Source organism: Pelecanus crispus, chromosome 19 (genome assembly GCF_030463565.1).
Source record: "Pelecanus crispus isolate bPelCri1 chromosome 19, bPelCri1.pri, whole genome shotgun sequence".
NCBI classification, from domain to species: Eukaryota; Metazoa; Chordata; class Aves; order Pelecaniformes; family Pelecanidae; genus Pelecanus; species Pelecanus crispus.
Window position 1 is genome coordinate 5,672,179 of NC_134661.1, and position 132,277 is coordinate 5,804,455.

Genomic DNA, 132,277 nt, shown 5'->3' on the forward strand with positions numbered 1-132,277 from the left:
CGGGACGGGACGGGACGGGACGGGGCGGCTGCCCCAGGGCCCGGCCCCGGAGCGGCGGGAAGGCAGCGGCGGCCCGGCCCTCGGCTGCGCCCCCGGGGCTGGGGGCTGCTCCCGGCGCGCCGACGGCCGCTGCCCGGGCTGGGGCCGCTCCCCGGGCCGCTCCCGGGGCCGCTGACACTAGGTGGAGCTCGGCAGTTGTGCTTGGTGCAGTTGTGCTTGGTGCAGCCGTGCCTGCGGCCGGCCCCCGCGGGGATCGGACCGCGGCACCCGCCAGCGGGGCTGCCTCTCTCCCTGCAGGGCGCTGGGCGCGCCTCCGCCCCAAAGGTCCCTGTCCCCGCAAGGGTGGGGCCAGCCGCGCCCCCTCCTTCTGCTCCGGCACGACCTGCACGGGAGACGTGGCCCCTGTTCCTGCAGCTGGAAGCCAGGAGACAGCTCCCGAGCACAGACACCGCCAGAGCAGAGACACCTCCAGAGCAGAGACATCTCGAGAGCACAGACACCTCCCGAGCAGAGACACCTCCAGAGCAGAGACACCTCCAGAGCAGAGACACCTTCCGAGCAGAGACACCTCCAGAACAGAGACACCTCCAGAGCAGAGACACCTCCAGAGCACAGACACCTCCAGAGCATAGACACCCCCAGAGCAGAGACACCTCCCGAGCACAGACACCTCCAGAGCAGAGACACCTCCCGAGCACAGACACCTCCAGAGCAGAGACACCTCCAGAGCACAGACATCTCGAGAGCAGAGACACCTCCAGAGCAGAGACACCTCCCGAGCACAGACACCTCCAGAGCAGAGACACCTCCAGAGCACAGACATCTCGAGAGCAGAGACACCTCCAGAGCAGAGACACCCCCAGAGCAGAGACACCTCCAGAGCAGAGACACCTCCAGAGCACAGACATCTCGAGAGCAGAGACACCTCCAGAGCAGAGACACCCCCAGAGCAGAGACACCTCCAGAGCAGAGACACCTCCAGAGCAGAGACATCTCGAGAGCAGAGACACCTCCAGAGCAGAGACACCTTCCGAGCACAGACATCTCCAGAGCAGAGACACCTCCAGAGCACAGACACCTCCAGAGCAGAGACACCTCCAGAGCAGAGACATCTCGAGAGCAGAGACACCTCCAGAGCAGACACCTTCCGAGCACAGACATCTCCAGAGCAGAGACACCTCCAGAGCAGAGACACCTCCAGAGCAGAGACATCTCGAGAGCAGAGACACCTCCAGAGCAGACACCTTCCGAGCACAGACATCTCCAGAGCAGAGACACCTCCAGAGCACAGACATCTCGAGAGCAGAGACACCTCCAGAGCAGAGACACCCCCAGAGCAGAGACACCTCCAGAGCAGAGACACCTCCCGAGCACAGACACCTCCAGAGCAGAGACACCTCCCGAGCACAGACACCTCAAACTCACAAAATTTGGTGCCTTTTTCCTAACCCATCAACAGATGGAGCCGCTATCCCTTCCCCTGCCTAGCTGTATCTCCCAGCAGTAACTTGACTGTTGATGGCTGGACTGGAAGGTGTGCGTTCGCGCCGAAAGCCAAGAAGAAAAGAGTGGACCAAAGAGCTGCGTGGTGCGGTGGCTTGAGCTAGACACGGATGCTGCTTGCAGCAGTTTTACCCATGCAAGAGCACTCCAGCCCAAATTCACCCCCCGATTTGTGGCTGCTTGGATTGAAAGATCAAGCCGTTGTTGGGCATTTCCAAAACGTGGGTCCTCCCAAGCCCACCAGCCTTGCAATTCCACCCACTTTCCACTGAAAGCCCGCAGCAGAACTCGTACTGCTTTCTGCAAGGCTGGGATTCCTAATCTCCCCGGGCTTCTTTTCTCCCTGTGTAATGAGGATTATGGTTTAATTCCTGCCTCACAAGGGGGTGCTGTGCGGATTGAGAGGGTTAAGGCATTCAGATAGCATTGCAGCAAGGCTATTACAAACCCTTCAACAGAGGGGGACAGAAAACCCCCACTGCTGTTTGCAGACTGCTTACAACTTCCATCAGCTTCCATTAACTGGGAGGCAATTTTCTCACCAGTTCAGATTTAATTTCTTCTCCAACTGCTGGCCCTATCCAGAGAACAGCAGGACAGGAGTGACTATCAGCACTGAATTGCCTTTTAAAAGGATGGTGCTTTCAGATCTGAAGGAGTGTCTGCCGTCTGTACAGTGTGTATGTGTGCGTGTGTATGTGTGTTCATGTAAGCATGTAGGAGGCTGTATCAAGAGAGCTCAGAAGTGAAGCCAAGCAGAGAATCAGCTCAGGAAGCCCTTTGCACCTCTGATCCCTCATTGTTTACTGTGCTGCAGACACATTATGTGTGTTTACAGATGAAAAAGCAAAAATAAAACTGATGCTGGCTTTAAAATTCTGTTCAGCACAGCCTTCTGCACTGATTCAAAATGTTTATAAACACAGAAGTTAATGTAATCAGCACTGCAGCAAATACACACCAGGTACACGGCGCAGACAGGAGTGTCAACTGTGCTCCCAGCTCAGAATGACAGGCCTCTGCTGTGGGCTCTTCATCAAACAAAAGCAGCTGAAAAAAACCACTGAGGAATGTTTTAAAGAGCAATTCCTCCCCCGCTTCTTCCCTCCTTCCAATCCCCTCTGGTAATCATAATTGTAAAAAATAATATAAGCTGTCCATTCCCACTGAGCCTTTCAAGTCGCAGGGCCTTGCCAGACCGTGTGTGTGCAGGGAGCCACTGGAAAGCAGCCACTGCTCGGGAAGGGGAGAGGAGGCACAGCCCCAGACATCAGTGGAGGAACTGGAGTGCACCAGTGGGGGGGAATTCCGTGACATTTCCTCCTCCGCGGCAGGCAGCAGCCCCGAGGATGGAAACGCAGTGGTCCCCTGAGGGCTATCCATCAGCCCAGCACCATTGTTCCTGAGCATGTGCTGCGCTCATCCCAGAGCAGATAGGAGCTGCGTTTACAAAGATTTGGACCATTTGGAGCCATTTTGCCCTGACTCCGGCCCAGCAACAGTTCAGCCCGGGGAAAGGATGCGTATCAGCTTGCAGGGAAGACCCCATCCAAAGGAGTTGCGTCATTGCAGAACCCTTACCAAACCCATCCCATGTCCTCCTGCACATTGCCAAAAGACCACGCTCAACCACGTTAGCCAGTGGGAAGGATTTGGGGAGGTGCGTGTGAAACATCCTATTACAGCAGGTTGCTGCAGAGACGTTACCTCACATGTCAGCATCAGCAGAAAACTCTTGTGCTGGCTGAACAGCCAAAATGCTGGGCGGACAAAACAGTGCTTGACTACAGGCGAGCCTTTTTTTTTTTTTTTCAGCCAAATGTCATTTCATGCTTTAATTGCAATTTTCAAGAACTATATTAGCATGACAACTTATGTAAGTGTCGGCCAAATTACTACACCATTGCTAGTATCTGTGCCTAAAACAGATTTCACAGGGGTGTAGAGGAAGGGGCTTGTATAACTTTTGGATCTCTGTTCTGGTGGCTAGTTGCCATCTAAAATGAGACTTCTGCCATCCCTAAAAATCAAGAGGGGGTAAATATCACTTCTGTACAGTATTAGGAATGATTTTCCTTGGGGAAGTTCCTTTGGACTATCTGAAGCACCGGGTGAGTTGTTTTTTTCTCTCTTTGTTTCTAGTGGAATATGTTTATAGATTTATGAAAGGGATTTCTGAGCCTCAGAGTGGTTCACGTGTTCCTGTACTCGGAGTGGGAAGAATGGGCACCCTTTGAAACCCCTGCCCTATTATTGCAGGTACCATGGTGTATAAAGTAGTTAGGGCTCCTCCTCCACCTCTCTGGCTGAGATGTGCTTTAGAAACCTACTGCTGTGAGGGCTAGAAACAAGGAAGGAAACAATCGGCTAAACCAGCTGATACAGCAAAGCAGAAGGCAGCCCCATCAGCCCCTCAGAGGACATGCACACAGAGACCTCCCCAAATGAAAAAAATGAGTATGATGCAATCAAATATGTTACATATTATGATCTTCCTCCCCTAGAAATAACAAAAACTGCCAAACCAAAGTATTCTACTCCTGCCTTTCCTGCTCATGCAGAAGTCCCCTTGGGCTTCACGGAAATTTTGGACTCACAAAAAGCTGCAGAACAGGGGCCCCATGGCACTGTGTAATAAATCTTCGAAGTTAACAGCCAGAACTGTGCCAAATGTGATGGGTTTTGCTTTGCGCAGGATCATGAAAATAATACATTCTGGCTCAATAAGTTAGGCCTGATGCACCAGGGCTAATGGTCTACTGCTGCTGCTGCTAATAGATTTACATTTTTGTCTCAAATGTTTGAGGTCTGTGATTAGGGAGGCCAAGGCCCAAGGCTCTATCAAATCTCCCCATATTCTTGAAGGGAAATCTTAATCATACCCCAGATGTAGCACTGAAGTGTCACCTTGCTTAGATCAAGCTATGATCAATCTCGAGTTTTTCTTTCTGCGATTGATTTCAGATTTGAGATTGCAACAAACCGGGGGGGAAATTTCATGCGTTTGCCATGTCTGCTCCGTGTCACCCGCAAGCCCCCACAACAGCGTTCCCGTTCCTAGCCCTCGTAGCGAACGACTCGGGCAATTTCAGTGTTTGCCAAATGATCACTGCTCCCCGTGGCCAAGCAGCGCACCAAAGGGTTGCCAAGGGTGAGAACAGAGCTGCCGGGTGTACTGCATAATCACAGCTTTGGCTAGCCTCTTCCCTTTCACAGAGGAAAACCTCTAGCTGCTGGGCCTGTGAAGGAAATCCTGAATGCGTGAAGCGAAGGGAACCATCCCATGATGTCTTTGCCTGGATTTGCAGAAAGCTTAAAAAGATAGTGCTGAGACCGGGCCTGCCCCACACACCTCAGCAGAGGCTAGCTCGGGTGCCAGTCGCAGTATGATAAAAGGGAGACAGGAGAGTATCACGCTGGGAAAAATGTAAGTCGGAACATTGTGTAATGCGGGGGACTCGATCTCAACTTAAGAGAGACCTGCCCAGGGGAGTAATGTCTCATTGGAGGGTCTCTTTAATGGAGTCGGGAAAAGAAATGAGATTTTATGGATTAAAGGTGAAAGTAGCCAGATAAACACTCCAAGGACAGGAAAATCAACCACTGAAACAACTTGCAAGGATGCCAGGAGCTCTCCATAGCTTGCCTGTCCACAAGGACAGGGGGTTGCTCTCCTAAGCTCTGGCCTGCAGCTTTATGGAAGAGGCAGGAGGCAGAAATCGTCGGGGCAAGTTCAGCAGCCCCCGTCCGCTCCACAAGCAGGATGTCCAGAGGAATCCCAGTGGCCTTGAAGTCTGTGAATCTATTAACTAAACCTCATTACTACGTAATAACTTTTGTTATTTTGGAACAAACCTTGTATCTGGCTAATCCGCTTTGTTACAGAGCTGCCCATCCTTCCCTTGAACAGGAATTAACTTCTAAAGGAATTAAAAGGAGGAGGAGACTGCTGAAGGGGTCCTTAGAGGTATCTTTTTATAGCTGCTGGCTGCCCCCCCCACTTCCCTTCTCCGCCATGTGTGGTATCCTTCCCCACTGGTTCTGTCCTGTTCTGCTCGCCAGGCATTGATTTGTTCCCGTGTTGTTCTAATGGAGCTTGAAATCAACATGACTTTGTTGCCGGTTGTTGTCATTGTTGCTCACATCTTTGTTTGGGGTTCGGCATCCTTGTGGAGGCCAGGGCAGCTCAGGAGCCGGCATTAGCAGGCTCCATGCCTCCTTAGCAAAAGAGCTGCAAAGGCTCTGTGTGCACAGAACAAGGGCTGTTGCAAAGCACAGCAAGCCGGTGCGTCCGTCCTCCAGCGCATCAGCCCTTGCTCCGCTTCCGAACCCCCTCGTTCATCGGCGCACGCAGAACGTGCCCGGAACGAGCTCCTTTCGGTGGGCCCCGTGAAAGCGCTGTGCACTTCTCAGGATGCACACCCGAGGCGTTCAGGAGCGGCACTCCGCGTTCCGTCGATACCTGCTCTGTTCCACAGCCGGCTGCTGTAAGGTACCGCTGTGCCTCGCACCCAGGGCCGGGCAGGTGGCTGCCGTCGCTGCCCGCAGCCGCGGCCCGGGCGTTCCGCCGGCCCGACGGGAATTGGGCAAGCGAGCCTCAAGCGCCCGCGGCCCGGCTGCCGGGGAGCAGCGCAGGCCCCCGAGGCACAGGCGCCCTGCGCCCCCGGCTCTTCCCCCGCCCGCCCGCCGGACGCTCGCCCAACAAAAGCCAGCTGCCGGCAGCGGCGGCCGGCGGGGAGCGGAGCCGAGGGGCGAGGCTGGGGCTCCCCGGCCGCCCCCGCCCCTCCCGCCGGCCGAGGCGGGCAGCCCCCGGCCCCCAGCCCCCGGCCCCGGGGCGCGGCCTCCCCCGCCGGGCGGCGCGGCGGCTGCCGGGGAGCGGGGCCCGCGGCGGTGCGAGGCTGGGCCGGCGGGGCTCGGCAGCCGGCTCCCGGGCCGCGGGGCGGGCGAAGGGTTAACGCTGCGCCCTCCTCCCGCTCAGCGCTGACATCACGCAGCAGAGGGCGAGCGCCGCCGCCGCCGCCGCCCCGCCCGGGAGAGCGCGAGCGCGAGCGCGTGTGCGTGTGCGTGTGCGTGTGCGTGTGCGAGCGCGAGCGGCCGTGCCCCGCAGCCCGGGCAGCCCGCCCCCCCCCCGCGCCCCGCGCCCCGCGCCCCCCGCCCGGCCATGCTGCGCCGCAGCCGCCCCGCCGCCCCCTGAGCGCCGCCGGGCTGCCGGCGCCGGGCAAGCGGAGGGCGGGCAGCGGGCGGGGGCTGCCGAGCCCCGCCGCCGGAGCCACGGGAGCGCCGCGCTGCGAGCGGCGGCAGCAGCCGCGGAGGGCTCCCCCTCGCTTGCCTTTATTTGGTTTTCCTCCCCCTTCCTTTTTTTTTTTTTTTTTTCCCTTTCTTTTTTTTTTTTTTTTTTTTATTGTATTTTCCCCTTCCCTCCGCACTCGCCCGGCGCTGCGGACGTGCTCGCTGCCGGAGGAAGGCAGCCGCGCTGCCCGGCGCCCGCCGAGGGGGGCCCCGCCGAGCCCCGGGGCCCCTGCGGATGTGCGGAGCTCTCCTCCGGCCGCCCGTCCTGCCGCCGGCCCGCCTGCTGGGCGCAGCACCTCTTTGTGCTCCCGCACCTACGCTTTTTAATTTATTTTTTTTTTTAAAGCAGACCTGAACATCACCGGGGGCGGGGAGGGTGGGGGGGGCCAGCGGCGCTGCCAGACAGACCCCTGCCCATTCCTCCTAAGGAACTCTCATGGCTTCACAGCTGCAGACAAGTTGCCGTGCATCTTGGTGGACTATCGGAGTTTGCATCCTGGCGGCCGCGCTCCTACCAGGTGAGCCGCTGCCGGCCGGTCCCCCCGGGAGGCGGTGGGCTCTGCCGGGGCGCCGCGGGGGTCGGGGCAGCCCCGGAGGAGGGCTGCGGGGGTGCCGGTGGGGGAACGGCGTGCGGGAAGTGCCGCGGAGCGGCGGGGAGGGATGGGATGGCATGGGATGGGCTTTTTGGGGTGCGCGCCCGGGTCTGGAGCAGGTGTGGAAGCATCTGCGTGAGGGTGGGAGAGAGTCGGGGCCGATTTCATCTCTGGCGGGGAGAGGAACAACACGATCGTTTGTTTTGGAAGCAGCTGCAGGCAATGGGCTCCGGAGTCCTGGGAGCTGAGGCGGTTTGTTTGCTTTTTGGATCGAGCAACGTCTAGCGAGGCACAGCAGCCAGGCTTCCCGGGAAAGGGAGCCACAAGGCTGGGTAATGAGCGCAGATGTCTCGGAAGGAGAGATGGAAGGTTTCGGTTCTCCAGCGGCCCCGAAATCCCCGCTCCCCTCAACACACATGCTTCCCACGGGCTCTTTTGCGGAGAGGCTGGACTGCTCCCAGGTTTCAGACCTTTCTTTCGCTGCTTTTGCACTCGGATGCCTGATGGCATCTGATCCGTCCCTTTGGTTCTGATCCATCCCTGGAAAAGAGGAGATGGGCAAAGATTTGGATCGACTTCTCTCCAGCCCATTCGACCTAGCCCGGCGGTTGCAGAACAGCCCGTGCGTCCCCACCCCAGGGCTTGGTCCTGCCCTGGGCTCTAGCACAGCTCTTAGAAGCCGGAGAGTGACCCACTTTGTGAAGTGCCCTGGGGGAGACTCTTTTATTCTGCTCCAGTGCAGAATGGGTTAATGCCATCCTGGAGGGCTTTCCGGAGTCAGCTGTCGGAGACATGGAAGGAGGACCAGCAGTCTGGGTTTACAGTGCTTGTGAATGAACTGGGAAATGCAAACAGAACCGATTTTTGCCTTTTTGAGGCTAGGCTCCCGGTGGCTGGGTCTGGAGTGCGTGACGGCGGGCGCGTGTGCCACCCCCGGGCCGGTGTCCAGCCTTCTGCAGGGGTGAGAGGCAGCCTGTGCCTGCAGAAGGAGGGGGGTCTGCAGCTGGAGAGGAGAAGTTGCGGTGAGGGCAGGGTGGAATTGCCTCCGCTCCTCCTCTCATGGGGCTGGGGCAGCATCCTAGAAGAGCAGCCAGGCTGGCTGGGCTGTGACTCTGAGACGTGGCCACGCTTAGCAAGGAGGGCTAAAGGACCAGCCATCCGAGCAAATGCCAGAGCCCAGGATTCCCCAGTGCTAGCAAAGACAGGTGGTAACACCCAGGGCATGGGAGATCAACAGAGCATAGTGACTGGATGGTCCAGCTAAAATGGGTGAGGATAGAGGTGAAATGGGAGGGGGGTGGTGGTCAAGAAACCAGGGAGACTGTGAGAGGGAAAAGGTTAACAGGGTGATGAGAAACCAGGTCTGGGTATACCTCTGTACTCCCAGGACAAAGGGATCTGCTGTGCATTGCGAAAAGAGGAAAAGAGGTGATGGAAGGAACAGCCTCGGGCTCCCTGCGCTCCTCTGTGCTTCCAGGCAGGTGCCTGGCTGAGCTCTGGCTCCTCACAAGGAGCCTCAGAACTTTCCATGCCATTCTTCACCTGGTCTTCCCTCCTTCTCACCCCTCCACTGGGCAGCCCCATGCAAGAAACCCTCCCCACAACCCGTGGGAAAAGCACTGGAGGTGTAGTAATGCTGTGGTGACTGTGCTGGGTAAACCAAGAGGGGTTTATGCTCCCCCAGTCCCTCTAGGAATTGCTTTCACCAAGGAGATACACAGTGACCCTGGGGCAGCCTGGCATCTCACCTTGTCCTGCTGAGAGAGACTTTTTCCCCCCACTTATTCTATTTTTGGCTGTTCTCGAGGCTTTGCGGCCAGCAGTCGGGCAATCTTGTCTCCTGCCACTCTGCAGTAGTCTGGTAGTTTGTCTTGCACTGTCCCGCTGACAGCTCTGCCAGGATAAGCCAGTGGTGCATCTAGCGGTGCCTTGCCAAGGAAAGGGTACAGCCAGCTCTGCAATATTCCGGGAAGATAATCCTTCCCGACCCCCGTCCGTGATCACCGAGCACCCTGAAGCCTGTGTGGGCGCGACTCTCGGCTGGACCAGTTTAGCAGCGGATGCACCGCATTTGCAGGAATGACTGATCCTGGATTACGTATTTATTCATTCGTTCGTTTCATTCATTTGTGCGCTTATTTGTACTGTGGACGCATCCCAGAGCTGCAGGGAAGGACCAGGACCAGCACGATACTGTGCTAGGTGCTGCACAAAGCCACAGCAGACTGACAGTCCTTAACTAAACCGCAGGTCTGAATGCCATACTGAGGCAGGTAGTTCCTCAAGTTTGCGATGCGTTGTGCCAAAATCAGCTGAGGGTGTATGTACAACGAGCCATATGTAAGCTTTGAATGCAGACAGGCTTGCTTATCAAGGAGAAAGGGGAGAGGGGAACTTGGGATCCTCTATTGTAAGTGAATTAGTGGCTGTGGACTTTGTTGGAGAATGTGGTTTGGTACCTAGCACCCAAGAAGGATGGGAGGAAGGCAGGAGACACTAGCTGCTTTCTGGAAAACCTTTCATGCTCATCTGATCAATGCCATTTCATTTTGTTCCCATGCACGTATACTACCTCCTCCTTCTGACAATGTTAGCTTTTTTTCTGATAAGGAAATAAAAGTTCCCAGCTGTAAAAGCTGTAAGGAGCCCCTTATAAAAATCTGCTTTACAAATTGTCTTTAATGTGATCGGCTCAATCGTCCAGAACGGATTCAATTCAGGGTTCCTGCAGCCTTCCATGCAAATCTGCCTGCCTGTCCATTTGGAACCATTAACCAGGTATCAACTCAGGCTGTGGCGTTAGGGCTTCAAGATATTAATATGAATAGGGCTTACTGAAAAGCCGTGGGGCACTGGGGAGGAGAGATCCTAGGCAGCTGATCTTCAGGGGTCAGGAACACTTGCGGTTAAATTTATGCTTTACAAGTCTTAACAATCTGTCTGTTTATCCCTGCCGTCAAACCCAGTACAGCTAGAGATGCAACCACGCAGAGCAGAGGCATTCATCTTGTGCTTGGTCCTGCATCTGCAGATCTGGGCCTCTATTTCCAAACGCTTTCCTCTGTCTGGGGACAAATTCCTCTCTGCTATCACTGGGCTAGCTCCTGGGCTCTGGGAGGGGCCTGCGAGTCTTTCTTTGCAAAGTGCTTTGAGATCCTCAGCAGGGGAGAGCTGGAGAGGTGTTTGAAGCTTTGACACAGGGTTTTTCCATTAGGGCGCTTGAAAGCGGCATTGGCTGAGCTGTAGTGACCTGGAGGCCTTAGGTCAAACTTGGCTGCAGCTGGAGGGAGTGTTGCTTTTTGGGGAGGTACGACAGCTCTCTGGAGAACTAGGAATAGTCAAAGTGTGTCACTGCAGGATCTGGTCCATCTTGTACTCTATAGAGCTGCTTTAATATCCCAAAGCAGCTTCCATAGGGCAAAACGTTGCTAGTGTTTTGTTCAACCTTTGGTTTGCGTTCTTAGCTGTTAATTTTTTCTTTCCCCCACCTGTCTCTTCCCAAAACTCAGAAACAACATCAAGCTATTTCAGGAAGCAAAAGTGTGTCTTTTGCTGATATTTTCTCATGAAACCTCACTTGTTGCAGTGGAACTGACCCATCGAGTTTTAACCTGGCGTGAATTTACGAGCTCCTGTATGTGTCAGTGTGGGTGAAGCGACAGGCTGTATTGCGAGCCAGCTCAGCCCACGAGCAGGAGGGTGTCTGCCCCATGGCCAGAGCCAGGGGACGACCGTGGTTAATGCTATTTGCTCTCTGAACCGGCAGCGTTAATCAAGCGAGAGCTCCCAGCCCAGCGCACGTGGATCCATTTGCAAAGAGATGTGCAGAAGCAGGGGCATTACCACATCCAGCAGCACATCTAGCGCGAGGCAAATGCTTGCAATTAACTGGTGGCTGACAAGATGCCGATGCTGGCAGAGCCTGGCACGTCTCTCCTCACATCGCCCCTCCTCTGGGCTGCAGCTGTACCAGCCACAAAGCCAAGTTTACAGGGAGGCACCATAAGGATCCTTTGGGCACCGCTCACACCTCAGCTGAATCACGAAGGGAACCAGAAGAGCCGGTCGTCGTGACCTGCTTCCCAGGCCTGCGTTACCACTGGCACCCCGTGCCCTCTGCTAGTGCCGCTAAGGCTGGGGACAGCGGGGACAGCCCATCGTAAGGCGGCGGGGAGAGCAGCGAGTGGCCACCGCTAGCCAGGGGAAGGCTCTTTCCCACCTCCAGCGCCCTGGGGACTTACACAGCACCGTCAGCAGGCAGGCATGTGGGGGAGATGGTGGGGCAGCGGCAGGGGAAAAAGATTTTTTTTGAAAAGCAGAAGTCAGGCTGCCTGCTGCAGGGATGAGTTCATAAGTCCTCAGATGGATGGCCACAATCCTCAGGGCCTCTGAGAAAAGGTTTGCGTCTTTCGACATCATTGCTCAAGGTCGTGATGGCTCTTGCTCAGTCCTTTTCACAGGCCAGCAAGGCATATTGGTGCAAAAAAGCAGAAACAAATGAGAGAGGGACAAAGGTACTCCAATCTGAGCAACCCCTGGAGATCTTCTTGCTTTTTCAAATACGTCAGATTAAATCAGGGCAGCTCTGGTGCAGGGTGAGTTGGTGCCGCCAGCCACTGGAGCTGGGACCCGGTTTGCACTTGAGACACCTATTGTGTTAATTACCACAGCACAGCCATCCCAGCACGGAGAATTCAGAGCTCTGCAGTGAGGGCTCCCTAACCCAGATTACTGTTTCAGGTGAAAATTTGTTTAACTAAGGAATGAAACCTCATGATGCATCCCCTTGCTTTCCTCCTGGCTGCTCTTGAGCCGCAGATACTCTCCTGGCCTTACAGTTTTCTTCACTTCTCCCAGCGAAGGTTTAGTCCAGGCTAGATTGATGCATGTATGCTCCCAGTGCACATGCATGTACCCTCCCAGCTTGGTTTTCAAGGGGGACTTCTCGGCTCCATAGCTGAAGAGAAACTCCTGCCCAAGCTGCTCAAATGCAGAAGTGTCAGGGAGGAAGGACAGTTTTTCCTCAGTCTGCGAGTGCGAGCCATGGGCCAGACAGGCACCATCCCGTCCTTCCACTCTGCCACCACGCTAGGTTTGAAGTCCTGCATTTACAATCTTGTCTCTGTCACGCACAGAAACGGGAAGCAAAATTTGCAGGCGCAAGGGCTCCCCCAGCACTGTGTTATTTTATATGGCCCATGCTGTCATTTCTGTGTGTCCCTGCCTCCGTGGGCACCCGAGGAAGCATGGCGAGTTCAATGCCTTGCTGTCCATTCGCTGTTTCTCCCTGTCTCTGGGGCTGATGCAGCCGTTCACGCAGGCTGGCATCATAAAAGCTGCGGCAGCTCTCGGCTCTGCAGCAATCCCAAAGCAGGTGAACAGCAGCTACTGGGCATGAGAGGGGGAGAGCGAGCTTCAGTCCCTTGCTGTTTGCCCAGCCCAGGAGGACAGGGGCTCCCAGGCTAGGGAGGCTGCTCCTGCCCTGCACGGCGCAGGTCTGCAGCGGCCGGGGCCAGGGGGAATCTGGCCAGCGGTCTCTGATCCCTTTGGCATCTCTGTGGGGTGCCGGGGATGGATAGGAGGAACTGACCCAACTTGATGAACCATCTCTTCTCCATTCTCCCATGATAAAGCTGTCCCTGCAGGAGGTTTATAATCCACCTTTGGCATTATTTGGTGTGATGCGGGAGGAAAGCCTTTCTACGCACTCTCCACCCCACTCTGCCTCTCTCCCTCACTCTGCTCCAGGCCTGCCCTCCCTGGCTCTGAGTCGGTCTGGCTGGAGACTGGTGTACAGCATTGCTTTCCATCTTCAGCCAGCCTACAGGTGGGCAAGGGGGAAGAGCTTAAGGAGAAGCTTGATCCGTGTGACTCTCCTCCCTGAAAGAGAAGACACAGCGATGCGGTTTTCTGTTCCCCGTCCCAGCCTATTTGCCCTTCTAACTGCAGGAAACAGCAAAGTGCCTCCATCTGCTCCCGACCATGCAGGGATGCTACAGAAGGACCTGCAAATCACATCACTGCCTTGAAGCAGCGGCAGGCACCAGATGGACCACCTGGCTATGAGACAGCAGGTGCTCCCAAGCCTGGTTAGTCAAGAGGACTCTGCCTCCATCTCTCTTCTCAGCAGTTCTCTCTCTACCTGGGAAAACCCCATAATCAGACTGATTTTGAGTCTATTTTTCTTTTCCCATGGGAGATCCATTCCTCCCCCCGTGCTAGAGTGAGGCATCTGGAGGCATGGCCAGGAGTGACAGAGGGTCCATGCAGCTCGCAGCCAGTGGCTAACATCCAGCGTTTCTGCTCTGGTGACAGGCGAGAGCAGTTCCCAGCACAAAGGCCCGTCTGTGCGGGAGACGAGGGGGCTGGAGCGGAGTGCCGTGTGGCCACCTGAGAGCAAAACCAGCCTTGTTCTCTGTGTGAGGCTAAAGACATGGTATCAGAGCAGGCCGCTGCAGTGGAGGGTCTGTAGCCACATCATGTGGATCCAGGGGGGAGCACTGGATTTCAGCTGGCCTTACACTTTTTGCACTGAGGATCCCACGCTTGGCAAAATCGGGTTTCATTTCTTATCCCCTGGCAAGATACCCTCTGGACTGAGGGGGATGCTGTTTGAGAAGCTTTTCACTGACCATTTTCACTGTCCCTAGGAAAGACAGCCCAAGGGGGCAGTCTGGGGGCAGAGTTCTGGCTATGGACTCGGGGTCTAATGCTGATGTGTAGAAGGGGATGGTGGAACTCAAGAGCTCAAGCAGAGGCCTATAATTAGAGGCTGTTGTGCTGAGTGTCCTAGCAAAGCCAGGGGTTACAGAGAGTCCACGACGGGCAGAAGTCATAGACCTGGGGGAGAGTTTAATATGATGAACAGGGTTTACTGGGAGGCACATACAGAGAGCTGGATAGTTGAGGAGAAAGGTCAGGGTTTCTGTCACTGTCTTCTCCAGGTTTCTGTGTGCAAAAGGCAGCTTGGTACACGACGGTTATGCTGGCCTCTGTGAGTGCCTGTGGCACTCAGGGCAGGGGAGAGCAGCAAGGGAGGAATGAACCCTGCTCTGTCCTTGAAAAGCCCGAACAAATGAGCTAGCTGAGCTCAGAGTCCGGGGGCCGGGTGAGTTATCAGCACACTGTGGAATCATAACTCACCCCTCACCCAAACCCATGGCCATGACGGAGGTTCCCCCTGCCCTGAAACATCTTCTCACCCTCCCGCTGGGCCAGGACTAGAGATAAAGAGACTGTCCCAGCATCTTGGCATGCTACAGCCTGAGCTTTCCTAACTAACTGCCAGAGCTACAGCCGCTGCGCCAGAGACTGATGAGTGCTACGTGCCCGGCAAAGCGGGTGGTGGGGTGGGCAGAAGGCTGTGCATTGCTGCCAGCACATTAAGCTTCCATAGGAAGCCTGCCGTCAGGAGTACACTGGTTTTACTGGAGGATTAAGTTGCTCCAAGCTAGGGCTACATTTTTCTTAGGGAGAGGCATCTAATGGCCTTTACGTTTTTACTTTTCCTGGGCTAGATAATCATCACTGAGACCCCTTGTAGGCAAGCCCAGAGTCGCATTCCCACCAGAGTAGTTGTGCGGCCTTCCTAGCCTGGGGATGCCAAAACTAGAGGAAACGTTAAGGACAGATAATCAAAGCCAGTTTGGGGGCTGTAAGTACACACAAGAAAAAGATCACCCCTGTTCTGAAGAGGTTGCAGCACACAGTATTTCCTTGCTGCCCTTGCCTGTCACCTTACTCACTTAGCCAAGACCTGTGTCGTTTGAGGAGCAATGTTGTTTTAAGGCCTGGAACAGAAGGCAGCAGCGAGTGGTTTGGTGGTGTACAGCAGAGACAACTGCACAAGCTGTTCATTACTGGGCCTGTTGGTGCTCTTCCCCTTGTCAGCTGCACCAGCACAGTGGCTAGGGGCCGAGCTGCAGGACGGGGTATCTTCTGGGTGCTGGGGAGAACCAAGGCTGTGCCCATTTATGGGCATTCAGGATCAGGGATGTGTTGCATAGCAGCATCCTTGCCATGCTGTAATATGTATCAGCTGCCACAGTTTCCATTGGATACGGGACCCCTCTTGGCTCTACAGGCAGTGCTGCTGGGTGTTGTTAGTCTGTGCATTGCACCCCACAGCTGGACACACTGGAGCTCTGTGTATTTTACTTGGGAAGGATGAGTTCATTTTTGTGTACCAAGGGGCTGAGACCTAGGTGGTAGGTGCTGAAAAAAAGGGCAGCCCAGGATCCAAATCTACAAGGCACCTCTCGTCACGACTTCAAAGCCAAGTGCTGTGCTTGTTGTGTCCTATTGGTAAAGCACATGGTGTCTTACGAAAGGCTTTAGAAAAGGCTTCTTGTTTTTCTCTTTGAGGCCATTGTTATGAAAGACACTCATGCACCAACACGTGAATCAACATGCATGTACTGGAGTGACACTTCTGTCCTGGTGTCTGCCCCTGTGCAGGCACGTCCACCCTGCTGCCAGCACTCCCCTCTCCCCAGGCTTGCATTGCTTTTCCACTGTCTCCCCGGGGGGACGCAGGGAGAGGAGGGCGGCGAGGGTAAGCGGACCTGCTGCCATTGCTTGTGACATCTGCGGCAGCCCTTCTTGCTGCCCAGCCCGGGTGGCGCGCTCCAGCTGCAGGCGGGGATGTGAGACCCAGAGCTTCAAGGGCAGCAGCAATGCCCTCCTTACTCCAGGGCACCAGGGCTGGGGCAGCCTCTGAACATCTGCTGTGCGCTGAAATGGAGGAGAGGGCTTGTGGGGGAACAGGGGGAGGCCAGGAGCTCTGCGTGTGCAAGTTTTATGAAGAGACTTTTACTAGTGATGGGGCTGAGCTTGCCAAATGTATCTCATGTGCTTGGGTTCAACAAGAACCCAGAGAAAGTGGGGGAGGGCTTATTGGGATCTCTTTGCAGAAGGAGTGATTACAGTGTGCTCTGATCTTTAGAGGCGGCTTGTTTGGGGATTTGCTTGATGTTCTGATGCCTAATGGGTGTGCTCATGTATCCCTTTGATACAAACTGAATAGGATCCTTTTGGGAGGATGACAGTAGTTCTGGAAGGGGTGGGAGGGATGGGAGGGAGAGAGGCTTGCACAGAGCACAGCTTGTAAAAGGGGGAATGTTCTCAGTGCCTGAGGACTGGGGAGGGAATTAGGAGCAGGACTGAGTTTGGCAGGAGGAAAGCTGCAGTGGTTGCAGATGAAGGCAGTGCTCTGGCAGTTTATCTTTGGGTCCTCCGGGACCGCCCTGAGAGCAAGGCTGAGAACTCTCACATCGTTACACCTCCTGTGGCAGACTGTTGCCATGCAGCATCGTTCAACCTGTGGCCAGTCGACCTGCGATCAGTCAGTCGTTGACAAGATTTCCTAGGTGACTACCAAAAAAGGAGCCCACCCCACTCCCCACCCTGCACAGGGAAGAAAAACGCTACCCAACTGGGGGAACAACAAAACATCGGAAAGGAAAACTGGCCTGGCGATCCCGCCCGAGCCAATGCATGGATTTCCCTGCCCCAAAGCTCAGGCGGCCTCGCCGTGCTGAACGGCTGGGACACACCGCTCCAGCGGGCAGAGCACCACGTGGGGCTGCGTCCTTCGGTCGACAGCCACGCGCAGGTCCCCGTGCCCCGGTGTCCCGTCCCCGCTGCATCTGGTTACATGCTCGGGCTCCTGGCCCAGCAAACCAGACTGCTGTTCCCGTGAGGGTGCCGCCGCATAGAGCCATGTCGTCTCATCTCCTTTGGGACGTTATCCCAGACGCCAAGTAAGCAGGGACAGTGCAGAAGTCACCCCTCAGGATTCGGAGGAGCTGATTTGCATTTGCTGCTGATTCAGTTGGGAACTGAACGAGCAATTTGCCAGTGAAAGAACCTTTATCCCTTGACTCCCCCCAGCCCCCAGTCCTTCTGTGAGCTTGATTTCTCAGCTTACAACAGAAGGATGGTGGTAGCAATGAATTCTCTGGGGCTAACATTTCCAGCTATCACAGTATGGAAAGAAAATTCTTTCTTTCTTGGCGTGGCAGGAACAGATTTCAAAAATGTACCCTGATTTTTAAATACCCTTTTCGCCTGTGGTGTAAATACTAAAATGTGTTTTTTCTCTCCCCTCTCTCCCGGAGTTTAAAAATATCGCTAGCCTGGGGAGGTGCATCTTTCAGTGAGATTTATAACGGCTGCTCTCAAGTGATGTGGAAAATGAGCCTCCCCGTGCCCCATCCAGCCTGGCACCTTCCAAGAATTTATTTCCTTTATTTGCGTGAGCCTAAGAATACTTAGAGGCTGCACCTCCGCCCAAGCACTCTAATTATTTAAGTTTTGTTTATGGCCAGTCTCTGGGGAGCTGAGTAGGTCCAGGCTGCCGATCCTTCCCTCGCCTGGGTAATTCAGCCCTGCATTACTGCCGTTTGATAATGATCAACAAATCACAGATGCTGTATCTATTGCCCGCTATGTATCACCCCGGCTCCATAAATTGGCTGAGCCTTTGGAGCTGGCGTGAGCGGGACGTGCATGGCCTCTTGCTGGCAGGGCTGCTGCACGCAGGCGGGGAGCAGTGAGCAAGATGTGGGCAGGGGTTTGTGAGTCAGCGTAGTGGGGAGCTTGCTGGGGCAGGGACTTTTGCACAGCAGCTAGCGTGGCAGGGATCCTGACCTAGCTGAAGCCTTTACATGCTATCTCAGCTTTGCTTGTACTAGGGCTAAGCAAGAATCAGGCAGCTTCCTATGCGAGCGCAAAGCTTCGGCTCGTTCCTGTCCAGCCACCCGAGTCCTGGTCAGTGCCCCACGCCATGCCCGTGCCCAGCTGCCGCATTGCTTGTCCCGTGATCCCCCGCTCACGTGTGTCTCTGGCAGCTGGTGGGAACCCCCTGCCGTGGGGCTGGCTGAGCACTGCTGGGGAGGCAGGAGCCGGGGATGCCAGGAGGCAGTGAGGAGGAGGCACCCTCCCCGTGCCCCCGCGCTCGGTCAGCGCAGGCACCCCTTGACTGAGGAGGGAGGCTCCTTCCTCGGCACGGCCAGGTGAGGGTTTGGGCTCTGCTGCCGGCCAGTGTCCAGCTCCACAGTCAAGCTGTGGCTGCCTCTGGTCTTAGCCTGACTCTGCACCTCCTTCCTGCGGCACCTGCTCTGCCAGCACCCCTCAGTCCCCACCTCTGGCTCCCTGCTGTGCCCGGCCAGGTCCCTGCCCAGCTGGGGGGCTGAGCCTGGCTCTCCCATTAACCTGCCTGGCCAAAGGCCGGCCAGAGAGTTTCGGCAGTGAGGGGCCCTTTTCTCATCCTTGTGCCAAAGCTTCCCAGCCCCAGTCTGATCCATGGGTTTCCATAGTCTCTGGAGGCCGCGTGGTTGCCAGCGCCTCTGCTCCCGTCACGCTCCGTGATAAAGAGAGAGCAAGAGAGATTTTGATTACGTTATGACAAGCAACAGAGAGATGGAGTGAAAGCTGCAGTCTGCCTATTGTAATTCCAATTAGCCGGGGTAATGTGGCCAAAGCCTGACAGCTGTATTGATCCAAACTTTGTATGGGGAGAACCTATAATGCAGTTTTCAAAGGTCCCTGGGGCATGGGGCCGAGCACATGTGCAGCTGTGGGGCAGGAGAGGAGAAGAAAGGCCTGTTTATAATGGAGCACATGAACAGGCAACTGCATCTCCCCATCTGAAATGCCAGAGCCAGCCTGGTAGCTAAGCTCTCTCTAGGGCTGGATTTGCTTCAAAATCTGTGCTGCAAAATCCCCTTGAACCCTTTAGGACTTCTTTCTACCCGCACGATGAAGCAGGTCTTCTTGGTGTACACGTGGAATGAGTTTGTTAAGACTCAGTTTCTTCTCTAGACAGAATTTACCCAAGTAAAATAAACCAGCAGTGATCTCCCTGCAGGGGAACAAAAGCCCAGGTCTGCATGGGAAGGGGGGAGGAAGGAGGAAGGGGGAGTTTCCCTCTTGCACTTCAAGGCAACTCTTCAAGGTCAGAGCTGAGGCACGCTGGCACAGACTGTGGGCAGGCTGTTTGTGCAGATGCTGTCTCAGCTGTACCCTTTCTGTGGCTAAGGGGAGGACTCCCAATTTGCAGTTTTGCTGGTATTGATCTGAGACCTTTCACTAGCTCTAAACTTACTTGGGAAATAAAAGGCTAAAATCATTCTTTTTAGGTATATATATTTTTTTGTATTCTTGACATCCCGATTGCTGCCATGCCTGCGGAGTACCTTACGGTACCTCACTGGAAGCGGGAATATCTGCTGCCTCACACTGACTTCTACCAGCCGTGAATCAGCGTTTATTAAATGGCCTGGAGGTGATGGCAAAGGCAGGCTGAGCTCAGAAGGGCTGGCATCATTTCTTGGCTTTGCCACAAGCTCCCTGGAATATCCTTGGCTAGCTCACTTCACCTCTGTGTGCCTTTCGTTGTCAAAAGCTGCTGGTAGCAGTCCCTCTCTTCTCTGCTCATATTGCCCTGTGTCCGCAGGGCGCCTTGCACAACTGATCTTGCCGACGTTACTCTATGCAAGCAGGGGACCATTTGCAAAGCGCAGGGAAAGGTGACTCCCCTTTATTTTGTCATTTTCCATAGCAGCCAGGAGCCAACAGCTCCTTGCCCAGGGATTTTAGAAGACAAGAAACTGTTTTGCATAGATCACTGTACAAATATTCTGTCGGCGCAAACACTGGACCCGGTTTTGTACTGCTCTGAGTGTGTGATGTGTGGGTTGAAATCATGGAAGTGGGTGAACATGGTCCATTGGCTTCCTTGCCCGGTTTAATTCAAAGGCCTCTTGATTTCTCACTCCACTAGTTTTGCATTTGGGTCACTTCTGGTTTCCAGTCGCTATCTGGAGGGGGTTGCAGGTAGGTGGCAGGTGTGGGCTGGACAGTCCTGCACAACCCTGCTGCCCTGCCAACCCCGGTGCAGCTCGCACCCACACCCCGGCTCTTTGCTGGACTACGCACTGGGCAGGACAGGTGACGGGTTCACGTTGTGCCCTGTCCTTGGTGGGTTTGCTGTGAATGCTGAGGCAGGAAGGGACGGCTGCATGCTGCGGACAGTAATGTGAGTCTTCAGATGTCTGCAATGTGATTTGCTTTTGCCACTAATTTCCTGGGTGGCTGTGAGCAAGTTTCATAACACCTGAGTTGCCCCAGTGTAGGATGCAGATAACAGAAATATCCTGCCTGTTGCATGAACAAGAAAAACGCTGTGGTCCTTCCATAAGAGGGGGCAGGTAGCAATGCAGACCCAGGCCCTATGAGCCATCCAACTTGTTTCACGTGTGAGCCATCACATGGTACTGATTATAGTTGCCTCAGACAGCAGATGGATTTAAACAAGTGTCTTTATGCTATAAAAGCTTTCTAGTCTATCTCCTGGGTAGATCACGATGTTACCCATATGCAAGAGTCTATGGTATTCCAAGGCTGGGGGAAACTTCCCTAGGAAGATGTGTAACCACAACAAGCCATTTCTCTTTGTGGCCAAAGGAGCTGCAAGATGCACTGAAGGAGGGAAAGGAGGTTCATATCCAAGCTCCCTGGAAGCTTGGAGCTGGGACACTGCAGCTCGGTGTAAAAGCAAGGAAGCAGCAGGCTCAGCAGCTGCCTCCTGCCTGCCTTGGAGTCTGCCTGCTTCCCCCTCCTTACCTCTCCTGCCTCAGTGTGCCCCAGCAAACCAGGCTGGGAGTGTTTCAGACTGGATGAGTTATTACAAAATCCTGGTCAGGACAGAGAGAGAGATGGAGGGTTTAAAGTTCGGTAATTGTTAATTATTATCCAAGCTTCCCATGAGACTTTCTGGGAAAAAGACATGCCTCTCTTTTGCAGAGGTGTTTTGTGGAACATTAGTCTCTGTCCTGGCCACGCTGCGTCCTTTCTCTCTGCCTTCTTTCTGCCTCCAGTGGGATTAATAAAGAGCTGCTGGAGAGCTTCTTATCTAGCAGCTGAATAATGTTTGTAATACAGGGAGGGGGGGCAGCTTTGATCTGGGAAAGAGAGCAGAGGGAAAAAAAAAGATGGGCCATTGGGGCAGGGGGAGGGCGTGGGCCAGGCTGGGCTGTGCTGGTGCGTGGGAAGCGGGCATGGCTGCTCCTGCACCCAACCTGTTCTGCAGAGAAAAGACGTGGGTTTCCAGGGCTTGTCAGGCTGGGGGAGAAAGGGCTGAACCCAGACGCCAGCAGCAAACAAATCTGGGAACCCCCTCTGAAGGAGAGGAAGCACAGGAAAGGGGTGCTGTGGACAACCCTGTCCACACCAGGAGGCTTTGCAGCCTCCCACGAGCCGCTGCCCTGGCACAAACCTCCCTGGCAGGGTGTTGCTGCCTAGCAGCTCCGGCTCCCCTTCTCTCACCAGCAACAGTGGCTGCATCCAAGCTGGCACCACTGTTCTCACCGGGCGGGAGCCCGGAGGCGAATGGCCACACCTGAGAGTCAGGTTGGGCTCTCGTTCTTCTCACGGGTGTGGGCTGGGAGCCGGTTGGGCCGGGCCGGGCCCCCGAGGCCAGTATCTCTGCGAGCGTGCCAGGGCCACGGGAAAGGGAGCAGCTTGGCGCAGGAACGGTCGGCGCAGGGAGAAGCGATGGCTATTAGACAGGAGGGGTTTAGCTCCCCTCTCCCCGCAGCGCTCCGTGCAGCCTCCCAACACGCTCATCTCTCACCCTGGGACTGCCTGCTTTCCGTCCCCAGCCTCTTCTGGCTCTTGAGCCCTGAAAAACGCTGCTTCCCAGGTGGGACGAAAGCTCCCTGGGACTCCGTGGGCAGGAAAAGCAGCTGTCCGGCCCCTGTGGATCTGGGGATAGGGCTGCAAAACTCAGCCATGATCCACAGAGACTGAACTTGTCTGGAGCTAAGGAAGTTGTGATAATGGTGGTAACAGCTCCAAAACTGGCTCTGGAGAGCAAGTGTTGCTTTGGGTTTTTCAGGAGAAAATGGGCCTGAGCAGTTGAGATAGCCCGTGCTAGGAGCTAAGGTTCGTAAAGGAAAAGCCACCTCTTTTATTTTTTTCATTCTTGCAACAATGTTCCTTGGTGCCTTTAGCCTGTGTTTCTCCATAGAGAGTCCTAACCCTTTGCAGGTCCAGACAGCTTTGTAGGCTTTGAAATGCAGTTTCATGCTTGCTGCTTTCCCCCGAAATGCAACCAGTTACGGGGCTGACCACACCAAGCTGTACTGGGTTTGCAGCTCACTCAAATCAGATGGGGAGAGAAGAGGTCTGTGCCCTGAGAAGCACCCTCTTCTCCCTGGGCGTCTGGGGCATGCCTGGCTGCTTCTCTCCAATACTCCAGAGGAGTCGTGGGGATCTCCGGGAGGGCTTAGATGTTGTTTGTCTGCTCCAAAGCCCCACACCACGGCCCCACGTGGACAGGCTTGACAGTTAATCCACAGGGAGATTAGTGGCTGAGTTTTATCTTCACCCACCCCGGTCCTCATCCCCGGTCTGCTCAGATGAATCTGTCTGGGAGACCTGGCGAGGCTGGGCCAGCTGAGCCCTGCGCCTGCTCCCTTCACAGGTGGAAAGGTCTGGCCCCCACGCCTGCTGTGCAATCCCCCCGTCTTAGGGGGTGAGGTTTGCTGAAGACAGGCAGGGAGATGCTCCAGATATCTGAGGAAACGTGGGTCTTCCCATAGCCAGGGAAGTCCGGGTCATGGGATGGCAGGTCTCAGAAGGCTCATGTCCCCTGGGAGGGGAGCATGCACATCCCTCCCTCCTGCGAGGCCACCCCGAGATGGTGCCAAGGCTACAAAAGTCTCGCCACGGCCGGAGGCTGAGGGAGAGGAGCGCGAGGGGGGCGACGTCCCTGTCCCCCCAGGCGTGTGGCCGGGGCCTGCTCCTGCCCTGCCCCACGCCCCTGCGCCGCTCCCCCTGGAATTGGGATTTGGCTCGCCAGGACCATCTGTTCCTTTCGGCCCGTCGCCATGGCGACGGGGTGGCTAGAGATGGGGTTTCACCAGCGGCGGCCGGGGACGCTGGGAAAAAAAAATCCAGGCAGGGAAAAGTCTTCCCTTTTTTTCCTGGGCGGAAATGAAGGGGAGAGGGAGGGATCCTGCTGGCGGAGGCTGCGTCCCTTCCTTCCTCCCCGTGCCCCCGCACGGCTGTCCTGTCCCCAGGCTCCGCCTGCTCGGCCCCCTTCCCATCTCTCCCTCTCCCTCCAGCCTGAGCCTCCCATGCCTGTACGCAGCAGCAGCGGGATGGGCTGCGGCTGTGCAGGTGTATCCTGCCTCCCCCGGCACGGCGGCGAGCCCTCAGGGCGCTGGGCTCTGCCTCTCCGCCAGCCCAGGTGCTGTTCCCGCCCGGTGCCCGCCGCTGGCACACGTGCCGCCAGAGCGCGCTTACTGCCCCAGGGGAGAAGCTGTTGTGGGCCCCCACGGGCGGTGGCTGTGTCCGTGTCCCACCACGTCCCCACTTGCTGTCTGGGCTGGGGGGTCCCAGTCCAGCGGTAGCTCAGGCTGAAGCCGCCCGTGCGGTGCTGAGCACAAGGATGTTCCAGAAGTCTGCTGGTGGGTGGCTTGGTTTGTGCTCACGCTCAGCCTAGACAGTGGGAACAAGGTTTGGGGTTCCTGCTTGCTGGGCTATGGTCAGGCCCCTCCTTTCCTGATGCAAAACTTGTGGTTGCATGGGAACATCTTGGCTGGTGGGCAAGTGTGGACTGGCAAACGGGCTGAGATCTGCTGCTGGCAGCGCAGACACGACCCGGCCTCCTCCTCTGCTTCTGCACCAGCTGAGCCCAGGACGTGCACGGAAGCTGGGCAGATCCCCTCGCTCTGCCCGCGTATGCAACCAAGATGGGGCTGCGGCAGTTTGGCTGTTGGTTTTAATGCAAAGAGTCACTTGTCAGACCAAGTTACTCCCAGCCTTTCTCACTAAATAAGCCTAGAATAGAGAGTAAACCTGGTGAAAATGGTGCCCTGCTATTTGTGTACATATGCCTGTGTCTGCGTGTGTGTGTCGGTGTATTTCAAGTGGAAATGGCTTTAAAAAAGAAACAAAAGAGTGAACAATAAATATTTGCTTGTAGACAGTAAGATCTGGGCCAATGTGTGACAGATGAAGATGAAATGAACGCAAAGTGACAGACTGACAGAAAGACAGACATGTTTTTGTGCTAGTTTAGCATCTTGATAGAAACAGAAGATAATTCAGGTTGCGAAGGACCTCAGGAGGTCATCTACGTACCTACTGAAGCGGATGGGTGTGCTAAACGCCCTCTGTCAAGAGCTCAGTACCCCTTCGCGTTTCAGCAGACACTGGAAGGCTGCTCTGCTCTCGGTGGCAGGGCTTTGCAGGGCCATGGCAGACGGGAGCTGCGAGGCCAGGCCCGGGGCGGTTCCTGCATGCTGATTGCAAACTGATGGTAATGGGGCTATGAGCAGCGTGGGCCCCGAGAGAGGCGGGGGGCGTCCACAGGCAGCGAGTAAAACAGTAGCAAGCTGGGGGAAGCCTAAACACAGAGCTCCTTTTGGGTACGATACTTGCTGGGAAGGCAGTCTGGGGTTTTCGATGATGAGGCTTTTTGTTTGTTTCTACTAAATCTAGGGGAAAGGGATCGATGAAGCGAGTTATCGCTGTATACCTTTGTGCTGGAATCCCGCTGTGCTGGCTGCAGTCCCAGCCAGGAGATTTTCTGATCTCTGGCTTTACCCCCGCACCGGACACGTCTCTGGACATGTCTGCTCCCAGGGCAGTAAGGCAACAGGAGGCATTTGGGGCCAGGGCTGAGTCTGCTGCCTTGAAGATAAGTCTTGGTTTCTCAGCAAGAGCTGTGGGAAGCAAGAGTATCAGACCTGAGGCTTCACTGACCTGTTCTGGGAGCTGAGAGGAGAAACCAGGCGCTCGCGAGGCCCTTGTGAGCGCAGAGCTGGCTTAGAGTCACCTTCCTCTCCCCTTGTATCCCAGATGTGAGTGCAGCAGGCCTGAATGTCACCTGTTCCCTTGTGACTAGCGATTTACAAGCGCTCATCCTGCTCCTTGTTTGCCGAGCAAATGCCCTTTTCCTGTTGGCTCTGCCCTCCCTGCAGTGGGGAACCAGTGTATTCTGGTCTTGAAGCTTCTCGCAGATTTATGAGCTTGCTCTTCACCTTGAGAGTAAGGCTCCCTTGCCCTGAGGAAGCTTTGAAACCCAAAACACCAATTGCTGACTTAAGCAAACACCATTGATCCTCCAGCAAGTAAAATTTTTCTTTTCCCTTTTTAAGGCACAGGTTGTTGAGATTTTGTTGTTGTCCTCTCTGTATTTCTCTTTTTCTCTAGAGACATGAGTCCCAAACTGTTCTGAGCAAAACCAATGTGATTTGAAAAGAACTCATCGATAACACTTACGGGGGATATTGCCTCCTTGCCAGAGACCAACAAAAACCCCACAAAAAACTCCTCTCAGTTTCCTCTCCCCTTGAAAAGCAAGGTTCTTTAATTGGCTTTTAATCTGGAGAAGACAAGAGCTGTTTGCATTGAATTGGTAATAGGGGATAATATCTTACCCTGAGTGATGGGTTATTTGATCTCTGTGCGTCAGAAACCTGAGCCTATGCCTGTGAAATCAGGCAGGGGGGACACACCGGGGCTGGCTCAGGGCCCAAATAGGAGCACAGCTGCTTTTTTATTTCCAATAATAATTAGAAATAAGATGGAGAACAATCACCTCCTTTTGTCCTGTTGCTCCAGGGCATCAAATGATACTAGGAAGCCCGGGGAAAAGCCTTCAAAGACCTGCGTGGGGCATACAAGGGGTGTTAACGCTACCTAGCCACTTAATGGGACAAAGCCGCGCCGGTGCTGCAGGCTGCCCCACGTCAGCCTGGCTTTAGCAAGGCCCCAAGTCATCGAAGGCTGCAAATGCCTGCCTGTGCAGACAGACGCACAGCAAAGAGGGCAGCTCCGCTCCCTGCAGCCCTTCAGCACTTGCTTAACTCGAAGCACGTGAGGAGCCCAAAGGAGAGGCAGCTGTGAGTGCTGTACATCATGGGACAGCGCCGGGCAGCTGCCGGGGGTACAGCGGTGAGCAGACCTGCACACTCACTGCCCGTGATCACGCTGCTTGTCAGTGCATGCCAGACAGTTTGGAAACAAGCCACGCTACGGCCCTTCTGCCTGGGAGGAGGAGGAAGAGGAAGGGCGGAGGCTGTACCGTCCGGAGAAATGGGCGATCATTTTTTTAAAACAGACAAATCTCTGTCATGGTGTGATCAGGTGTTCAATAGGGCTGGAAGAAATGGGCAGTTTTGGCATGGGGACATCGTTTCGACCTTCGTTCCCACCGGTGACCTACCCTTGTGCCCCAGCTGTCACTGCACAGGGCCAAACATTGCAGCAAGAGCAGCCTCATCAGCCTCTGCGGCTGCAGGCTCCCGGTGCCGGCCGAGCACCGCTCAGAGCAGCAGTCGTGCCATGGGGTCCGTGCCTCTTGCAGCACACGCTCACCTCCTTCTGCGTCTCTGAATGTCATTGTTGGGCCTCTGCTGCTCCCAAACTGGGCTTTGAAAAGGGGATGAAAGGGGGATAAATCAGGCAGTCACCAGTTTACCCTGCCAAAGTGATATTGGCTCTGCAGGCATCACCGAGGTTTTGTAGTGAGATGCAAAGTGAGGATCATTGACGTCATTAGCCTATGGAGTGGGCCTGTAGTGGGTTCACTCATGCGGCGCAGGGAGGAGCGGTAGGTGCTGGGAGGCATGTGGGCCTGGGAAAGAAATGCACCGACAGCGCCGGGTCCCCGAGCGCTGAGCCCAGTGAAACGTGCTCTGAAATGCCTCCTGGCTTCAAGCTGACTCAAGCACACATGGGAAACTTGTTGATGTGGATAACACCGTTCATTCCTGGCTGGTTTTGTTTGTTTTGTTTTGTTTCTTGCTGCAGCTGCCTTTGGAGCAATAAATAGCTGTGGATCTTGCTTGTGGTCTGTGCAAAGTAGTTAATATTTAATCAGAGGTCTGAAGCTGGATTTGTTTGGTTGGCAAAACATAAAAATTGCTTTTTCTGTTTTTAGAGCTAGGCAGATAGGGCCAGACTTTCCAAGAAGCTCAGGGTCAGCTTTTAATAAACCAATTATTTTAAGATTGTAGCACACTGGTCAGTGACAGGTTTTCTAAACACCTCAGCTCCCAGCAAACCACCTTAATAAATGCCAAAGCAGCTGAAATGGCTGGCACCCAGCATGCCCCTGGTGTGAAATATTATTTATAGAAAAAGTGCTGCTGTCACATGCTAGCAAAGTGTTATCTGCATCCACTCCCCTTTCTCCTGTTCCTTCTTGGGGTTTTCCTCCAGGTCTGTTCACATGTTGGATTCTGCTCCCCAGGATACAGGTAGGAGGTGAGAAGGATAGCCTTCCTGCAACAGGATTTAGCTTTCTTAGGAGGTCTTCCCTCTGGCTTTGTTGGTATTAGGGATCCAGGCCCTTTACAACTGTTAGTGTAGAAACCCTGTTGCAAACTCCTGAGGGAGAAAGATTGAGCTTTGATTCCCCCATTAGCAGTTCTTGCCACCTACAGAAACATTTCCAGCAGGTATCTACAGCTGGAGTCCATGGCCAGGCTATCTGGAGCATTGCTCCACTTTTCTTCTTCTGACTCCTTCAGGCCAAGGTCAGAGAACAGAAGAGGCGCGCAGGCTTTTGAAGGGGCTATTGGCAAACTGGAGGGTGGCAGCTGTTAACATTTAGCGAGAAGCATCCAGGAATGCTCCTTGTCCCAAGCCTTGAACCTACTGGAGTACCAGCGGTAGGATAGAATAGAATCGTTTAGGTTGGAAAAGACCTTTAAGATCATCGAGCCCAACCATTAACCTAACACTGCCAAGTCCACCACTAACCCATGTCCCTAAGCACCACATCTACACATCTTTTAAATACCTCCAGGGATGGTGACTCAACCAGTTCCCTGGGCAGCCTGTTCCAATGCTTGCAACCCTTTTGGTGAAATTTTTCCTAATATCCGATCTAAAAGGAGGATACCACTCACCAGCTGGTCTGCAGCATCCTGCCTCTCCCAGCCCCTGTGGAATCTTTATTGCCCCTTTTGTCCTTTTGTTTGGGAAGGACGCTGGGACATCAGCCTTAGAAATTTGCTCCCCCTCTTCACCTCAAAGTACACGGTCTCTTTCCAGGGAGACAGGAGTGAACCCTGCCTGTACTCAGAGCCAGCCAGGCCCCACAGCACTGTGTTAGCAGAGAGCTCAATCCCTGCTTGATGGATCCTGTTGCTCTGCAGAGTGCAGCTCCCGGGTTGGATCCCTATTGCTCCATTTGCAGCATTTCCATATTGACTTCGGATTGCTGTAGGAATTTGTCAGTCATGGGGTTCTCCAGTATATTTTGCAATGCCAGGTCTCTGGATTATTATCCCTTGAGACTAAGAAGTGGGATGGCCAAGACTTAGCCAGCTGGTGTTTTTGTTGTGTAGGAGGGCATGGTTTATTTGCGAGAAAGACCAAGCACCAGCATGTCAGCTCTGTTGCCTGATGATCAGAACATCATGCCTGCTAAAACCCAGTGATTGTATTAGGTCACGGAGTCCAGCAGTCCCCCTTCAGGGGCCAGTGCCTTGTCAGGTCTTGTTTCTGAGGGTGCAGGGGTTTGTGCGCTGGCCTGTCAGACAGTTATGCAAAGGACGGAGACCTTGGTTCTGACCCTGTTCATCAAAACACTCCCTGCTGGGGCTGTAGCACAGTGCTGACTGAAGTGTAGCTGCCTTTGTGAGCTGCCTGGGGAATGGTTGGCAAGATGGGGAGCGGGGCAATTACCAGGGATGGGGCGTTGTTTGGAGGTGTGTAAGGTTGGGGTTTTCACAACTGGCAAAGGGTGTTGTGTCGGTTACCTGCTTCCTACTGTCTTTGGAAAGGAAGCGGGGTGGGACAGGCAGACCACGCCAGACACCCTCTGCCTTGTGTTGGCCCATGAGCTCCTTGACCTGTTACTTAGGCCATAGAAAATGCAATGGTCCTTTTGAAGCCAAGAGAAGACTTAGCACCCTTTATAGACCAAACAGGCTGGTGTTGTGTCCCCTTTACTGGACAAAGCATGGGAATTCTGCACAGTTTGAGACAGATTTTATGGTCTTTCCTATTAATATTTCTGTTGCTGGTATCCTGAGTCTTAGGTTCTACAGAGATGTAAAAGGAGGAGCTGGTAAGATCCCTTACAGGTTACGAAGGTCACGTGGGACTGATCTTTTCCAGTCTGTCACCTTGCACTGCCACAGCGTACAGGTGATGCTCAGTGCCAGGATCCAGCCCAGAGCCCTTTCTGCACGAGCGCACGGGGATGCAAGCGTTGCAGGATGGGGTTAATGCTCTGCCAAGGCATCCTTTGTTCTGGGCAGGCTGCTGAGGTTTGGAAATGGAGTGCTAAGAAGTGAACACCACAAAATATATACGTCCGCACTTTATGATGCTGATTTTCAGTTTCAACAGCTGTTCCATTTGGAACGGATGAACATGTACTCCGGCTTAGTAGGAGTCAATTAAAAATAAACCGAGGGAGAAGAATTGGTGTTGGAGCCCAGCAACGCTCATCGGACATAAAAGTTGCATCCTTTCAAGCCTGGATTTTCTCTCCAATTTGCCACGGGCCCTCACTCGGCGCTCTCATTAGCATAGAAATGCTGTTGGTTGCTCTGCATTCCTGGCCCCATCGCTTTGTTCCTGCTCATGGCAGGAGCGGTGATAAAACCGCCCGCCCCGCCGGCCCGTCGCTCCCCGGCCGGGCAGGCCGCAGCAGCAGGCCGGGAATGGCCGCCCGGCCGCCCCGCTGCCTGTGTGCCAGGGGCCGCTCGGGCCGGGGTCGCCCTGGCCTGCTGCCATGCGGCACTGCCGGCCGGCGCGGAGGGAGGCTTTGGTGCCCGGCTGCCTGGGCAGATTAGGCAGCAGACATCTGCGGGGAGCGGGCAGGGGGGCAGGGAAGGGCTGCCGGCTTTTGTCTTCGCTTTGCTTCCTCACGGGGCCAGCGTGTGGGCATCGCTTGCGGCCACCCTTGGGGATTTTTCCCTCGGCTTCCCCAAAGCGACGAGGAAACAAAACTTCGGCCCAGCCCTGCATGTGCACAGGCGAACATCCTGCTGCCTCGGGTGCACGGGAGAGGAACGCTTTGAGCAGGGGAGTTTGATTGTGGATAGGGCTCCTGCAACGTCCCTGCTCTTACTCCTGGTCTGACCACGTATTTTTCGGCAAGAAACCTTGCATCTTTCTGCTTGTGTTTTTGCCGGCAAGAGACTGCAAGCAAGGTGGGGAAGTACAGGGTCATTCAGGGGATGTAGGATGCGGCGTGTACCTTCCTAATGGAAAAGACCTGATGGCCCACAGTAGGATCTTAAGTTTCCTCCCCTTCCTGTTACTGCTAAATGTTCCTCTTGGGCCCCGCTCTCTGCCAAGATGGGAAACATCAACGGGTCCTTGCAGCATCCGACTGCCAGTGCCTCCTCCCCTGCAACAAATACATCTGGGTTACCGCTGCCGCTGCCTCACAGACTGGCCGTTCAGGAGGGCAGGAGGGGGTGGGAGAGAGGAGGCCAAGCATCGTTTTACAAAGGCTGGATTGAGCATTAGGCCAAAATGCATCATCTTTAAGTGATGAGTCAGAAATCTGATCCACATGCAGTGTCAGTTTTCACAGAGGGGTAGATTGCAAAGGGAGAAGAAAGAAGACAAGTGCTTTCCTTAGAAATTTGGGCAAGAACTAGTACTGCCAAGGAGGCTCCGGAGAAGGAGGTAGGTTCAGCTGATGTTCCCCCTGTGGCTTGTGATTTGGGCTGTCCCGGTTAAGACCCATTAAGGAGGCCAGCACCGCATAAGTCATTTTGGAAAAGAACAGGCTCTTTTGAAATGTGGTCTTCAGCTAGGCCACCCCTTTAGAAACTGTAGGCCCAGGTCTCCTGAACAAGGGTTTTGAGCAGTTGTTGGGTTGCTGAATGAGCAGAGCCCTCTCTCTAGTCCAGGTCAGCGAGAAAGGCTTGATTTCACTGGGGATAGGTTCCTGCAAGACCCTGCTTTGATATTGAATGGGAATATGGAGCTAATCATCCAGACTCCTTCATGTCCAAGGCAATAAATAGGCACATTCAGGCTAAGATTCATCCAGCCCAAGGTAGATTTCTTATGCATACTGGGTGAATTATGCGGTAGAAATTTCTCTTCATTGACTCCGCAGTTAGTGCAGACAGCCAGCTGAGATGAAGATGTCTGCACTGTGCGGCATGAGCTGTGTTTTTCCATGAGGGGGGCTGGGTTGTTGTGCAGGCAGACTTTTTACTCCTCTCACCTTTCTGCCACTGCAACTTTAGGAGCCATTTCAGTAGCTTGGCATCATTTTCTGGAGATGCTAAACAGCTTTAGAGTGGAAGATGGCCCCCTTCTTGGAGCCTCCTTCTCCCCTTCCCTGCTTCTCTCAATCACTCCTTGTGCCTTCCAACATTTTTTAGTAGTGTGTTTGTGTGACAGGAAGAGAAAACACAGGGATGGGAAATTAAATCTGGGGAATAAATGAGAGGTTTATTAATTTATTAATATGACAAAACTATTTACTGTCTCTCCAAGATTCATCTCCTTGCCTGGGTTCCCACACGCCGGTGACTTGGTCCCAAGAGTCGCAGTACTGCAACAACGAGGCTGAGAAGAGCCTCCTGAGGGGAATGAAGAGCAAAACACACAGCCTGGGCAGACAGGGCATGGTGGCATCCCAGCACTCTGGCTGGGTGTGCACAGAAAGCTGAGGATAAGACAGAGCAGGAATGACTGGACAGAAGCTAAGCCATTGCCTCCCTTTCAGGTGCTTGTGCTCACTGGGGGTAATTCCCAGTACAGTGCTTCCTCTGGGACAGAAGCAGTAGTGTTACGGAGGACAGTCCAAGCCAAGTGACCTGGCTGCAAACTGGTGTCCGCCCTGTAGGAGTTACTCCCCATTCATCCAAAGGCGGGGTTGACTCTGAAAGCTGAAGTCTCCTGAGTGCGTCTGGCAACAGCTTATGTGGTACTTTCAGCTGCTGAGAGGCCTTGCACTCCTGCTTGCACTTCTGCTCCTGTTAATGTGTTACTTAACACTGGTACGGGCAGAATCCTCCAGTCCCGCGGGATGCCAGAACATGCTGATGAATCCCCTGGCTTCAGCCCCTGGCATTATCAGTGAAAAAGCCCCTTGTCTTCAATGTGTGCATTGAAAAGTTCTTGGTTCATTTTATTCTTCATCACCTTCAGTGTATCAAGGCCTGGGACTCTATTTAAAATCTATTTGAACGACGGTTCAAAGGTTTCACAATGTCTTTGTGAGGTTTCGTAGGCTGTGTATTCAGTCAGTGACTTCTCTGCATCCCTCAAGATCTTTTGCTCTATTTCTACCTCTTTGTAAAAAACAAAGGCAGTGGATCGAGATCAGTTTCCAAATAAGCTCTCTGCATACTGCAGGGAGCCTTGGGCCTGATCCTTCCTCAGCAGGCAGTAGCAAACAAGGACAGTGTGGACTCTTTGCTGAGTTGTGGCTAGAAACTACCGTGTGGTGCTTCCAGTTGCTGGATGTCTTTGCATTCATGTTTATTAAGTGCAGATGTTTCAAGGCGGGGTCAGCAGGGAAAAGTTTCTGCAGTGAGACGGGGTCAAGTGAGCCTCCTCAGCTCTCCCCTTCCCACACACCCAGCTCCCCGTACGCCATTGCTGAGTTTTGCTGCTCTAAATTTGCCAGGTTGCTCTTTCTGATGGAGAAGGACAGTGCTGTTGCGTGCAGAGGTGCCCGAAGGGCAGAGCAAAAGACAGTGTGGAGGGTGGGAGAAAAGGAAAAGAAAGAGATAGAAAGTGTAAGTCAGGTGCGTTTGTTTCTGAGCCTGCCGCTCTGCTTCCCCTTCCTCCTGGGAAGGCAGAGCTGAGAGACGGAGGGGGAGCTTTGCAGCCAGCTCTTTGCTGGCTGCCCTTGACATGCGAGAGGGAAATCACCATGCTGGCAGGGACCCCAAGGCAAGCAGTTCCAGCACAGCTTGCCTCCCCCGCACGCCATCCCCCAGGAGAAGGCATGGACGCTGCCAGCAGACCCTGGCACCACAGCTACACTGAGCAGCTCCAGAGAGCCGCGGGCTTTCCTTGGTGCAATACAGCCCTGGCTGAGCGTGCGCTGAAGTTCCGGACCCTGCCTCTGGAAGGCCAGCCCTGGCTCCCAGAAACAGCTGGAGGGGAGCTGGAGCTCTGCTTCTTGGTACATCAGAGCTGAGCTGCAACACAGGTTGAAGTCAGCAACAGAGGAGCCCAGCACCTCCTCCTTTTGCATCAGGATCTCCTGGCTCCGCGGATGCTGACATTACCCAGCATCTCCTTCATTGCCTACATGTGTTTGCAGGAGGCAGTGGCCTGGTGACAATGAGACAATTTTAAATGCCTGTGTGTGATCACAGCTATGGTTGTCAGTGGGGGTTGCTCACCAAGTCACCCTGCACAGCAGTCTGCATCCCAACAGGATGGTGTGACCTGTAGGAGCTTTTTGAAGTCTCTCCTTCATGGGATATAAAATAACCCGGTTGCTAGCAGGCAGCAGGATTTGAGCCCGCTTCTGCAGGTATTGGCTTTGGACCTAGGTCCTGCCTGTCAACCAAGAGAAAGTGGTTGGTATTAGCAGTAGGAAAGAATGGACAGTAAGTAACATGCCTTGAAGGGGCAGTTCCTCCCTGGTGTGGCAAGCCATGATCAGCTCCTGCCCTCAAGCACAAGGGCTGAAATGCTGTCTGTTTTCTCCTCCTGAGCTGTGGCTAAGGGCGCCATGGGTGGCCTGCCTTGAGGGACAGGAGGAACACCACCCCATCTGCACTCGTGGGAGGGCACCCTAGGAAGAGGCTGATGCACAGTAGGCATGGCAGAAGCCGCTTCCAGCCTCACTCTTCCCTCCTTCACCAGGCTGGGAAGCAGGAGGGCAGAGCAGGCTGCGGGAGCAGGACCCTAGGACCTGCCAGAGAAGCACCCCTGGGGGGGCACCTCTTGGTTTGTGGGGGTGCAGGGGACAAGCTGAACATGGCCAGCGAGGACAGTGCATTGTGCCCAGAGCAAAAGAGGGAGCCTACCTGTGACTGTAACATGCCTGTGATGATAACAGTGTCGGCCAACTGCCCCCCCCCATCTGCCAAACCACCCCCTTGCTTGGTTGAGGGGTGCCTCCTGTGTAGAGGGTCCTCTCCGCATGTGGTCTGCACCAGGGTGTGGGTCCTGTGGGGCAAGACAGGCCCACCAGGCTCCCTGGGGGCTTTGCCACCAGGGCAGTTGGTACAGATGAAGGTGCCGTGCCTCCAGCCCAAGGCAGCTCTTGCACGAATGTGGTCAGGCCAGGAAGCACTGGCCCTGCTCTCTTCCTGCTCTGCCTAGGTGCTCCGTGCTGAGCTGTGTCTCTAGGAAGGGTTCTTTTCTCATTTATGGGCTGGGTTTCTCTTTTGGCTGCTTTGTTTACAGGGGAATAAATGACACAATCGGGTGGTCTGATCTTATGTGTTGGGAGGGAGGAGAGGATTGATCCAGATCTTCATTGCTGGTGCAATCAGCTTAGCCATTCCCAGGATCAGGGACTGTAGAGATCAGCCTTGACAGGGAGACCGAGACCCTGCTCTGCCTGCAGGGAGGGGCTTTTGTGTGAGCATGACCGACCCCATTCTCATGTTGCCGCCATAGCCAGATTGCTTTCCCAGTTTTCCAGCCTTGTCCTTTCTCCCCAGTGCAGTGCCGTGCTTTTCAAGGCCTATTGCTGCGGACAGACACAAGCCAGCCTGCAACTTCCTCCCCTCCTGTTCTCTGTGCATTTGTGCTGGCTTGCTCCTTGTCCCGTGTTTCTGGGTGACACCCCTTCCTATGCAGCTCCTGGCACTCTGCCTCTCCCCGTATCTCACATCTAGTGTTCCTGTTTGCTCAGTTGTGTTATGGTTGGAGGGGTAAAGCAGAGGGAACAGGCACACTACCTGCCCACCTGTGCCTGCCAGCACCTGAACGCGCACGCCTGACAAGCTGCCGCGGTAGCCGTAGCCGAACGTGGGACGGAGAAGGCGGGTAGGGAGCGAGCGTGGGAGCAAAGGGCCTGCGTATGAAATATTCCAATGGGGAAAATTGACATGTTTGCTAAAGCTATAAAGAAGGAGGCAGCCTTTTCTCAAGCCCTGAGGCAGATAGGTACGCAATAAAGGAGAAAAAACCACTAGAAATGAGAGCCGCCAAGCTGACGGCCCAAACAAGCTGAAACCTGCCTGGTGAGGAGGCTTGTTCCAGAGTGGGAAGGGGCAGATTCCCCGTCAGGACTGGCTCTGCGCAGTCCCTTTCTCATGGCAATGGAGCCCAAGGTTTCCAGAAAAAAACTGGGCTTTCAATATCTGGAGGGGAACTCTGCCCCCCAACCCTTAACCTGGACTTCAGGCTGCTCCACGCTTGAGGAAGCCTGTGAATGCAGTCTATGCCCAGTTTGAAATGCAAGCCCAACCCAACAGTTTTCTCTCTGCAAGTCACAACTCACAGAGCTTATCTGGGTCCCATCTGAAGCCACGCTAGGGCTAATTTACAATGACAGTATAAAAGCAGGCTCATTCTACCACCACGCCAGGACCTTTCACTTGTGCTCAACCGTGGAGAGCCTACCAGAATAGGAATGAGAGAGGAAACCTTTTTTGTGGATCTTGCTGTGACAGCTGGATTTTTCCTCTACAGAGGACTCGTGCAGTCCCAAATATCACCCTAGCCCCAGGCTCCGCTGGTCCTTCCCCTGGTTCATATGCAATATTTGCATCTGTCCTTGATTCTCGCACCAGAGCAGCTGCATTTAGCCTGCCCACCCTTGCTGAGGCTGGAGAAGGGGAGGGCAATGGTTTTTCTGCACTAAACCACCCCTTGTCATTAGGGCTGGGAGCCAGAGTACATTCCTCAACAAGCCAGCACAGACCCCCCCTCCCGACATACACACCTCTCCCTGCTTTGCACATGTTTATGACGGCCTTTGTCTGATAGGTCCCAAGTGGTGGGGACTGATTCCATGGCCCTTCTGCTTTCCCACTGCCGTTTCTAACTAAAGCTGCATTTCTGGGGCAAGTCGGAGCAGGCAGCCCAGTTTCTGGTTGGACTGGCTTTGTTTGCGCTCTGGGAGAAATGGAGAGGTTGGCTGCAGGCCTCAGCTGGGATGGGAGTTGCACAGTTGTGGCCTAGGAGAGGTGATGTGTTGCAACTTGCTGCCCATTGCTCCCTCTCTCCCTGGTTCCTTCTCAGGGTTTTGAACTTTGGAAATGTCTTCCTGCAAAAAGGGGTGTGAAATGGTGCCAGGGGGAAGCAAAGAAGGAAAAAGGGGAACAGCAGAAACAGGTGATTCTGTCTTACGGGAGTCTGAGCACCTGTTGAGGCTGTACAGTTTGGAGGCATAGGGAAGACCAGCCATCCGCCATGAGCTAATGCTCCAGGCTCTGGAATTAAATGGCTTGTAGTCTCCTGTCCCCTTGGGGAATGCCACCCCAGTGGCATACCACTCTGGTAGCTTAGGCAGGGCCATGCAAATCCAGGAACGTCCTCTGATCTCCCAGGGCCCACACACAGCTGGATCTCTGCCTTTGGGGTCTTGGCTCCAGTGGTGGAAGCCAGCCTCCCCCTTGCCTTGGTGCTGTACCTGCTGAGAGCTCTGTGCAACTTCAGGCTATTTCATAGATAGCTGGACATTTGGTGGATAGCTTGCAAGAAAGGCAGAGGAGCATCGTGGGTCACCTTGAACATGTGGCTGAGGGACGTGGTTTCCCTCCATCCTATGAATCAGCCATGACACAGGGCAGTGCTCACATACGATGAGAAGGAATAGCATTATTTCCCTTTCCCTACTGCCCTCTCTTCTGTTCAGCTCCTTCTCCATTTTAAATGTGGGTTTTTTCCCCCCCCCAGCCCTTTCTCTTTCCATCCCTCCCCTCTCTCTATTAGCCTTTTGTCTTTCTCTGTTTCAGCCCCCTTCCTATGTGTCTGCAGGATGCCTCTGTCCAGACACAACAGACGCTGAAGGGCAAGACTGGAACTACTCTAGATGCAATCTCCATTTTGCTCAAGGATCATTAATTACCTTGATGATTAAATACAATTAAAGATCCGTAAGACCTTTCTGATATCAGAGCCTTTAGCAAGGGCAGCTTTTAGGAACCCTCACCAACAGTAAAACAAAAGGAGGAGATAGACCAGTAAATCAGGGAATCCCAATTAAAATCCGTGCTTAGCTCATTAACCTAATTACACATTGTGTCGTGCTAGCCTCAGCTCCACTGAGGCGGAAGAGAGGCAGCAGTAGGGGCAGGCTAGTTACCCATTTACCTGTGTGGTAACCATATGGTTATGTTAGATCACTATTGTCTCTTTGGCTGAGAAAATGGCCTTTGTGGGGGATTTCTAGCTGGGCTGCGGAAGTTGAGAAACATTTGTGGCAAGCCCTGAAAGGTAGCGTGTGTGCACGTAATACAGCGTGTACTTCCTTGAAATGTCCTTTCCACATGCCCCTGCTCCGTACCCCGCTTGTCAGATGGCAGCGCCAGTGCTGGGCAGGAACCTTCCCACACCCAATTCAGCCGCATCCCTTACCCTTGGGAGGCACTGGTAGAGCTGGTGGAAGGAGGAGAGGGCCTGAATGGGATGATAATGGAGATGAGGAGGAGAGGGGGTCTCTGAGAAAGGCAAAAGGGATGAGCATGGAGCATCCTTCAGCTGAGGCAGGCTCCTTTGCTGCGGAGTCGAGGCTGAAGCACACCAGGCCTCCGTGACTTGCAGGTTGCTCTGCAGGGAGCCATCTGCTCCGCTTACCTGCTGCGGCACCCTGTCATTTCTCTCCTTCCTCTTTCTCACAGCAGAGACACGGTTGCACGAAGGCCTCCCCTTCGCCCATCCAGAGCCCTGGGTCCGAGATCCTGCTCCCAAAGCCTGGCACAGCCTAGCAGGCAGAAGTGTGTCCCCTCCAGGAGCTTATGCCAGTTATTGGGGCGGGAGGAGGGAGGCATGGTGTCTTGGGAGCACGTCTGTCCCACTGAGAAAGGGAAGAGAACAGGAACATTTGCAGGCCCTGTCTCTGCTGAATCCAGGTGACTCATGGATTTGTGGTTTTTCCACACGAAAGTCTGAGGGCTGGATCCTGCAGTGTGCAGCTGCATTCAGCGTGCTTCGCTGCCTACGTGTCTGTGTTCAAAGGGACGGGGAGGAGGCGGCAGGCCCCAGCATGTCCTACCCATAACCAGTTGAATTTGGAAAAGCAAGTCAGAGCTCGAAGAGGTCAGGGTGTGGCTTCCCACATGGCAGGGCAAGGGAAGCGGGAGCATACTGGAGACCCCAAGTCCCATGGGACCAAGCTGTGACTTTCCTAGTACCTGCAAACACAGAGAGAGAAGGGAAGGAAGCAGGCAGCCAGGAAGGCACGCTCCTCTCTGCAGAGCAGCTCCATGTGGGGTCTATGCAGCAGAGCCACTGCCAGCCGGGAGGGGATAGGTTTACCCTGGGGAACATCACTGGATTCCCTGGATCGGCAAGGCTTGAACTGCCCTGCAGAGTGCTTGGGAAGGAGGCAGACAGGGGAGTTGGGCATTTGCAGGAGTTTCGACGGAGGCACAGCACAGCTTGCCAAGCAGTATGCCACGTATGGGCTATTTGAGCTCTCGATGGGGAACACTACCGTAGCCTCAGGTGGCCACGCAGGGCCAAGGTGACCCAGCTGGCAGGCAAATGGCCATCCCTGCATTGGGAAGAGCTCCTGTTCAGCATTGGTTCCCATCTTAGTCTCTTGGGAAAGATCCATTCCTTCCCTTTTGTCTGCCCACATATAAACACACCCAAACACCTTTTTCTTTCACATGGGTCTGCTGCAGGCATGTGAGGAAGATGGCAGGGGTATGAGAGGACCAGGAGCTATGGGGAGCTATTGGGAGTTGGGTAGGGGTAGGTAGGTCGGGGACAGATGGACTCGGATAAGCAGATGGAGCCCAGAGGTGCAAGCAACCTGCTGAGTGGGTGAGAGAGGATCATGACGGAGCGAGTCCCCTTGCACAGCTCAGTCCCATGTTCCCATTTATTCCTAGGCTGAGCCATGGTGAGGGTGTTTGGCCTGGCACCAGTTCACCTGAGCGCAGTGTGTATGAGAAGAGCTGTTAAAAAACTTCCACAGTGGGTGCCAGCCTGAACTGAGACTGCAGAGGCAGCCGAGAGGTATAAGGGTGATCAGGATCCTTTGAACTTCAAGAAAACAACAAATAGAAAACAGGTTGGGAAGTTCAGGATGCGCCTTTTTTTTTTTTTTTTCCTGATTAATTTTTTCTTTCTTTGGAAAGAAAAAAATCCCACTCTCTTAACAAGCTGTGTATCAGTTTTGTGGCGTTACTGTGCAAAGCCCTAAGTCCATTGCCTCTGGCTCAGCAATGGCTGTTTCTGGGGATGACACATCCTGGAGGACACACTGATCTCCTGAAGCTCAAGGGCTCCGAGAAGGAGCTCTCTGTAGTGACAGGAATGGAAAAGCAACAGCTTCAAACCCGGGTGGTCACGGTTGCTGGGATTTTGCAGGGGGTGTTGTAATCCAGATGGGAGGTTTGCAGTTGTACTGCTCTGGGATCATAGGCATTGCCCCAAACCAAACAGTGGACTCTAGGGTGCAGGAAAAAAGTTATCGCCATTGCCATAAAACTGTAGGCCAGCTCTCACAGAAGAATTTAATCTGGCAGAAGATCAGCAGGCAGCCTTCCTGAGACATCCCAGCCCTGCTGGGACAGCAGGGCTTGCTTTACACATTGACCATTCTTTGGCTGGTGCTCTGCTTCCAGGTAATTAAAATGGATTAACCCTGCAGCCCAAACAGCTGTCTGCAGATAACTTGCCTTTATGCCCAAGGGACCCTTACCTCATTGTCCGCTCCAGAGAACCCCTTAACTGCAAGGCATGTTTGGAGGATACAAGGATTTCATTACACAGTGAGAGAGTGAAGGCAGAAACTCAAATACCTTTTTCTGGGATCAAGGCAATGGAAAGAAAGAGGGCATGAGAGAAGAGAAAAAACAGATCCTAGGGATGTGAAAGAGTAGAGGATTTGTAGATCCTACAGTAGGAGAATTTGGAGTCTATTTCTTAGTTATGCCAAGTGTATCTGGAGTATTCCCAGAGCAAACAATGCAATTACTTTAGATTCACACTATGCCAGTGAGTTGTCAGGCCTGAGGTTCGGACTCCCCAAGGGTCCTGTGCAGACTTGCATATAAGCTGTTACGCTTTCCTAAGGGATATGGAAGCTCTGAGAGAAAAGGCCATGTTCACTTTTCTGAGGACAACTGTAAACTTCCTCTGCCTCTTGGGCTTCCTGATGCTTCCCTGTCCGAGTCCTTTGCTTGAGGAGATCCGCAGCAAAAATCCCAGTCCTTTTTGTAGTGCTTGTTCAGCTTGTATAGCCCACAGGGTTGAAAATAGCCTTGGGATAAGATTGGGCTGTTCTTTCAGGTTGCCTTCAGTTCTGCAGAGGTACTTATTTTCCATTTCAGGGGTGTTATTTCTTTCTGCTGGGATCTTTCCTGAAGAAGGTGTGTCTCTCCCCTAAATGAAGTCTCTTCATTTCCCTTTGGGGCACATCATTCTTATCCTCTTGTGCTCTGTTTCCTCCGTCTCACTGCCCATGTGTTTTGCTGGGTCTGGGCACAGGGTGACTTCAGATGCAGAACCCATCACCTTTGCATTCTTGCATGGGTGATTCCCAGTGTGGCACAGTATTGATCTGTTGAGGGTTCAAGTCCAAAGACCCATTCCCTATGACTGTCACAGATTTGGTGCTGTGACAGCATCAGAAACAGAAGATTCTCAAGTCTTCTAGGAAGAAACTTAGCTTTTGGTTTAATGAATGATTCTTTCATTTCATCCAAGTTGTGGGTATGCTGGCAAGGCACGTCTGTGTCTTGCAGCAGTATTCCCCTTGCTTAGATCAGCCAGGCTGCTTAGCACGAGTAGAGTCCTTTACCAGAGTGCCTATACCATTTTCCAGTGCCTGAGCTTACTTTTAATGAGCAAGTTAATCTATTTCTGCATGACACCCTGCTGTGCCAGGAAGACGTGTCCTGCTCTGCTCTGTGTTCACATAAGATGACGACATGCCTTAAAGCTGGTGTTTCTTTCTGCCCAGCTTTGCCTCCTCTCAGTTTCTACAGACAAGCCTCTGTTGCCAGACACAGCCCCTGAGACCTCTACCCTTAACTGAAAACTGACCCTTTGAACTCCCTAACCCCCACACTAATAGGAGTTAATGACATTTATCTATACGCTTATCTTTCTTTTCCACTGCCTACCCTGTTACTCCCCACACTGAAGTATCTGGGTACCCTACCGACAGTAACAGTTTGTGGTATCCAGATGACGTTAACTCTTTTTCCATGATGGGAGCATTACAGTTCAGACAAATTAAGCAGCTCCCTTTAATGTCTTTTCCCTGGTTTCTTTTTTCTTTCTTTTTTCTTTCTTTTTTTGTTGCCCCCATTTGCATTCATTCAATACCCATCTGGTTATTTCTGGAAGTCTTTCTCCACTACTATTCTGGTCAGTTTTTACAAAATTGGAGATGGGACTTTTTGTCCTCTTTTCGCTTTCTGTTAGCTATTTATATCCTTCCATCCATCTTCTTAGGTAGTCGAGCATCCAGCTGTGTTATATCTGTCACCTTGGTACCTAAGCAACAAGTAAAGATGTTGCTTAACAGCTGTTAGCTCAAGCAATGGCTGCTCCAGAGCAGCGGTGGCAAACAAGTGACACACGAGCTGCTGTGCAGTTTGTGAGCAATTCAAGCCCAGCTGCCATACCCAGAGGTGGTGAAGCACCAAGGAGAGCCCTGGCCAGGCTTGTCCCGTCTTTCTGTGGAGACCCCAGGGGAGGTGTTCTTGTCTCCTAGGGATTCGTTCTGCACAGCTCCTCCTTCCCTTGCTCCCTCACTTGTGTGATGGTTCTCAGCTGTTGTGGGACCTGACGTGGTAGGTCAAGAAAGTCCATCACATTTGCCCTGCAAGTCTCCCTGTTTCCGCCTCTGGTGTTTTGGCTCCAGAGCCATTTTCACCACCCTCGGGCGCTTCCCTGATGGGGGACGGGGCTGCTTCTGCAGGAGCGCTGGCTGCGCAGTGCTGTGGTATGGGGAGTGTCCGTCCTCGCTCCAGCCCTCGGGGCAGGCGGCAGACGAGGCCTGCTGCTGCATGAAGTGGCCGGGCGCTGTCACGAGGAAGGTCGGGGAGGTGGGATGCTGGCTAACACTGGGGCACCACTGTGCCGGAGCTCGCGCTTGGCGAGCGAGAGGCGCTCTGCAGCGTGTCGAAGAGCAGCTGCTGCGTGCGGTAGCCAAGCACTCGGCCTCCTGACTATGCAGCCAGGTGCTTAGAGATCTTGCCCAGTTGTTTTCAGCTTTCCAAGGGGAAAATATAAAAGTTCTGCTGGAAACCTGAAGGACCCTTTGTTTTCTTCATTTTTTCTCCCATCAGGGGAGCTGGCTGACATTTTTGGGGTAAAGTTTGTCTTTAAAAATGTACAACGTTCTGCAGGAACTGTGTCCATATTGTCATGTCTGCTAAAAAATGTAATAGTCTAGTTTGTATTCTCTCTCCTTTTTTTCCCCTCAATCTGAAAAGAACATGAGTTCTCTTAAATAGCCTCCCATGTAGTTGTGAGCAAGTGGAAAGACACAAACAGCAGACGGAGGAGGAGGTGGGCACACCAGGCAGGTGGAGGGTGGGAGCAAATCCGTCTGTCGGGAAGGAGGAAGAGACATGGAGTCCAAAGGGACAGGCGCTGGAGCGGTCCCATCCTGGGCTACATCACACGGCTGTGCAGGTTGGCCCGAGGCTCCAGAGAACTCCTAACCCAGGCATGGGGTGGGATGAGACTCTTACAGAATGAATCGAGATGGACTGGAGCTCAGAGTGGGCTGTGGGAAATGAAGGTGGGGAGATTCACAGGCAGGCAGGAGGTGCTTTCTCTTTGGGTGTGAGAGCTGTTGGAAAGGTCAGCTGTGGAGATGACTAACAGACAGAATGGGCTTGCAGTGGAGATGCTGGGCATTTCAGAAAAAGTTTTCCGTCTGCTTTGAAACAAACTGGCATTTGAAAATTTCCACAGAAATGAAATTTCAAAAGAAAACTTTAGTCTGACTTAATCCAAAATGTCCCATTGCATTACAGCCAAAGCATTTCATTCTGGTTGCAGTTCTGGTCAGTGTTTTACCATATACCATTTATAAGAAATGACAGTCCAAAAGGTGAAGTTGTTCTACAATAAATGTATTAAGTCTTAAAATGAGAAAACCCCCTTTTTTAAAATGTGAAAAGCTAAAACCACAAAAAAGGAAACAGTCTGTTCTAAGGTTAGCACATTTCAACCTTATCAAAGGGCTTTTTATTTTTTTTAATTTAATTTTGTCAAAATCAGCACGTTCCAGTGGATAGTTTTGGCTTGGACTAAATGGCACTTTCCATCAGAAAAACATGCCGTGTTGGAAAATTTTCCACTAGGTCTAGTTTTTTTTTCACATGCTTTCCATTTTTGTGGCAACTTCGTCAGTCCCTGGTTTCAGCTAGGATGAAGCACACAGAAGTCCCAAGAGAGCAGCTGACCTCCTGGTCTTTGAAGACCGGGATGACTCACTGGAACTCTCCCCAGTGGCACAGAGGAAAATACGTCTGCCCCACTGAGCAGCCTGCTGGTCTTGTCCACATAGCCAGCCTTTTGAACACAACTTATTGCTACGCAAGAAGGAAAAAAGGAGCTTAGTGCTGATGCAGTTTCAACAAAAGTCAATGAAATAACTATGAAAGTCAACGAAATATGTCAATTAAGGCAAACTGAGCTATTTAACCCTCAGTCTCTGGGCCTAGTTTCTCCAGCATGAGGCTGGAAATGGGATGTTGACTGTCAGCTTGCTCCATCCTGTTGACTGTTAATAGATGTTCATGGGAAACTGATTGCTTTTTGGTTCTGACTTGTCTCTCATGAATCTAGACTTCGGGAGCAGTTAGGTTTAGAGCAAATATGTGATTCAAGCCTGCCATAGGGATTCAGGCCTTGTAGCTGCCCGTAGCTCCTGTCACAGTTGTCGGTATCCCAGCCTTCCTGCTCAGGCATCCCCAGATTGGGGAAAAAAAGTGAAGCATGCTGGGAGAGGCCCCAAAAACCAGCCCGAACAGCAGCAACCCAATGTAGATGCTTACTGATGCATCCATCAGACTCTGAAAGCTGAAATGCCTCCCAGGATGTATATGAAGGGACGTCTTTGTACCTGGGCATAAGAGGCCGGGTGAGTCACTCAGCTCAGCGTGCCACTCCGCGCCTGAGTGGCATTTGTCATTGAACTCCCCTGAGTGTCATGTAACAACCCAGCTCCCCCCTGGGGCTACCTGGAAGCACAAAGCCCCCTTGTTTGAAGAGGGGATAAGGCGGCATGGAGAAGCCCTTAGTTTCTTTTCCTGGAAGTTTGCTTGCCTCCCGCATTGCGCTACAATCACTAAGTATATACAACTCCTAAGTTGAAGTCCCTAGTTAGCCCCACCAGAAAGGGCAAGCCTTGCTCCCATTGAGACGTGTCCAAAGGGAAAGGCAATGTGGTCCCTATTTTGTAAACTCCCCTCTGCGGGACAAATCATCTTTCTGCAGAAGCCCCTTTGAATGCCTGCTCCTCCTGACTTGCCCTCTGCTCTGGGCTAAGTGCTATCTGTCTTTACAGTGCAGTAAGCCCTTGCTGACTGCCCTCACCTTTCTGGGTAAGAGTGGATATAACCGTGTGGGTCTCCCCTACCATCCCCAGGAAAGCAAAGCCGCTGCCCCATGCATCCCCGAGCTGTGTACCAGGCAGGACGAGGCAGGGAGCATGACCCTCTGTGGGAGGCCTCCCCGCTGGGCTCTGACCCTCACTCATTGCCTTCTCCCCCCCTTCAGATGCTCATGATTGGGGCGAGCACAGGCTGCCTTTAATGGGTGGTCTTGTCACTTGTTTACAGTCCTGAGTCTTACAAGCTCAGTAGGCTTCCTCTAAGCCCCTACCTGTGCAGCTGTTTTAAAGCTCAGCAGTCATTCCCGAGACAGCCTGGCTGGAGGCTGTGACCTTAATAGATATGAGAGCTGCATCTCCATCCAGCATGGAGTCGATCTCTCTGCCAGCTGCCCTCTGCTCAATCCCACCAGCTGCTGTGAGGTCTGGAGTCAAAGGGACTCCCATGCACCCAAATCTGCCCTGTTCAGATCTTTCTTCTTGCTGAGGTGGCATTCCTGCTGAGCTGTAGCGGGCCATGCCAGATCTAAACCTGGGCTAGAAGGATCACAGCAGCCACTGATCTGGCAAGTGAGAGAGATGAGGCAAACCTGGAGTGCATGTCAGCTCCTTGGGGCAGTGGGGACTGGAATTGTGGAGCTGGCTTTGCTCAGAGGTTGAATGGGACAGTCACCGTCATCCTCAATGTCTCTCATCATTTCTGGCATGTTCTTAACATAAAATGTCATAGATTTGGTTGCAGCCAGTTTGCTCATTGTTGAGAAAAGCGTGAGCTGTGTTCTGGGAACCTTTAGTCTAGCTGTTGACGTGGATAATGCTTAGGTTTGCTTCCAGGCTTTGTCAATAGAATAGGTTTTCCACTTCATCTCCCTGTGCCTTGGTTTCCTCAGCCATAAAAATGAGGGTGACCTTTGCCATTTGCATGAGTGGTGGGTGGGGCTGTGTGGCCTTACCACAAATACCTCCATTCCTGCTTCCTTAGGTGAGAATTGTCACCATAATATGCAGATACCCACATCTAAACCAAGCCATTCAAGTGAGATTGCCAGTGATTGCCTGGGTGGCCTTGGGCACATCTCTTTGTCATTCAGCACCTCTGATTTCCCCATCCCTGAAAGCAGGGGTAATAATACTTTCCTGCCTCTCAGGGTGTTAGAGGATTAATTAGTTACTGTTTGAAAAGCCTTTTGAAGATGCAAAGCTTTCCACAGATATGCAAACTTATTCCTACAGATGGGGCCCAGGTAGGACTGAAGCATGGTGTCTGATACTCTGTGCCGTGGAGATCATAAATCCGGGAAGAGGTGAAATTTTTTAAATTAGTTCCCTGTGCAGGGACTTGATGATAAGAAAGGTGAGCAGCAGCAGGATGGAAATCAGGCAGGGCACTGAGTTTTGGTTTATGTGTGCATACTGTACTTTACTGCCTGTTGTTCATGGGCAGGAATCCTTGAACAATCCAAAGTTGGGAGGTCTGAGTCTCTTCCACTTCCCTGCAGAAATATCTCTAGGGCAAGATAAAACACATTGTGAGAGAAATCACAGGCAGTCAGCTGGCGAAGGGTGTCTGTCCATTGCATCTGTTGGGTGCCATGTTTGCATTCATGTTTTTTGCAAAGATTTTTCCTAGTTGTCAGCTCTGATGCGTCATGAGCCCCCAGAACATATATCACATTCTTCTGGTCACAAAACAAATTGTTGTTTCTATCTTCGAACAAATTATAATAGAACAGAGCATGGCATTCCCACTTGCAATAGTAGAAAACATTTCTCTCTTAACTTAAGGAGATAGTGAAATATCAGCAATACGTTATATACTAAAAGGATAATGGGAGGAAAGACAACAGGAAAGCAAGACCACAGTCAGAAAGCTGTGACTGGTTTTAAAAGCAAGCTTTTAAGCTATAGGAAAGTAGGAGTTTTGATCATCTTTGCAAAAATTGCAGGCCTGGCCAATACCAGCATGGTTTGGCAGGAGTGCATTTTTCACCGTGTCTTGGACAGAAGACCAGAGAGTTTGTATCCTTTGGTAATTTCCCATGACCTGGCATCTACCCCTCTGATAAAAGAAGCTTGATTTGAGTGAGGACAGAGAGAATCAGGGGGTGGCGAGGCTGGTGGGGGCAGTCAGATTAGGGCTGCCAGCTATTAACCCTGGCGCTGAAGTCACGCCTGAGTCAGCAGAGTTTCGGCTTTGTTGCTTTCCCAGGGAGGGAAGGAAGGATCTGATGTTCTCTCTTTCTGTGCCATCAAGTTTATTTTTGTTTTTATTGAATCTCTTCAGTCTCAAGTTCCTTCATTTCGGAAATGAGACTCTCTATGGGTTACTATCTTGATCCCTCTTCACAGCTCTTCATTAAATCCCTCCTCCTTAGCACCTGGAGAGCTCTAATAGTGAGAATATTTAGCCCTGGACCAGGGCTCCTTGAACAGCATCCAAGGCAATGCGGAAGTCCAAGAAAGAGGCAGGGCAGAGAAAATACTCATGTACGTTTGGGGACTCAGCCCATCAAGATAAGGTCTCAGGGCAGTCTCAGCTTAATTAGCTTCCCCCTGCTCAATGCTTCGGCTTCTTTCCCCGCCTCCACACTTGATTTTCCAGCTGTACTGTTCTTTTCTGCCCTCACTTCCCCACCCAACCACCAAATAAGCATTGGCTCTAATGCGGTCCCCTTTCTCAGTCTTCCCTCTTGTTTACAGGTCAGAGTTAGTAAGCAAGAAGACCCTGGCTTTTTCCTTGCTGGCAGGCAGCGAGATGACTCTTGAGAGAAGGGTCTTTGATTTTTTTGTTCTTTGTCCACCCTTGTCTTTTCCTGGCCAGCTGCCTGCTTTTCCTTTTCTCCAGAGCAACTAGTGGCTAGGGATGAGAAGAGGCAAGTGAGTGGCCTGGGGTGTGGTGATGATGTTGGAAAGACACAAGAGAGGTGGGAAAATTTGTAAAGCTAAAATGGAGGGAGGGCAAGTCAAAGACCAGGTTGAGAGGCAATCCTCACCCGGCTTATGGAGGCAGGTAGTGGGGGCAAAAGGGAGATGTGTTTTAGCTGTAATAAATTGCACAAGGCCACAGGGGAAAGGAGATGAGAGTCTTCTGAACCCAGGCACTGGACAGATATGAGTAAGAGTGAACAGTGGGAAAATTGCTGAGGAAGGAGCTGGAGTAAAGTCCGGTCCAAAAGGCCGGGAGGGACAGGCTGCATGGATGGGAAAGTGGGCCAAGTACCGAGCACTGGTGCACGTCAGGTAGAGGCAAGGGGCAGTCTGGTTTGCTGCTCAGGTGTGTGGGAACTGGCAACTCTTGCCAAAGGATTAGCTGACATGCTTGCGGGGCGGTGACTGAGGAACCTTTGTGCTTTGTTGCTGAGCATGGGGTTTCATAGCTTTATTGCAGGAAGGCCTTTCCCAGTGCTGTGTCAGCTCTTTCAGCAGGAGCCCTGCTCTGCCAGCCTGCCTGCTTTTGCCATGGGGCATGTTCCCCTCCCCTTGACTTGGGGGGTGAGGCAAAGCAGCTGTGTGAAAGCCAGGAAAGGTAACAGCAAAGAGTGAAAGCTGGGAGCAAAGGCAGGCATGGTTGTTCCTTTCCCACTCCTCTGGTTTGTAGCCCTTTTCCTAGAGAACTAGAAGGTTGGCCACAACTGAGGCTGTTTGCAAGGCTGAAGCACAGACAGCAAGAACTAGTGGTCTAGTATGGTGTTCATCTCTACTTTTCGCTGTCTTTTTGATCTGTGGCCGGTATCACCTTGGCATCTGCTTTTCTTTCATCTATTTCTATGAAGAACACCTAGGACAAACATGGCCTTGGTCCTGCTTAGGGCCTTTGTGTGAATCCCAGTGGTGGCTCAATGAATAGACTTCCCAAACCTTAACAGAGAACAAGCAGAGCATCAATGGATCAAGCCCTTTGCAAAAGATCTTTCATTCAAGTGGATCCTGAGGCTGCTTGGTGCTCTATTTATCCAAAGAGGAAATAGTGCATAGGACGGAGAAGGCAACCCTGCTTTATCCCAAAGGCATCTCCACTGGCTAGAGACCTCACTCAGTACAAGCCATTGACTGATCCTCAGATAGTAACATCTCTGCTGTTGCTACTATGTGCTGGTTCTGGATGTGAACCAGTGACCTAGAGTGAAAGGCCCCATGTTTCCATGTTTTCCGTTTGCAAGCCAAAGCCAAGCCCATTCCTTCTTTTTTTTGAGAGGGATTTGGATGAGAGCCAGATGGGCCATCGCACACACTGCCATCTCCCATCAGCTCCCATAAAGCTCCCAGCTCTCAGCTGGGGGAAGGGATGCTTGGGCTTGCAGTTTCTCTTGGTGTGCACCCACCCGATCACAGTGTTATCTCAGGCTTTTCACTTTCATGTGCAGCCACGTCACTTGGAGCTAGAAACTTGCCACATCTCTTACTCTCTCATCTTCTCTCTAAGGCCCCCTCCCCTTGTGTTGGAAACTCAAGTCTTCCTCTTCTAATCCCTGTGTTCAAGCTCCACACTTACGTGGGGCAGAAATGAATCAGTGCATGACAGAGAGACCTTCAGTGAAAGCCTGCTGCTGCAGGAAGTGCATGTTGGTGAGTCACTGGAGACCACTCCTTCGCTGCAGTCAGCTGCAAGCCATTGACTAAGCAGGGTGAGGCAGGCGCTGTGCTCTTTTGGAAGAGCAGCAGAGTACTGATTTGAATGCCTGGCAATCAATACAGTCTCTCTGGCAAGAGGAAAGGTATTAACCCCAACATCTTCGCCAAGCGCTAGCTCAAACCTTTGCTTCTTGCCACCTGAAATTCCCCTGCTGGGATTTAGGATCTTCTTTCCCATTTCCTACCCTGCCTAACACACCTGTGGCATTTCTTTGGGCTCTTGGAGGCCGGTTGTGTTCTGCCCAACCAGAGAGTTGGCATTTCAGACCTTGATTTCCACTTAAAAATAGGGAAGACTTGAAAGATGAAATCAGAAACACCAGGAGAAAAATTTGTAAGTGCCATCAGCTGGAAAGTTTTGAGCTCCTGTTCCATCCGATTTTTCCCCTTACGGAAAGTTCATGGAGATCTGTTTGAAGTGTCTGTGAGGCATATGGGACCATGTACAGGACATCATTGCCCATAGTCAAGGTGCAGTGCAAGGGGCTGTCTCAAAATCAGGTGCTTTGTGTAGGGTCTTTTGTAAGTTGAAGCGTGATGCATTGTTTTGTCCTTTTGTAAGGTCTGGCTACTGTGACCCTTCAGTTTAGTTCTAAGTGATGCAAAGACTATTAGGACTGATTCCTCTGACATTTGCATTAGCCATGATATTGCCACACCAAAGGGTGGCTCATCACACTTCTGCCAAGGGCTGTTTCAATGCCCTTGAGGTGAGATGAGTATCAGGGAACAGGAGAGAGAGAAATTGGTGAGAGCCTCATCAGAGGCAAGGTTGTGCAAAGCCGTGTGGAGTTCACATGTTTCTTAACAAAGAGGCATTGATTGGAGGCTCACTGTTGTGACAGAGCTCACTAGTGCCTGGAGATCATTTCCAGAGCTTTCTGTATGGGGGAGCAAGAACCAGATTTGCAAGTGTGGGAGCCTCAATGTAACAGCACCTCCCGGGCTTTTAGGAGGAAGGGTTTTTAGGTTCAAGAGCCACCAGCTGCTACTTAGTCTGCTCCCTCCCCAGTGCCCCTCGCACGCAGGGAGTCCAGACCTTCCTTTCTAGCCCGCTGCCTGTGCCGCAGGGCACCACAAGTTCTGCACAGTGCCCCCAAGGCCTTGCATGGCCTAGTAAATATCTGGGTTTGGGATCGTGGGGAAAGGCATCAACACAAACCACTTCAGAGGCCAAGATGGAGGAGTAGGATCTCAGGGGTCTCCACTAACGACGTCTTGGCACCAACGTATCTTTGGCACTCGGCTGGGCCTTTTTTACTGCTTTTGGTCCTCAGCAAAAAATAACACCAAAAAAACTAATGAGTAAAATGCGACTCGGCAAGCTTCAACCTATACAGCTAATCCTTCCTCATGTGCTAGCTGCCCCCGGGAGGTGTCAGAGCGGATTGGAGGGCACTGGGAGATCTGGCATAGGACCTGCGAATGGCAGGATGTATCCCAAACCTTTTCTCTGCCATACCGACCACACACATCATTCAGCAAAGAAGCAGCAAGGCGAACCCCAGACCTGCACGTGCACACACATCCTGCTTAATATGTTCAAGCCTCTCCAGAGGCTGATTAGTGATTTTATTTTCTCCTCCTCTCCTGGCCTTGCATGCTCATTGGCATCAATTATCTATGTGTTTGTCCTGATGAATTACTGAGTGTGTTACGGGGCGAGGGAAGACCCACCATCCCAGCTCAGTCACCTTGCAAACGAATGCTCCCAAGAGCATGATGGCAGCTAGTTTGCCCTCTGGCTTCTGATTTAGGATGGGGAGCATGCTTTGATGATGATCCAGCAACATGCAGAACCCCTTTACTCCATCTGTTCCCCTTCCTCATCATTGCTGTTGAGGTGTGGGTGTTATTGCCGTGGTATGGAGCAGAGCAATGGGTGCGTTATTTCCCTGATGAGAGGCTCAGAGGAGTGGAACATAAAGAGTTTACCCTGTCTTGCAAAAGAGCCATGAGTTATTCAGTCACCTGGAAAGGAAACACTATTTCCGCACAGTGTTTGGGGTTTTTGGGGGTATTTTTTGTTTGTTTTGTTTTGTTATTTCTCCTGCTGATTTTTTGTTCCCTTTTCCCCTGAAGCCTCTAGAAAGTTTGGAATGTGTTTTTGTTAAAGCTGCTACATGTAGGGGCCTGAATCCTAGCTTTGGCAGTGTTTTGTTGTTGGCAAGCAGTCCTCAACTGGCACCGGCTTTTTGCCTAGCCAAAAGTCTGACTCTTCACACCTGGGCAGAGGAGGGTTCTGCAGGACCATTCTGGAGTCTGGTTCAGGGTCAGGTTCATCAGCACCAAAGTCTGCTTTTTCTCCAATTTGTGTCCAAGTACAGTCTGCACTGATGCATGGATCCCATGGCAGGGGAACGGTAGAAGGGGGAGGGTAGAACTGGGAATTGTTACTACCGCTCACGGTCAAGAAAAGTCACTTGATTTTTAAAAGGGTCATTCATTAATTTGCAGGGAAGTCATAACGTAAAGAAAGGGCATAGTAATGATGCAAGTGAGGGATTGGATTGATCTCTCTCTTGTGATATATATCACATTCTCTCCCAGGTTGACTGACAGTATCTTTATTTAAGGGACACGTCTTAGGTGCCCATCCTTGGGCAGTGGTGGCCTTCAGACTGGCATAGCCTTCTGCGTGCAGTGCTTGTCCGCATGCCCTGCCAGGGAGAGACCAGGCTGTTGTCCCGCTGCCCTGCCAGGGCGACTCTGAGGAGAAGCCGGTGACTTTCCATCCTCTCCTCTCTGGGGTTCGGCTCATCTCTCGCTTTTCTGGCACTGCGAGGAGAAGCTGGGCCATGACTTCCTGCTGTCGCGAATGGGGCCTCTTTTATTAGGATGTCGAAAGCCTGGTTCAAAGGGAACCGCTGAGGCCTGTGGGGGGTCAGGGAGCTTGTGTGGGAGCGGAGCCAGCTGTGCCATCGCCCCAGCCCCGGGCAGGCTCTGCTCGGGGGCATGGGCCCTTCATGAAAGAGGTGGGGACCGGTGCTGATGAATCCGCTCTCCTCCAGCCTTGGGAGAAAGAGGGAGTGCTGAGCACACCTACAGCCAGGCAGCCGTGAGATGGGTGGCAGGTTGTTCCCAGGGCCTTTGCTACGTGATTGCTTTTGCTCTCCGGCAAGCTCCCACACGCTTTGCGAGGCTCTAAAGACTTCAGAGCCAGACTGTTTGGCAAAGCTGTTGCTCACCTCCACAGGTCTGGGCAATTCTGCAAGAGGTTCTCTCACCTCCAGGGTAGAAGGAGCAGCATATGCTGCAAAGCATGTTGGAGACATCGCCCCCCTCCCCATCCACCCGTTCTTTCCTCAAATCCCAGCATAGCATTATCTAAACCTAGCCCTGCTCTGCAGCCGGTGCCCTCCTTTCATCAGGAAGGCTGCTGTGGGCTACGGGGTCCCACAGGGCACAGGCCAGACTGGTGTCAGAGTGTTTCACTGTATCTTACTGCCTGGACGTCCTTCTCCAATAGGCCAGTGCCTCTGGTTGGCATGGAGAAACATGGTCCAGCTGTGACTTTATAAGAGCAGGAACATCCCTTCCCGCTGTTTTCTGGAGGGACTTGCATGGCAAGAATGGCCCTGGCTACAGTGGGAGGGGGAACATGCAACCCTGCCAGCTCAGCTGACTGCCTCTAAGGACTTCATGGCTTCATGCATGCAGGCACATGAGGGCACCAGTGCTTTGCTGTGGCTGTTAAGCAGCACTGAAAAACATTCCTCAGCACCCAGCCGCAATGCTAGGGTGTGGGGCAAACCAGTGCTTGACTCAGGGAAGGGGGCAAGTTCACACAAAGCTCTAGAGGCTGAGTTTCGGTCTTAACTGCTGATGACTGCGGTCAGCTGATGGCGTCTCATGGCCGGGCTGGGTTGTTGAGGCTTGTCCTCAGGGTCACAGGCTTGGCGCAGAGGGAGGGAGAAGAGGAGAAAGAGGAGGCTTAGATGAGATGTGGGGACTGAGATCAGGCTGAGTAGAGCAGGTGTGGAGTGAGGGGGCAACATGGGAGCTTGCCAAGAGAACAGTAACAGGGGTGTTTATGGGTGAGAAGACTTTTGTATGCCTGCTCTTGTGTGTGTGTGAAACTGCAGGAAGGAGATTCTTGCTCAGTTTCACGCGTAGAAGTCACGGGGCACATCTGCCAGGCGTCTGGGGGGGCTAAGACTGAGGAGTTATTTTGGCCTTGCCACGGGGAGCGTTTTTGTCCCCTGGAAGAACAGGGTAGGGGTGACATTTCAGAAATGCTCTGTCCCCTCAGTTAGAAGAAGCTGTCCTATTTCTCTTGCTATGTATTCCCCCCCCCACCTCTCTCTCTTTCATTACCCTTTCATGTTCCTCACTCTTTGTACATCTTTTTTTATTACCCCTTTCTTTCCTTTACTCTCAGTCTCCCAGAATACGTCCAATTTCAGATTCTGCCAGAAGCAGTGAGCAAAACCTGTTTTTCTTGTTCTCACCACCTTGCTTCTCTATTGTATTTATCATATAAATACTGGCTGTATAATTACCAGAGCATTATCTCTAAACATACAGATTAGGGAAAGATGCAGCGGCAGCCAAAGATGAATTTCAGGGTCAGTCTGGTGGGAGACATTTTTCTCCAGCTGTCAGGGGAGGAATCAGCTGAGACAGAGTAGCAGTCATGAACACAAGCCACCACTTTTCCCAAGCACCTTTCGTCTTTACTCTGCAGAATCAAGATGGAAGGTTCCTAAATGCAGCCACTTCTGGGGTTAAAGGCCACAGAAATGATCTAGATCATGCACGTAGATCGTGCAAGGTGTATAGGCACTGCAGTACCTCTATTCTTACGTGGGAGCTATTGCTACTCTGAGATCAGGGCTGAGTCTTTGCAGCTCATTTAATTACTGATGCATTTCCAATAGGATTAAATGGATGGCTGAGTGTATGTTAGCATATGTTAGGATATACTACGCTGATAAATATAAGTGCTTTCGTATGTCTCCAGATACACATGCTCTGTATATTCACAATAACTGATTTATTGTCATCCAAAGTTGAAGACAAAAGGAAGGAAAGTATTATTGATCCAACCTTGTGCTGTTTGGTGATCATGAGCCCTAGGTTGGCTGCCGAGCATTAGGGCTGGTCGTAGTGAAGTGTGAACACCAGTTGTGGGAAGGAAGGTGTTTATGAACAGGAATGAAGCTGCAGTTGCAGAAGGTACTGAGTGTCTGTAGCCACAGACTGTTCTTGTATCAGCCATGCTAAGATGCAGCAAATGGAATAAATAAAAGAGTTCGTGAGCCTGATGTCCAAGAACCATTCTTTTTCTCTCTTTCTCTGTCTGAGAAGTACACGTATATTCATGTCTTTCCATTTTATTGCAGGGCTGCAAGCTCAGACTGTCTTAGTCAATGACACCGTCTCGGGGTTTATCGGGACAGACGTGGTCCTGCACTGCAGCTTCACCAATCCGCTCCCCAATGTGAAGATCACGCAGGTCACGTGGCAGAAAGCCGCCAACGGCTCCAAGCAGAATGTGGCCATCTACAATCCTGCCATGGGGGTCTCCATCCTGTCTCCCTACAAGGAGCGGGTGACATTCCGGAATCCTTCCTTCAAAGATGGCACCATTCAGCTCTCTCGGCTAGAGCTGGAAGATGAGGGAGTTTACATCTGTGAGTTTGCTACCTTCCCAACTGGCAACCGGGAAAGTCAACTGAACCTCACTGTGCTGGGTAAGATACTGGACAAGCTTTGTAGTGTGAACCATTGCCTCCAGTTAAACAGATCTGGAGGAACCTGAGACTCATGTTCTGGGAGCTCAGGGCAAAGGTGAATCTTGGGTGTAAATTTTACCTGTGATGATCTTTCAAGTTGACTGTAAAGAGGTGAAGAGCAGGGAACCCAGGGTAGGTAGTTCACTGAGCTATCACAGGAACGCCTCTTCCTCCTTCCAGGCCTCAGTTCCCCTATCTCTTAACGTGGGTGCAATAAGAGTGACCTGTTCCCTAAGGGAGTGGTGAGTTTTAATGAGCTGGTGGCTGTCAAGTGAACAGAGAGAAAAGGCAACAGAGAGATCCTAAGCACAAGTAGAGCTTGTCCATGGAGCTTAGGGTTGTGAGTGAATAGACCCCACCCACGGTCTACATGATTAACTTGCTCTCCAATTTCAGTTTCTCATTCTAATGTAGGGCTGAAAACCTATGGCAGGAAAGGATTGACTTTCCGTCATGTGTCTGTGCATCTAGGCCACCTCCACCATTCTCTCCCCAGAGTAGATTGCTAGCAATTTGCAGCAGCTCTGGATTCACCACAAGGTCTGTCACAGGCTCTGTGGTGCTAGATGTCTCTTGGGTTGTAGTAGAGAGGGTAGCATTGCTTTTCTAACCATCCCTTTGTACCCTTTTCTTCTCCTCCTCCTCCTTTTTGCAATTCCTTGCAGCCAAGCCCACAAACTGGATGGAGGGCACCAAGCGGCCACTTATTGCTAAGTCTGGCAGGACAGAAAAGATCTTGGTAGCTACCTGCACCTCCTCTAATGGGAAGCCCCCCAGCACTGTCACATGGGACACCAAGCTCAAAGGGGAAGCAGAGTTTCAGGAGATCCGGAATAGCAATGGCACCATCACAGTGATCAGCCGGTACCGGCTGGTGCCGAGCCGGGAGGCCCACCGCCAGCAGCTCATGTGCGTGGTCAACTACCAGCTGGACCGCTTCACCGACAGCATGACCCTCAACGTGCAGTGTAAGTGAGCATGGGCAGGGCTGGAGAGCAATGCTCCGTGTTCAGTCCCTGGGGTGGGTGGTAAAGTCTGGCAAAAGAGGATTTTTCTGTTGGTCTGGTGGAGGGGCTGAAGTAGGGGGCTTGTCTCTTTTTCTGGAGAGTGAAAACTGAAGTGATCCCTAGGAATAATCATATGCTTTCTCTTTTTCACACCTTCTTTCTCTCTCTGCCTCTGCCATGTCCCTTTGTTCCTCCCCTTCTCTCTCTCCTTCATTCACCCTCTCTCACATTCCTTGTCCCATCATCTTTCCCACCTTGCAATCTCTGTCCTCCCACTGCTGCCTCCTCATCTTTTCCTATTTCATTTTTTCTCCCTTCCTTTTTCTTAACTCTTTCCTCTCCTTTTCCATCCTGCTTTTCTACCTTTTTCGTCCCCCTGCAGATGAGCCAGAAGTCACTATTGAGGGCTTTGATGGCAACTGGTTTCTCAACCGGAAGGATGTGAAGCTGATATGCAAATCTGATGCCAACCCCCCAGCTCACACCTATGAATGGAAGCTGTAAGTGCCTACAATGCTTCTGCTCTCAGCAGTACCTGATCTTTGAACAGGGCCAAGGAGTCTCTGTAGAAACCTCAGTCACCCTCTGGTCAGGTAGGGCCCAGTCCCATTACTGTCAGTGGTGTCACTCCAGGGAAGAACCTGTGCATGGGAGGGGAGAGTTGAACACTCGTAGTTCGATGCTTGGAGCCGATTCTGGTTCCCTGACACAGCTCTGCCAGGAGGCCTTCGTTGCACAGGGACTGGAACTAATTTCTTTATTTGCAAACCAGGGAAGCTGCTGTCTTTAGCCTTGGCCTTTCCGGCTCACCCCCTCCTGTGCTGGCTGTGCTCTGAAGCTGAGCTTGTCTGATCCAAACCAAGGCTTGCTGTCCTGCCAGCCCTGTCTAGAGGGCAGCCTGTGCTTTTGGGGCAGGCAGTGTTTGAAGCGACTAGGGCAAGGGACTTGTTTTGGGTGGATGGGCTTTATCAGAAGCTTCACGTGGCCTATGGCCCCAGCTGACAGAGCTAGGACTAGCATTTTAGTTGAGCCACACACAGCCACCTGACCTTGCGATGGACAGAGGTTATCTCCTGTCTTTCAGCTGGGTCTTCCCCCAGCATCTTCCAGTTCAGACTCGGGAGGGAAGGGCAGTGGGTAAGGATCATACACACCCCCTCTCCACTGCGCTGGGATGGAGCTTGCTACCAGAGCAGTGCAGCGGCAATATCCAGGATAACTTCCTGTTCTCACGTCACTGGAATAATATTCTGCCCTGGTGACATCAAGCAGCTGAGACATGACAAGGTGAATAATCTGCTCAGCACCACTAAGTGCTTCAGTAGCAGAGCTGGAAAAGCCCCTTCCTTAAAGGGGCACAAATAGCCCAAAATTTGTCTGTATGTGAAAAAACCTTTCCCTGGAATCAACCCCAAGTGTAACCAGGAGCTCCCCTTTGGAGCACTCATCCCCACGCGACTGACATTAAACAGAAGCAATTCCTTGCCCTCCAGGGTTTCAGCTTTTGGCTGAACACACTAAAGGGACTGAAAAGTGAACGAGGGGTGTCTGGGGAGTTGGATGGGAATTGATGAAACCTGATGTGGTTCTCTCTCCCTCTCTTTCTTTTCTATAAGCACTCATGTAGCTTTAAAAAAGAAAGATCAAATGGATCCTTTCTTCTTTTCAGCTGGCATTTGTCATCAGGAAAGAGGCTCTCAGAATGGCTTTGCAAGGAGCTAGGCATATTCTCTCTCATTTTGCTTCCTAGATCAAACTGTTCACAGTGAAAGTCTGAAGAGGATTGTTTTTCTTGCCTTTATCCTAGTTCTCGTCCCCAGCTCTCTCCCTCTGTTGGTTCTGCCAGTTCGACTTAAACTCCAGCGGGGCTCTGTGTGTTCCTCATAACATTGCCAGGAAAGTGTTGGAGGCAAAGATGCCCCTTGTGGTACCCAAGGCAGAAGAGATCCCAGTTTAGGCTATCTCTGTGTAGCAGGGCTGGTAAACTGAGCTGAAGCAAGCCTTGGGAGATGGACCTGGGGACAGGAGGCAGGTTTTCGCTCTACTTTTGGGCAAGTCATTTCATCCCTTTGTTCAGCTATTGCTCACATGCAGGGCTGGAGCCTGAGTGCTTGCTGGGCTCTTGGGCACCAGGCTTTCTGTGGCAAGAGCTCTGTCGCTGTGTACAGACACCAGCCAGCAGCACAAGCGGACCCTGATCTCTGTTGGGGCAGTCTGCTCCTGCTGTGATAGTGATGCTGAAGGCAGGCGGAGAGCTGAAGCACGGGGTAACCAAGTGCCAGATGTCTCAACCAGGTGATGTTTCTATAGCCCAGGGCAGGAGAGAGGATTAGTTACCAACTAGGCTCAAACACAACAGGGGATGCAGGTGTCAGGGCTGAGTGTGGCACTGCATGACTGAGTGAGTATGACGTGTCATTTGCACACCTGGTTTACACACTGCGCTGGTAATAAATTCAACTCTGGCGGAAACAATTCTTGGGAACAGCCCATCTTTGAGCCAGGCATTGAGTTGGTCCCTATGTGCTTGTGTGATTGATGTTTGGGGGTTTTTTTAAACACTGGAAAGAGTTGTTTTCCTACGGGTTCTCTGTGAGCTGTGTGTATGTCCATTTGTCTGTCTTTAGCCTGCAAGGGTTTCTTGACTTACAGCTAAGAGGCTGGGAGCATCAGTACTTTGCTGTGAGAAGGAACTGTGGGGAGAAAAATGGAGAGAGAAAGCACGGAATTAAAGAGTACAGGTTTCTAAGTCCGATAGCGCTTCAGTCTGATTCCCCAGCCTCTCCCCTTTTGCACACTTGGTGGGCCAGTTAGGACTAAGTATAGGATTATTGACCTGAGAGAGGATGGAAAGGAAAGATGGAGTGCAGCTGAAGGTAGGGAGAATGGAAGCAGAAGAAGAGGAAAGTAGAGAGTAACAGAGCAAGTGAGACTGGGGGAAATAGAGGTGGAAAGGGAGGAGGAAAAAGCTGGGGCACAGAGTTGCCTCCTGGCTCTTTCCGCCCAGACTCCTGCTCTCCCAGTCTTGGCCCCAGGCTGGCTGTGAGTGAGGCCCTGCGACGAAGAGGCAGACCAAGCAGATGGGATGAAAGCCTGATAAATAATTGTACTGCAGCCAAGCACCTAGGCATGCAGCGTGTGTGTGTGTGTATGGAGGTAAGGAGTGGGACTAAGATCCATGGCTATCCCCTTCCTTCCCACAGTGCCACTTTGGTAATAGCAAACTGATTCCTCATTTCTTTGGCTGGGCAGCCAGAGAACTAGCCACCAGCATCTTTGGTTTATCCATGTGCTCATGTGTGCCTTTTCCCCTTTCTGGGGGTTAGGAAGCAATGACTGCTGCTGCTCTTTTGCTCCTGCCTGGATGTAAAAACCAGCCATGCTTTCCTCTCCTCTCATTTGGATGGTGATGAGCAACAGTCAGGGGAGCTGTTAGAGGAAGCAATAGCCTTCTTCAGCATCCCACAGCACAATTTTTAGATGTTCCCTTGCTTTGTAGGTTCAGGGTCCTAATTCACCCATAGGCAGAGGACTAACATCAGCCTATTCTATTCTTCCATCAGCTTTGGGATTATTGGCTTGATGTACTTGGGAAAGACTAGTGTGGTTGCTGTACATACGTGCCTATGTGTATATGTAGACATGTAAAATATGTGTGTGTGCATTTAGGTACTTCTTTACAAACCTAATTATACCCCCATTATTCCCTTTTGTTTCTTACAAATTGCTGACAGTATGTGCACATTTTTGTTGGGAGGAGGGGAAAGAATTACTTGAGTAATTTTTAATTGCCTAAGAGAAGTAATTACTTTACTTTGCTTCCATAATTAAGAATAAGCAGGCCATGTGTGCCTTTTCCTAACACACAGGGGTGTTTTTATTTTTTATCTGCCTTTGTTCATTTATTCTGTGTATCTCTAGACTTAGTTTTGCATTATTCCAATTTCACACTTATATGACTATTCTGGCATGGGCAGGTCATAGATGGCAGGGCTCTAAATCAGCACTGCTTTACTTCAACTGGAGTTGCAATTAACACTGCCTTATCAGCTGCCTGGGAGAGTTAGGTGGGCAGGAAATTGGAGTAAAGCAGGGTCAGGTTGGTGTCCTATTCCTGTGTTTTCCATCAAATGGAAAGTCAGGGATGGAGGAATGCTCTAAAGATGAGCCTGGTGGAGGTGAGCCACCCAAAACAAAAGAGTGGCCTGTCCATCTTACCCTAGGTTTGTACCTACTTGGGTATTGTGCTGGAAAATGAACCACTTTAAGGCTCTGAGTCTGTTTTCTGGATAAGGGAGAAGATAGACTGAAAGTGCTCCATATCCTGTTAGCCAAATTCAAGGGGCTGTATGTGACCCAAATATATCCAATCTCCCTTGTAATCACAGAGAGAGGAAGAAAAAACCCCAATCCATGTAAAGAACCTGATTGTCATCATGCAGTGGATTTACCCTGGAGACACTCTACTGACTCTTTCCTGTAATGCTGCTGTCTGAGGGTTAGGTTTCGAGGCTGACTACGTTAATGGGTATTTTCCAGCCAGCACCACTGGGTTCTGGACCTGCCCAAGGGCAAGCGCAGAACCAGCAGCATATCAGTGTCACCTCTGCAATACTGCTTGACCCTACTGATTATCATCTCTGGGGGCAACCATGATCTTTGTTTCCCCTAGGCCAAATGGGACTCTGCCAGGGAGCGTGGAAATCCAGAACAACACCATCTACTTTAAAGGGCCTGTCTCCTACAGCGTGGCTGGCACCTACATCTGTGAGGCCTCCAACGCCATCGGTACACGGTCGGGCTTGGTGGAAGTCAATGTCACAGGTAGGAAAACACTTAGTGTGCTTTGAAAGACAGAAGAGGAGGAGGAGGAGGTGGGGAGAGAAGAGTGTGAGCGGATGGCAACTACCAGTCAGTTACATCTCCTTAACATCTGTCTTAATCACCAGTGTCTCCTTCTAGGGGTGGGGAGTTTCATGATGCAAAGGGAGCAGTGAAGTTCTTTGCTTTGCACTGGTTTGGCTTGGTTTTTTTCTCCTTTCCTCTTGTTGTCTTTTCCTTTCTTACACCAAGATACATTCAATTTGTTTCCCCCTTGTCTTCTGCTTTGGATTCAGAGAGATAGATCACTGGACATGTTGAAAGTAAAGACATGTCAGGGAGATATTTGTTAGAAGGTAGAAGAAGGAGTAGGATGAGGATATAGACTGCCATTGAGGCAGTAAAGCATGAGATGGATGAGCCATTTGTTCAGGATGATGTTTGGTGTTTCTGATGTTAGGCAATTCTCATGATTTTTCATTTGTGCTCCTTCCAATGCCGTGTTGGTCTGTGCACTTACTGACCTGGCTGCCACAGATTACCAAGAGGCTGTGAGCACTTGAGTAGCTTTGTCTGGGCTCCAGAAAGGAATAACGTAACAGGATGCAGACAATGGGAAGTGATGCTATGTGATGTCATGTGGGACAGAAGGAAATTGATGACTTGCAAATCAGTGTAGCCACAGGAGTGAGGAAAAGACATTTGGATATGCTTAGGTAGCGTTGGGGAGAGAAAGTGATGTCAAGAAATAGGTTAAAGAGAAGAAACAACATATGGCAATAGCCTGATTTCAGAGAGACAAAGTGATATTGCAAGGCATCGCTGAAGGCAAAAAGTGGCTGTTGGTGCTTTGAGAGCAGGGAAGGGAAGTTTACCCCATTCCTTTGGGGTAAAAGGAGCGATTTGTTTTATCAGTGGGTTAATGACAGGCAGTGACCAGCAGCTGCAGGTGTCACGAGAGAGATGGAGGTACCTTTGCAGTTGTGAGTTGGAGCACTGCCACGCTGCAATGAGCTCCGGGCTCTCAGGGGGTAGTGGAGGGAGTGACCATCTGATGAAGCAGCACTGCCTGCCTGGGAGTCATGGCTGGCAGCTGGGACAACTTGCCGAGGCTCTCCTCTGGCCCCCGAGCTGGCCAGCAGTGCTGTGGGGGCTCTGCGCTGGTCTCCTTTGGGTGCTCCCCCTAATCCCAGCTTGGGACCATCGCCAGGTGGGCAGGCAGCACAAACCACAGCACACGGCCACCTTTCCAGCTGGGCTTGCAGCAGGGACCGTGGGGTGTTGTAGCTCCAGACCTGCTCTCTCTGCGGAGAGCAGCGGGGCTGTGACTGCAGCCGGGTGAGCTGGAGGGCAGCCGTCTGCCTGCGACCTGCAAATGCCACAGACAGTATGGGTGCCTCCGAGCTGGGTGGGCAGTGAGGTGTGCTGGGGGCTCCCAAGGCAGGGGAAGTACAGGACAGGTTCCCAGGGTTGTTAGCTCTTCCTACTGTCCAGCCTGAGGCAAATCAGAGCGCCTGCTGTTCTGATAGCGGGCCACCTCTCTGAGCCACCCCAGTCCTTGAAGAGTTGTCTAAGCTGAGAGTGACAAAAAGGGTTTCTCGGAGGGGCCGAGCTCCAGTCCCCTCCCCCCGTTCTCTACAGTGGTAAGTGCTGAGCAAGCGTAAAGACGAGGCCTGGGCAGCTGACCTCCTGAAATTAGTAATAACACTGTGTTTGGCACCCTCACCACCTCAGTTCCCCTCTTCTGTAACATGGGTATACCAGGCTAATCTTCCTCTATCCGAGTGCGTGGAGGTCAATGGATGAGATGTGCTAATTAGATGCTAATTACCAAGTATTTATTATGATCATTATCACTGTAGCAGGCCTTTAATTCACACCTCCTGTCTTGGATCCTTGCCTGCTGAGTTGTTCCTGGTATATGCTTTTCTCTGGGGGATTTTTCATTTGCCAGTGAAAGGCACCAGAATAACAAAGCTCTTTGTTCAGGAGAGACACGGCACAGCACCCGCCCTGCCCAACAGACCGAAGCGGGGGGAAGGTCATGGCCAAAACCCATTCAGCTGCTGGCCATTTCATGGGAGTTGCCACCAAAGGCACTGCGTTTCTGGGACAGTGCAGGCAACTGCCTGGTACAAACTGAGCAGCCTTGCTTCCCATCAGCAATAGAAAACCATCCCAGGCAGTAACTAGCACCCTGGGTCACATTTGAATCAGTGATCGGAGGGAAAAAGCCTCCAAGCTCGGTCCCCAGTCGCAGAGAAGGAGGTGGGATAGGTATTGCAGAAGACTTAGAGAGGAACAGGCTCTCTTCACCGTGTCTCATTTTCCATTTCTGCATAGCCTGTATGTCCATTTCTTGCTGTCGTTCTGTCTATCCAACCCGCTGTCTCTTGCGGTGTCAGGACACATGTTCCCAAACACCAGGTACAGCCCTTTCTTCATATTTCCTGCTGCCACCTGCCACTGGCGTGTTTCATCTGTCTCAGCGCCACAATAGCGTTGCAGCCCAGGCGGGCTGCACCGACTCGCCTGCACGGGCAGGGGCTCCTCTAGGGACGAGAGGCTGTGAGTTCCCCCTCTGGGCTTCAGTCTCCCTTCCTGGTGGTTTTTCAGGGGACTGGTAGGGCATCGTTCTCGTGCTCGATCAGCGCAGTGCTGGCAAAGGGAAGTGGGGACTGGCAGGATTTCTGGGGAGTGTCTTTGGGTTGATGTTGCCTGCCTGTAATCTCAATTTATTCCCAAAGGTCCGAACTGTGGGGTCGAGGTTAAATGAGAGGGAAGGAAGGGCACACCAACAGCTGCCCTGCTAGGAGGGATTAGCAGCCAACCCGTTAGGCCAGGCCTCCACATAAAAAACCCACTTTTAATAATTCATGGGATCTGAATATGTTTATCCAGCTCTCCCTAAGGACCGATTAGGCCAGTGCTGGGGAGGGCTCAGCCGTCCTCGCTCAGCTATTACAGGTGCATTTGTTTGGGTCTTGCAGGCAATTTAGGGATTGTCAGTGGACCACGAAACCTCTTTCAAGAGCTGCATGCAATACATGGAGTTCAATCTAGTGAGCAGCCAGCCTTGGGAGAAAAAAACCAAGGCTGATGCAGAGAAAACCCTGCAGCAGCTTTTCCCCCTCCTGTCTCCCCGGGTACAGACCTCCCTCTTCCTGCCACCCAGCATCCTTCCTCCCAGCCCCGGCCCCAGAGAGGAGGAGTGCAGGGCTGGTTGAGCCCCCTCATGGGGAGGGCGATTTATTCAGAGGGAGAAGGCTGAACGCTTCTATTAGAGTTATAGCGCATTAAAGAGATTGATAAGTGGAAATTTAATATTTTATTCCAGCAATCTGTTCCTATAATAGCTTCTCCTGCCTTGCAGGACCTTTGTCAGTCTCAGCCAAGCCATGTAGTGTGACATGTAACTATTTATTACAGGCGGTTGGGTGACATAATAAAAGGCTGTGGTTATAGACTGCATGCGTATCCCTGCGTGCCTGCACACGGGTGTGGTGGTCCTGCACAGGGAGCTGGTCACATACATACACACATATGTGTGACCCCGATCTGCATCCTGGCATGCAAATGGGCCTCCCAGACCTGCATGCCTGCACAGGGATGCCCTGCTGCACAGTCACGGGTGCATGCAGGATGCAAGAGCATCAGCGCATTGGCATGTGTGAATATGCATGCATTTATGAACATGTGCTTGGCTGTATGGGCTTGTGTGAAGCAGTGCATATACATATCCTGGCCCTTGTGCCTGTGTGTACATATACATTTGTGTGTGTATGCGGGGGGACATTCACGCATTTGTGTACTGGCTTCAGCCAGAGGAAGCACAAGGAGAAAGATGTTGTTAAAACATCTCTTCTCCCCATGGGCCTTCAAGCACTAGGCAAACGTCAAAACCGAAGGAGAATCAGTGCTAGAGCTGGGGGAGCAGGGAGAGCAGAGCCTGTGCTGAGGCAGTGACCGCTATCAGCCTCTCTGCTGTAGGGCTCCTGCCTGTTTCCCGAGGCCAGGAAGGGGTCTTTTCCTCCAGGATACTGCAGGCTCCCCCGGTTGCTTGCTTGGTGTAGCCCCACTTCTGCACCCCCCAGATTTCCAGGAGACAGGACTCGATGTGCCCTGGGGAGGGGCTGTGAGGATGGGAGGCTCTGTGCTGTTCCCTGCCCAGGGCCGTGCCAGCCCGCGGGCAGGCGGCTTTGCAGCCCTGGCCTTGAATGTGCTACAGGCTGTGGGGCGGAGGAGAGGCTGGCAGGGGCCGACGGCCCCCCCGTTTGCTTGGCTTGCAGCAGCGAGTTATTTACACCCCAGCAGTGATCTTGTCCCAGCAAGGTCACTGCAAATGGCCCGTGGGGCTCCCTGGAGCCCTCTGCCATGCGATAGCAGGCCTTTGCTAAGGCTCGGAGTGCAGGAGAAAGCCTTTTCCGGGAAGCGTTAAATCCTGAGCCCAGAGCAGGTGCACCCAAAGCCCAGCCACCGGCCAGGGCCGTGCCACGCTGCACCAGCAAGCATTTGTGGCTGCTTAAGGTGGGAGGACGTAGGGCTGGGGGCTAAAGAGGAGCAAGCCTGGGGGGTCTGTCTGATGCTAATCTTCCGGATGGCGGGTAGGAGTGTCTGCTGCATCCTGTCTGATGGCATCTGTGCCAACGGCCCCTGCGGGACCAGCACTTGATTGACAAGCGATAGGTGACCTGACAGAGAGATTAAAACGTAAGACATGTTTGGCATCTGGCCTAAAAGCCGTCACACTCTGAAATGCCAGCGGCAGCTGCTAAACTTCTGGATTTGTTGCCAGTGGTTTTTCCACCCCCACTGCCTCCTCTCCCCCCCACTATGCTCCACACAAGGAGAGCAGAAATCCCTGGTAGGCAGAGGAAAGGCGGGATCCCTTGAAGCTGGAGCTGGGCATGCATAGGTGCAAGGGCTGTTGTGACGGAAAAAGGACAGGAGTGCTACGGACTTCTCAAATTGCAGCCCTATCTGGGCTGAGGCAGGTCCAGAGGTATCGCCCTATCTTCAGTCATGTACACGTCTGTAACACAGTGGGTCAAAGTCCTGGGATAATTTGGCGTGGACTGTACTGGCAGGGAAAGTTTGCCGTCAGCAATCTGTCTTGTAAAAAAACCCACATGATCACCACTGTATTTGCTGAGGCCATCTGGGAACTGGGAAGCTCCACGAGCCCATCGGAATTAAGGTTCCTGCTCCTCCCCGGAGCTGCTGCTTGCCCTGGCTAGAGCTGGCCAAAAGCCCCTGCTTCCCATTGGAGCAGGTGTTTGACTTTGCAAGGCAGAAGGAAATCCAGGGCCTTCCTCTGGAGGAGCTTTATGCAAGGAGCAGCTTGGGCTGACACATGTCAAAAGGTAATTTCTCATGGAGTTCGACATTTCCCTCAATGCCCAAGGCTACAGTGAGAATCTCAGCTGGTGCTGGGTTTTTCCTTGGCCCTTATGATTGAAGGGAAAAGGATGGAAATGTGACTTCAAGAAAAAATGTGTCCACAAGAAGTAGTATCTTTTAAAATATCTAAGCAGTGTGATGAGCAGAAGGGCTTTTGAAAGCTGGTTTCCTGTGGATCTGCATATCATAGAAGAATTACTTGGTGTCTAAAAATACGCTTTTTCTGATCTGGGCCCTTCCTGCCCTTAGGAGAAGCCTCTTGTCCCTGTGGGTTCTCTGATGTCTAATGAGGTTTAGCTCCCACCTCTGCCAGGGATCTCACTCCGGCTCTCTCCACAAGCTTTATGATAGGGGTAATTTTGGCTCATTCTTCTGTCAGATAGCACTGAAATCGGCCAGCAGGTTCAAAAAGCGTTAGATAAGAGATTGATGGACAGGCAGGATGATTTGCATACGTCTCATTTTTATTGGAATCAGCCATTAAAAGAAAGATGTGATTTTTAAAACGTGTATTTTTGAAGCCTCTCTCATGATGGGGAAGGCCTGGTTTGTCCCTGCAGTGGCAGCACTGCTATGCCCCTGGGTGCTGCGGGGAGACAGCAGGAGCCGGGGCAGGGAGACGCTCGAGCCCTCCTCCTTGCACGGGGGGGATCAAAGAGAACCTGTGGGCTCGGCCGACTGCCAGAGCGAAGCCCAGGGTGACCCCGTCTCCCTGCGCTCCCAGCTGCCGCCCCAGAGGTCCGGCTCCTGGCACGGGGACAGGAAGCTGCGCTGAATGCAACAGCTGGCAGAGCCGGGCAGCGGGCAGATAGTGTTGCTGCTCTAATTCCTATTCATACAGCACTCCCTCTTTTTATGAGGGCTGGGGGGGTAGCAGGAGGAGGGGGGAGGCTTTTTATGCTGGCATTAAAGCCTAGCTTGTTCCCCCTCCCTCCACTCCGCTGTCTCCTGTTTCTCCAGTCCGCTTTTCACAGCAGCTTTAATTCTCTCCAGACTCTTCCTAATGGATTTTTCACATGGGGCCCCCAGCACGCTCAGGCATCGCACCAGTTTCCAGAAATTTCACGCACCCCTCAAACACAAAAAGGGGATCCTTTTCCCACACTTTCCCCTCTCTCCCCGGGCGGCAGTTCTGCTCTCTTTCGCACCCCAGGCACGAAACTCGGTGGGCAGAGGGGTAAATCCCCCTTTGTGGGGCTGACAGACACCTGCAGAGAGGCGGGCCTGTCCCGGGGCATTCATTAACCGGGCTGCCGCAGGCCCGGGCCGTGGCGGAGGCCGCAGGCGTGCCAGGCTGTGCCCGGCAGCGGCGGGGCGCGGGGATGCCGGCCAGGGCCGGGCTCTGGGGCAGGGCCGGAGGAGGGCAGCCATAGAATCATAGAATCCTAGAATCGTTTAGGTTGGAAAAGACCTTTCAGATCATCCAGTCCAACCATTAACCTACACTGCCACGTCCACCACTAAACCAGTTCAGGGTAGAGTAGCAATTTCATGTTTCCTGGCTTGGTGGCTGGATTATTTTTTAATGAAAGTAAAAACTAGGAATCGTTAAGGTTGGAAAGGACCTGTAATTGTAAGATCATCAGTCCAACATCAACCCAACACCCCCATGCCCACTAAACCATGTCCCAAAGTGCCACCTCTGCCCGTTTCTTGAACACTTCCAGGGATGGGACTCCCCCACCTCTCTGGGCAGCCTGTTCCAGTGCCTGACTACCCTTTCCGTGAAGAAATTTTTCCTAATATCCAACCTAAACCTCCCCTGGCGCAGCTTGAGGCCATTTCCTCTTGTCCTAGTTCCTTGGGAGCAGAGCCCGACCCCCGTCCCTGCCCCCTCCTGCCAGGAGCTGCAGAGCGATCAGGCCTCCCCTCAGCCTCCTCTCTCCAGGCCGGACACCCCAGCTCCCTCAGCCGCTCCCCCTCAGCCCTGTGGGCCCCGCTGCGGGGCCGGGGCGCAGGGCGCACGCTGCTCCCCGCTCGCCACCCGGCCTTGCCAAGGGGCCTTGTCGCAGGGCAGAGGCACGCCGGGCCGGGGACCGCCCCCCCCCCGTTGCCGGCTCAGCCCGGGCTCGCCGCTCGCTGCGGCCCCGCGGCCCCGGCGGGGCTGCGGCCGTGCCCGCCCCTGCGCCGCGCCCGCCGCGGCCTGCAGCGCCATCCAGCGGCGGGGGGGTGCGCCCGCCCGGCTCACCCGCGCCGCGCTGGGAGCCGGCCCCCAGGCGGGGCTCGGCCCCGGCCCCCGCCGCACGGGGTCACGGAGCGCTTGGGGGGGGCAGGGCCCTTCAGAGCCCCCCCAGCCCAGCCCCTGCAGTGCCAGGGACAGCTTTAACCAGCCCAGGGTGCTCAGAGCCCCGGCCAGCCTGGCCTGGGATGTTCCCGGGGATGGGGCCTCCACCGCCTCTCTGGGCAGCCCCTTCCAGTGCCGCACCACCCGCATTGTAAAAAATTCCTTCCTTATATCCAGTCTAAATCTATTCTGCTTTAGTTCAAATCCATTATTCCTCGTCCGGTGGCATCCCCAGAGCCACTCGCTTTTCCAGGCTCCAGGGGAGTGCGGTGGGCGGGCGAGGGGGGAGGAAGCTGTGGAGGGGATGATTTCGGCTGCTGGCTTGCGATCTGCCCGTCTTTCTTCTCCCCCTCTTCCCACAGTTTGGTTTTGTTTTCTCTGGCATGGGAACTGGGCCACTGCGAGGAGGATGGGGATGGGATCGGAGCAGAAAATAGTTCCTTCCTCGAACAACGTGTGAAATCCAGCACAGCGGCGTGTTAGTTTTCATGTCCACGGCACTGGCGGTGGCAGGGGGGTGGCATGTGGGCGAGCGCTATCGCAGGGGCGGGTGGCACGAAGGGCAGGAAGAAAATAAATATATATATAAGAAAGGTAGAAAAACATTCCCCCTTTCACTTCATGCATCCAACCTGGGCTGTTAATGAGGCTTTTAATAGAAAAGTGGGCCAAGCTCCTTTTGAAACTGTGCACAGACTCCCCCTCTCAGCTCTGTGTGTTTTCCAGAGCTGGGAGGCAGAGGGGGTCAGTGTGGCTTTAGGGACCCCGTGCCCAGGCACACCATATCTGGGTCTTGTCAGGGTGGGGGATTGGGACCCCTGGTCCCATGCACAACATCAGCCTTGCTGTGGGAAAAAGCGAGGTGGGAAGAGGCTTCAGATCGGAGCTGTGGAGTGGGGGAAAATCAAAGATATAGCCCCTGGGATCTGAGCCAGGTTGCTGGGCTTTCCCTGCACCCACTTAAGCTCCAGGTGGACCCCTGCTTTGTGCACAGTTTTGGGAGTTGGGCACCACAGGGTTGCAGAGGCTGTGATGGCAAGGAGCGGGCCTGGAGAGGTGGCATGGGCACGGGTGGCAAGAGCTCTGTGGATGCTTGTATGGTTGAAGTTGAGCCCTCAGCAGCCAGGACTACCAGGGGATGGACGTGACATTTCTTGCTGTCTCTGCAAAGAGGTTTTTGCATTAACCAGCTGGCTATGACAAGCCTTCTGTTGATGCAACATGTGGTTTTGGCTTTCCAGAACCCAGCCCCAGCTCCCTATGCAGAAATACATGCCCTTGCTCCTGCTCTGAAGGCTGTCTTTGGAAAGAGATGCTGGCTCCTGCCTGCACAGCATCTTGCTCCTTGTTCTGGCTGCAGCAGGGAGCCCCTCCATCTGCCTGTCCCCCAGCCCGTTCTGCCCAGTGTGCTGCTCTGTGCGTGGTTTCAGGCTCATGAAGCTTTGCTCAAGGCAAGTCAGCACTGCAGAAACCAAGATGCTGTTGTTGGAATGATGTCTCAGGAAAGGCAGGAATGAAACAGCTCTCAGGCACAGGCAAAACATTTACGCAGCAAGGATCAGGCCAGCAATCGCTCGAATTCAGTACCCTTGTCCAAAATCTGCAGCTGTTTCAGGAACTGCCTCTACCCGGGGGAAGCTCTTTTCTCCCTTCTTCCTTAGCGGCTGGGCTAAGCTGTGCTGCAGGGAAACCCGCTCCCTGCTCAGCTCCTGCTTGTTCGGGCCTTCCTGCCCTAACCCAGAAACGTGGCTGCCAGCAGCAGGCAGTCCCGCAGGCGCATGGAGAGGCGGCAGGAATCAGACTCTGCCTCATAACCCTTTCGAATTTGCTGCCTTTGAGCCCTTCCCTCCCCATCGCCCCATCCTGGCTGCTGTTCTGGGAGCGCGTGTTGAGATTGCAAGTCGGTCTGCACCTCTCCTTGGCTGCCAGGGTAAGAAGTGAGGGCCAGGACACTCCTGAGCAGCAATAATGGCTTGCAGTTATGAGCAGGGCTGGCAGACAGGCCTCGGGGGTGGAAAAAGCAGCATGAGGGGTCTGAGCATGGTGTGCAAGGGCAAGACTGCCAGGGGGCATTAACCAGGTGCCTGCTGGCTAAATTCAGAGGCAGGTGAAGGACTGACAACCGTGTGGTGCTTAAAGCCTCATGGACGCAGATGCTCAACAGGCAGTTTGTGAAAGCTGAGCTTGGCCAGGGGCTGTAACTGTGCCCAGGGAGTGTTAGGAAGGTTGATTTAAGTCCTGGATCAAACTTTATCTGTGCCAGAGTGTAGGTGTTGAACTGCATGAAAGAGAAGAGAGCTTCTTTCTCATCTCTTTTCTTTCTCTCTTTAGAGTTATTTATTTTTTTAAATAGGTCAGGGTAACTGTAGGAACAAGATTAGCATGAGTGGTGGCACTGTGCTGGCCACAGTCATAGCAGAAGAAAAAGAAGCAGTGGGAGGTCTGTGTCCCTGTGCTGCAGAGCACAGCTGGGTCAGCAAGCAGGTTCAGGAGCCAGCCATGACCCTGACCAGCACTGTGCAGCTGCAGATCGCTTGTGGGGTGGGGGGGAGGAGAGATCACAAGGTGCCGCTGCCTTCTGGCCCGACCTAGACTGGTTGGGGTCAGGCCGGGTTGGGATGACGAGGAGGGGGTTGCAAAGCTGGCAGGTCCAGCGTGGCATCTACAGGAGCAGTCGTGGCAGCTCGGTGCCCGCTCTTGGGTGAGGTTTGGGTCTTGCTCCCCGGCAGGAGCACCCTGGGGCTGTCGGTATGCTCTGGCAAACTGGACCTGAAATGCCACCCAGTAAAATGGAAAGCATCTGGACTCAAGGCACTGGGCTTGTGGGATCTGAGCACATCTGGAGAAACCAGGTGGGGCGGGGAGGGAAACACTGCTTCCAGCCCGCTGGGCTCCTGCATGAGGCTTGGCGAGCTTGGCACGGCACGCTGCGTTCCCCTTGCTAAGGCAGAGCTCCTGTGCGCTGACCCCTGTGAGGACGCACCCTTTCCCCCTTCCCTAGTTTTTCCCTTCCCTGTTCCTTACCCTCATCTTCCCACCCCCTCACCCCCCAAAAATGGCAATGAAAGCATGGAGGGAGGGCGCGTTTCCGCATGGTTTGACACTGTTCCCCCTTCCATCTGTCTTTTCCTACCCAGAATTCCCCTACACCCCGTCTCCAATCGATGATCGCAAATCCATGGTGCAGCCGAACATCCCCACACCGGTGATTGGGGGCATAGTGGGAGGAGTCTCGCTGGTCCTGGTGGTGGCCGTGGTGCTCTTTGTGGTACTCCGGCGCCGGCGTCACACCTTCAAGGGTGACTACAGCACAAAGAAGCACGTGTACGGCAATGGCTACAGCAAGGCTGGCATCCCGCAGCATCATCCCCCCATGGCCCAAAACCTCCAGTACCCCGACGACTCGGACGATGAGAAGAAGCCGGGCCCACTGGGCAGCAGCACCTATGAAGATGAGGACGAGGATACAGGAGGTGAGCGCAAGCTGGGTGGCCCCAACAAATATGAGGAGGATGCTAAGCGGCCTTACTTCACGGTAGACGAGGGGGAGGCGCACCCTGAACCTTACGACGAAAGGACACTCGGCTTCCAGTACGACCCCGAGCAGCTTGACATAGCGGAGAACATGGTCTCACAGAACGACGGATCTTTTATTTCCAAAAAGGAGTGGTATGTGTAGCTCGGCACCCCACTGCTACACACACACACACACACAGAGGTACACGAGTGATGCCCTCCCACTCCCCCTGCATCCCTGCCGAGCGGAGCCGAGCGTGCCGCGGCCGCTTGCACACACACTGCACGCACGCTCACCCCCTGCACACCCACACACACCCCCGGCCAGCCCTGGGCGCTCGGCAGAGACTTTGGATGCTTCCAGCACTGGCAGGAAGGGCGGGCTGGGGCAAGCGGGGAGGGAGGGCAGCTTTGCTTACAGATCATTTTTGGGGCGTACGGGAGGTGGGAGGTTGGGTAATTATTTTCTCGGTTTTGGTTTTGCTTTTTAATTTCTCTTGACGATTTTTGTCCCCTTCTGTGGTGTTTGTATTGGTCGGTGGCTTAGGTGTTACTATTTGCTTTAACGACTGTTGCCCAGCCTGTATATTACACTCTGTTTGTGTCTTCATGTCTCGGAGTGCCCTTCAGCCCCACTTCCCTCCCCGAGGTTCCTCCTCCCACCCCTGAAACACTGGAATTTGTTTGTATGTTGTCTTCTTTGGTTTTTTTTAACCTTGGGAGGGGTCAAGTGGGCTGTCCGTAGAAGGGCAGAGGCCAGGAAAGTTTATGGCAGTGGAAACATAGGTGCCATTATCAGATTTTTCCTAATCACTTTCTTTTCAGTGGGGTCTGAGTAGCATTCCCATTGCCCACTGCACGCCTGGGGAGATCCACTCCCAGTTTTTAATGATTCAGTAAAAGGAAAATGAGGAGAAAGGGGGGAGAAAAAGCCCTAGAACAAACCCCAGGTGCATGGGCTGATAGCAGGGCAAGGAAACAGAGCTGCCATTTTCCTCCTACAATTTATTATTTCCTGGCTTTTCATTTTCTGTCTTTCTTTGAGTGTTCTTTTAAAAGAAAGAAAAGGAGTATTTATTGCTGACATTTTTTCCCCTGTGATGGCTCAGAGAAATGCTGGCTCTTTTTGTTCTTGTTGCTGTTGTTGTTGCTAGTACCAGCCACAGAGCAGTTAACTCTGGCACAGCGGTCCTGCACGGCATGCCATGCACACACCTTGCTGCCATTGCCTGGGGAAGGGAACCAGCCCATACCACTTCACTTCTCCCACAAACGCACTGCCTTCAGCTCTGGTCTGCAGACCCTGGCAGAGCAGATCTCCCAGGGTACCATCCAGTGTCTCTGAGGGCTTCGGTACAGGATCAGGCCCCTAAGTTTTATTATACCACGAAGACTTAATTGTTATGTGTTTACACTTTTTTTCTTTTTTGGGTCAGAGCATGGGGGTGCTTCTCTCTAACTCTCCTAGCAACAACCCCAACCCTTAGATATATTGCTTAGTCTGCATTGATTGCCACTTTTTCAATATCACATCCCTCTTCTAAGCAAAGGCTTGGTAGACAGGGCAGGAGTGAGTGAGCCTGGGGTATTGATCTCGTCCTCCTTCCCTTGAGCCACTGCATTGTGATGGGGAGGCTTGGATTGCTGCTATCTCTGCTCTGTGGATAAAGGGGATTCCTGACTTCAGGGCCCTCTGTCTCACACTGACCGTATCCAAATTAGATTTGCTGGGTTGGGGCTTATTTTTCTTCTTGTGGGTTGTTTTTTTTTTTTTTAATTTGATGTATAAATAAATCTTTTGTTTGAAAAGAAATCCCCAGTTTTCTGAGCTGTATTATCATGCACATCTAAAAATAGCAGGACTAATTCTCCTCCTGCCTTACCCGCTGGGTTTTGTTCCATAGCATCCAGCGGTTATCCTGGTACAAAAGGGAGGGTGAAGAGACAGACCCACGCAGATGAGTCAAGGTCAGATCTCTGATCCAGGCAGCCTCCAGTGCTTTCCTTTAGTGTGAGGTGCTTGGTCCAGACAACATGAAGCTCAGCCTGAGCCACGCACAGTTTGTAGCTTGCTCTTACTGTGTTAGTGGTGTAGGGGAGTGGGAAATCCAGCTGTTAACGCTGTAATCTTTCTGCTGTTCCTGCCAGCCCTGCAGGCTTCCTGGCTTCTGGCAGAACAGCCAAATGCCACAGGAAGGCTGCTTTATGTCCGCTCAAAGCAGGGCCGACAGAGATTCCCTCAGGATCTCTCGGGCTGAACCCTAAAAAGTACCGCTAAACCTTCCCGTGTCTGTCCACTGCCATCAGGAGCACCCTGCTACTGAGCAACCCCCCGATAAAGGATATGAAATCCCTAACATCTCTCCATATTCTGATACTAGTAGGGGCTCTCTATACTAGTAGGGGCTGATTATTAGGGGTGGTTGTAAACCTGCAGAGGGAATGACTTCCCTCCAGTGCCTTGGGATAACAGCATGCACAGGGCTTTAATTCCCTGAAGTGTGAACCCTGTAATCTGGTCAGGACAGAGCAGCATTGCTGAGCACTGTACCTTAGCCACAGCTTGCTTTAATGTGACATGGGGTATGCTGCAGAGCCTGCACAGTTTGTGATTCAGAGAGAATTCTCAACAAAGTCCATCTCTCAAGTGAATAATCCTTTAGATCTGAATTTCACAACTAGGCTCTAAAAAGGGTTGTGACAACATCAACACCAAACTCTGGGTGGTCCACGACCAAGCGCAGAGTGGAAATCAGTGGCACAGACCCTCTGCAAATCGCCCCCAGCATAGATACATACTGCGAGGAGATGGATTTGTAAGAAAACAGCCTTTTATAAAATCTGCAGGGACCAGCAGCGATTCTTTCATGTTCTGCATTAGCCACAGGCAGGGGCTACTGATCTGATCTGGCAAATTCACATTTCAGTGACTCCACAGCAAGTGCGGGGCCCTAGCCCAGAGTGAAGTTGTGTCCTAAAGACCAAAGGTACAAAGCCTTGCAAATGGAGCAGACAGGCCTGGGAGAGAATGGGACAGTATGACTGTTCCTGAGTTAAGATATGGCTTGCAGGAAATATGAACAAGAAGTCCTAAGAAATATGCTTTGGTAGTTATTAGCCTTGCACTTAGAGGTGTCATTTTTTGAGATGTAGCCTCCTTGGCTTATTCATTGCCTATTCACAGTGTCAACATAGTTAGCTGAATGGGGGCTCAGAAAACCAGTGGGACTCAGAGAAAGAAAAGGAGATAGCAAAGCAATAAGGCATTCCCAAGTCAGAGCCTATATACAGTTCCCTTTCTGCTATATCACACTTTTTGCTCCCCAGTACTGCACCAGCACAAGTCTGGGAAAGAGCTCAGCCACTTAGCTCATCAGTGTGGTTCAGAAGAGGGGTCAAATGATTATTTTTCATCCAGAACCTCAGCAAGCCTGGAGTGGAAGATCCTTAGACAGTATTGCCTGGCACAGCAGTGAGGTACCCTGCAAGTTCAAGGTTCAATAGCCCATTTCTCTCATCCTTGGGCGCTTCAGCTTCACTCCAATGGTGCAATTATCCCCACAGCCATAGAGAAGTGCCACCTCTGTGCAGTGATTTGCTTCTTGCTGTCCCTTGCAAGGTCAGCTAATTGGCCAAGAGACTCTTGGGGTGGTAATTAGCCAAGTGATTAGCCATTAATCCATAGCAAGGTAGGAGAAAAAAGGGGGGGGGGAACAAAACAAAACAGATTGATGTTTCATCTGAGAGCCGTTTTGATCCAGTAATAGCATCACTTCCTTCTCCGGGTTAAATTGCTCTGAGGGGGCCCTTGAAGGTAATTAGATCAGGTTTTCCACCAGCACTGGGAAGAAAGTGGTACCTGTCTCTACCCAAATGTGAGGGTGAGCTCAGCAGAGATGCCAAATTGAAGACCATGTGCATCCTGCTTCCTGGGAGGTTCTGCAGGGGAGTCAAGGTACTGGAGACCTTGCAGTACTCACCCTGGGGGAGCAATCTGCCTGGTAGCCCCAAGGGCCTCCCGGTGCCTGGGCTTCGAGGGAGGCAGAGGGGCAATCGGTTCTTTCCTTGGGGGATGGTGTGACTTGACCCTTTGTGCCTCAATTTCTTGCAATGGGCCAGATTCTGGCAGGCTGGACTCAAGCTGTTGATTTTAAGTGGTGACGCACTTTTCAGAGCTGCGCACATGAGCTCCCAGGCTGGGGCCGGCTGGGCCACCTCTCCGAGAGACCCTCAGGCTGCCTCAAGTGAAAAATCCCCTGCTGTTCTGCCCCCCTTCCATCAGAGGTGCTAAGGAGGTATAAAACATCCCTGTGGGATCTGGCAAAGAGCAAGCGGAAGCTTCCATTTGGGAGATGGAAGCTGTTTGCTGTGGCATCCCTGCTTCACAGCCAGCAGCAGAGGATGGGGTGGGGAGCCCCAGGCTACCCCTCCGGTCAGGGTGAAGCACGTCCCCATCCTCTCACAGGTCCCAGCACCTGCTGCGAGCACAGCACTGGCTGCCTCTCCACCTAGGTGCTAGGGAGCTGCTGCTCTCCAGGAAATGCCCCGTTTTCACTGGACCTGAACTGGTGTGTCGCATTAGTTACACCCGAGTTGGCTGTCTGCCTGGGAAGCGCTGTCGCCCTGCCTGGGGACTGGGTGTTGGTAAAGTGCCTCGGTGGCACGGCCGGTTGCCGTACCTCCATTTGAAGGGATCATTGTCCAGATCCCTTTGCTGGGTTCTTGCCCGTGAAGAGACTTATCAGCAGGGTGCTTTTCCCTTCCCAACCCCTGATCCTGGATGGTAACTGGAGGCAAAACCTTTGGTACCTCAAGATTAAGACGGGCAGATGGGAAAGCTGAATGGGTGGATGAGAGGGAGGTCAGTCTGAGCCCTGTGGTACATCACTCCGGGTCTCACCACCATCTCAGCAAAGAAAATGCAGGTGAATTTGGGCCGAGCCCCCAGGTCCTTCTGTGTGTGTGTTCAGGGAGCCATACTGAAGCAGACGCATCTGTGTCACAACCCAAAACGAGCCTGTAGTTTATGTACAAAGACACCCCAGCTGTTTTCCTGCTGGGGCTTATCTCTAGGATTATTCATTGCAATTCACCCTAGTGATGTTATTTTCCCTTATTTAATTACCAGATTTTTTTTCCCCTGTTGTTAAATCATTTTCATTCAGCCAGGGGAAAAAAAAAAAAAAGAAAAAATCCTGAAGATTTCTTAGTAAAAAGAATCAAACAAACTGAAATGGTAGCACCAAATTGATTGCAAAGACATAGGGGACAAAGGGAGCCATTTTCCTGATGTTGAGTCAAAAAAGAAACACAACAACTGTTCAGCAGAAATCACTGAGGGTTAGAGAGAGAGAGATTCAAAAGATTGATCTTCAAGCAATTAGAGAAGGGAATGCAATTAGAACGGGGGCTGCTGCTCTCCTTTGCTGTTTTTCTTTCCCATACACAAGCACACAGGCACACAAGCACGCGCACGCACACACACAGAGATTTTCGGAGTTCCAGGCGCCGGGTCATTATGCTCAAAGAGTGGAGGGGAAAACCCCATTGCCCAGCGCGGTGCGGAGACAGGTGAACGTGTCACGCCTGCAGGCTGCACAAAGCTCAGCGGTTTTGTGTTGCGGAAATGAGGGGGGTATCCCAGGCCCATTTTCTTCTAAAAGGAGAAGCAGTGGGGCCGGTAGCCTTTTGCCAGCAGGTTAAAATTCACTGTGAGGTTCGCAACCGCTCCTGCCGTAGCTCCGAAGTTTTCGGGTGGGTTTGCTCTGCTGGGCTGTGGGCAGTGGGCCCCGGAGGGCAGAGGAGATGCTGCCAGCACGGTGTGCACTGATGCCTCTTCTTTATTCTGCGGGGCTTACGATAGCACTTTACCCTCCCCTAGCCTGCGATTTCACCCCCTTTCCCTCCCCTTCGTATTTGATGCGATTTGCCGACAGTTTGAGCAACTCCTTGAGAGAGGCGGCGGAAGCCTTGGGGCAGGGGAGGGTGCAAGTGCCTGGGGTCCCACCGCTGCCTCACCGCTGCTCCTAAAACTCACCGGCCGCTCCCCAGGGGCTGCCAGTCTGCAGCAGAGGGTGGGGAGGGCCGGGGGCTGGAGCTGGCCGAGGGGCCGGGGCAGGGCACAGCCAGGGCTGGGGGGCCAGAGCCGGGGGTGCAGAGAGCAGGGGGTGCTTCCTCCTGCGACGGGGCGAAAAGGAGGATTCAGTCCACCAGCAAGGGACGGAAACCCAAGCCTTAGAGAGGGGGCTGAGTTTGTACTTCAGACCAGTGTGACTTTCCATATGTGACGTACCTGGGGGTGAATGTAACAAGCATATGGAGTCAGATCCTCCACTGGCGTAAACTGGTATTGGTGGAGGTACTCTTGTTGAGGATCTGGTTTTTCTTTTCTTTTGCCTTTCTTTTTTTAAAAATGTGATTCCTTAACTCCAGTGATTTTATCTCTCTTTTTTCTTCTTCCTCTTGCTGTAATTATCATTGTGGAATAAAGACTACAGACAGACAAACAACCCCAACCCCACTTTTTTTTTTGTAATCTGTGTTGTAAGTGCTTTTGTAAAAAATAAAAAATAAAAATAATAATAATGTAATGGACTTTTATGATTTTTGTTTGTTATTTTGTTTTCCATCCTTTGTAATAATTTGTTTGGGGTCCGGGGGGGGGGCATTTTCATGGTTATAATTTGTGTGGGCGGGGTGTTGCATCACCCTTCCTTTTACTTGTATAAAAAACAATAGTGGCTCAGCTGTGGAAAAAAATGTACTTTTTTATAAATAAAGAATTTTAAAAAAAGATACCTTCTTCTTTTTTTGTGCATCTGTGACTGCGTCGTTCTGCAGCCTGTGCCTGGTAGCTGTAAGGAGAGTCACAGTAGCTGAAATGGCATCTGCTTTCCAACCACCTAGGTCTGTTCCCATGATATGCAGTATTTTGTAATGGGACTTGCTTGCAGATGAAGGGTGAAGGCTAAGGGTTAAGAGATCTGCAAAACAAGTGGCCTGGAGAAGGTGGACAGGGAATGACTGGTTTTGCCACTGATATAAATGGTATTGCGTGAAATTCTTGGACAGCAGATTCAAGATAGATGGCGGGAGCGTTTCCCCCTAGTGATGTAAACAGTGAAATTCTTTGTCAAAGGATTCTGTGGATGCCAAAAGTTAACCTGAGCTAAAAAAGTGGCCAGAAAAACCTATGGAAGAAAAATCCATCAAAAGTTATTTAAAATTACGACACTGTCTCTAGCTTAGGAAGTTCTTAAGTTGCTGTTAGGTATAGCAGATGGGACAGGCTATTGGAAAAACGTCAATACACGGTTGCTCTCTTCTATTTTCTCTAGGCATGTGTAATTAGCTGTGGGCCAGGATACTGGGCTAGGCCAACCTTTGATTTGACACAGTAGGATGTTCCTCTAGTGCAACGCTGGGCTACCATGATGATTGTGCATCAAGAATGTCTAAATGCTATAGGGATGCTAAGGGTCCATTGGGAGGCAAGATCCGTCAGACTGCATCCCTGCATCTCCGTTACTGATCTCTGCATTGGACAGAAGAGTTTGCCTTTCCCCTTTCCTCCAGCTTCCTGACTGTGAATATATACTACAAAGAAAGCCTTGTTCCCAAAGATCAAGGCAGACAACTCTGCAAGACCCAGACTTTTGCAAGGGAGGGAGAGACAAAGCAAGCAAGAGATCACAGAAAATGTGCATGTGCTTCCTTGCACTGACATCAACAGGCACTTTGCCATGCCTCCGGCCTAGAGAGCGGAATACTCCCGGGGAAGGGATTTTTGCACCCGGCTTCAGCATGTGGATGATCTGTTGGAGATTTGAACCAAAACCCAGCGCTCCCCATCACAGAGAGAGAGGGAGAGGGATCCTGACGCAAATCTGAACTTGAACTGGTCTCCATTGTGAGGAGATGAGCTGGACGGAGAGGGAAGCATTCAGGATTAGGCTGGAAAGGAGTGGTTTGGTGCAGGCTGTTCATTCCCTGTCAGCAGCAAAGCAGGCGTGGAGCTTGCGCCAGAGCAGCAGGAGGCTTTTTGATACCAGGCTCGATGATCAATGCATTGTGTGCTGCTTGGCAGACAGGCTCCCTCCAAACCCCATGCCACTAACGGAGCCAATTCTCAGTCATTCTGCTGAAAAAGGAGTGTGCTGGCCACCTCACTTTGGAAAGGGTTAAAGATAGCCATGGGGAGGCTTTCCTCAGATGCAAAGCGGGGAGAAGCCAGGAACACTTGTTATCAGGCTTTAATGTGCCAAGTGAGTTGCGACCACTATCTGGGCTGTATCTATATGTCCACATATTTACTCCTCTTATTTTCCCCTTTCTGCCAGCGACTCTTAGTAATGACAGATGTTAGAAGGGTAGCTTTGCTTCAGCTGCAGCCGTTCAGGTCAGTAGCTGTAGGAGCGACCACAACAGCAATGCAGAAGAGCAGCATCCTACAGAACTGGATCCCCAGCAGCTGGGTCAGCCACATCAGCCAAGTTTGGGGGTGGGGAGAAAGGGGAGAAAGAAAAGGAGCACCGGGAAGCTGGGATGGGGGTCTAGGATAGAAGGAAGGGTAGGAGGGGCTATCTTTGCCCATGGTCCTGCTGGGTTGAGCCCCTGGGAAATGCTGCGCTGATTTCCCAGGCCATGTCTTACAGTTAAGCGATGATGGATAAAACCCATTGCATGGGGCCTCTTCTCAGCAGCTCAGGTTGCAGAGAGCTGAACACAGCAGGAACTGACTCCCATGCAGTGCCCCTAAGTATTGTGTTTCTCTGGAACAAAACAGAAACACGTTGGGGGTGGGAATGCCAGCAATGCATGTAGCCCATGGAAAAATGGCAGTGTGGCTTGGATCTCTTCTCAAAGCCTCATCTCTGCAGGCAAGCACTGCTGGCCCCAAAAGCAACTTCAGAGCCCTGACGATCAGCAGAGGTGCCAGCAGAGAGCCAGGGGAGGAGCTGGATCAGGGGAGGAGGAGATGAACAAGAGGCTCGTGTTTGCTCTTAGGCTGTATGCCCACTGCTGAGCACGGTCCAGCAGCAGAGAGCCAGTCTAGACCGGAGCAAACGCAGTGAGATTCACCTCCCTGGAACTGGGAGATGTACACAGAATTCAGGGCTGAAATGTCCATGATGAAGATACAGAGCCAGGTTCCCAGTTGGTGCAAGCACATCCAACTTTTCTGACTGCAGTGGAGTTACGCTTATTTCCACCCACACAAATGAACATGGCCTACGTAGGATTTGTAGTGAGTGAGAGTGAGATACACTGCCGTGTAATCAGGGAATTGCCAGGCAACCTGCCTGATATCCCTGGGCACAGGCACCTGGGAAGGAGCTGTCCCTCACATGCTGGGATTAATGCCTTGCACAACATTCAGAACCAGATGGATCTCCCAGGGATTCACATTCATGGCAGACTCAGAACTGGAAGTGCAAGAGCCAAAGGACTCCAAGAGACAGAGAAAAAGGCAGTGTAACTGGGAGATGTCAAACCAGGCAGGCTGTGAAGGGATGGGAGCTCAGGGGGCACTGGAGACAGGTCAGGTCACAGAGTATCGGTCCAGAAATATGTGACTTTCAATCCAAAATTCATTGTGAGGTAAGAGGTAATCTGTGCTCAGGTTCAAATTGGAGCACTCATGGTCACACATACTGCTAAGTCTCCTAGAGCTAGTGCTGGAAAAACTGAACTGAGAGAAACTTGCCAGTTTAGAACAGTGCTGGGTGAATTACTTGTAGTAACAAATACGTTTGATTAATTTTTTTCATGGTTTCAGATTATTTGCAAACTTGAATTTGATTTGTATGAACATATTTGTTAGAGGAAATTGCTTTATGCAAATGTATTCCAGCTGGGGGACCTGTGACACGGAGAAGTGCTGTTGAGCCTCAAATGCCCTCAGTGGTACCTGGCAGAAGGCAAGGGGGGCTGTTTCACTCCTCCTCCAAACAAGGCATTTCACAACCTTCCCAGATGTGTTTAGATGCAGGGTCTTTCTTATATAGTATTTGCAGAACAAGGATCAGCCTGTAAAAAAAGAAAAAAAAAAAAAAAAAAAAGATGTGTGTTGCACTCCTAAAATTTTACATACTAACTAGCAGAAATCAGACAGTCAGGCATGGCCATGCAGGCAAAGCAGGGGCACAGCAAGATAAATGTGTACATGATTAAAATGTAGGTTAAAAATGTTGTATCACCCCCCAGGGGCTGAGTTATTGAAAGGTAGTAATTTATGGATACCAGCCATTGGAGTTGCTCCCTTAGCCTCAGCAGCTGAGGTGAACGTTGTGGCCTCATCTGACTAAGCCCAGCGCAAGGTGAGTTAGGGACACTCCTTCCTCCACAGATTTCACAACTGCTGAACCAAACCCAGATCCTCATAGGAAACAGGCAGGGCTTTTAATCTGAACTGCATGGAATTTGGGGAATAAAATGGTTTGCATGCAAAGAGGCAGTAAATGCTCTTTCTGCCCCTTTGCGGAAAACATTGTCCTGTGGTTTGCCGGTGAGCTCAGGAGGTGAGCTTCAGTGCTGGCTAAATCCCAGGAGGTGAATATGGATGAAATCTTAAGAGATCAAAGGGACCACCCTTTGAAGAGCTGTGAGAGCAAGTCTCAGGAAGGCACTTTTTCATTAGTGCCCGGTTGTCAACCTTTCTCTAGCCTAGCACCTGAGTTCCTGGTGTATCTGGGACTTTGCAAAGCAAATGCTTTCCTCCACCCATCTGCCTGTGAGCCACCGCTAGCCCCATGGAGAGAGGGTGCTTGAATGTTTCCATTTCTCCCTTATCTCTCTGTTCCTCTCAAAATCCTGCCAGCCTGTTTATCTCACAGTTTTGAAAAGAAAATTGCCAACTTCACACCTGTCAGTTTTAACTGATTGCCTGTCACTTGGAGGGAGGGAGTCCATCTGTATGACCCTGGCTGCACAGGCTCTGCTCGCCAGGGGAAATGTCTCCATCCCTCGAGGAACAAAATGCTTCGTTTCCCATCTCCTGGCCTCATCTCATTGTCCTGCTGTAGCTCCCAGCCCTTTCAATTACCGCTTTACAATAATAATGAACAGTAGCTTTCTGCTGGCACACAGTTTTGTCCACCCAAGGAGCTGATCCCATCATGAAACACTCATCCCCTGAGGTCCATAATTTCCCTGCTGTGCAAAGGAGTGCCCTTCCTGGCGGGGGGTGATAGAGACAAGTGAAATGACTTTAGTGAAGGTGTGCAGGGAACCAGGGAGAAGGCTCAGGGGTGGGCTCGGGATATCTAAATCCTTATCTTGCTCATCGGAGCACGCTTCTGCCTGTGGGATATGTACAAACACATGCTCGCTGTTGCCATCCCCAGCGGGTGCCTTTCCACAGGTCCAGTGCATACCCCTTCCTTTAACCACCCTGAATCTGCAGAATGTGGAGGAGACTGAATTCCAGCCGTTCCCTTCCTAGCAGCTTAGCCAAGGAGGAGGTAGGAGAAGGAGCAACAAGTAGGAGGGGCACCCCGTCCAGCTGCTGCCCGCTGTGCAAGGTCCGTGGCTGTTGATCTGAATGCTGCAGCTGTCTGGGATTATGAATGGATACCGGAGTGGGAATGCCGAGTCTGAAAGGCTCGAGTAAACACTGCAGAGCAGTCCAGGAATAATGGCATTGGGGCTTTATAATAGGAAGAAATCATAATTAAATAGAAATTAGTTACTTAAATGGTCACTTCCTGGGGTTTTGTTGATGTCCGATTAACTTAACTTTTAATTTGCATAAGCAATAAATGTTTAATTATGTTATTAATATATTTGAGTTGAGGAGCTTATGGGGTTTTATAATTGGCATTTAACTAGATAGTTCCAGCATATTAACTGATGTTTTATAGCTCCATGCGAGGTTTCCCAATTATAACTGACCTAAAAATTTGCTTGGAGGACCTGCCTTGCGAGTGTTACCTGAGCAACAGAATAGGGGGAGCTGAAGAGGAGGATGTGTGGAGCCTGTCCCTGCACAGAGGAATGGGCGCAGGCAGCTCTGCACCCTCCACAGAGGCTTTGAGACCCCTCTCCCCTCCCTAGGATGCTCTTTTCTTAAGGCCCACAACCTTCCCTGTGTCAGAGAGACGGGCACCTCCCCTCTCTCAGCATTCAGCTGACTGCTGAGCCAAAAAGGCTGACACACAGCAGGGGATTAGGGTGGGGAGAAAGATTTAGAGATGGCGAAGGCTTGTCCGTGGCTTACAGCATGTGACCTCGTGACTGATCAGCTCTGGCAGCCTCTGGGACTCTGCGTTCAACTCCCAGCCCCTGCTTGTTCCCCTGTTCCTCTGCTGCAGGTTGGCACCACTTTCTTTATCACTAGGGAGGTGTTAAGGAACATCCTTTAAGGTCCCGTTTCAATAGACTTACTGAAAAGCTTTACTCAGGCATCTTCTGCATTTTTCCCTTCTGGGTCCTCCTCCTTTTAAAAACAGGTATGCTTCAGCAGGGATACAGAGTATTGCAATGGCTGAAATACAATGTCCTGAGTCTGTTAATGGGCTGCTTTACAAATCCACCGACCCCTGTCTCATCCAGGAATTGTTAAGGCACTGAGGTGGTCATTGTTTCCACAAGCCCTATGAAAGCATTGAGTAGCATCAGGGCCACCACCCTTCCTTGCAGACTCTGTAGAAACGTGTCCAGCAACAGTGATTCCCTCTTGACAGCTCCTTCTGAGACCTGTCAGCCATTCTTAATCTATTTTCTATTCTTAATCTATTTTCTATTCCATCTCTACACTTACTTAGATGAGATGACTGGTTTAGTAGGCAAAAGATGACATTGTGTTTGACTGACAAGACCCATTTCCCATGAACCATGCAGACTGGCATCGATTGTATTCCTGCCTTTTAATTCTTTATTAACTGGAACCTGTGTTAGCTTTTTCTTTGGTGCCAGCAAATCACCCTATAGTATTCAAGTCATTCTCTGTGTCCTCTTCCAGTTTGCTAGAATGTAACCTTTTAGAATTTACCTATTTCAACAAATAGTAAAAACTAACAGCAGTGAGTTAGGGATCTCCTCAGCTAAGTCTTTCAACCTATCTGTTTGCTTATTATAAGTGGAGTGTCCAAGGAGATGGTGTCCAGCAAGGTCCTCAGTCTTGTCATCCGCAAACACGTGGAAATTGTTTTGTCATCTCAGAAGCCACAAACAAATGTCTGTTGGTCTCCAGAGACAGATCATGAATAGTTATTGAAGTCTTCTGCCTTTTCTGAATCATTACTGCCCTCTTGACCATATCCATCTGGTAAAGTGCCTATAGAGCATTGCAGAGATTTTGTTTATTCCTGCTGTGTTCCCCAGGGTAACCCTAGCTTTTGTATCAATCGCCTGTCCTTCACAGCATCTCTTTCATACTGACTGATTGCTCTCTTTCCAGGTTTTCCATTTGATCTGTACTGGAGATGGGGGAAGCTCCCCATGTGCAAGCCAACAAATACCAGTAGAATAAGGTTACATAGCTAAATATTGGTGATTACATGCTAAGGCAGAGACTGTCCCGCAGAGCTTGCAAGATGTTTGAGAAGTTAGGAGGGAAGGTGTGTTAGGAGTCTTTCATTGCCATTAACAGGAGGGAGAAATCAGGAAAAGGGTCAGGAACATGAAGTCTGAGTTGCCTTCTGCATCACTGTCCCTCTCCTGGAGCAGGATTGAATGGGGGCAGCCAGGGATGTGCTGCAGCTGCTTTTGCTAAGTCAGTGCAGGCACAGTGGCCATCCTGGCTTGGGAGAAGCAGATGTCACCCTTGGCACTCCTGGTCAGGAAGATGCGTGAGAGGAGCAGGAGGGGAGGCAGCAGCACTAGGGTCCAGGTCAGAGCAACGTGAACATCCAACAGCTTCATTCTCACACATCACTCCAGAATGACTGGTAGCTCCCTCCCTGCTCCAGGAGGCTGAAGAGTCATTCCTTTGTCTGGAGTGCAGCAGGCCTCAAGGGTATTTGGGAAGCTGTGGGAGAGGAGAGAAGGGAAGGGGGTGTGTGAAGAGGCACAGCAACCTCAAGCCCTCCTTGCTGCTGCAGCTCCCAGGGGAGATAAGAGAACTGTAGTCCTGTCCACCTTCCATTTGCACAGCTGTTCATGCACTTTTGTCCAGATGACAGAGAAGCAGAGCAGTTCCTCCTCACCCTGCCACACATACCCTGTGTCTGCACCTAACTCCCAGCAGTCTCTCTGGGTAGATGCAAACAGGGAGCTGATCTCATCCTTTGGGGCCGTCCAAGATACAGCTGCCCCGTGCTGTAGGCACCCTGGAGGCAACAGGAGCCAAATGCAGCCCAGGGCACATGGCCAAGCGGAGTGAGACATTCCCAGGAGTGCTGCTGAAGATTGTTGAGCAAATTAACTCTATTAACGCAAATGATAAGAGTCTGAGCTGCAGTCCCTGTACCTTCTATCTGACAGAATTCATCTGGTGGCTGCTTGTAATAGCATGACCTTAATGGACTCATCAAGGGAGCAAGGCTGTATCTCTGGCTGAACATGGATTTGGGACCACGCTGTGCTCTGGGCAGCAATAGCAGGCTGCTAAGATCAAGAAAGACACACTCTGGTGTAATGGGGTTCAGGATCTGGCCCCTTCATCCCTCCAGGAGAGGCAATTTCAAGTGTCATCACCTCCTCGAAACTGTACAGCAGAAGAAATAAATTACTAAAGGGATTTGATTGTTCATTACTCTGCTGAGCTGCAAGGAAATGAAGCAGAACTAAAATTAAGGGCTGGGAGGCAGAGGAAACATCAGATAACATTTCCCATCTTCTCCAAGGCCCGTTTTCTCCCCCAAAACAGGCTAGGGGACTGTCCATATTGCTGCACTGACCTGTGAAGCCCCTGGTTCTGGGAAGGCGGGGGGTCTGTGGAGTTGGCCAAGCAGAGTGGAGAGAGGGCAGGGTGAGGTTTGTGCCGGATTTGGATAGATGGGTTAGAGACAATAAGGTCATGTCTGACCCCTCTTTGCTAGAGCTGCTGACTGGCACAGAGAGACAGGGACATCCCAGAATCTGGAGTTAATGTAGACATTTCTTGGCTGAGGGGAAAGCGCAGGGATGTAGCATGCGTGTGCACATACAGAGGGGCTCAGTTACTATGGGTGGACACTGCTACAAATGACTGCTTGCTGTTGCACCCTCTGAACAACTGGCTCTTTCTGTTGCCCAGTAATGACTTTGGTGAACTCTGCCCTTTCACACAGAGAAAAGGCTTCCTTCCTAAGCTCGAAAACAATGTTCTCAGGTGCTGTTTAACAACTGCTACACTTTGCTCCAGGAATGGAAGGAAAAGCCAGGCCAGTGAGAGGTATCTGAAGGGGAGCTCCCACTACAACAGCTACTCTGCAGAAGTCAGTCCTCATCTCTGCTGGATCCCACGGGGTTAACATACTGCTCCTATTGTTGCTATCCAAACCCCATCCTTGTTAGTGGCCACTGGGAAGCATTGCAAGGAAAGGTCACCAGGGGTTAAAGCCGCATTCCAGACATGCTTTTGCAGCCAGCAGCTACTTAACCAGATGCTACTTAACCAAGGATGACTCTGCTGCTTCCTCTGCAGGAGAGGAAAGGGAGAAAGCTGGTCATTACTGGAGAGAGCCGAGATGCCTGCACCCTCGGTGAATGGCAAAGCAATTGCCTTTGCTGGAATGTGTGTGAAATCTCCACTAACACCAAGCACATCCGTGTGTCCACTTGCAGTTGGGCATGCTCTTCAAAGCAAGCACCCCAGGGAGGGCTGGATCTGCACGCCACACTGCCAAGCTCTCCCAAAACCTCATCAGAGACAGGCAAGTGGTTTGCAAAGTTTTTAAGTGCCAGTTAGGCTAGTAAAAATTACAGAGGAAAGCAAAGTGGGAAGGGAACTTAAAGGGATGTTGTGATTAGTACCTAGACAGTGGGAGACGCATGTTCCAAATGCACTCAGGACCCAGGGGGTACCCCGTCATCTGGTCTTCAGCAGCGAGGAATTAGAGGGGATATATCAGGTCACTCGCAGAGGGGCTTGGCAGTTGCAAGGGATTCCCACTTGTGGGAGGGAGAAGGACAACGCAGAGAGGGTTCAGGAGCATTTGTTTGTTTAATCACCCTTGGTGACACTGGCTTTTGGCCCCGCTCAAAATACACAATACAACCGAGACCCTCCCAGCAGCCGTTTGCTTGGACCAGATGCAGGGATGTGCAGCAGCAAGCGGAGCAGCCCCGGGTGGGAGCCAAGCTCCCCCACCTCACTGGGGCCCTGCGGCCCCACCCTGTGCAGTGGGGAATTTCCAGGGGAATGAGCTGAAGCCCTGTGCAGCGGCAGCATCAGGATTGCAGCCATGGCTTGGCACTCACATGTGTGGTGGCTAATTGTGTAAATGAGAGTTACATCAACAAACACCCCGGCGGGAGAGGCTGTGACAGTTTTTAAAATTCCTTTTGACTTATATCACAGCAGCTCTGCCTTCATTTTGGTGTTTAACCTTTGTTTGGCTGGCTGCATCTCCAGCTCCTGAGGGGACACAAAACCAGAAGCACCTTCTCTTGCTAGCACGAGAGGTCCTGAGCTCTTTCTGTAGCTGGAGGAGTCTCTGGGAGGCAGGGATGGGGAGGGCTGCTGGATCAGCTCTGCTCTTGCTATGCTTTTGTCACCAAGTGAAGCCCAGACACTCCTCCTGCTCAGAAGACCCTGCCAGCCACCTTTGCTAACCAAGTTTCTCCTCTTCCCCATACTGAGGTCTAACTCCCCCTCTTTCTCTCACCATATGTCACCAGATGAACAGCACTTGGTGACAGCTGGTTCTGGATACTGCAGGGGTTAAGTAGTGCTGCAAACTGCAAATTGACCATCAAACATTGATTTGTGTTTGCACAGGGACAGATTCTCCTCACTCTGAAGTGCTTTCACAAGTCTTTCTTGCAGTCTGGTTACCTCCACCTGCAGCTGGGCAAGGATCTGAGCTGGAGCAAGGTCTGAGCAGGGCTTAGGTGGGAGGGAACCAAGATGTTGTGTTCCCCTTCTCCTCTCCGCTCCAGGCCAGGACAAAAGGAAGGGGCATGAAGTTTTTGGACCCAGCTTTGATGAATGAAGGAAATGCTGCTGCTGAAGGGGGCAGGATGGCACTTCAGCCTCGGACACTAATGGTCCAGTGCCACTGGCTCAGCTTTCCAAGCAGTGTCTTTCCCTTCTTAATCTCTTCTACCCTCTGGATGCTTAGCTGTCCCTCCAAGGGATTCACTTGATATACACAGTGAAGGGAACTGCCCTCAGAGGAACCTACCGCACCTTTCCTCCCTCACACTTAAGATCCCTTTAAAATCTCCAGTAACTTGCAAGCCCTGCTGTTTATCCCACCCTTTGGCCCATCAGCTCTGCCAGCTCACATCTCTGACTCTCCTGGGAACAGCATTTCATTAACCCTTTGCAAACACAAGGTGTCATGAGGCTCTGAACCAGCTTGTGCCTGGGGGTGTGTATGCTATTGGAGCGTGTCTCAGATTAGCCAATCCTACTCTTGTCTTTAAAACCAAACTGGAGATGTATTTGTTCTGCCAAGCTTTTCAACTCAGTTTAATTTAGCTCTGTGAACTTGCCGTGTCTCAGGCTCCCTGGAATGTGTCAGGTGGGGTGTATTATAAATAAGCATGATCTGATCTCATTGTTTTGCTCAAAGGTTCAGCAGGCAGGAAGAGTCCAGCAAGTGCTAACTCCCTTTGCTGGATCAGGGTGACAATCCAGGTCACAGACAGGCTTACTTTAAGCTGGCACGGTACCGGGACAGGCTGCTTTAGACATGCAGGCTGGATACGCCTGTGAACAGGGATGCAATTGAGCACCAAGGTAACATTAACTCTAGCAAGGCTGGCAGCTAGAAGAGCTTCCAAGCTGCTGGCATAAAGAAAGGAGAAGAATCACGATTCCTCCCCATTGATTTGCAACGTGTCTGTGAGCAAGGCAGCACATTCCTGAGTGCCTTGGCTGTCCAGCCATGAAATAGATGGGGATTTGTTTTGTGTGGGGAGGTGATAAATGGAAAGGGAACCCTACTTTGCAATTGGTTGCAGATTCAGGCAGATCTTTGAGCAAATGACTATTTAGAGGTGTTGTATGTTGTTATGCTGGTTTTCTGCAAAGCACTGAGGGATCAAGTTAAGTTAGAAGGCAAAGACAGGAGAAGTGTGTGCAGCTTTGAGCAAACCAGCTTCACTCAGAGCTGCAGTGAACTGGTCCCAGAGAGTGACGCAGCTTCCAGATTTACCTGAGGGATTGCAGGTTAGTGCATCAGCAATTAGATGGAGCTCAGGCTCTCCCTGGTGCAGCTGAATACGTGGCAGACAGTCAGCATAGAAAGATGACAGTACCGGTATGAGACCCAACCCTCTCATCCAAATGAAGCCTTCCTGCCTGTCAGCTCCTTTGTCCCACCCCACAGCTGTCTGTGCAATTCGTGCAGGACCCCATTCCACACATCTGCTCCTCCTCACCTGCGCAGGCTGGATGTCACTGTGCGTATAGTGCAGCAAGTGCAGAATTATCTGGCTGATCACGGCTTTACATAAAAAGTCAATCCCAGACAGGCACATGCCCTTGGTGGGGATGTAACATAGCCTGCTCTCAAGTCTTGATCCCAAGAACAGCCAGGCTGCTTCATGATGCAAATGTCCCAGCCACACAAGTAGCTTTAAGGGAAGAGACCTTCCTTCCAAAAGCGTGATAGACTCCGTGTCTTCTTCCCTTTCCTTTTGCAAAGTCCTCTACATCACTCCCCCCATACCAAGAGCAAGTGAGTCATTTCCTGTGCTCTGGCATACCCTTCTTTGGAAGCTTTCCAGTTTATCTGTCTTTGCCCCACTTCAAGTTCCCTTTGGGAACATCTCTCTTGCTCTCCTGCAAGCTGTTTCTCCAAACCCTTCATTGTTCCTGTATTATTATTTACTATTGCGCTCTGCAGCTGCACTATTTCACCCCATGGGCACGGAGCGTGTGGACAGCTCCATCCGTTTGTCTCTGTGCTTTGAAATGCTACCATGGCTGTTTGCAGTAAATCTGAGCCACAGCTCTGTCCATACAGACAGAGTCATCAGCCCTGCAGCTGTCTGGACAAGGGTTTTTCATAGCCGGTGCTATGAAACTATGCATCAGTTGTGCACTGTGATTGTGCCCGATGCATCTCTCTGGGACTGACATTCTTGTCTAGTGGACATTCTTCACTTATTTGGGAGATGTGAACAACTGACAGCATTGGACTGCTGGGTGTGATTTAACTGAGCGTTGGGACTGGTGAATTACAGTACCAGCACATCACAAAATGTTTTAATTGATCTAGTTGGTAGAAAGATCTTCATCTGTTACTGGTTACTTTTGGAAACCCAGAGACACACACCATTGGGAAGGATGCTTTACAGATAGATGACCACTTTTCTTCCTTTCCTGCCTCTGCTTCCATCTCCAGAAGAGCTGTGGGAGAACAAAGTAACGACAAAACTGCTCTGAAAGAGACTGGGGGTAGGGTGTCCTTCTTTTCTCCTTAATTGTAATACCATGAATTAATTCCGTTTCCAGCAGGAATGAGGAGTTCCCAGCAGCCCTTAGACATCCAGATAAGGCTGATCTGTTCTTTCAGCCCCTTTGGGTTCTCCGGTACCTGCCTCACTGCCAACTGCTTCGCACAAAGTTTTTGGAGAGTTTTAAATTATTCAAGCGTGACACAGAGCAGGGGGTTTTGCATTCTTAATTGGCAAAGCCTTTTCCCACTCCAGTCTGGAGGCCCCTGAGCTGTCCTGCCAATTTATTCTGATCCTGATTCACAAGCCTTGCAAACATCTTCCCAGGGCTGCCCAAAAGCCCTGTCAATGTAACTGAATCCTCATCTGCCAGTTCTTATCAACTTTTCATGAGGCTTTCGCAGTGCCCTCCTGTTTGACTTACAACACCCCTTCTTGCAGGCACCCTGCCCTCCAGAAAAACCCTGTTGGTGCCTCTGACTTTACCTATTAAAGAGGCAATGCACACAGAGCAGGGAAGGAAATAGGCTGTGTTGCAGCTGAGCCCTCCAAACAGTACTAGCCACAGCTCTTCCCCAGGAAGGGAGATTGAGGAAATAAACAGCTGGGGGTGCAGACAAAAGAAAGTTTAAAAGGGGGGAGAAGAAAGAAGGAAGAGCCAGAAGAAAGGAAGGTCCCTCTACCTCTTCCCATTTTCTTCTCTCCTCTGCGCTTTCTTGCTCTCTCGGGACCTTCATCTCTCTTTTATCTTCCTTGTCCCCTGGTGTTTCCTCTTATTGTCAGCAATTATCCCTGTTGCCTTTCACAGCTTCCTAGCTGGACTCCTGCAAAGATGTGACCAACCCTTTTGCAGGATGGCTCAGCCTGTCCTCAAGAAAGAGACCTGCACATGTAGGGGCAGGGCTTCTTGTCACAGGATTTGTTTGGTACTTGCCATTCTGTGGAAGCACTGCATTGCCACACAGCCCTGTCTTAGGCAGCTGGGATGGGTACCAACACCAGGGTGTTCATACCATAGTCTTGAGAGCTGGGCAAGAAGCAAGTACTCTGAAAGACACCCCAAAACACCTGCATTTCTCCTTCTGCTCCTCCATTCCTTCCCTCTCCTCATCCCCTTACTGTCTTTACCCAGTGCCCTATATTTACTCCTCTCTCTTCTGCAAACTGATGGCTACTTTTTCCCCTCTAAATTTTCCTGGCCCCTTCCTGCTATTACACAGCCCTGCTCAAGTTCCTGGAGATTAATTTTAGCTTTATTTACTTATTTATTTCCCTCTCCGTCTTTCTTCTTCCGTCCCCTTCCCCCACACACATATACACACCTACTGATTTACAGCGGTAGCAGGAGGCTGATGTTCTCTGCTCGCTACCTGCCATCCAGAGAGCCATTGGGGCCAATTCATCATGGAAATGCCCCAGCCAAAGTGACTGGAAGATTCTTTACAGTCGCTGTCCCTGCCACAATCTCGAATGCTGTCAGGGGGTTTGGATTGCAACATGTCAGCTGTCTGCTTGAGCATGGCTGTAAGTGAGCTGTCTCAAGGCAGAAATATTATTTACAAGATAATGTGGCTTATGGAGAAAGGAAGAGAAATAAAAGTGACTGCCACTGCCAAGGACAGTGGGGAGCAGGGCCTCACATTCTGATGACTACAGCATCCTGCTACTTGAAGACACACAGCTCTGAGCTCTTAATTAAGGAACAGGGGACTCCGAGCTCTTAATTAAGGAACAGGGGAAGGCAGGGTGTGGGATGCTGACCGATGGAGGCTCTGGGGTGTCCTTGCAAGGCAAGAGAAAACCAGGTTTGCATGGAAAGGGGTGGGAGATCAGTGTCAAGACAATTCCCAGGGCAAATTCTTCATTGGTAGCAATGCCTCAGCATGGTGCTGGGAGTTCAAGTGTTTTGTACTGATACAGTAAACATGCCAGTTCTCTGCTGTGCAATTTGTTGGTATTGACCAGAGAGGGGATTTCCCTGGGAAATGTTTATACACCTCAGTTCACTTCTGGATGACAGCAGCAAATCTGAGAGGTGAAGAAGGCTGGCTGTGAGGTGAGATCTGGGAATAGGCTGTTGGCAACTATTCAGCGCAGTCAGTTCTGCAATTGCACCTCGTATGTGGGATTTCAGGGAGCCCAGCCTTCGAGCTAAGTGAGTGCTGAATCCATGGATGTGAGGTGGGAGTAAGTGGCAGATTTTCACCCTGAAAAGTCCTGTATAAGTTGTCCTGTGTGGTTTGGGAATGCGTGCATATACATTTTATAACCATGCACACATGTAAAGTGGGTATAATTTTGAGGCCTTGGGGATGGGTAGTTTAGTGGAGATATTGGCTACTGTTATGATACCCAAAGCCATAATTGTTGCAGAATAAGGTCCATATAGCCCAGTATCTAGTCTCTAAGAGCAGCCAGTAGCCAATTCATTAAGAAAAGTACAAAAATTAGGTGTGACAGACAAGTTCTACAAAGCACCTTGTTCCCTCATCCCTGTCTCGCTCCCCTCCCCTGAATTTCTTTTCCTTCTCCTCCTCCTCCTTCTTCCTCCATTCCAATTATCTCCTTCTTTCATCACTGCCGGAGCTGTAAGTACAAAGTACCAATTAGCTAGTTTTCAAGTTTAATTAGGTTGGAAGGTAGAGCAAATTAAATCCTTTTATCGTACGTTTCAAAGCACTTTCCCGTCAGGCCCATGGGATGGGTTTCCTTTGAATGAGGTCCACGTTAGTCACGGAGGAGCTGTCCCAAGTCACAGAGCTCTCCAGCCATGGGGCAAACAGGAGATGATATGCAAGATGCAATATATCTCCCCCTTGCCCCTAAATCCTACACTCAGGACATCTTTTTTGTAAGGGTTAGGGGTGCATATACCTCTGCTCCACCTCAGTAAATTAAGCATTGGTCCTTAGCTCTTCTAAGGTCTACATTAAGAGCGAAGCTCTCCTTCATTTCAACACTGCCAGGAATTCAGTGAAGACACTGTGACAAAGCCCTGCAGAAGGCTTTCAATATAGTTAAATAATATATAATAATAATATCAGTAATATAAAAATATATTTATATATCATATAATATACAAATATTATATAAATATATGTTTATATAATATATAAAATATATAAAATAATATCAAGTAGCAGGTCCACAGGAATCCCTCTGCACCACATGGGGTGGCTGCTTAGAAGCACCGTTATTCCCTAAACCCTTCTTTCTTCAGGAACAGAACAAAGGCAGAAAAACAGATCCAGGAATAACCACCTGATGCAAGGGGAAATTGCAGAACAGAGTAAGGAAGCGGTTAGCTCTTGAAGACACAGTGGGCTGCGATTCTAGCCACAGATTTCTGTTCCTCTTGAGCTCTGACTACTACATTTCAGTATGACCCGTCTCCCCCCATGAAGCTGCCCGCACATGGCTACCTGAGACAGTTTCAGAGCATGTTGGCATCTTTGCTCCCAGAGTTCCTGGTTCTACTGGTCTTTGCGCCTTACTGGTTGTGTTGTCTGATGCTCTAATCCTCTCTCCTGTGTTTCCCGTGTGTTGCAGATAAGCCACTGCCTCAGGGTGCCCCAGGAGGCATTATTGGGATCGTGGGAGGTGTCATCGCAGCAGCTCTCATCATCGGTGTGGCTGTCACCGTAATTATTGTCTACAGGCGGCAACAAAAGAACCGCACTGGAACGGACAATGACCTGTAAGTAGCCCCATGCTCACAGAAATACAGCACAGTGATGGTACAGGTGCTATTGGATGGGGCAGCAGACAGAGAGCACCGCTGGCCCTTCCGCTACCTGCATGCAAGAAAAGCCCGTTTTCCCTGCCAATTCTTCCTGTCTGCCACTGTCTGGCTTGCTCCTCGAACTCTCTTCTCTTCCTTGGGGCTCCCTAGTGCTTTCCATCCTGTTCTCTCCTATTTTTTAAATCTTTTCACAAGCCTTAAGTGGAAACTGAAGCACAATGATGTTCACCCAGATGCTGCTTTTCCTTGGACATGGTGCAGCTGCTCAGTACCACTTTCACCTCCGGTGGTAGAAGAGGATCCTGTTCCTCCTTTTTCAGAGAAATGGCTTCAGGTTCCTGTTTTAGACTGTCATCAGAGAGGGGTCTCTGATAGACCCTGAGCAGCTCTGAATGTATCCCAAAGAATCCAAAAGGATTCACATCCACTCAGCCTTCCAGTTTTGTATATATGGTGCCAGCCTGAAGACATGAACTCTGGCAATATGAGAGTAGGGAGAGAGGATGCCCCAGGGGCTCCTCTTTGACAGGTACTTGCTTTGCTCTGCCCTGCACTGTGCAGCACAGATCCCAGGCAGGGAATTCAGCGGTGTGGAGTTCAGCCTATGCAGCATAAACAGAGCTCTTCAGAAATGTTTAACCTGGTCTCTTCCTGAAAAGCTCTGTCTTGTCACTGCCTTTGAGCAGTGGGGCTTGAGCACCCCCTCCCTTCCTTCCCCCCCTCATAGGGGAGGCACAGAAAGCTCAAAGGCTAGAAGTTGCTTTTATCTTCCACACCCCCCACCTCATTGTTGTTACATCTTGGCCACATTTTGTGCTCCATTTAATCCCATTTGAAAGAGGGCATTGGAGGATAGTGGGAGAAGGAGGGAAGAGAACCGGGGAAAGAAGGAGGAGAGAGAGAAAGGCGCACAAACAAAAAAATAGCACCACAAGGTGAAATTGCGTGAACAGCATCAGCCCTATGATAGAGATGCATTCAGACAATCCACTTCCCACAATGGCCCTCAACGAAGGCACAGGGAAGAGCCACTTTAGCTGAGAATAGAAACACAATGGTGCTCTAGTCTGCAGAGGCGCTGCCTCTATTGTAGACTCCGCTCCAAAGCCTTCGAAAGTTAATAGCATTTATTTTCTTTAGAGCCATAAAGTCAATGTTTTGCAGAGCCTCAGGGACCCATTTTACTCTCCCCCTCATCCATACACTCTGGTCCCATGCTGGAATCCATTGGGTTGCCAAGGAAAGTCACCCATCTCTATCAGAAGATCTAGTGAAGTTTGTACGGAGAGAAGGGCGGGGGAGCCAGCTAATTAGTGGATCAGAGTTTTAATAAGTTTTGTAAAAGGATTAGACACATCTGTGCATACGAACAGAATGTGCAGAGACAGTCTCTAGGCTGGGATTATAATGGCTGCCAATCCTTATGCTCTGGGGCAAAAGCGGATCCCCTGATTGGGGGTCAGGGATAAATGTCCCTGCATGGCATAGCATGTCTATGAGGAAGGTTCAAACTCCTACTGGGAAGCCTGTGGCAGCAGCTACCATTCCAGGTAAGCTCCCAAACTGGGGCTGACATTACCTTGTTGATTTGCAGTCACCACTGCCAGACTCTTTCTGGTACCCTACAGTCATAAATTGAGCCACCTCCCCATGGGATGATTTGGAGCCATTCCAAAGCAGTGCCGGGAGACAGGTATCCCAGCTGCACCCTCGGGATCTGCAAACTGACATGGGGATTTGCTTGGAATTAGGAACAGAATGCTAGGAGGGAGTTTATGTCTATTAACAATTCTAACTGGGGTGAGAAAGAAGGCACAGGGGGCGTTACTGAGAATAATCTATACGATTATATTGGCAGTACGGTGACAAACACAGTCAAATCTTTGGTCCATGCAGGATCTGGCTTGTTACAGCACATCAAAGCAAGCAGACCCCTTTCTCTTGCTCTCTAATCAGCAATCACTTCTTTATCTGCAGAATTGACTTGCCTCCATCCCACAAACCTGCCCCTCCACCAAAGAGGAAACAGGAGATGAAAAGCCACCTGAATGCAGAAGACATCCAGGTATGCCTCCCCAGCCCAGCTGCAAGTTCCTCCCTCTGGCAAGGAAAGCTGTTTCCAAGCAGTGTCCGCAGTGCCTAAATTTTGGAAAACTGCGTTTGCAAGAGCAAAGAAGTCCATGGCCTAAGTTTGAGGGGCAGCAAGAACGGACTTGTCTGCCCAGAATTCCCAAAGATTGGCACTAATTGAAAGCTGTAATTTGGATCCTGCTTACTCCCTTTTGTGGGGATTGAATTGTAAAAGAAATGGTGTTCAGATGGGCTCTTAGGTGCAGGGACTTTTGAGCATCCCCACCATTTTGAATGTTATGAGTGGTAGTGAGGGGTGTGAGAATGAAAGAAAGAGAACAGGAGGCAAATAATATGGTAGGAGCAAGGGAGAAGGTAAGATGCACTGCCCTTCATGGTGATATCTTGTGGTGGTGTCACCTGAAGTAGGTGTTGCCCCAAGCTGTGACAGAAAGATAATACTTGCTCTTCTCATCCCTCTTCTCTCCCCTCTATTACAGGTTGTTCACTTAGACAACATGAAACACGAGGAGGAAATCCAGAAGCTGCCTTTGCAGACTCCGTACTACGACATGGCAGCCACCGAGGCCTCTCCCTACACTGACAAACTGGTAAGGAGATCAGGGTGCTAATAGTGCTGCCTGGCCTCATCCTCACCCCCAGCCTCACTGCCTTTCACACAGGATCTCTCACTCTAAAAACCAAAAGACCCCGCACCATCCACAGGGGTGAGCAAGCAGCCTTCACAGTCCAGGAGTATCCTCTCGTGGAGGAAGGCAACTTGCATGCTCTGATCTCAGCCCACCGCTCAGATACCACTGACCCTAATTCAGCACTTGCCCCTTTTGTCCTTGGTTTCCACAGGTCCTAGAGCTGTGCCTTTATGAGTCATTCCTCAGTAAAGCACCCTGCTTATTCCAAATCTTCATCAGAGGACTATCACAACCTGTGGTAGTCTCATCTTTACCTACATATGACAGCTAAGCCTACAAGCCACCTATGCCACCCCAGTCACTCTTCACCTTCTGCAGCTGAGCCCCTGTTAGAGTTTGCAGCTGAACAAATCAGCTCTCGAAGAGCGGTGTGTGTTGCCGTGAGAGCTTCACAAAGCAATTATCTGCAGGGCAGATTGTGCCAGTGTTTGACTCTCAGCTGACAAGAAGTTCTTTAAACCCCCTTTTTTTGTGTGCGTGGATTTGTTCATCCTCAGATAGAGAGATGCTAATGTGAGGCAGCAGCAGCAGAGAGATTAAGGGTTAGGGAGAGATATTAGCAGCCATGCGGGAAAGACCAAATTTCAAGGACTGAAGCTGAAGGAGGAAATATTAGATTCAAAGGGCAAAGGCATAGGAAACAGAACAGGTAGGATTAGAGTCCTCCCTTGACGAGAAAACAGAAAACCTTCCTCCTCCCAGGCCTTGGACAACATCCTGTCCCTCCCTCACCATGTGGCATGGGGCTGCTCCATCCCGTCCTCCATGGGAGACACAAGAGCCCCATATAAACGCTGCAGGTCTCTCTCAAACTCTTCCTCCATGAGGGGTGGTTCAGAGCACTACACATCAAGCCTGGTGCTTCTAGATCTCAGCAACGTGAACCCATTTGTTTGAGAAAGCAGTATAAATATCAGCCTATACTGGAGTAATATTTTATGAACATAACTAATTATAACCCTCCCTCCAGTTCATCCTGGGATGACTCTTTAATGCATATTCCTGTGCAGATAATAGAAGGACAGGGCCCAGTGGCCTTTAGCTAGCAGATGTCTGGAGCGAGACAGATGCCGAGGGCATTGGAAATAAAAAGACACAGTTCTGTGCTGAGCTGTGTTGATGTGATCCTATTTACTTCATCCTAGCTGAATGTGGCTGATGTGCCTAAAGAAAAACTTCCTTTTGAAGACCTCCCTCAGTCCTGGGGCTTGTCTCCAGCTCTTTCTCATCCTCACTGAGTGGTAGCTGAGTTTTAAATGAAACACAGGATGCTAGAGCCAGACAGGCTGCTCTGTGGAGAGCATCTGAGAGCTGAATTTCGGGCAAGCAGGAGGATGGAGGAGCTCATTTCAGGAAATAACGAGCAGTCAGTTAATTAAGTGGCAGAGTTAGTGATGTGAGATGGGGCCTGATGGGTAGCTGCTCTGTAACCATGGGAACCGAGTTCACTGCTCTCAATCCTGGTCTAAGAAGATGCATTTCTATGTCCCACACTTGGCACTTGCTGCTCCTTACCCGTGGTTTTAGCCAAGAGGTGATGGACTGTGGAGCCCTCATTTCATTTGGCCCATGAAGAAACTCCCTTTGCAGTAGGGATGCAGTGTCTGAGCAACTCAACTGCTGCTGCCACAGCTGTGCCTGCTCTTGGCACAGGCTAGCACAGCTGTGAATTGGACCTGTCCTCTGGTCAGCTTGGCTGGCAGTCCTTGTAAACGGTATCAGGCTCCCCTATCACGCACACACACCATGCTTTGGCTTTTTGCCCCAGGAACGAGATGAGGCTTGCTCCCATTTCTTGCTAAATTGCTGTATCCTTTGGGCAGGCAGCAAGCTATTCAAGTTTGTGACTGGTAAGGGGAAAGCGGGTGTCGCTTTGCTGCCAAGGAGTGCTGGTTTTGCTGGATTCTTCCCAGATAACACAGGCAGTATGTGCTGCCACAGCCAGGGCCAGGTGTGCATCACGTTGCCCAGCCACGCTTTGAAGGGAACCAGCTTTTGCCATCCTCCCTGCAGGACCACTGACAGGCATCACTTTTTTCACCCCTAAAGCATTGCAGAGGCCTCCTGCTCATGTCACACACATGCACTTCCCTGCAGAGGAGATGCTGAGCAGTGTCTGACTGAGACAGCACTTGCATGGAGACCTCCAGGGAACAGCAGCAGGGATAGCGGTGGTTACCAAACCCAGCACACTCAGCTCAGGCCCCGTCACTACACTCCAACAGCATGCTAAGGGGCTAACCAAGGCAGCTAGACCTGCACAGTCCTTTGCCTGAGATGGGTCAGTTGGAGGATGAGGAGGGAAGCACATTCCCTTCAGCTTCGCTGGATCTCTGCCAACCTCGCTTTGATACAGTCCCCCTCCCACTGTGTTCAGACACAGATGTAGGCAGCTGCTCTGTTTTATATGTGGTTCTGGGATTCTTTAGAGGGGAAGGCACAAGGCAGGATATTCTTGTTCTGCTTGCACTGCATCTGGAGATTTTACTTGGGAGGGTAGTGAAGATGATGAGAGTTGAAGGGAACGGATTCTGCAGGAAAATGGGGCGGGTGCATTCAGCTTTAAATGAATTGTGCAAACCCTCGTAATTTGGGATAAACTAGATTCATCACAAGGCAGCATGAAAGCCACTGCCTGGGGTTGACAATTTCACAGCACTAGAATGGGAGTCAGAAAGAGCTTAGAGATGGCAAAGAGCGAGGGAGGGGGAAATGGGAGAGGTGCCAGGAGAAAATAAAAGAGGCAGGTGGAGGAGGAATCCACAAAGAGGGTGTGCAGGTACGTGTGTGCAGACATGTGCTGGCAGGGGACCAGGTGAAGGGGAGAGGCTGGGGCATGTCTGCAGGGACAGGATACCTGCAGAAGGGAACAGGGGTGGGCCCTGTGTCAGAGGCTACAAATGAACGTGTATGGTTATGTGTTGCAAACTGTGGGAAAGACAACATGAAGCTGACAGCACAGAAAGATGCAAGGACAGTGTAGCGGACAATTAAGGGTACAGAAGTGAGCATGAGGGTGATGGGGTTGCCTGCAGCATTTGTGTCTGAGCTCTTGTAGGGTAGAAGCTTTGATTTATGTGAGGATATCTAAGCAGGGGTGAATGGGATGGAAAGGTGAGTGTGTGTTTCAGACAACACCCACAAAGACTATGCATATCTGAGAGTGCTGGTTACCCATGTGTGTCAGTGTGCAGAGTAACGTGTGTGGGTAAAAGCAGTGGTGTGCTCTGTGTGCACACAGCAGTGCCTACGTGTCATGTAGATGCTATGTGTTTGTGCGTGAGAGGGAGCATGAGCGAGAGGTGGATGTACCAGTGCATATAGGAGCACAAGTATGATTAGTGTACATGTCAGCAATACTCATTTGCACAGGTAGAAGGGGAAAGTTTCATTGCTGCAGACAGCAAAATAATTCCTTTCAGTTTACAGGGCAATTACCAGGGTGCCGATGCTGATGATTTACACAGAGCGCTTGCATGTGGCAGTGCTAGACCTTGTATACAAGTCACATTATTGATATTGTAATAAATTTTGCTCCAAACAAGCAGCAGGGAGCAGGAGCAAGCCCAAGAGTGGCAGAAAGCAGGGGAACTCCATGGAGAAAACACCTCCACTGAGAAGGAAGCACCATTTTGGAGAGGAGTGAGGCAAAGTAGCATAGGAAAGAGGAGGTAAAGACTTAGTCTGCCTTTCTCTGGGACTAGAAGCGGTACTGAGATACAAAGTTCATGGGGAAGAGTTCTGCAGGGCATAGGTTTAGGTTTGAGACTGGAATTGGCATTACTAATTTTCTTAAATGCTCATGGACACTCAGTCTGGGTCCAGACACGAAGCAGAGAGGCCATAGGATATGCAGCTTTCACGCCAACAACTTGCCACTGCCATCTGGTCACCTCCCCACGGGCAGGACAGAGGGCATCCTCAAACCTCCTGGTCCTCCAGCATCCAGCTTCACTGAGCATCACAGGGGAACTGGACACTGGAAATGCCGCTGCAGCCATGTTCCCCTTTCCCCTCATCCCAGTGGCTGGGGGACACCAGCTGGGAGCCAGCCAAACCCTGCCACAGAACAGCGCAGCAGTCGGATAATCACCGAATAACCCCTTCCAGCAACAGGCACTAAAACTGCTCATTACAGGGCTATAAACTCCTGAAAATGGCTCTGCCACAGCTGGTACGTGGCTGAGGACACTTCCAAACAAAGAGAAAAGAAACAATTTCAAATTAAACACCTTTTGCATAATTGCCATGCGATGCAGGCATTTTGGAAAGGGGACAGAGAAATTGGAAAGCTATTTCATTTGGAAGAGGTAACTCTCTCCTCTCAGAGAGGCTTAGCAGATGCTTGGCTAATGCTGGCACAGAAACCAGGCCCAAAAGCGAGTATTAAAGAAACTCCACAGGGCAAGTAGCCAGGGTACCCCCTCACACCTTGGCTACTGACACCAGGGCTCCTCCTGGTGACTCATTTTCCCCACGGAGCAGTGAGGTTTCCAGGCCATCCTGCCTTCCAGGGTTCTCTGACCGTTATTATTTGCAAAGCATGAGAGATGTCTGGGTAGGAACGATCAGACAAATTGGATAATATTCCATTCACGCAGTTCTTGCCGATAAGCCCGCTTAGTAAGGGAATACCCATAAATATTTTCATGCCAAAGAAGGATGCTTTTAGCATCTATTAGACATTATTACAATGACAAAATCATGCTGCATAGTTGAACTGCAGTAGCATACTGTGCAGTCAAGCCTCGAGTTAAAATGTAGCACTTAGGAATTCTACAGCCCCCACGCTAGGGCAAACTGACAGCGTTGGCTAAGCAGTGTCATTTCCCTATGGTAACGTGTCTGCTGCAAACCTGCCCTTGGAGCTTTGGCTTTGAAGCTACTCCCTCCAGGTATCTCCATCCTGACACCCAAAATTCAAGTCTTCCCCATGATTTTCACTCATACCCCAACCCTGCATTTGCTTCCGGTGTGCTTCGATGAACCCCAAATTCCTGGGTCAAAACTGACAGCTCAGGTACCCAGTAAGGTTTGAATTCACTGAATCGCCCCTGGCTCAGGAAAATGCAGATCCCAGGGGGATTGATGGGAAGAGCAGAGCAGCAAGATGCTGCTGGGAGCAGCCCAGTAAAAGGGGCAGATGGGGCAGTTGCTGGGAGTGCTGCCAACCCGGGCTGAGTCACTCAGCTCAGTGGTGGATTTGGGGAGCAGTGCCATTAGGACCTTTGTTTTGATTTGGGATTTTATCTGACTGATTGTTCATTACCTCCCTCCCTCCCTCTTTTTAACTGTTTTTTCTTCCTCTCCCCTCTCACCCTTTTCTTCTTTCTCCCCCCACCCTTCACACGCTCCCTCTCCGATCTCATTCGCTCACTCCCCACCTTCTGCACGGTTCCTGTGCTCTCACTCCCCCGCCTCCCCACTTTAACCCCAATTCCTCCCTCCTGTGTCCCCACCGCCTTGCTGCTCTCTTCTCTCCAGAACTCTGGCAACAAGGACTGTGATGTCCACTATGCAGAGCTGGACACTTCCGCTCTGGCCTCGTCACCCAGTCCTCGGACCTCCATCCATGCTGGCGGAGACCTAGTCGAGTATGCAACCATCCAGCCCAACTTACGCTAGCGCATGTCACTCTAGGCCCTTTCCCCTCAGATTCTGGCCTCAAGGTACACGATCGCGCTCTGCCTTCCTCACTGTGCCCCTCTGAAATCAGCGCTCCCCCCCGGCATCTCCTCCCCTTCCTGTGGAGCAGCCCCTATGAATCCAGTCTGTCCCGTCCCCCCGACTCCCTCTACCTCCTGCATGCTGTCCATGACGGCTGCTCTCTTTGCTACCCTTATTTCTGGGGGTGCTGACAAGAATGCCTTTGCCTTGCCTCCTGTGCATGCTCTTTGCAGTATTTTCCTTTGCTTTCTACAGTGAGGCAAGGCACGTGGGAGGGGAAAAGGGTTAATGGCTTTGTTTCAGAACAGGGGTCTGGCCCCTCTGCAGTCAGTGTGGCTGGAGACACAGGGAGAAGCGAGGTGGGTTTGAAGGGACCAGCTCTTGGCGTGGGATTTGGTTTGGGGAATTTTTGTAAGGCTCAGCGGCACAAAGCAAAGCAGCAATACTAGGATGTGCAGAAGCTGAAGCCAAAAACCTCACGGAGATGTTAAAAGGGTCTTTCCAAGCTAGTCAGTACAAGAAGGGGAGGGAAAGAAAAGGGGACTGGCTGAAAGGAGAGAAAAAGTTTATGTGCATGGAAGCAACTATAGATAAGATGGAGCATATGTGCATGTGTGAAAGAACAAGGTGGGAGAGTATGTGAGAATATGGGAACATGTAAAGGCTCCTGCATCTGAAAGAGCCAGTGAATAAGAGACAGAGAGGGACTGCATATGCAAAAATAAAAGAGCTTGCATTGCATGAGGTTGGTGCAGACAGCATGTTTGGGTGAAGAGAGAGGGAGAAAGATTATTTTCTTTTGTGCTTGCCTTCTTAAATTAGAGACCAGACCTGTCTGTTTCTCTGTTCTCATGTTTTTCTGACTGCTTTAAGTATCACCAAGCTCAGGTCCTACAGCAGGGACCGATTAGGACTCACTTTGTTTTTAAACCGACAAGTGGTTGTTCCTGACCATCTCTAGCTACCAGTGACCCCTTGAAACAGAATGGTGTTTGCAGTGGAAAGAGGTGTCTTCAGCTCTTCTTACATTCCCTTACCCTATAATCATACCCTTTTCTCAGGTATTGAAGCCACCAGGTCCCTATCTGAAAGGGAGGCAACTCTCCTTTCCCACCCCATGGGAGGTTTGCTGGGTGATGCCAAGAGTTGTTGGCCAAGGAAATGCCATTGGCAGCCCCCTCCTTGGCTATGACTCTCCCTCGCTCCTGTGTGTTCTCCAAGTTGTGGTGACTACAGCTTCTGCCTTCCAAATGGAAGAAAGAGGCTGTGGGCTTAATGGGGCTACAGCTCCAGAGGGGTACTCAATGAAGAGGTGCAGAGAAGGGTGGAGAGACAAGGAAGAAAGCAAAGAGGGAGAGATGAGATGCTTTGCAGCTCACTGAATACCTCCCAGGTGACCCAGGGTAGATCAGAGGAGGCACACAGAGAGGCAGTAGCTTGGGGATGGAGAGCGGTGGTTTGGAGAAAGATATAATAAAGGGCAAGGGAATTGGATCCTTAGGGAGGAGGGAAATAGCTCCATGCAGGAGGATAAGCAGGAGAAAAATGGCATTTTTAAAAGGTCCTGTTGGACAGTCCTGTTGATGTAGTGCCTCCTTGCAGCCTAGGAACATCCATGCTAACAGGTGGGTGAAGGTGGAACAGAAACACCTGGGTGGAAGGTGTGCAATGGGTTGCTTCGTTCTGCCTTTATCCCCGTGGTCCCTAGTTTTCCTGTGTTGGAAGCAGCCCTGTAGTTCCCTTGCTGTAGCAAAAGCCTTCCTAGGTAAATGTCTGCAGCAGGCCTGGCCCAGAATGGTAACCTCTCTCTCTTGCGGTGTCTCACCCACCCCTGCTCCCAGAATGAGGATCAAGGTCTTCGTAGACGTAACGAGCGAGAGTGGACAGTAAGTTTTGGATCAGTTTTGTCTTTCTTTTCTCTGTTTGGTTGTGGGGTGTGTTTGTTGCTGGAGAGAGGCACCGATCAGCTCCCAGGCACCTGCCTGCCTGTCACCAACAGGCAGCAGCACTGCCAGCCTCTTGCACAGAGAGAGGGGATGAAAATGCCAGCCCAGAGGAAGATGTGGTTGAAAGCATTCACCCTCCCTTATGGCTTCACCTCCAATTCCCAACAGTTTCTTGGGCTGCACTGGAGGGACCACTCCCACTGTTACAAACAAGGCAAGTGCTCCCTAATCCGTCTTGGGAGGTCTCGCCTTGTCCTCCCTGGGGTGGGGGATTTTATTGTCAGCAAAAGGACAGTAATCCTCCAAATCCAAATTTGGAAATCCTCCCAGTTTCTCTGAAGTAAAAATAAAGCCAATCATATGGTGCTTTGAAGGTGTAATCTCACTGCCACAAAATCTCCCTGCTAAAACACACCACAGATCAGGGTAATTTTTTTTTTTTTAAAGTTTTTTTTAATTATTTCCTCTACCTTCACCTCCCCACACTCCTGCTCTCAGTTTTGTTTGGGAATTTTTTGTCCCTGTTACAGCAAGAATAGCTCAAAACCAAGAGACTTGCACCAGGATCCCAGCAAATTAGTGACCAGGGTTCACACTCCCAGCTCTGCTTTCTGAATATGTCTATAAAAGTATTAAACTTGCAGCAGTTACAGATTTGGTACAGACTGAGCTGGGGATATTGGAGAACCATCAAATGCAGCAGCCTTGACTCAGTTCCCAATTGCTGCATTTCCTATCAACACCAAGGTTGCCTGAATACCCGCCCAGGTCAATAGCCCCATTTCCAATTTTCAGGAGAAATACAGCAAAGAACTTGGGCAGCTCCTTATTAGTTTCCCATTTGTAAATGAGCATAACAGCCCCACCCTGACTCCAGAAGGGTAGAGAGAAGGACTCAGGAGAGAAACAGCATGGAGGGAAATGTTTAAGATTAATGATGGTCTAAGATGCTATAGGAACACAGAACAGGTATGTGCTATAGACAGAGAGAGAAAGAGTTAAAAGCATGCTGTAAGAAGGAATGCATCTTTATAAGCAGGTTTTCTGCGTAAGTAATACTTGCATGTGTCTGTGGGTGCATCCCTCATCATAGGTCCTTACCCTATATTTCAGGAATTTCAGCCTTCCTCATGCTCAACCTTTTATTTTTCTGAACCCAGGGGTAAGCCCCTCTCTGCCATCTGCCCTCAGTTTTGTCCTCACAAAAGTCCACCACTTCTAAGAGCAAGCTCAGGGCCACTGGTTCTACTCATCACCGATACGTTAATGTTTGTTCTTTACTCAGGATAGCGATTATTCCGGGAGCTCCCTCATAGATAAGGTGTCAAACAGAGAGCAGGAGCATGCCAGGAGATACCTAAAGTTGTGGCCATACTTGGAAGATGAAAGCAGCATGGAAATGCTGAGCAGGGAGTTTAGAAACAGGAAGGAAAAGATGTGAGGCTCCCAACACCATGATGAAATGTTCTTATTTTTTGTTCCCATTATATTTTCCATCTTCCAACACCTACATCCTCTCCACTGACTGGTCCACACTATGACAACAGTCCTCTGTTGTCAACAAAACTGCTTCTTTCTATTCATCAGCCTGTGCTGCATCCCAAAATCCAAAGCCAACTGATGGAGAGGGTTAGGGTAGTGGCAGACCAACGTTTGAAGAGTTTTGAACAGCAGGGGCTTTTCCCAGCCAGGGAACAGGCTAACACATCCGGTAAGTGCATGAATGTGCACCGTGTTTGCCTTGGGTTTGGCCGAGCAGAGAAAACCAGCCTACTTCTGTTTTGCAAGACTAAATGCAAGTTTAAACTGCATGAGAGGTTATTAACCAGCTCTTGGGCTTTTGAGCAATAGCAGAAACCACAGTCCTCTGTAGTGGTATCTGTCCAACTCTCACATGTAACAGAGGCTTCAGATTTTCCAGAAGAAAATATAGCAGAGGAATCCTCAGGACCCTGAGAAGGAATTTTTCCACTTTTAGACCAGTAAGAACTCATTACTTATGGATGATTAAAAGTATAGGATACGGTCAGATCGGAGGGAAAGCTGTCTGCAGCACACCTAGTTTTACCAAAGAGATGACCTGCAAATAGAAGAAAAGCCCAAGATAGGTGTATAGGGGATGCAGAACGGTTGAGAGTAAGTCATGGCAGAAATGAAAGCTATCTAATTCAATCAAATAAAGATTGTTTAAAGGTAATTTTCCAGGCTGTCTGAAATGGATAGGTTGCTGACATCCCCTTTCATCAAGCTCTTGAAAATAAAACTGAGAGGGGAGGATGTAACCCAGATAATGAAGAATTGTATGGAGTCATGCTGGAAACAAAGGCAAGTGGGAGAAGTCAGGTGGGGGAAGGTGGCAGAATTGTGTGCCAGTTCAATTTAATTAGTTCATTATCCCTAATGTAATTTGAAACTTTGTTAAAGATAAATTAGATTTGGGAAAAGTCACAGTGGGACTGGGGAAGGAAGTCAAAGGGCACCGGCTGCTAAATATGTTAAAAAACATCAGGCTGATTTTGTTCTCTTCCCTTTCACTACTTAGAAATGAGATCAGGAAACAAAGCCAGAGCAATGTGACTCCTGGCTTCACATGCTGAAGAAAGGTGAAAGGAGACAGTGAAGTCTCCTCCTTTGAGCCCGGTGCTGGCATTCTCCAGCTGCCCTGCTTTGGCCCCGCTCCCACCTGTGAAGAGTGAGCACAAAACACTGTCCAGAAAGAAAAGAAGAGCTTGCTCATACTCACCTGGCCAAATAGAAGTGCTGACAAAATTGCACTTAATTTCTCTAGCCCTACTTCATGGATGCTTGTTTCATGCCCATGTTAACGGATAGATAAACAGAAAGAAATAGGCTTTGCTGACCCAGTATATTGTCAATAGGCAGCCCATAAAATAGTAGCTCATGACCCCTTCTGCTTCTTTCAGTATTAGATGCTAACAACCCGATCAATTTATACAAGATGTCTACTTATGTTAACTGAGGGTCTCTTTTCTATTAGACCTTTCTGTCTATTGGACCTTTTGAGTGCTCATAAGTTGAAGTCCTATGCTTTTCTGTTGCATGCTCAAAAAGCACATAAACCTACTTTCCCATTTAATTGATAATAGATTGCTAGCCTTGCTAAGAGGCCCTCTTGCCTGCTACATCTTACTGAATTTCAGTCAGCGAGACAACTTCTCTTTCAGGTTAACTTTATCCAGAAAGTTGAGCTATCAATTAACGACTTACCTCTATAAAACAGGAAGAGAGCATGGCTAATACTTTTTTTCCCCCCTTGCAGGTATGGAAAGGAATTCTGTTGTGTTTGAGATTTCTTGAGAGTATATTATACAGGATGAGGATCTTTGCACATTCTGTGCTGGCTAACACTCTCCCTAGCTGTTAGCCCTTCTTTATCCCTTTTTATTAGCTGGTGCAATCAGAAGAATAGCAATCAGCTGTTCTTTGTTTTCCTGCTTCCCTTACAGTATAGATCCCTGTTTATGCTATAGAATTTGTATGAAGATAACTGTCTCCAGGCTTGAAGTATGTGTTGCCACAGCCTGCCCAGTTTTCCAGCCACAGGCTTGTGTATGGTACAGTGTAAATCTGAGCCTTGAATTCTGTAGAGGCCTAAACTTTCTGTGTACGTATAGATCCCACCTGGGAATGTGAGAGCTGTAAGTCAGGGCTGCCTAAAGCAACTAGGAAGATATTGTAGGGGGTAAAGTAGAGTTAGTGAAGCTTCCTCGTGTCCCCTGGCTTGGGTTCCTCCCATTAAACAGCTACAGTGGCTGCACAGCACCTTGCCACCTTTTCATTTTGCAATTAAAAGCCAGAAGTGGACAAAAACCTCATGAGGTAGCTGTGGGAATGGCCCACCTGCATTTCAGATACCACCACAGCAATTCTAAATAGAAGGGGCTTAGAGCCTGTTGTTCTTTGCTCTCTGGCCAGGTCAAGTTCACTGACTTTTAAAAGCTGAAGCGGTGGGGTATGCAGTTTTGCCAAGGAAAGGGAAATGAAAATCACATTGACCTTAGCATTGCTTCTGTTTTCCTGGTACTCAGACAACCTTTCCATCCTCTAGTGGCCTTCACTGCTCTTAGCAAGGCTGTTCTTGAAATTGCCTTAAAACTTCGCAGCCCTCCAACTTGCTGCTTGTTCTGAACCATCAATAAATTATTGTCGACACTTTGTTTTCTATATGGTTTTTTTAAGCATCCTGGTGAAATATTTATCCAGGAACTGGCCGCAGATGAGCAGAGTAGATTGTTCTGTTCCTTCAGACGTTTTCTCCTGAGGGTCAAATCCTTGTCCTTTCCACTAAACCAACTGTTTCTGGTATTTTGAAAGAGAACAAGGAAGGACTCAAGGGCAAGTTACTTGCTTCAACCAGCCTCAGTTCAAACCACAGGCATAAAAGGTGATTGCCAGTGCATTTGCTCTCCCTTAGAGAAAAGATTAGCCCTTGGTGAGAGCCCATGAATGCGGGTTGATTTAAAGACCGCTGTCCTCGCTAGATGTCCCTCCTGCTTGGGTCATCTTGCAGGGCTTCAAACCGGAGGAAAGGGGCTGCGAGCAGGGAGGAATCCTTCCCATCTGCTGCCACCCTCTGGGGAGCCAGGTCCCTGGGCTGCGGGAAAGCTCTGCACTCCTCTGAGTTGAGGCAGGGGTCCCCCGCAGGCACACCAGGAAAGCAGGGGGGCCTCGTCTTCCTGTTGCTGCTGTTTGCAGGGAGCTTTCTGGGAGAAAAAAGGTCCCTGCGTCCTTTGCAGTCGAACAAGCAGTGTTTCTTCAGTATTGCTTGCCACACCTCTGCAAAATTACCTCAATAGAAATCAAAGCACTTTGGACTCTGAGGGGTTTTCATTTCATTTGGCACTTAAAGAGGAAGAATCAGCTTTTGCAAAGCATCCGTAAGAATACACTCCATCAGAGGGAAGATCGTGGGACCACAGAGCAGTCTCGATCTTGCAAGCGTTTTATATTCTCTGTAGTTGATTTGACTTACAAAACTGGCCCCAAGGCTTTCAGTGGAACTACTCACACAGGTAAAGCTTAGCACATGCACTCCTATCTACTAGGTAAACATTAGGCGCAATAACCTATTTTGCCTCCAAAGTCCCTGGTCAGACACATGTGCCCTTTAAATAGAAGAGCATGAGCCTGGATTAGATTAATGATGCATACAAGCACCACTTTTTCAAAACCCAGGTGTGGAAGAGTTAGGAGGACTGAAAATAAACTGTCCTTTCTTGGCTGACTGCCTATTTTATCCAGAGAGGGAGAGCATTTACAGACAAGGGGCAAACCATGCAAAAACTATACATATTCATCAGTAATATGGATATTTGGGGAAGTGACACAAAAATTTTGAAATGTGAGGATTTGTCACCTGGGTTTCTATTTTTCTGAAGCAGTAAGCAGAACTATTTAATTTTCCATCCTACTTGTTATATATGTCTCAGCAAGGAACTAAAGAGTTGTATGTTTTATGGCCAATGATCCCAGAGTTTTCACCAATTGACTTTTGTCTCTACTTACAGAACTTTGGAAAGTGTCACTCAGAGATATCGAATGCGAGTGATTACCTGACCCGCTGTTACTCACATGAAGATCGATATCTGGAGAAGACCCCTCATGTCTATGCCCCCTTGTCAGATCTCCCACAAGATCTTTACCCTCATCATTCTGACATCTCCTTCTGCTGCCCACCTCCCGGTTCCCGGGCTCCTTACATCTGTCCTAAGGAACAGTATGTTTAAAGTGTCAGCACAGCAAAATGAAGAAGCTAATGTTTTTCATTTCTCCTGATCCTGTTACTCAACAACCAAGGCCTTTTAGATCCCCCCTTTGCCATTGCTTATTTTATTTATTAATTTTTAAATTTTGGTGCAATTGTAATTGACATGACTGGGTTAAGTATCTGCCTGGCTTGCTAATGCTCAAGGGAACACTCTGCCTTTGCCCATGTCTCATTCAGTACTTGCATCTTTCTTTTCTCACCCTGGCCCTCCTGTATCAAGCTGGCTATGTGTGTGCATGTGTATGTAGGTGACAGCTGCCCTGTGTTGGATGGGACGTGCCCAACCTGATTAAATGTCCGTAGGTTCCCTTGTGTCAATCTCTGCACTGTTTGCACCAGAGTAGCCAGGTGTGGACTCTTCACAGCCCTTGTTCCAGCTTGTGTGAAGTTTTACAGCACAGCCAGTGCTCAAATCTGAGGCGGTAGTGGGGTTTTTTTCCTCCTTTGGAGAAATTTGATTCCCCTTTGACAGTGGGGATAGGAAATCCCTGTTGTGAAGAGCTAAACAGCCAAGATTGCAGAACCAAATAATAAGATGCTTATAATGGAAGATGCTCAAAATCAACCCAAGAATAGAGAAAATGGCTTGGTTTAGGGGTTTTGTTTCTGTCCCTTTCCCCTCCTGCTCCCACCCCCAATCTCTTGGATTGACTTTTTTAAATACAGATGCCATGGGGACATACTTTGAAGCCAACATATTTGGAGAAAACATCCTTTAAATAAAGGTCTTATAACCTGAAACCCAAAGGGGAAAAAAATTAGAAAGGAAAACATTCTCTCTAATTTTCTTTTTCAAAGCCTAATGTGACCCCCCACTAGCTTTTCCCCCTCTCTTCCTTGCATCTGTTGATTGGAATTTTTAAATGAACTCAGGCAGAATATAAAGAATAAATCATGATTTCAGGTAATCTTCTTGCTCTTAATGAAGGATAAAAGCCAATAGAGGAATCTGGCCTTTTAACTTTTTTAAAAGCATCTTAGTTTTGGGATTACACATTTTTTTATATTGGAATGTGTGGGTGTGTAAATCCAAATGTGTACATTCCTGTGACCACAAAGTGTTTTATCTCCACATCACATTTGTGTTCACTTGTATTAGAGGAAAAATAAATATAGATATACACATAAATGCATATAAAAGCAAAGAAGAAGAAGAGGAGAAAAAGGAATGAGCATCCTCTATAAGAGCTTGGTTTCAAGGATAACTTTCATCTGTTTCACCCAGGTATGGCATAGAAGAGATACCAGCTGCGACAGTTCTGAACAAGGGGATATGCCTTCTTGGCAAACGGGCATTTACTTTCCTTTGTCTCGGGTTGGGTATTTGGCATTCTGCAGGCTCTGCACACTTAACATCACTGTGGAAACCATGAGGATGTTTGAGCAAAGTGCATGTGGGAGGGAGAGATGGGGACCACACCATTGTCCTGCTGCCCAGACACCAAACAATGTTTCAGTGCTACTTGTACAAATAAGAAGTGAACCTACCATCAAGATGAAAGCCTCCCCATAAGAGGAGGTATGAATACCATGTTGGATGCTACCAGCCCAGCTCCTGCCATGCCACACGGACTGAAGCACCGTTTTATTTTTGTATATCTGAATCTAAACAGCTATAGTTGTTCTATGCACTTTCTGTGTTCCCATCACCTAGAGCAGCCTCAAGACTCACCCTGCTTGTCCCTCTTCCTCCACAGAGAAGCACATTTGTGTTCACACTACCTCACTTTGTGAATTCCCTGCAGGCTAATAAATAGATCTGTATATAAGAGAGAAGTTTATACTTCAGTTAGTACAGTCTGCACTGTGTGAGGATGATGCCACATGCATGGATCCCCGTGGGCCCTTGCACAGCATACAACACATCCTTGGAGAACCAACTCTTCCCACCCCTCTTCCCCTGCTTCCCTGGTGCATGTTGCACTTTGTGCTTTGTGGAGACAGCATGGCAGCTGGTCACAAGGACAAGATTTCATCTCTGTGGTGGGAAATTGCTGCACAATGTGGGGAAGTGGTTTCCTGCTGGGGGGAAATGCACTGATGCATTTCTTGGCCAAACTGAAATGGCCAGTACCTCTAACAGGCATAGAAGCTTTCATAAGTGCTAGTGCATGGAGTGCTCTCATTCCTGGAGGATCAGGGGACTATACAGACATAGCCTTAGAGCATTAAACACAACTTTTCCAATACCATCCTCTTGGTCTTGACTGATGGAACCCTTGTTGGAGTCATCTGGATTCACATTTCCTCTGCCAGTCTCCAGGGAATTCAGCCAGTCATTTCCTTACACCAACAGACTCAAGTGCTACATGTCTTGATTCAGATAATGTATTTCTCTCTCTTGTTTTCTTCTCAACATACCTTGGGGCACTTTCTGGTTACCACAGAGCTGGAAATTGGGTGTGCTCTGAACTGAAGCCACAGCCAACACATTTACCCTGGCAAGTGAACCATGCTTTGGAGTCTGCCAAATCTGCCTTTGGTCCCTCTGTTTGGAAAGGTGATGAGGCGCTGGAAAACCCAGGGGGCTCTGACACCCTGGAATCAATCCAGCACCACTGACCATGGAGAATAAGCAAGCAAAAGTCCATTACACGCTTCCCTATTTGCATGCCTGTAATAGCAGGATGCTGCCTGCACAGCAGCAATTAAAGTAGATTTGATTGGGAGCCTTCACCTGATGCAGTTTCAGACAATATAAGAATTTAAATGAGAAGTGGGATATGGTCAGGTCTTCAGATACATAAGGAAACAAGCTAGACAAAAATGGGTTTTTGTCAGAGGAGGCAGAGAACATGTTGCGTGTGGTTTTCTCTGCTGCCCGTGGCTGGAGGAATGATGCTTTGATGAGGAAGGGGAAGGCAGAGATACAGACTGCAGCATTACAGAGAAACTCTGGTTGCCTTGCACAGCTTTGAATTTGAGCTGCCCACAGAAGACTGCCACAAAGGGTTTTACTGTGGTTTTCAGCAAAGCAAAAGGATTTCAATCCTCCCTAGAAAGGGGAAAAGCAAGAAAAGCCTAAATTCAAAGCAGTAGTTTGACTTAGGCCAGCATATATATTAAGCTTAGGAATGTCTTGGTTCTCTTCGCCTCTTAACGTTCTCTCTTTGCCTTAAGAACTGGGTTGGTCTCAAAAAAAAGGCAAAAGAGAGTCTTCGCACACCACCAAATTCCTTTGTACCCTAGGAAAAGGGGGAAAACCCCTGAAGAAAAAACATGAAGAAAGAGATAGTGAGATTCAAGTCTGTTGTTTCAGTTTTACAAAGCTGCATTTAGAAATGGTTCTGATTCAGGGCTCTTATTCCTCCCTCCCTTTCCTTACAGTTGCACAACGTTTGCCTAATGGCTGTTTCCAAACTTTGCTGCACCTGTTGCCATTGGCTTAACACTGGCTTTGCTCCATGATAAGGCTACCCATGTCTGCAGTGACCTCACAGGCACAGAAATCCTGCTGCAGCAATGCTAATGAGAGGTGGTGTCCTCCTGCCATGGTGCAAATTGATTTTAAAAGATCCCTTCTCCGGGAACAGAGCCATCCAGTAACATTGCTGGGCGTAGATTGCTGAACAAGTTGAACAGGAAACTGGTGGAGTGTGATCCTGCATCCGGTGGGTTAGCAGTATATGGGAGGAACTGGTGTTTTATTTCTGTGTCTCAGTGGTGTGAGACATGAGCCATTCTTCCTGATACTGGGGTGAAATGTCATAATTTCGGTTCCATATGTTAGTGGCACTGACACAAGAGCTCTTGCAGATGGAAAAGACTGATAACAGAACTTAAATAAAAGTGAACTGAAGACTTATAATAACTTCTGTCATAGCTGTGAAACTCGTGTGAGGTGTTTGATCTCTTCCTTTCTCCCAGTGCTGACTTCTGCCTGAGTTGTTCACTACGTTCATCACCCCTTGCATTCACACCCCAAAAAGTGCACACATGCACACGAGCTCCTGCCTTCGCAATGGGCCCCAGGAGTTACTAGCTGAGTTCTGCCTGCTCATGAAGGCTGTCCTCAGGACTAGATTAACCCACCTTTCACATTGCATCCTTCACTGTCCGCAGCACTGGCGGGGACGTGGGACTTAAAGGTAAACTAAGGAGCAGTGTTCAGGTGACCTGCAAGGCAATGCCTGGTGCACATTACTGCTACAGCTCTGCCCTCATAGCAATACAAACATAGTTATGATGCCCAAATGCTCTATGAGAGATGCCTCTTTCACTTCATTCATTCTATTTGTCACCTTTTGGGGAAGTTTCCTCCCAGCCTCCCCATGCAAGTGGATGGAATACATTCAGAGTATGTATACAGGGATGAATACATTCATCCCCCGGGCCCCCTCCTCCCTAGCCCACTTCTCTTGCAAGTGTCCTGATTTCCTTCTGCAGACAAGCAGTGCTTCTGGTTCCATATGCAGGTAGACATTGAACATTGCTTTAAGGCAATGAATGCATTGCAGCTGCCTTTGCTGCAAGGGACTGCTAGACAGTCCCTGGTGCGCTGCATGGGAACTGTCAGAGAGGGATGGGGAGCCCAGAGACCCCTCCTCTGCCCCCTCCATAATGCAGGGGAAAGGAGACTACTCCATCTCTGCTCCTGCTTAATTACATGCTCTGCTAGCACCCATGAATCATGGTGCACTGAGCAGGCAAGCGCTGGTGTCCCAGATGTTTCCTCACCAGCAGCACATGGTGGTCAAATGTACCTCTGTTGGGGCAGGACCAGGCCCTGCACCAGCTGGTGGGCAGTGCTCCCTGGTTAATCTGGGATTAGCAACAGCTGGATTCACATGAGAAACAGAATAAAACCCCATCTTTAAAGGGGGTCCTCTGGTTAAAAAAGAGAGAAGCAAGTGGTCTGGTGAGAGGGTGGGGGGTGAGGAGAGGAAAGTGCTCCTGTCTGGGGGGATCTGCTCTGCAGCCCCACAACCGCGGGCAGTGCCCCAGGGACAGGTGACCACGGTGCTGGCAGCAGCCCCAGCCCAGCCGCATGCCTCCACAGCCCCAGCAGCCCAGGCTCAGGCTGGGACCCATGGCAGGAGGAGAGCCCAGCAGGCTGCAGGATCAGGGCTTCCTGGCCAGATTCCCGTCTTTCCTCCTGGGCACTGCTCGCGTTAAGAGGAGGCTGTGCAGGCTGCGTAGGGTGTTACATGCCAGCCTGGCAATCCTGCTCCCATGGCTAGGGTCTGCCTTGCCAAACCAGCAGACCCCTGCCATAGTGCCCGCCTGCCCTAGTGAGTGTGCTGACATCCCGCGGAGGCAGAGGAGCTATGTACAGACAGACACATTGGCGTGTCCATGTGCGAGCCCACAGGCACTCATGGGGGAATGGGGCATCGGTCTAGTCCAGCTGAACACGCTTACTTAGGAGGTGCCCTATCAGACAGATTTGATCAATACACCATTAGAGAATTTTTAGCACAAGCCACTAACTCTGAGAATGAAAAATCCCCAGGATATTTTTTAATAAAAAAGCTCCACTGCACAAGGATAGAGCCTCTGCATCTGGATAAAGACCTTTTGGAACAATTTAGCCACAGATCCGGGCTAGCAAATGGCAGAGGGCTGGGTGGGAATTCATGAGGGGAGGGTAAAAGGGTCTCTGTCTTGCAGCCAGTGGGTTGAATACAGCCTGCTTTAGCAGCAGCCAAAGCTGGTCATTACTGGGTAGGCGCTCATTGGGATTGCATGAGCTAAGCTGTCGTGACCACGGCACATTTTGCTGAGAACTCCAGAGCTTCTCTTGGTTGTTTCTCAGAATGGTTCAAGGAGAGCCACAACTTATCCTCAGGGACAATGCGGCTCAGGATAGCATGCAGATCCAAGCACTAATGCAGGAAGGTGAAAGCAGACTGCTGGCAATGCTATTCTCACTTTGCACAAAGACAGGCAAGTTTATCCTTTATTTCTGGAACCTGGTATCTCCCCCCAGGACTGTATTTACTTTCTGAACAGGGGAAAAGAATCTGGGTTTACCTCCTGCGTGGCAGTTTATAACACAGGTGCCATTTGCTTGGAGACTCGCGCCAATGCCCAGCTAGAGCTTTGCTCATCTGAGTTGAAAAGGCACATACCCAGGCTAGTATCAGAGACACTTCGGACAGATAAGGTGGAAAAGATGCCCACACAAACAGAAGTGCTGTGAAACACATCCATTCCTGCTTTTTTTTATTTCCCCACTGCTATCAGACGTGCAAGCAGGGTCAGCACTTAAGGTGAGTTTTGAGGTCTCTTTCTCCAGTGCTGAAGGTACTATGATCAGTGCCTCACTCAGAACAGAGTACCTCCTGCTGGATCACTTTATGTGTATATAGAAATGTATGTATCAATCTGTATGCATAAATCTAAAATATTGGTATTACTGTCTCTTGGACTGTACTAAATATATAAAACATATCAAAATACTTACATAGCTAAAGAGCTGTTGTTTTTTCCTTGGAGCTAGTCACCTTTATAAAGAACTTTTTGTATAGAAGCAAAAAATAGGCACCGTGGAGGGCAGATGATATACCGCAAGTATGGAGTGGAGTGGGGGAGCTGCAAATTAAAGGACAGCACAGGAAAGAGCTGCATTAAAGATTCCGCGTCTCTGCTGCAAACAGGGATGGCTGATCTCTTTTTGCTATACTGTCATGCTCTGTTTTCATTCCCTTCATGGCGGATAGGAGGTGAGGTTTTAAAGCCTGCCAAGAATCTATCCAGCCCTGTTCCTCTGGGTGAACAGCACCATAGACGGAATCAACTTTCTCCAAGCTTCCTCCCACCCCCAGGTCCTCTCCTCCCCCTTGTAATCCAGGCTTGAGTACCATCATTTTCATATCAGTACTAATTACATTAATTATTCTCCTCAGTATAAAACTCATTAAGCTGGAATTTATGGTTCATTAACTCAGAGCCAGAGTTCTTCCTCGGTGCAGTGGTGTGGGGCCAGGATTATTTCTGTCCTGGCTGGGGGCAGTTCTAACCCGTGTCCCTTGGCCACACTCAGCATCGCCTGTTGAAGTGTGAACGAAGCCGCGCGTGCTCGTACAGGGGTATCGCACCACGCAGGGAATGTGTTTCTGAACCATAGGAGGACTGGAAAGGTCAGCAGCCCTGGTGCAGGCCCAGTGTGAAGTGTGTTTCGTTACAGTTCGGGGAAGATCAGGTGTGGCTAGCAGAGTGAGAACAGCCAAGGGAACACTTGCAGGCGGGCTACATGCCAGGGTGGATCAGGGCTGAAAAGAACGTGTTTGGTGGTGTGGGGAAAGGTTTGTACTAGTGCTTGGGAGATCTGGCTTCAAGTGTGGTACAGAGTTGCTGTGAGCCTGCAGAAGCCGCTTATAGCACAGGACAGAGAGGACCTACGCTGCCTGACCTAAGGCAGCCTGGTTAGGCGGCTGGATATGGTCAAGAGTGAGATGCTTCTCCAGAACTACATCACACCTGCTTTGAGGGCAATCACTCCCTAAAGCTGTGATGAGCACTTCCACTCTAATGGGGAGTGATGGTTAGAGAGGAGCCCTCGCTGTCACCATCTCTCCCAGGGACACCTCTCTAACAAGCACTGTCCTTGTCTTCTTCTAAAGAGTAGCCAGGAGTGGTCTTTCACTGGGCCTGATCCTGGAGTGTAAAAACAGTCCTGGGAATGGCAGGAAAGGAAGAAAGATGAGAAGATGCACGTCTCCTGCCTAGGACTCGGGGTCCAGCCCAGCACGTTTCAGACAGGCCTCCCAAACTCCCAGGCTTGAGCATAGGCTACCATAGGAGATGGAAGTGACAGGCAGGCTGACCTCCTAATGGACCCGACTGACAGAGAATCCATTTCCTGAGTGCAGTGCCTCCTTCACACTGTGCAGGTTTCTACGGCACTCCCTAATTACTGTAATTAAGCAGTCATGCTGAGCGATGTTGGACAGAGGGTTCAGAGTCATTACAGGCCTGCAGAAGATTAAACCAGCCCTGGCTTCAGCATCTGAGCTCTTTTTGGTGATGGTGATGATGAAGATTAGAGTACGAGATAGAGCTTTATGGCATGGGGTCATGTCATTTGTCATGGCTCTTGGGTCTGCCCTTGTCAAATGTGGCCAGCACAGGAGGGGACACAGCACTATTATCCTGTCCATTCCCAAGGACCTCTGCATCCCTCTGTCTCCTGGAGATGGACAACTGCCCTGAACAGTAGTTTTGAAAGTCTGGAAGGGAAAGGTCATTGTGACTGGCACAGAGATGACAGTGATGCTCCATGCCTACATGTCTATTTTGTCATTTGTCAAGCACAAGAATAAATATGCAGTTGGATTTGTGCAAGTGAAAAGTCCTGTGGAGCAAAGGGGAGTCCAGTTTCACATTATTCACTTGGCATCCACTGCTTTCTGTCTCTTCTGGTCCCCTTTAGCTAGGAGGTCTCTGAGGTTAGTCTGTAACCATGTACATCAGCACCATGGTGATCATGGAGTTTAAATCTGTTTCCCTATGGTTTTATACAACGGCCTGATTAGTTGAGCAGTGGCCTTCCCTAAGTGCTTGCTGACAATAGCAGAGGACTAGACTGGAGAGAACCTTTTTAATCCCACAGCTCTACTCCCTCCCTCCTCAACCGTTTTTTCCCTTGAGGGCACCCAGTGTTTTGCAGACCTACCTCTATTCACACAGGTAGCGAGACACACTGTGTAAGAGAGACAACAGCTCAGTTCATATACAATTGGCATCTAATTCATTTCTTTGTGAATGTGAAAATCAATACTGTTTATAGAACCCACAAAGGCTCTTCAATCGGTCAGTGTCCTTGTTAAGTTCATTTCTGGCTGCCAAAAGATCCTTTCAGGAAGTGATTCTATGAGCTGAAGAAGGAAAATAATGATCCCCATTTCTCTAATGAACCCTGAGAAGTCTCTAGGCTTCTCCCCCTGCCCCCAGCAGAGGGAAAGTGTTTCATGGTGATCAACTTTATGGGATAGACTGGCTTTTCTTGGAATTTTGCCTGGCTAGTCAAATTCTGGTGCTTGATTTTGCTCCAATTAAGGTCAAAGTGTCTTCTTACACATGCAAGAACATGTATTTCTTCAGCAGATGTTAAATGATTTCAGCTCTACTTGTGCTTGCAAATTTTGTGGGTATAGCAATAAAAGCCAAGTTTGGTCTGTCCCGGAGCATCAGAGCTGCACAGTTTTTCGCAGTTTCCTATGCCTCTAATTTTATCTCTAACAAGTATCTTCAAAACAGTGTTTGATCTTTGCGTCCTGCTCATTCTGCCTGTGCTAGGAACAATTCCAGCCCTGTGGTCAGCTGGTCCAGTGATAGCTTCTTTCCATCTGGGGATATTCCAGGGGCTTGTACAGCTGTTGACTGCTTTCCTATTTCCATCTGTTTATCTACTCAATGAGTCATCGGTTCAGTCCGCAATTTCCAGTATGGCTCTCGCGATGTAGTTACATGGCAACACCACCTGGACCGGTTGAACAAGTGAGTTTAGCAGACCAGGAAATCCAGGCTGAAGTCTCCAATTTGCAACTGTTCTTTTTTCAGTGTTCACCTTCTAAAACCTACAAAATTGTTCCTAATATTCCATCCCTACTTATTGATGATAAACCAGCTGGAGTGTGATTGCTTGTTATGTCTCTGGTTCTACTCATAAATGTTGCTGTCAAGCTGGCCATTTTCCAGTTGTCAGGGCCTCAGTACCAGAAAACTTTTATTTTGCTTTCCCCTTTAAAAAAAAAAAAAAAAGGAGCCTTTTCCTCTCTTTCCTCTGCAGTCTAACTAGATGGGTCTTGGCTAGGGCAAACACAGGCGAGGCTTTTTACAACTGTTTCTGTTGTTCTGTTTGTTTTCTAGCCATGGGTTAAACTGATGTATAGTGCATTCCTCTGGATTTACACCCATTCCAAATTGGCTCATTATGTTTTGGGAGGGCATTCAGTTACACAAAAAGAGATCAACTGCACCTTGCTGGGTGTTTCAGGGCTTCTCTGAATACTTTCAGCTCTTCCATAGCTGTATGGAGTAGGAATGCTTCCTGGGTGTAAAGCCACTCCATCCCTCTCTCAGAGGGTAACAGCCTCCCAGATTAGGCATAGCCCAGGGGCAAGGAGCTCAAGTCCAGCTTCATATTCCCTCTTCAGCAGCATTAGGTGAACAGAGGCAGCTGATACTCCTCTGTGCTAGTTTGAAAGACCTGACTTGTCTTTTCATCACCAGCAACGACAGAGCCCCAGGACCACTCACTTTTCACCTGCTGATCCCCAGGGAAAAGGAGGGCAGTCAGCATAATGTGTAAGCATTGCTCCGAGTCAAGCCCAAGGGTAGGACAAACCAAAAGGAACAGGACTCTATCTGTGGCATTTGCATTCACGTATCTCATGGGGAGGAATTTGTCTCTCTGCTTGGTATAAAAGACAGCAAAGAAACTTCATGGTAAATCCAGAGTTCAAATTAATTCTTTTTCTGTTCAGGGTTTTTTCCTGCCTTTTTGGAGAGTGATTTTCTTTTTTTTTACAATGCTACGAATACAGTCACAGAACTCCACAGAATTTTTAGATTTTTTCTGAGCATTGGCTTCTTCTGTTCCTATTTGCTCTGCTAATTACCCTTTTAGCTTGCTTTTGCTCTATTTTCACAGATCTCTTGGTTTATTTATATCTACCTATCTATAATGATTTCAGAACCATTACTCACAGCAGCACCAGGAAACATTACATTTCCCAATTTACAATGGCAATTATGGTATCCGTCAGAAACAAATGCAGCTGCCTTTAATTTTAAGCAATATTTTGATCATCATAATTAAAAAAAGAACTTACGATATCGCACACATTAGAGAAATTAATATAATTTCCTGGATGCCTTAAAAGGCATGCAAAGTAGTGGTTGCTGGATGAGAGATTTAGGGGGAGAAATTAACCCTTTTGGCTTTTTTTACCACTCTTTAGAGCACATTGAAAGCCTCGATGATATTGTTTTTAAGAGTTAACTTCACTGTAGAATTTAATATGTGAGTTCTTTGTCCTTCAACTTTTTTTCTCCTACTTTTCTCTTTCTGAAATTGCCAGTTATTAAAGTATTTGTGTGCAAACAAGAACATTTTCCTGTCACTGTTCATTTCAGCTTTCACATTTGAATGTGCGGGGACAGATGAAATCCAGTTGGTGATATTATAATCATTCCCACAATTGCATATTACAAACTCAATAAAAAACTGTGGCAGATCCTGAGTCTTGTGTCTCATTGTGCTTCACAAGAAAGGGTATATGCAGTGCAAGCATGGATTAATGACACAAAAGCATCTTTGAGGGAAGCAAAGATTCAGATAACAGCCATAGAACATCCTTTTCGTGAAAGTTGGGGCTCATTCAATTAATTTTAATGTGCTGTCTTAGTCATGAAAGGTGAAAGTTTGACTTGTCTTAGTAGCAGGGGATTCATCTATGCGTGACTTTTCTTGTTGTATTATTTGCTTGCTGCTTTGAACTCCCCTCTCAGGACTCATCTTGGGTTGCTCAGCCCAATGCAGTGACATGCCATAGACCCCTGAACCTTTGAAAAATCCTGGTCAGCTTGATTTCTTCCCTTGGAGTATTGACTGGCAGACTAACACCAGAGGCTGAAGCTCTATCAATATTAAGATGGGCAGAGGAAAGGGCAGATTCAGACAGCTTCCCTCCTTCCACAGCCCACAGCTCAGCACGTCGTACCGTTCACAGCCACCTTCCCCTCTGCCAGGCGGTAAAGCTGCACAGTTTGACCTCACCATCACACAGGATGGATCGCCGTCTCCCCTCCAGCCTCTGCAGAAGTACTGAACCAAAGCACACAGTCAAGCTGCAGCCCAGCACTCCATCTCAAAGCCATTGGCACTGAATGCACTGGGTCTAACTCTCTGTTTGCTCCTGTGCATTGGCTTCCAGGGAATGACTCTAGCTTTACATTTACACTGAAGGAAGATGCAGTCAGGCTTAGCTTTCTCCACACGATGCAGGCTGATGCACATGATGTATCACATAGCATGCAAACTTCTAGACAAGGATGAAATCTGAGCTTCCCTCTTCACTGACTACCCCTGCTCTGGAGACCTCCTGGTACTTGTAATGTGCTTGTGTCTCATTCTGTCGAGCTGTGTCCCCACAATGCTCCTTTAACCACTGGATGCCTTTCTCAGCTGGAAGCTTGTTCTCCAGTAGTGAAATGTTAATAGGCACAAATTTGATCAAGCCTGGGGTTCATCGAACTTACTGTCCTTTCTGAGACTATGCCTATGTCATGCCAAAAAAAAAAAAATACTTGGCCTTAAGGTACAAACTTGCAGTTAAAGCATCGTATTGGCTGCAAATCTAGCCTGACAGTGAATAGATTGACCCATTGCATTGGACTCAAGGGATGGAGGAGGGGAGGAGAGTTGTGCCCACAGCTCTGTTGTTAGTGGACAGAATTTAGTTGTTGCATTTATTCATTGTTTGTACTATGACTGTCCATACCAGGTAGGAAGCGTCCTTGTTCTGAAACTCATGCAGCCTAACTCGACAAAATGTTGGGAGAAGGGAAGGCTTTTGAGCCTGGCCACATGGGCTGATTGATGATCCCATTGTGATCACATTGTAGTGGCACAGAACAGGACCTGCCTTTGCATCCTCCCTGTTCCAGCCTAAACCTCCAGTGCCAGAGCATTTGATCATGGTGTCTTTTGTGAGTCTGAAAAGCGTGAATGGGTTCGTCAGCACCAGCAGTACAGTCAGAGCAAAACAAAGCAAAAAGCACAAAGGGGTGCCCAGGGAAATGGAGCTAAGAACCAGAGGGGTGTAACAGAGCAGATGGCATCGAGCAGATGTCCATTGGTGTCTGCTGAGGTTTATATCCTCTCCGAAGGACCTATACAGCTGAGCAAGGCTGGCCAGAAGGATGAGCACTCCTTACACGTTCCTGGCCAGTGGACATAGCGCTAACGGGCCTTGTGCCTTGCCTGCAAATGCCTCCCCTGGCATGCTCCTCTGCTCCCAAATCACTCATAGCAGCCTGCCTTTTGTTCTGTGTGAACAACTCTTCTCCTGCACTGGCAAAACAAACACACACCAACTGCGACTGCACGGGAGATGACGGGTGCTTGAGTATCACGTCAGATTAGCTGGGGGACAGCAAACTGATACTAAACTAAATGATCCCATCATAATTCCCTCCATTCTGCTTCCTATTTCTGCCAGGGTCTGAAATCTGGTAACTCATCTGACCACAGATTTCCATCAGGTGCAAGATGATTATGAGATAATTTAATATCTGTCAGTAACAGGTCAGGAAGACAAGAGCTTTTTTTTTTTTCTTCCTTTAAGCACAAGCACATATAGCTACAATGTGGAAAGAGACAATCCTATTTCAAACAGAAAACGTAAGCATCAGGGAGGAAGGACTGACGACTTTTATGAATTTTCCTTCAGGATGGCACCTCATCTTACTGGCCACTGTGATCACATTCTTAATTTCAACCTCAAAAGGTCAATTCAGTTAAAGAAAATCAGGCTGTAGTCAGTTCTCTGCACATCAGTGCTTGGAGCACGGAGCAATAATCACTCCCTGATCAGAACTTGTTTGCCATTATCAGCCTGGTGTTGGTCTATGATATATGAAGCAATTTTGGCTGCGACAGTTCTGTTCTGTGTGCATGTAGCTCCTTCCTGGTAAAAACTATACGGGATTGTTTTTTTTTTTTTCTTTGTGCTTTCTTTTTTCCTGACCAAGGAGCAATATTTTAAACTAAAAGGAGTTTTCAAACTGTAGTCACCATCATTCATCTTTACAGTCTCGGGGTATGAACAATCTCTTCATTAGACACGGAATTTTTCTCCATTACAGCACTATCTGAATGCATTTATTCGGTCATTTATTAGCAGTCACTTGATGGGGTGCAGGGAAGGAGAGAACTAAATTAAAGCAAAGGGGTTGTGTGTGTATGCACGCTTGTATATTGTAAGTGGAGAAGTCTATAAAAATATCCAAACTTAATAACAACCATAACTCTGTAACCCAGACAAATACACAGTGGAAACATTCCACTTGCTGCAATGATAGGGAAGGAGGTAAAGGGAAAACCGGGGGCTGCCGCTGAACCTCCTCTGCCAGCAGTGAGAGCGGGTGGACTGGAGCTAGGGCTGGGGAAGAGTGATTTCTCTTTAAATGTTGCAATCAGCATCAAATGCTTTGTTCGCAGATAGCACCAGCGGCTGCTTTGTCTGTCTAAGGACATGATTGTCTTGTTGGCTCTACTTTGTTTTGAAAGATCTGCAGGAAGACAGGATTGAAGTGTAACAGGGACAGACGGGTTTGATCATGCCGAGCCTGTGCTTTTAGGATTCCCTAGACCTGTCCTGTGCTTCATGTTTTAGTAATGCCTCGGGGCCATCTGATCAGACGCTGATTGTATAAATTCAGCTCCCATTCAAGGCACACATCAAGATCATATGCATACGTAATGGGCAGACTAGACACCTCAGCTGGCCTTTCACCGAGTAACCATGCATGTGCAGGTTAAATCCCCTCCTGGATCTAAGGGAGCAGAAGTGGCTCACTATTGCAAGAAAATAAAACACAGGAGATCCTGCATGGCAATGTGAGGCACTATCAAGTTAATGTTGGGAATTTCAGACTGGTCCTTTATGGACAGGTCTTGTTTTTTTCTTTTTTCAGAAGCCAGCAGTAGAACAATCCTCTTGGCTGGGTGAGCTCACTTTACAAATCAGAATGTGGTAAAGATGGAAAACAAGATCTTGTTCTCTCACAGCGCAGGCACATGCAATACGCCAAATATGCATTCTCTCTTCTGCACCATATTAATCTCCTCCAAGCCTAGTTTTCACCCACACTTCCTTCCCACCCCTTTTGTTCCTTGTATTTCTCCTCTCGGATATAACCTCACACCAAATTATGCTCATTTCCCCGCACTGTATGAATTCATCACTTCAGCACTGTGTTGATAGAGCTGTACTCTGAAAAAGAGATCACACCAGGGGCTGTGTTTGAGTAGAGTAAGACCAACGCCTTTCTACCCAGCATTGTCTTTGGAGCACGTCTGATGAGATAAAAAACCTCTCCCCCATTTCTGTGCATGTCACACCATCATTCCCAAGTTAGTTCTACTAGGATGCCTGTGACGCTGCTAATTTCAGGGGACATATAGTTGTTTCCGGGTTTATTTTGTTTCCCCCTTCTCACTTTTATTAAAAAAGACAAGTCTTTCTTGCATATTCCAGCAGGCTGCTATGGTTCCTCAGAGGAGATTTGTAAAAACTAAACCAAAAAAGGGACTATTTCCATCCAAATACTCTTAAAAATTTAACAAAACAACACAACAGCTCATAGCTCAACAGGAGCATTTAGTCTTTTGAGCTTAATTTCCACTGTGAATCTTTCCCTCAGAAGTGTGCTCATGTAGCAATCGCACGGTGAAAATGCCAGACTGAAAAACAAATGCATGCAGGCATTTGGCCTACCCAAAAGATACCAGGACATAAAGCAGGATTATGATCCCAGAATGCAATAAAAAGAGATAAAAAATTCAGAAGAGAGCAAAGTAATTTCAGAAGCAAATGCAACATTTGCATGGGAATCCGGCCTTATAAATGGAAACACAGCAAATGGTATTAGCCTTTATTATTGACAAGTGGTCTAAGGCCAGATATGTCTCTGAAACTTATTTAGGTATTAGGGGCATCCTGAGAGCTATGCAGGGCCAGGTAGAATAGGAAAACTGAGCTGTGTAGGTCACCTCAGGCCCCCAGTGAATTGTGAATGGGCTGTCAGTAAGTAACTGAATAGTTGGGAAGTGGCAGGTTGTAACTGCGTCAGTATTTGCAGTTATTTGTTCAGTTGGTCTTTAGGTGAATAGTCATGAGAAGGCCCTTCATGGCCTAGAACTTGACAGATGCTGGGTCAGGGAGATTTTAGCTCTTCTTGGCTTGAAATCCTTTGTGTGATAACCACCCCAATTGGGGAATTGCCTAAGAGCTAAAGCAACACTTCTCTGCTACGACTCAGTGGAGAGGGGAAGCCACAGTCTGGACTAGAAGAAAACAACATGATTTCACAGTGTAAATTAAGGAAACAGTTGTTCAAATTACATGGGTGAACAAAGCGTAAGCAGTTGGAGATGAAAATATTAATATAGCCGACTTTCGGCCCTTCCTTCAGGATCTCCAAGCAAATGGAAGGGTAGGCATTCTCCATTTTAGAGGTGACAAACTAACGCACAAAGGGAAAGAAATAGCTTGACCCTGAATCAACAGCCAAGGTAAAGGAGGAACCCGGAGTCTTGCCTCTGTGTGGAAAGAGGAAAGGAAAGCAAAATGAGCACAGAGGAAAGAAACCAGGCACCCAAGTTAGAAGAAACAAAAGTCCTTGGAGGAACTTTCCCAAGAGTAGCTCTGTGCTGAGGTTGTTGCTAGTCTAATAAGAGCAGAAGGTCTGAGGGCCAGTTGCCGGGGGTTTAAGAGGTCCTCAGCACATTGCTCACTTTGGGCTGCAGTATCTATGCATAGGAAGGGCCTGCTTAAAATTGATGGATGGGGGGGTCTGCTGGCAGTCGGAGCTGAGCCTCTGAAACAAAGCCCTTTGACAAAGTCTTTAATTAGATTCGGTGCCTTATCACCAGCATGGACTCTCAATATATTTCCCCACCTGAGTTACAGTCAGCCCCAGATGAGAGAAAAGGGAAAAAAAATCTCAACCCCAAACCAAGCTGCGATCAATTCTAATTTGCCTGGGACATGAGACATTTTTTGTCTCGTCTGACACAGGCTCAGAGAAGCAATTTTTTAATGTCACAGCTCATGACCTCCGCCTCTTCTGTCTGCTTTCACGATTCTTCCCTTCCCAGGTCGGGAAATGAGGCTGCCGATGAAGAAGGTGTAGCAGCCCTTGGGAGGTGGTTTCAGTTTAATGCCCAGCATGTTCAGCTTTGGATATTCTATTGAAATAGAGGGAATTTGTTAAGCTGATGAGGGAAGGCTGCAGTAGAGAAACACAATAGCAGAGTGGGATTAGGCCTGGAGTAAGGGTCTGTACTTTGGAGGATTAATGAGAAAACTGCAATGGATTTTACATGGTGAAAAGGATTCACTGAATGCTTTAGGTGAAATGAAATTAGTCCCACTCACGCTCTCTGAGCCCTCAAGCAAGAGAAGAGACTGGAACCTGCCCATCACATGTAATAACCAGATTCCCTCCAGCTGCTTTCCTTTATGGAAAATTCCAGTGCAACACTGCTGGCCATTTATTTCCATTTACTATGGCAACCCATACCCTCTCTGGGCAGCGCCTCTCCTAATGGGCCGTGGGACACTGCCAGGAGGTATCTCTGGTCCAGCCAGCTACTGATATCTCTGCTGACTGTGTCAGCTGGACTCCTCTGTTTTGCTTGGCCAACAGGACTGCTATAGGTAGAGCCCTGGAGCCAGCAAAAGAACAAGGGCCTTCAGCAGCACTGATCCACACTAGAAGAATCCCAGGGGTGAAAAGCTCTTCTCCCCATCTCTATTGCCTGCCCATGGACTATGAATTCCCTTGAGTGGCTTGGCTTTCCTTACAGGCATGGGGCAAGTCTAACGAAGCCAACTCTGTGTCCTCATAGGAGGCCAGGGACTCAGGGGTCCCCTGAGGTGGAGGGTGAGAATATTGGCTTCAGAAATTCCAGATGCTCAAAATACTTGCAGGAGAAAAGACTAGGAAGGACAGACACTGAAATGAAGAGGGAAAGGGAAGAAGGAACGAAAGTTCTTTAACACATTGATTTTTCAGGGGAAAGGTAGACGGAGTAAATAAGCATGTGGATGGATGAAATCTTCCCAGTGTCACACTGACACATGAGAGTTACTAGAGAAGCACTTCCCAGCTCCCTGAGTTAAGGAACAGACCAGAAAAAGGGGGCTTGTTGATGCTACGACGTTTACGTTGCATATAGCTGATGCTCGTGGATACACAGAAGAGGCTGTTAAGAGCAGCCTGGGCCGGCTCGTGCCTCCTGTGTGTTGCCTTCCAGTCCATCATTCTTTCTAATTAGGCACCTCTGACACACAATTAATCCTATTTGCCTTCAGGCTTTTTTATCTTTCCTTCTGCTTTTATCAGACAGGGAATTAGACTCAGTATGTAAAGTGCATTGCATGGACCTGGCTTTTCATGGAGATTTGGAGACTTTTAAGAAGGCAGCGTCTAACCCATGATCCTAAAAGTTTCTTATGAGTAATTAATTTCTTTCTCTTCTCTTCTTTTTCTAATCACAGTGCTTATTTTGCCGGTGCTCACACAAGCAGAAAGGCAAAGATGTGAGAGTGGGACAGAACTCAATTCAATGCTGCAAGACCCAGTTAATCCTAGCGTTCGGTCCACTCTCCTCAGCTCTCATCAGACACTATCAGCAGCTACCTCAGTCCCACTGTCCCCACCCTGAGTCTGCCCCCCATCCCAGGCTTTACTTGCAAAGTCCATAGAACTGCTAGTTCAGCCCCAGCCTCTGGGACAATCCCACAGCAGGTCTGGCTTCGGCTCTGCCTCCCCTCCCAACAAATATTCTCTTGCTTTAATCTTCCCCACTCACTCCCCCAGCACTGATGTCCACTCCAAATTGCCTCTCCCGAGTCCCACTCTTGCTGTCCTGGGCGTGTGCCAGCAAAGGCAGCCTGGAGGAGCCACCTTGTGAACCTTCAGCTGTGTCTCTGGCTTATCTTTGTGCTCTGTCTAGTCAAAATGCAGCGTGACGGCTGATGCCTCTCATCACTGGGAAGTTAATAAAATAATGTTAATGAAATACCCACTCCACTCAATGAGTTGTGAGTGCAGGCAGCAGTGGCCGCCACGCTAACTATTTATCACTGTCAAGGTCCCCTGCAGCCTAAAACCAATTCCAAACCCAAATGAAGAAGGTTTGGCTCTACCCAGAGTGTAATCTGCCTGTCATTTCTAATACATATTCCTTTGTGTTAAGTGATGAATTGCAGGGGCTGCCAAGGCTGAAGGGTTATGAACCACTGAGAAATGAAGTGCTCCATATCCTGCACAGCTCACTTCAGTCAGTGATGGTCCACATAACATACTGTTCCTCTCTTGACTCCTGCTCTGCTTAGAGACCAGACCACAGAGCTGCACTTTCAGGCCACAACTTCTCTACCAGGAAAGGACATGGGGACTGAGATTTTTGGTTGCCTCAGGCTTTTCTGCCTTTTCTCATGTCCTGAAAGGATTAGTCTCACCAACATCCAAGCAAGAGAAGGAAAAAAAGAAAAAAACAATGCTGGTTTTAAACTCATGGCATGAGCTTTTTGGCAATGAGACAGGGTTAAATCTCACTCCTTCCTAGGATTTCCCCATGAGGTGCCTTCCTCATCACTGAGAAAGAGGGAAATTCTTTCTGCACTAAGGCAAGGTAAAGATGGAATACAGATAAGCTCTAGTGACCACTATACTCAATACTTCTCCTTCCCATGGACTAGGTCAGAGGCAGAATAAAGCCTCAACACAGCCCAGTGCCCTTATTTTGGGACTAGGGAATAGGGATACTTTCCTTTCTCTTAGTTAAGTTCCCTCCCAGGCAAATGCATCCTTCCTGGCCCTTCTCTCCACCAGCCTAACACATCTTCAAATACATTTGCAGCCACACCTTCAGCCATGGTTTTTGTTGTTGCTGGGAACGGGGATGAGAAATTGCACACGGGGTTAACGAGAGTTAAGTACTTATTTAGAAAATGGAGAAACAGGAAAAGGTCATACTGGTCACCCTCCCTGTTACCAGTTCAGCAAGCGCTGTCTTCCCCAGTCAGCCCTGTTCCCAGTCCTCCTCACAGCCACCTTGGAGATCAGGCCTGTTAGTCCCTCTTCGTACCAGTGTTTGTTTGATTCCTTTAAAACAATTATTAACAAGACACTTCTGGCTTAGCAGGTACTGCAGAAAGCTGTACCTTCTTCACAAGCTTCCTGTGCTGCCTTATATATCAAACTGGAATGTAATTATCTTCACGGTGCAGGGTGTAAATCAGGGTGTGTGTCAAGACAATTTCCTTCAGGGTTTTATTTTATTGCGTAATAATATTTGACACAGGGCTTAAAGGTGCTGTTACCTGCCTAATTGCGTGAAACAATTTCATGTGCAAACAGCTGGTAAGTGTGAAAACTACCATAAACCAGCTCCAGGGAATTCTCTGCTTCCCTCCTCTAGAAATCCTTCTTGGAAAATACCCCCTGGCACTGAAGTTTACCCATCAGAGAAACCAGGCTGCGAGAAACTGCTTTGCCCTCCTGGTGCCTTGCTCACACACGGAGAAACCAGCCTGTTTTCACACGGTGGGTGCCTGTGCGCTTCACGCCTCCCCCCTTCTCCCCTGATGCGCAGGGGGAAGCAGGAAATCGGGGTCTCCATCTGTGTTAAGCCCCTCAGGCCAGAAGGGATG

At 50.4% G+C, this 132,277-nt stretch overlaps 1 protein-coding gene across 1 annotated transcript; it reads left to right on the forward strand.

Moving 5' to 3' along the window:
* The first annotated feature begins 7,228 nt into the window (after positions 1-7,228).
* Positions 7,229-111,840, forward strand: NECTIN1 (nectin cell adhesion molecule 1). Its single transcript, XM_075723346.1, has 10 exons — positions 7,229-7,310; positions 55,041-55,391; positions 56,099-56,401; positions 56,823-56,940; positions 61,113-61,264; positions 95,505-95,652; positions 97,675-97,762; positions 98,268-98,378; positions 105,989-106,033; positions 111,622-111,840. Exons 1-10 carry the CDS (start codon positions 7,229-7,231, stop codon positions 111,838-111,840), a joined length of 1,617 nt encoding a protein of 538 aa, XP_075579461.1.
* Positions 111,841-132,277: the final 20,437 nt, after the last annotated feature.

Excerpts from the sequence above, each read along its gene's own strand:
- NECTIN1 (XM_075723346.1), top strand. The coding sequence starts at position 7,229 with ATGGCTTCACAGCTGCAGACAAGTTGCCGTGCATCTTGGTGGACTATC. Across the intron at positions 55,392-56,098 it reads ACTGAACCTCACTGTGCTGG|CCAAGCCCACAAACTGGATG; the intron begins GTAAGATACTGG and ends AATTCCTTGCAG. Across the intron at positions 95,653-97,674 it reads ACTGGAACGGACAATGACCT|AATTGACTTGCCTCCATCCC; the intron begins GTAAGTAGCCCC and ends CTTTATCTGCAG.